We start from the raw sequence: 136485 nt of genomic DNA, 5'->3' as shown, positions 1-136485 counted from the left end.
TTGTAATGGTTAAGTTTTGGATTGGGGGAGGTGAAGCTTATCCTAGATCTATACCCAGGTGGAAACTTCACTACCCATTGTTGGCCACTCGAGGGTGCTGTGGCCCACTGTAAAAAGCGATGCGACGCTGGTATGGTTCAGCATCAAGGGCATCCGTCTAATCTCCATTAAGGAGGATGTAAACCCTTGGCATGTGATTCTCTGCCCCTGACACGAGCATGGGGTCAATGGGTGAGGGAGGGTGAGGGGGGAGAAATCCACTCCTCTAGCCAGCGCAAAGCAATGGCCAGTCAGCAAACCTGCTTCACCTGCCCTCTCTTCCTCCCCTCCCTCCTACTGCTCAGCACTTGTCAGGGGGCAATGATGACACATGGAGAAATGTCTCTCCCTCCCTCCCCCATCTCTTTTTCTCCCTCAATTTCTCTATTTCCCCTTTCAACCATTTCTCATTCCACTCCTCTGTTTAACTTTCTCTCTCTCTCTCTCTCTCTCTCTCTCTCTCTCTGTCTCTCTGTCTCTCTTGCGCTCTTTCTCTCTCGCTCTGTCTTTCTCGCTCCTTCTCTCTCTCTAGATTAAGAGCATGCTCAAAATACTCCCAGACCCCTCAATCACTCACTCACTCACTCACTCACTCACTCCCCTATCCCTCTTTCCATGTCTTCTTCCATCCCCCTACTGTGTTGAGATGCCTGACTGACTGTTCAGTTCTCAGTGGGTGCAGAGCAGAGCTGTTTTCCCTCACTCTTAGGCTTGCATCCCAAATGGCACCCTATTCTCTATATAGGGCACTACTTTAGACCAGAGCCCTATGGGGGCTCCAGCCCACCCAGACCCTGTACACTGTATCCATACAGATTGTATATGAATAAACTCAAACCCCTGAAGGATCTTTTCCTTGTTCACAGAGACAGATTTTACAGAATAAGGGTCAAACACACTCAAACCCTCTGAACAACCTTGCATATTTTGATCATGTCTTTGTATCCCTTGGTACTCCTCTCAGCCAGTCTCCCATCCCTCCATCCCTCCCTCCATCCCTAATCCCTCCCTCTTTCTTTATTTCCTTCCAGTTGAGCTATAATTTCCCTCGCTCATACCGCAGTCAGCTACATTCCTCTCTTTCTACTCCTTTATTCACTCCTCTCATTCCTTCACTCCATTTATTTATATCTTTCTCTCTGTCTGTCACTGTCTCTCTCTCGTTCCTTCTCTCTCGCTCTCATTCTGTCTGTCTCTCTTTCTTTCTTGGAAGCCAAAAGAGAGTTTCGGTGGTAACTCTTAGCCTGTCAAAATACAACCAATAAACCTAATAGACTGTGGCTTTAACATCAGCCTTCTAGTGAAACATGGAGGATTTGACCCTGGTAGACTGTGGCTTTAACATCAGCCTTCTAGTGAAACATGGAGGATTTGACCCTGGAGGAGAGGAAGGCTGGACACTTGTCTTCTAACGCAGAATACATCATAGCAGAGCAAACAACATGGCTACACAGACTATCTGAGTTAACCCTGGTATTTTAATTTTTTTGTATTGTTGTACTGTCTCTATGCGCACACACACACACACACACACACACACACACACACACACACACACACACACACACACACACACACACACACACACACACACACACACACACACACACACACACACACACACACACACACACACACAGCCCTACACACATACACACACACACACTTCATAATTTGCTCACACAAACAAAATATGCACATACATTTATACTGACTCTACACACACACAGATCCACTCACATACAAGCTGCTGCTACTCTGTTTATCATATATCCTAATGCCTCGTCACCTTACCCCTATACATATCTACCTACCTACATCACTTTAGTATCCCCTTACCCCTATACATATCTACCTACATCACTCTAGTATTCCCTTACCTCTATACATACCTACCTCTATAGATCCAGTATCCCTGTACATTATAATATGGTACTGGAACTGACCCTGTATATAGTATGTTTACCCCTATACATATCTACCTCTATAGATCCAGTATCCCTGTACATTATAATATGGTACTGACCCTGTATATAGTATGTTTACTCCTATACATATCTACCTCTACAGATCCAGTATCCCTGTACATTATAATATGGTACTGACCCTGTATATAGTATGTTTACCTCTATACATATCTACCTCTATAGATCCAGTATCCCTGTACATTATAATATGGTACTGGAACTGACCCTGTATATAGTATGTTTACCCCTATACATATCTACCTCTATGGATCCAGTATCTCTGTACAGTTAGCTTTTCATAGCCGATCATTAAGAGTATCTCTACCGCTCCTGCTGTCTCTAGAGAGTTGAAAACAGCAGGCCTGGGACAGGTAGCACGTCCGGTGAACAGGTCAGGGTTCCATAGCCGCAGGCAGAACAGTTGAAACTGGAGCAGCAGCACGGCCAGGTGGACTGGGGACAGCAAGGAGTCATCATGCCAGGTAGTCCTGAGGCATGGTCCTAGGGCTCAGGTCCTCCGAGAGAGAGAATTAGAGAGAGCATACTTAAATTCACACAGGACAACGGATAAGACAGGAGAAGTACTCCAGATATAACAAACTTACCCTAGTCCCCCAACACATAACTGCTGCAGCATAAATACTGGAGGCTGAGACAGGAGGGGTCAGGAGACACTTTGGCCCCATCTGATGATACCCCCGGACAGGACCAAACAGGAAGCATATAACCCCACCCACTTTGCCAAAGCACAGCCCCCACACCACTGGAGGGATATCTTCAACCACCGACTTACCATCCTGAGACAAGGCCGAGTATAGCCCACAAAGATCTCCGCCACGGCACAACCCAAGGGGGAGAGTCAACCCAGACAAGAAGACCACGTCAGTGACTCAACCCACTCAGGTGACGCACCCCTTCCAGGGCCGGCATGGAAGAGCACCAGTAAGCCAGTGACTCAGCCCCTGTAATAGGGTTAGAGGCAGAGAATCCCAGTGGAGAGAGGGGAATCGGCCAGATAGAGACAGCAAGGGCGGTTCGTTGCTCGAGAGCCTTTCCGTTCACCTTCACACTCCTGGGCCAGACGACACTCAATCACATGACCCACTGAAGAGATGAGTCTTCAGTAAAGACTTAAAGGTTGAGACCGAGTCTGCGTCTCTCACATGGGTAGGCAGACTGTTCCATAAAAATGGAGCTCTATAGGAGAAAGCCCTGCCTCGAGCTGTTTGCTTAGAAATTCTAGGGACAATTAGGAGGCCTGCGTCTTGTGACCGTAGCGTACGTGTAGGTATGTACGGCAGGACCAAATCAGAGAGATAGGTAGGAGCAAGTCCATGTAATGCTTTGTAGGTTAGCAGTAAAACCTTGAAATGAGCCCTTGCCTTAACAGGAAGCCAGTGTAGGGAGGCTAGCAATGGAGTAATATGATCACATTTTTTGGTTCTGGTCAGGATTCTAGCAGCTGTATTTAGAACTAACTGAAGTTTATTTAGTGCTTTATCCGGGGAACCGGAAAGTAAAGCATTGCAGTAGTCTAACCGAGAAGTAAAATTTTTCTGCATCATTTTTGGACAGAAAGTTTCTGATTTTTGCAATGTTACGTAGATGGAAAAAAGCTGTCCTTGAAACAGTCTTGATATGTTCGTCAAAAGAGAGATTAGGGTCCAGAGTAACGTCAAGGTCCTTCACAGTTTTATTTGAGACAACTGTACAACCATCAAGATTAATTGTCCGATTCAACAGAAGATCTCTTTGTTTCTTGGGACCTAAAACAAGCATCTCTGTTTTGTCCGAGTTTAAAAGTAGAACGTTTGCAGCCATCCACTTCCTTATGTCTGAAAGGCTTTTACCGAGGGCAATTTTGGGGCTTCACCATGTTTCATTGAAATGTACAGCTGTGTCATCCGCGTAGCAGTGAAAGTTAACATTATGTTTTTGAATGACATCCCCAAGAGGTAAAATGTATATAGTGAAAACAATAGTGGTCCTAAAACGGAACCTTGAGGAACACCGAAATTTACAGTTGATTTGTCAGAGGACAAACCATTCACAGAGACAAACTGATATCTTTCTGACAGATAAGATCTAAACCAGGCCAGAAGTTGTATGTGTTGACCAATTTGGGTTTCCAATCTCTCCAAAAGAATGTGGTGATCAATGGTATCAAAAGCAGCACTAAGGTCTAGGAGCACGAGGACAGATGCAGAGCCTCGGTCTGACGCCATTAAAACGTTTTTTTTTTTTTATCACCTTCACAAGTGCAGTCTCAGTGCTATGATGGGGTCTAAAACCAGACTGAAGCATTTCGTATACATTGTTTGTCTTCAGGAAGGCAGTTAGTTGCTGCGCAACAGCTTTTTCTAACATTTTTGAGAGGAATGGAAGAGTCGATATAGGCCGATAGTTTTTTATATTTTCTGGGTCAAGGTTTGGCTTTTTCAAGAGATGCTTTATTACTGCCACTTTTAGTGAGTTTGGTACACATCCAGTGGATAGAGAGCCGTTTATTATGTTCAACATAGGAGGGCCAAGCACAGGAAGCAGCTCTTTCAGTAGTTTAGTTAGGAATAGGGTCCAGTATGCAGCTTGAAGGTTTAGAGACCATTATTATTTTCATCATTGTGTCAACAGATATAGTACTAAAACACTTGAGCGTCTCTCTTGATCCTAGGTCCTGGTAGAGTTGTGCAGACTCAGGACAACTGAGCTTTGGAGGAATACACAGATTTAAAGAGGAGTCTGTAATTTGCTTTCTGATAATCATGATCTTTTCCTCAAAGAAGTTCATGAATGTATTACTGCTGAAGTGAAAGCCATCCTCTCTTGGGGAATGCTGTTTTTTAGTTAGCCTTGTGACAGTATCAAAAATACATTTAGGATTGTTCTTATTTTACTCAATTAAATCTTCACTTGAGGCCGCTGCATCCCAAATGACACCCTATTCCCTGCACCCTTTTCCCTACACCCTATTCCCATATGGGCCCTGGTCAAAATAGTGCACTATGTAGTAAATAGGGACCCATTCAGCCATAGGCTACTGTTTTGTTACAGTCTACATGTCCCTACAGTAGTCTGTCTGTAGGTTCAGCTCCTTCAGGGATGATCTTTGTCCCAAATGGCACCCTCTTCTCTTCATAATTCACTACTTTTGACCTGAGCCCTATGCAAAAGTAGTGCACTATATAGGGATTGGGGTACCATTTGGGATTCAGTCCTTCTAAATACTTTTTTATTTAACCTTTATTTAACTAGGGAAGTCAGTTAAGAATAAATTCTTATTTTACAATGACGGTCTACCCCGGCCAAACCCTCCCCTAACCCGGACGATGCTGGGCCAATTGTGCGCTGCCCTATGGGATTCCCGATCACGGCCGGTTGTGATACAGCCCGGGATCGAACCAGGGTCTGTAGTGATGCCTCTAGCACTGAGATGCAGGGCCTTAGACCGCTGCACCACTCGGGAGCCTGAAAGGAAACGTTAAAAAGTCCTCGAGCGTCTCAACAGGTGGCTGTTCTCTTTTTCTAATCACGTGATATATTTCAACACCCTGAACCCGTCAAACGTGCATGTGTGAACTTGGAACTGCATCCATATCCTACATACGCTGCCCTCCACCCCCCATGTTAGAAATGCTTCGGCCTGATTCACCAGAAACGGACAGGAAAAGAGGATCACTCCCAGATGTATTGTCTTTATAGAATCCAAAGCCAATGATCATAGCATTGTTTTCAGTAGTGTTTGTTTTTTAATGTATTAAACCAGGCAACACAGGTTGATTTTGTATTCGTATAGTCAAGTTTATTGGTGCCATTCTCTGCTCGGTAACAGTGTTTCTCTGTGTGTCTCTGCAGTAGCAGGTTCTATCAATCTGTGGTTTGCAGTTCCACACTAACACGCTTCAAAGCTTTTGGGAGTCTGTGAAGGGTGTGTGTGTGAGAGGGTGCTGCCGATAAGCTTGGTTGATAAGATAACAAAGAGCTTTCCTTAAAACACACACAAGTGTGAAATAGACTGAAGGGGTAAATCTGTCCCAATGGAAGAAAAAACAATAACCACCAAGAAAATGAATAAACTAACCCCCCCCCACACACACACACACCCCACATTCTAGTGTTGAAGGATTCATTTATTTTAGTCAGGGAACAAAAGACAACACACACGCACACAGACATGCACATGCACACAGACATGCACAGGCACACAGACATGCACACGCACACAGATATGCACACAGACATGCACACGCACACAGACATGCACACGCACACTGACATGCACACAGACATGCACACGCACACAGACATGCACACGCACACAGACATGCACACGCACACAGACATGCACACGCACACAGACATGCACACGCACACAGACATGCACAGGCACACAGACATGCACACGCACACAGACATGCACACGCACACTGACATGCACACGCACACTGACATGCACACAGACATGCACACGCACACAGACATGCACACGCACACAGACATGCACACGCACACAGACATGCACACGCACGAACGTGTTTCTTCCTTCAACTGACACTTCTGCACTTGTCAGGTAAAGACGTCTGTAGTGAACGGCCGAAAAGCAGAGTAAACAATATTTAAATATTTCGCCATGGCAACAAGCTGTATGATTATGGTGGCAGGCAGGCAGCACTTGGGATTCAGATGATACAAATTAAGGGAACTCTGAACGGTTGCCAAGGAGACGGAACAGGCGGGGGGTTAAAGTCCAACCTAAACACACCTTAAAGCTATTTTAGTTGACAGGAGGGGGAGAGAGAGAAGGAGGAGGAGGGGTGTAGGGCTGTCTGTCAGCAAGGGGGAGGGAGAGAACCGGAGGAGAAGGAGGATGGCTGTAGGGCTGTCTGTCAGGAGGGGGAGGGAGAGAACCGGAGGAGAAGGAGGATGGCTGTAGGGCTGTCTGTCAGGAAGGGGGAGGGAGGGAGAACCGGAGGAGAAGGAGGATGGGCTGTAGGGCTGTCTGTCAGGAAGGGGGAGGGAGAGAACCGGAGGAGAAGGAGGATGGCTGTAGGGCTGTCTGTCAGGAAGGGGGAGGGAGAGAACCGGAGGAGAAGGAGGATGGCTGTAGGGCTGTCTGTCAGGAAGGGGGAGGGAGGAGAAGGAGAACCGGAGGAGAAGGAGGATGGCTGTAGGGCTGTCTGTCAGGAAGGGGGAGGGAGAGAACCGGAGGAGAAGGAGGATGGCTGTAGGGCTGTCTGTCAGAGGGGGAGAAGAACCGGAGGAGAAGGAGGATGCTGTAGGGCTGTCTGTCAGGAAGGGGGAGGGGAGAGAGAACCGGAGGAGAAGGAGGATGGCTGTAGGGCTGTCTGTCAGGAAGGGGGAGGGAGAGAACCGGAGGAGAAGGAGGATGGCTGTAGGGCTGTCTGTCAGGAAGGGGGAGGGAGGGAGAGAACCGGAGGAGAAGGAGGATGGCTGTAGGGCTGTCTGTCAGGAAGGGGGAGGGAGGAGAAGGAGATGGCTGTAGGGCTGTCTGTCAGAGGGGAGGGAAGGAGGAGAAGGAGGATGGCTGTAGGGCTGTCTGTCAGGAAGGGGGAGGGAGAGAACCGGAGGAGAAGGAGGATGGCTGTAGGGCTGTCTGTCAGGAGGGGGAGGAGGGAGAGAACAGGAGGGGGATGGCTATAGGGCTGTCTGTCAGGGGGGAGGGAACCGGAGGAGAAGGAGGATGGCTGTAGGGCTGTCTGTCAGGAAGGGGGGAGGGAGAGAACCGGAGGGGAAGATGAGGATGGCTGTAGGGCTGTCTGTCAGGAAGGGGGAAGGGGAGAGGAGGAGAGGATGGCTGTAGGGCCGGAGGGGGAAGGAGGATGGCTGTAGGGCTGTCTGTCAGCAAGGGGGAGGGAGAGAACCGGAGGAGAAGGAGGATGGCTGTAGGGCTGTCTGTCAGGAAGGGGGAGGGAGAGAACCGGAGGAGAAGGAGGATGGCTGTAGGGCTGTCTGTCAGCAAGGGGGAGGGAGAGAACCGGAGGAGAAGGAGGATGGCTGTAGGGCTGTCTGTCAGGAAGGGGGAGGGAGAGAAACCGGAGGAGAAGGAGGATGGCTGTAGGGCTGTCTGTCAGGAAGGGGGGAGGGAGAGAACCGGAGGAGAAGGAGGATGGCTGTAGGGCTGTCTGTCAGGAAGGGGGAGGGAGAGAACCGGAGGAGAAGGAGGATGGCTGTAGGGCTGTCTGTCAGGAAGGGGGGGAGGGAGAGAACCGGAGGAGAAGGAGGATGGCTGTAGGGCTGTCTGTCAGGAAGGGGGAGGGAGGGAGAACCGGAGGAGAAGGAGGATGGCTGTAGGGCTGTCTGTCAGGAAGGGGGGGAGGGAGAGAACCGGAGGAGAAGGAGGATGGCTGTAGGGCTGTCTGTCAGGAAGGGGGAGGGAGAGAACCGGAGGAGAAGGAGGATGGCTATAGGGCTGTCTGTCAGGAAGGGGGAGGGAGGGAGAGAACCGGAGGAGAAGGAGGATGGCTATAGGGCTGTCTGTCAGGAAGGGGGAGGGAGGGAGAGAACCGGAGGAGAAGGAGGATGGCTGTAGGGCTGTCTGTCAGGAAGGGGGAGGGAGGGAGAGAACCGGAGGAGAAGGAGGATGGCTGTAGGGCTGTCTGTCAGGAGGAGGGGAGGGAGGGAGAGACCGGAGGAGAAGGAGGATGGCTGTAGGGCTGTCTGTCAGGAAGGGGGAGGGAGAGAACCGGAGGAGAAGGAGGATGGCTGTAGGGCTGTCTGTCAGGAAGGGGGAGGGAGAGAACCGGAGGAGAAGGAGGATGGCTGTAGGGCTGTCTGTCAGGAAGGGGGAGGGAGAGAACCGGAGGAGAAGGAGGATGGCTGTAGGGCTGTCTGTCAGGAAGGGGGAGGGAGGGAGAGAACCGGAGGAGAAGGAGGAGGTGTGTAGGGCTGTCTGTCAGGAAGGGGGAGGGAGAGAACCGGAGGAGAGAATGGCTGTAGGGCTGGTCAGGAGGGGGAGGGAGAGAGGATGGCTGTCTGTCATAGGGCTGTCTGTCAGGAAGGGGGAGGGGGAGAGAACCGGAGGAGAAGGAGGATGGCTGTAGGGCTGTCTGTCAGGAAGGGGAGGGAGGAGAGAACCGGAGGAGAAGGAGGATGGCTGTAGGGCTGTCTGTCAGGAAGGGGGAGGGAGAGAACCGGAGGAGAAGGAGGATGGCTGTAGGGCTGTCTGTCAGGAAGGGGGAGGGAGAGAACCGGAGGAGAAGGAGGATGGCTGTAGGGCTGTCTGTCAGGAAGGGGGAGGGAGAGAACTGGAGGAGGAGGAGGATGGCTGTAGGGCTGTCTGTCAGGAAGGGGGAGGGAGGGAGAGAACCGGAGGAGGAGGAGGATGGCTGTAGGGCTGTCTGTCAGCAAGGGGGAGGGAGAGAACCGGAGGAGAAGGAGGATGGCTGTAGGGCTGTCTGTCAGGAAGGGGGAGGGAGAGAACCGGAGGAGAAGGAGGATGGCTGTAGGGCTGTCTGTCAGGAAGGGGGAGGGAGGGAGAGAACCGGAGGAGAAGGAGGATGGCTGTAGGGCTGTCTGTCAGGAAGGGGGAGGGAGGGAGAGAACCGGAGGAGAAGGAGGATGGCTATAGGGCTGTCTGTCAGGAAGGGGGAGGGAGGGAGAGAACCGGAGGAGAAGGAGGATGGCTGTAGGGCTGTCTGTCAGGAAGGGGAGGGAGGGAGGAAGAGAGAACCGGAGGAGAAGGAGGATGGCTGTAGGGCTGTCTGTCAGGAAGGGGGAGGGAGGGAGAGAACCGGAGGAGAAGGAGGATGGCTGTAGGGCTGTCTGTCAGGAAGGGGGAGGGAGGGCAGAGAACCGGAGGAGAAGGAGGATGGCTGTAGGGCTGTCTGTCAGGAAGGGGGAGGGAGGGAGAGAACCGGAGGAGAAGGAGGATGGCTGTAGGGCTGTCTGTCAGGAAGGGGGAGGGAGAGAACCGGAGGAGAAGGAGGATGGCTGTAGGGCTGTCTGTCAGATAGCTACTCCTGGGGAGAATGGGATGGCTGTAGGGCTGTCTGTCAGGAAATACTGGAGGATAGTGTGTGGGCTGTGTTTTGGTTTAGGGTGTGTGCGTGTGTATTTTGGTTTAGGGACGTGTGTGTGGGGTGGTTGTGTTTTCAGCTGACATACCATCCAGGGTTTCTAACCCAGTCTATTAAGGGGGACCACCACAAACAGACACAACTACACTTCAATTAAAATCAATGCTCTTTTCACCTCCTAACATTTGTTCTACTAAAAAAAATTGAATTACCAAGTCAAAAATCATTTTCTCTTTAATTAATGATTTTAAATGTTCATTTTAATGGGGAGGGAGAGAACCAAGTACTTTTGTCTTCAAATACATATATGTAGAATATGCCTTTTGAAATCCCCATAGAGAACACAAGCGATCAATTGGCTCCGGGCTGACATCACAGTTTTTCAGTTTCCCTGAAATCCGGAAGAAGTTTATCTCCCGCTTTATTTGTTTGTTTCTTTCTCTCTGGCTGTAGGGCTGTCTGTCCCGGAGGAGGAGGAGGATGGCTGTATCTCCCATCTCTCTCCTGTCTGTCAGGAAGGGGGAGGGAGGGAGAGAACCCTCCCTATCTCCCATCTGTCTGTCTGTCAGGAAGGGGGAGGGAGAGAACCTCTGGCTCCCTGTCTCCCATCTCTCTGTCTGTCGCTCTCCTCCCTGTCTCCCATCTAGGGCTGTCTGTCAGCTCTCCTCCCTATCTCCCACCTGGCTGTCTGTCGTCTCCTCCTATCTCACACCTCCGGAGGAGAAGGAGGATCTGTCGCTCTCCTCCCTATCTCCCATCTCTCTCTGTCGCTCTGGCTCCCTATCTCCCATCTGTAGGGCTCTCTGTCGCTCTCCTCCTGTCTATCTCCCACCTGTGTGGGTGTCTTTTGTCGGGTCTCCTCCCTATTTCCCAGGGACTGTCTCTTGTGTTTTGCTGACATACCATCCAGATCTCCCATCTATTAAGGACCACTGTCAGACACAACTACACTTAATTAAAATCTGCTCTTTTCACCTCTAACATTTGTTCTACTAAAACAAATATCTCCCAAGTCAAAAATCTTTCGCTTTAATTAATATTTTAAATGTTCTCTCTGTCGCTACTTTTGTCCCATATCTCCCATCTGCTCTCTGTCCCCTCCTCCAATATCTCCCATCATCACAGTTTTTCAGTTTCCCTGAAATCCCTTTATCTCCCACTTTATTTGTTTGTTTCTTTCTCTCCGTCGCTCTCCTCCCTATCTCCCATCTCTCTCTGTCGCTCTCCTCCCTATCTCCCAACTCTCTCTGTCGCCCACCTCTCCTCCCCCTATCTCCCACCTCTCTCTGTCGCTCTCCTCCCTATCTCCCATCTCTCTCTGTCGCTCTCCTCCCTATCTCCCATCTCTCTCTGTCGCTCTCCTCCCTATCTCCCACCTCTCTCTGTCGCTCTCCTCCCTATCTCCCATCTCTCTCTGTCGCTCTCCTCCCTATCTCCCACCTCTCTCTGTCGCTCTCCTCCCTATCTCCCATCTCTCTCTGTCGCTCTCCTCCCTATCTCCCACCTCTCTCTGTCGCTCTCCTCCCTATCTCCCATCTCTCTCTGTCGCTCTCCTCCCTATCTCCCATCTCTCTCTGTCGCTCTCCTCCCTATCTCCCATCTCTCTCTGTCGCTCCCTCCTCCCTATCTCCCACCTCCACCTCTCTCTGTCGCTCTCCTCCCTATCTCCCACCTCTCTCTGTCGCTCTCCTCCCTATCTCCCATCTCTCTCTGTCGCTCTCCTCCCTATCTCCCATCTCTCTCTGTCGCTCTCCTCCCTATCTCCCACCTCTCTCTGTCGCTCTCCTCCCTATCTCCCATCTCTCTCTGTCGCTCTCCTCCCTATCTCCCACCTCTCTCTGTCGCTCTCCTCCCTATCTCCCATCTCTCTCTGTCGCTCTCCTCCCTATCTCCCATCTCTCTCTGTCGCTCTCCTCCCTATCTCCCACCTCTCTCTGTCGCTCTCCTCCCCCTATCTCCCACCTCTCTCTGTCGCTCTCCTCCCTATCTCCCACCTCTCTCTGTCGCTCTCCTCCCTATCTCCCATCTCTCTCTGTCGCTCTCCTCCCTATCTCCCACCTCTCTCTGTCGCTCTCCTCCCCATCTCCCACCTCTCTGTCGCTCTCCTCCCTATCTCCCACCTCTCTGTCGCTCTCCTCCCTATCTCCCACCTCTCCCTCCTCTCTCTGTCGCTCTCCTCCCTATCTCCCACCTCTCTCTGTCGCTCTCCTCCCTATCTCCCATCTCTCTGTCGCTCTCCTCCCTATCTCCCATCTCTCTCTGTCGCTCTCCTCCCTCCCTATCTCCCACCTCTCTCTCTGTCGCTCTCCTCCCTATCTCCCACCTCTCTCTGTCGCTCTCCTCCCTATCTCCCATCTCTCTCTGTCGCTCTCCTCCCTATCTCCCATCTCTCTCTGTCGCGCTCTCCCACCTCCCTATCTCCCACTATCTCCTCTCTCTCACACACACACACACACACACACACACACACACACACACACACACACACACACACACACACACACACACACACACACACACACACACACACTCCCAAGACCCCAAACAGAGAACAACAGCACAGGAAACCTATTCTGAGAAGGCCTTGGTGATTAGCTTTAATAGACTATTTCCCTGTACACTATAACACTGGTGGTGCCCACTGTGTACAGTTGAACTCCAACAGGGTCAAATTCATTAGTGCACATTGTAGCACAACAGTGCAAAAACACTTTGCAACAGGAAACAAAAATAAGCTTTTCTTTTCAGGTTAGTCCGTTTCTGCCCCTTGCTGCCGTTTGGTGCCAAGTGAACACGACCCCAGGCCTCTCGTTGACTGGCTCTTTCCTTCATTAGCAGGGAAAAGATAAACAAACAAGCCAACCTGAAAAACACTCAAACTGTAATAGTCATTATGGATGGATTCAAAGCACAGTGTTCCATGGGTTCAATGCAGGCACACAGACGTTCTGTCCCTTTGATTGGTGTGTTTTCTTAGACATGGTGGCTGTAGTAAGTAAGTAGCCTTGCGGGTGCCAAGGCTTCATAGGAGCCGTGAGGCAGCTTGATGTGCCCCCCCCCCCCGGACAGGAGTCTCTTAGGGCCTGGTATGATGGACCAATAGACTTTCTATTGAACAGGTGAAAGGTGGAAGGTGATTCAATACACAAATGTGAAAGGATAAGTCATTCTAGAGTGTCATATTTTCAAATGGAGCCAGAACAGATTTTCAGTGATCACAGCGTGATACTAAGGCAGGAGCAATGATTCCATACAGAAACAATGGTGGATGCCTAACAAGGCCAGCTCAGTACAGCTTGGTTTGGATCGGCTCTGTTCGGCCCAGTTGTGTAAAAATCCCTCTAGAGCCACATAAATAAATGACAGGTGTAAGACAGACCCCCCCACACCAGAAATAAGCTGCACCCCATTTTTTTCTATTGAATATTGATAAAAATCCATCTTGTAAATATATACTTGAATAGGCAAGTTTGAGGTGAAACACAGCTGCCCTCACTTTCAATGGGTATGACAACTCAATGCCCCCTCCTCACTTTCAATGACAACTCTCCCCTAATGGTATATACACACAGACAACTCTCCCCTAATGCCCCCTCCCCCTGCACACTACATATACACACAGACAACTCTCCCCTAATGCCCCCTCCCCCACACTACATATACACACAGACACACTACACTATATACACACAGACAACTTCCCCTAATGCCCCCTCCCCTGCACACTACATATACACACAGACAACTTCCCCTAATGCCCCCTCCCCCCCTGCACACTACATATACACACAGACAACTCCCCCTAATGCCCCCTCCCTACATGCACACTACATATACACACAGACAACTTCCCCTAATGCCCCCTCCCCCTGCACACTACATATACACACAGACAACTCTCCCCTAATGCCCCCTCCCCCTGCACACTACATATACACACAGACAACTTCCCCTTAACAGACACAATGTCACATCATCATACCACGTGTGAAATGTGTGTTAGTCACGTGCACGACTTTTCACAAAACTTGAGATTAGTTAGTTCAAAACTTTTTTTCTGTAAAAACACATACTGACATTAAACATTTAATCTTATTTATCATAAAAAATAGATGACATATTTGTCAGATACAGGAAGGGAACAGCTATACAGGAATTTCATCTGTGTGTTCTTGTAATGGTGGTTTTCTTCTGTGTGATGAAGTTGTTGACAAATCAAAACTTGTGCTCCACTGTCCGACGTTATCCCCATGGCACCCTATTCCCTATATAGTGCACTACATTTGACCAGGGCCCATAACCCTATGACAGACACATCAATAGTCCTTCCCAACCTCCCAACACAGTAGCTATAACCAGGGACAGGAGCTTTCCCTAACCATGTGACCAGACCAGTAGGGACTGAGACAACAATAATTAAAGCCTGGAGATTTTGGGCAGATCACATGATCAGGGAAAATCTTCTGTCCTGCTTGCTACCAGGGGAATACTCCAGTCCCTAGCGAGGCATCTATTGAGATCCACTGATCTGGAATCAGCTCCAGGTCCTGCTCCAGTCTCTTGGCACAGTATGGTTGGTTGGCATTAAGATAATGGCGTTTCAGTCAGCTGACCCCAGAACAGATTGAGCCATGTTATGTGGCACAGAGTATGAATTCTTCTAATGCTGGCCTCTAATACTGAGTCTCTGGCCTCTAATACTGAGTCTCTGTTCTCTTATGCTGCTTTTCCACAGGGACACCGGTCTGAGTCTTTAGGCCAAGCACCGGTGTAAAGTCAGAGTCTTTAGGCCAAGCACCGGTGTAAAACCCCGTGGTGGAAATGTGACAGATCCAAATATGGTCTCTGCCTGCTTGGACACCAGTTTCAATTCCTCAGTAGTTGTGGCTGGTGTCGGTTAGAGCTGATCTGGGAACATATTTAGCAGTAGGTAGGTAGCACCGTATGTTGAATGAATGGTTAGGAAACGAGGAGGAGGTGTGGGTTTTGGCTCAGCAGATCCTGGATCAGATTCAGTAGCTCGTTGGTTGACTGTGATGTGGAGGGTAAAGTCTAAAGACATGTAGCGCACCAAGCAGGCACAACCAAAGGGGAAACACATGATAGACGTAGAGAGGAATGGAAAGACGTGGACAGGGGAGGATGTGGATACGAAGAGGGGTGAGAAAAAACACACAGATCAAGATAAAGAAAGAAAAGAAGGGAATATACACTGAGTGTACATGGGGCTGTGGCGGTCATCACATTTCGTCAGCTGGTGATTGTCATGCAGATAACTGCCGATCTCACGGTAATTGACCGCTGATTAGCAACATGTTTAGCATCTCCAGCTTCAATGCACAGCCTACAAGCCACTGATGCGGACCTTTTGGAAAATCTACATTTTTAAAAGTATAATACATCTACGTAATATAGCCTACACCATCACAATACATCTATTATTCCTTTTAGGCAGGTCTAAAGAAACATTTTGGCATGAAGAAAATGTTGCCTATTTTAGAAGAACAGAATAACACTGAGTTGTCCTTATGATAAGGCTCTGATCTGGCTATGCCATATGGCTGTGGGCGACACTAGTTCACTTAGCAGACTGGATTAGTTTATAATTTCCGTGGCATTTTTTTTTAGATTATATTACATGAAGAACAATACAATTGAACACAGCTAAATAAAATAGAAAGGATATTTTTTCCAAACGATTTCCGAGGGACTGCGCCCATACGGTTATTCTGTGTTGAGCGGTTAACAAAGGAACAGGTCTCCCTATATGCTTCATTCATTTAGTTATGCAACTTTAGCTGTGATACAAACGTTGGTATATATGTTTAGAATTGTAATACATTCTAAGGCCGTATGATGCGACAAATGATGATTTGAAAAAGTTGAATGAAAGGGAAGCACTCTGCTCTGTTTCTTACGCGGGCTGCACACACTTCATCAGTCTCTCATTCACTACTTGACAAGCGCTGGATAATATCTCACCCATCAGACTATTCTCAATTGAATCTGGTCTTTACATATGGCCTATTAATATATGTGTGGAATTATCTTTTATAAACAAACATGTCATCTGTAGCCTTTACTGGAAAAGCGAATGGAGGTTTTTGTGTTTAAAATGCCAAGTAGGGAACAATGTTTATAAAGCGGATTAATGAACTTAATTAGAAGAATTAAGCAATAAACATAGCAGTAAGACAAAGCTGGGATCTTCTTTTCAATAGTGTCCAGTCAAACCTGTTTTCACACGCGATGATGGCTTATAAGAACAGGTTTCAGTAGGCTCTGTAGGCTATGGGCACTACAACCATGTTCCAGGGGTCTTGGGCTTCCAGGCTACTTTTGGAGTTATTTGGCCACTTTAGTTGTGATTACAAACCTTATCAAAACATATAGGCCTATGGGCTAGACCATACAATGCATGCGACTACGATCTAATAAAAGTCCCCCACTGTTTCTTGCCTTAGATTGCACACACTGGGCATCATTCACAAGGGATAATATTGTCACCCATCAGACTATTCTCAATTTAATCTTGCCTTTACATATGCTAAATAATATTTGAGTGAGATTCATTTTGGTTTAGAATGGGCCATTATCATGTACCTCTCAGCCATATGCACTTGAATAGCGAACGGAAGGCACTTCTCCCGCGGTTCATTGTCATGCCAGCTAGGTAGGCTACTCCGGTTGTAAAGCGAAGCAATATGCTTAATATTAGGAGATTTGAGAAATAAATATAGTTAGCCTACAGATAGCTGATGGGATCCTCCTCTTTTTAATAGAGACAATCAAAAGTCTGAGTCTGCCAGACGCACCAGTTTGCATGTGTCAAGAACTGCATCGCTGCTGGGTTTTCACGCTCAGCAGTTTCCTGTGTGTATCAAGAATGGTCCACCACCTGAAGGACATCCAGTCAACTTGACACAACTATGGGAAGCATTTGGAGTCAACATGGGCTAGCATCCCTGTGGAACGCTTTCGACACCTTGTAGAGTCCATGCCCCCGACGAACTGAGGCTGTTCTGAGAGCAAAGGTGTTCTTAATGTTTTGTACACTGTGTACAGAGGAGTACAGCCGTAAAGACGGAGAACAATGAAATGAATGACGAAAAAGAAGGGTGTGAGTATGATAGTGAAGTGCTCCCTGAGTAGCGCACCCTAGCTGCAGGTCACATGGAGAGCGCCCGTGCCTTGGCGGCTGCCCCCTGTGCCCGCTGCACCGTGCCCTGGCACCCCTCTCTGCCCACCAGCTGGCCTCTCTCAAACAGACCCTCGTGGCTCGTCCCTCCTCTTCCTCCTCCTCTTCCTCCTCCCCCTCTTTCCGGACCTCCGTCAGCGAATGTCAGCATACCTGCAAAGGTCATGTTTAAGTTCAAGTCTTAAGGATCCGCCCATTTTTTTCAATTTTTGCCTAAAATGACATACCCAAATCTAACTGCCTGTAGCTCAGGACCTGAAGCAAGGATATGCATATTCTTGATACCATTTGAAAGGATACACTTGGAAGTTTGTGTAAATGTGAAATCAACGTAAAAGAATATAACACATTAGATCCGGTAAAAGATAATACGAAGAAGAAAACAGGCATTTTTTGTATTTGTTTTGTACAATCATATGTGAAATGCAAGAGAATGGCCATATTATATTATTCCAGCCCAGGCGCAATTTAGGTTTTGGCCACTAGATGGCAGCAGTGTATTTTCAAAGTTTTAGACTGAATCAATGAACCATTGCATTTCTGTTCAAAATGTTGTAGATTAACAAGAATTTCGGCTTTCTGCCAATATCAGATATGTCTATGACCTGGGAAATGTTCTTGTTACTTACAACTTAATGCTAATCGCATTAGCCTATGTTAGCTCCACCGATCCCGTAGAGGTTTTAAACCGAAATCTAACCTTACTGCTACACATTAAACCCCCCTCTAAATATACAGAATAATTGAAAAAGACCCTGCTACAGATTCCTTTTACAAAGTGAGTTGTGTCATTTAACAGTGTGAGAGAGAGAGAATTAACTTGTTTAGTTCAACGTTATAAGAGAAGTATAAAGAGTGTTGCTGGGATTCTATTGTTTACCGTATCCCTGCACACATCCACTCTTGAACTCTCCCTCGAACTTCATCCCGTCGAAACGACTGAAGACGCCTGCGCCTTGAAACTTCCCCTGAATGAAGTCTCCTTCGTACCTGCAAGAGAAACACAGATGCACAAACAGTGGGGTGTGTTCATTAAATGGAAGAACACAGATGGAAACAGGGAGGAACTAACTGGGTTTGTTCAATAAGAAATTCTTAGGGCTGTGGACAATGCTGTCAACATTTACATTTTAGTCATTTAACAGACCCTCTTATCAAGAGCGACTTCAAGTGCCTTGCTCAAGGCCACATCACCTAGTCAGCTCAGAGATTTGAACCAGAAACCTTTTGGTTACTGGCCAAGCGATGTTAAAACTTCTTGCCGCACCCATCCCGTTAGCGGGATAATTTCCGGCATCATCCGCTGAATTGCAGTGCCAAATTCAAATTAAATTACTAAAAATATTTAATATTCATGAAATCACAAGTGCAATATAGCAAAACACAGCTTAGCTTGTTGTTAGTCCACCTGGTGTGTCCGATTTTTAAAAACTTTTTGGCAAAGGCATACCAAGCGTTTATGTAAGGACATCTCTCTCAGCAGACAAAACATTACAAACAGCTAGCAGCAAAGAAGATTGGTCACGAAAGTCAGAAAAGCATTAAAATGAATCGCTTACCTTTGATGACCTTCGGATGTTTGCACTCACGAGACTCCCAGTTACACAATAAATGTTCCTTTTGTTCCATAAAGATTATTTTTATATCCAAAATACCTACATTTGGTTGGTGCTTTATGTTCAGAAATCAACAGGCTCGAGCGGTCACGACGGGGCAGACAAATTCCAAATAGTATCCGTAAAGTTTGAAAACATGTCAAATGTTTTTTATAATCAATCCTCAGGTTGTTTTTACAATAGATAATCGATAATATTTCAACCGGACTGTAGCTTCTTCAATAGGAGAGAGAGAGAAAATGTCTGCTCCACTCTGTTGGCGCATTCAAAACGCTGCTGGCTCCCAGCTATCCAATAACGCGATGTGATCATTCTCGCTCATTTTTCAGAATAAAAGCCTGAAACTATGTCTAAAGACTGTTTACACCATGTGGAAGCCATAGGAATCTGGTTGATATCCCTTTAAATGGAGGGAAGGCATGCAATGGAACAGGGAGATTAGTTTCTCTTAGGCACTTCCTTGTTGGATTTTCCTCAGGTTTTCACCTGCAATATCAGTTCTGTTATACTCACAGACAATATTTTGACAGTTTTGGAAACTTTAGAGTTTTTTCTATCCTAATCTGACAATTATATGCATATTCTAGATTCTGGGCCTGAGAAATAGGCAGTTTCATTTGGGTACGTTTTTCATCCAAACATCAAAATACTGTCCCCTACACTCAACAAGTTAACCGCTAGGATACCTCACACAACATGAACCTACGCTACATCATAAAACACCTGGATAACCAAAGATATATGCAGTGATATTGTTTGTGGATTTTAGTTCAGCATTCAATAGCATCATCCCAGAACTGTTACAAGACATTCCTAGCTGAATGTGTCCAGTTCCATCTGTCAGTGGGACACTGAGTTCCTGTCCAACATGATGCAACACGTGAACCTGAGAAAACACCTTTCAGACTCTTTATCCCTCAGCCCTGGAGCGCCACAAGGATGTGTGCTCTCACCTCTACTCACTCTACGCCAATGACTGCACCTCCGGTTTTACGCATTAATCGTCGAGTCCATCCTCAACTCTATCACCGTCTGCTTTGGGCTTGGATCTGCCCGCTGCATGGGCAAACTGCAATGCATTGTCCGTTCTGCAGAGAGGATCATCGGCTGCCACCTGCCCTCCATCGAGGTCCTGCTCGACTCCAGGGCAAGGAAGTGTGCAGGAAAGATCATTGCCAACCCCTCCCACCCGGTCACCCCCTCCTCCAAAAATGCCCCTCTGGCAGGCGGTTCAGGTCACTCATGACCAAAACTGCCACCTGAAAAGTCTATTCCCCGGGCTGTGGCCCTCACCAACCAGCTATCTGGCCAATAGAGACTAAAGGTCTATGGACTCGTTGCTGCACACCACATCAAGCCATCTCTGGACTGTAATCTAAATAACTGTACTATACTGCATTGCACTCTGTTCATCTCTGAAAACTGACATATTTCTACTGATACTATACATCTGTCCACCCACTGTGTATCAAACGTACCCTTTGTTTTAACCTGTATTCTGTATTCTGTCTCTAAATGTTGTAACATTCTGACCATGCAGAACCATATCACCAGGTAACATTCTGACTATGTTGTCTTTCACTAGCAGCACCATATCACCAGGTAACATTCTGAATATGTTGTCTTTCACCAGCAGCACCATATCACCAAGCAACATTCTGACTATCTTGTCTTTCACTAGCAGCACCATATCACCAAGTAACATTCTGACTATGTTGTCTTTCACTAGCAGCACCATATCACCAGGTAACATTCTGAATATGTTGTCTTTCACTAGCAGCACCATATCACCAGGTAACATTCTGACTATCTTGTCTTTCACTAGCAGCACCATATCACCAAGTAACATTCTGACTATGTTGTCTTTCACTAGCAGCACCATATCACCAAGTAACATTCTGACTATGTTGTCTTTCACTAGCAGCACCATATCACCAAGTAACATTCTGACTATGTTGTCTTTCACTAGCAGCACCATATCACCAAGTAACATTCTGACTATGTTTTCACTAGTATCACCAGTAACATTCACTAGCAGCACCATATCAGCAGGTAACATTCTGACTATGTTGTCTTTCACTAGCAGCACCATATCACCAAGTAACATTCTGACTATGTTGTCTTTCACTAGCAGCACCATATCACCAGGTAACATTCTGACTATGTTGTCTTTCACTAGCAGCACCATATCACCAGGTAACATTCTGACTATGTTGTCTTTCACTAGCAGCACCATATCACCAAGTAACATTCTGACTATGTTGTCTTTCACTAGCAGCACCATATCACCAAGTAACATTCTGACTATGTTGTCTTTCACTAGCAGCACCATATCACCAAGTAACATTCTGAATATGTTGTCTTTCACTAGCAGCACCATATCACCAAGTAACATTCTGACTATGTTGTCTTTCACTAGCAGCACCATATCACCAGGTAACATTCTGACTATGTTGTCTTTCACTAGCAGCACCATATCACCAGGTAACATTCTGACTATGTTGTCTTTCACTAGCAGCACCATATCACCAGGTAACATTCTGACTATGTTGTCTTTCACTAGCAGCACCATATCACCAAGTAACATTCTGACTATGTTGTCTTTCACTAGCAGCACCATATCACCAAGTAACATTCTGACTATGTTGTCTTTCACTAGCAGCACCATATCACCAAGTAACATTCTGAATATGTTGTCTTTCACTAGCAGCACCATATCACCAAGTAACATTCTGACTATGTTGTCTTTCACTAGCAGCACCATATCACCAAGTAACATTCTGACTATGTTGTCTTTCACTAGCAGCACCATATCACCAAGTAACATTCTAACATTCTGACTATGTTGTCTTTCACTAGCAGCACCATATCACCAAGTAACATTCTGACTATGTTGTCTTTCACTAGCAGCACCATATCACCAAGTAACATTCTGAATATGTTGTCTTTCACTAGCAGCACCATATCACCAAGTAACATTCTGACTATGTTGTCTTTCACTAGCAGCACCATATCACCAAGTAACATTCTGACTATGTTGTCTTTCACTAGCAGCACCATATCACCAAGTAACATTCTGACTATGTTGTCTTTCACTAGCAGCACCATATCACCAAGTAACATTCTGACTATGTTGTCTTTCACTAGCAGCACCATTTCACCAGGTAACATTCTGACTATGTTGTCGTTCACTAGCAGCACCATATCACCAGGTAACATTCTGACTATGTTGTCTTTCACTAGCAGCACCATATCACCAGGTAACATTCTGACTATGTTGTCTTTCACCAGCAGCACCATATCACCAAGTAACATTCTGACTATGTTGTCTTTCACTAGCAGCACCATATCACCAGGTAACATTCTGAATATGTTGTCTTTCACTAGCAGCACCATATCACCAGGTAACATTCTGACTATGTTGTCTTTCACTTGCAGCACCATATCACCAAGTAACATTCTGACTATGTTGTCTTTCACTAGCAGCACCATATCACCAGGTAACATTATGATTCTGATTTTAGTTTTCTGTAGTAACAAATGTTGTCGTTTAAAATATCACCAGTGACTTTTTTCACTGCTTACCATAATGAATAGGACCCCAATGTCAAGGAGTTTGTTTCTTTCACTAGCAGCTACACTGATTTTGTTAAGTTTGTTTTGAGTGGATTCTCAAAAATGTATTTGTTAGGCAGTTGTCTGGTGCATAACTATTTAGTGAGCTATGCTGTCATATAATAGATATCATTCAGCTGAGAAATGTCACCAAGAAGTCTCGAACAAGAACAGAATGCTGTCAGAACACAGACAAATATAAGCAGAGAGCAGCTTGACCTGAGGTGGGAGGAATCTTCACTGATGGACTGATCCATGCTCCTGTCCTCACAACCCAGGTCTGCTACGTGCTCTTCGACACGGAATACAATACACAGCAAAAAAAAGTCCATTTGTGCAGCGATTAGTTTTACTTCAGTGTGTGACGTTGCCTCGATCCTCGATCCTCGTTAAAGCAACTGACACTTACTTATCTCAATCAAGCTCTGCTCTCAAGGTGAAGGAGGTTGGTTATAATTGTGATGCAAGCAACACAAATTGCATCCCCACATGACTTTGTGTGACATCGGAGTGGAGTTGGATCACAACACTAAGAGAACATCTGTTTGCAAAACCACATGGACGCGGTAAGGAATTCAACTTCCAGGTAGAAGTGACACAAATGAAGACGATGAACAGGGGCAGATATCTAACTGCGACACGTTGCCTCGGGGCTTCGGTCAATAGAAATGTGCTATAAGGGGAATAGGGTCATTTCAGACACAGCCGGCGCTTCAGACATCAGACAGTTTTAATGTCATTAGCAGGGTCAAAGGTGAAATAGGAATGGTGAGACATTGTTACCTGGATCCATCAGGGAAGACCAGCATCCCACAGCCGTTGAAGAGTCCGTTCTCGAACTGACCAGTGTAACACGTCCCGTCACTTAACGTCAGCTGGCCTAGACCATGTCTCAGACCTGGGGGACAGACAAACCAGTTAGTTACTGGCCTGGACCATGTCTCAGACCTGGGGGACAGACAAACCAGTTAGTTACTGGCCTAGACCATGTCTCAGACCTGGGGGACAGACAAACCAGTTCATTCTGACTATGTTGTCTTACTGGCCTAAACCATGTCTCAGACCTGGGGGACAGACAAACCAGTTAGTTACTGGCCTAGACCATGTCTCAGACCTGGGGGACAGACAAACCAGTTAGTTACTGGCCTAGACCATGTCTCAGACCTGGGGGACAGACAAACCAGTTAGTTACTGGCCCATAGACCATGTCTCAGACCTGGGGGACAGACAAACCAGTTAGTTACTGGCCTAGACCATGTCTCAGACCTGGGGGACAGACAAACCAGTTAGTTACTGGCCTAGACCATGTCTCAGACCTGGGGGACAGACAAACCAGTTAGTTACTGGCTTGGACCATGTCTCAGACCTGGGGGACAGACAAACCAGTTCGTTACTGGCCTAGACCATGTCTCAGACCTGGGGGACAGACAAACCAGTTAGTTACTGGCCTAGACCATGTCTCAGACCTGGGGGACAGACAAACCAGTTAGTTACTGGCCTAGACCATGTCTCAGACCTGGGGGACAGACAAACCAGTTAGTTACTGGCCTGGACCATGTCTCAGACCTGGGGGACAGACAATACCAGTTAGTTACTGGCCTAGACCATGTCTCAGACCTGGGGGACAGACAAACCAGTTAGTTACTGGCCTAGACCATGTCTCAGACCTGGGGGACAGACAAACCAGTTAGTTACTGGCCTAGACCATGTCTCAGACCTGGGGGACAGACAAACCAGTTAGTTACTGGCCTGGACCATGTCTCAGACCTGGGGGACAGACAAACCAGTTAGTTACTGGCCTAGACCATGTCTCAGACCTGGGGGACAGACAAACCAGTTAGTTAGTTAGTTAGTTACCAGTTAGCCAGACCATCATTGTAAATAAGATTTTTTTCTTAATTATTTAACATTTATTGAATAAATAAAGGTTAAATAAAATACACAAATAAGTCAGTTAGTAGTTAGTTACATGTTTATTAGTTATCAGCTAGTTAGTCACAAGTTAGTTAGTTATGTTAGTTATCAGTTAGTTAGCGAGCAGCCAAGTTAGTGCAAAATTAAATTGCAATAGACGGAACTGGACAAAAATAACAACTGTCAAATTCACTCTAAAACATGAATGAAAGAAATCAAAAGAGCACCTTATTTTTTATAATAATTGTTCATAAATCACCATGTGGATAAAGGATAAAGATGCCTCATGTGTAAGAGGTTAATGCAAGGTGAAGAGATTATTGGACCATATGAAACCATCAGCTCTATAGTACAGCTGCTATATAGACTCTCTGGGTTTCTCAGGCCTGTACCTAGAACTTTAAAAAAGCCTGTCTGTCTCACCTTTATCCTTACACACTATACAGTACATGTCTGTCTGTCTGTCTGTCTGTCTGTCTGTCTGTCTGTCTGTCTGTCTGTCTGTCTGTCTGTCTGTCTGTCTGTCTGTCTGTCTGTCTGTCTGTCTCACTTTTGTCCTTGTTCTTTAAACTATACATGCAGCTTATTTAGAAATTCCAGGTCTGTCTACTCAAACCCACATCACTTGTCATGGGGTGGTTGGGTCAGGAAAAAAAATGTATTGCTCCAAATACAACTCTCAGGGCTTCCAAATACACCTCTCAGGGCTTCCAAATACAACTCTCAAGGGGTTTCTTCCAAATACACCTCTCAGGGCTTCCAAATACACCTCTCAGGGCTTCCAAATACAACTCTCAGGGATTCCAAATACACCTCTCAAGGCTTCCAAATACACCTCTCAGGGCTTCCAAATACAACTCTCAAGGCTTCCAAATACAACTCTCAGGGCTTCCAAATACAACTCTCAGGGCTTCCAAATACAACTCTCAGGGCTTCCAAATACAACGCTCAGGGCTTCCAAATACAACGCTCAGGGCTTCCAAATACAACTCTCACAAATACAACTCTCAGGGCTTCCAAATACAACTCTCAGGGCTTTCAAATACAACTCTCAGGGCTTCCAAATACAACTCTCAGGGCTTCCAAATACAACTCTCAGGGCTTCCAAATACAACTCTCAGGGCTTCCAAATTCAACTCTCAGGGCTTTCAAATACAACTCTCAGGGCTTCCAAATACAACTCTCAGGGCTTCCAAATACAACTCTCAGGGCTTTCAAATACAACGCTCAGGGCTTGTTGAAAAGAGGCTGCCTGTCTTCCCTTGGTCCTTGTTAACTTCTATACTGTTGTTTCTTTGGGAGTTCTGGGCATGTTCTATTCAAACACACATCTCAGGGTCTCTGTAACCTATGTAGTTAAAGAAAATGACACTTTTCGTGGGCAGTTGGATCGAAAGTAATTTAACAGTGAAGTGGGACTAAAAGATTTTCTTGCTCTAAGACATACCAATCTCAGGGTCTCTGAATGTTCTTGGAACTTAACAAACAGGCTGCCTTGTCACTTCTAGTAAAGAATGTGTGTAAAAAAATATAGCGAGTAAAAAAAAGAAAGAATTCTAATGTAGATGTTTTGTCCTGTCAGTCTACGTAGATTTAACACATACCCTCTAGGAGGTATTTTACACCTGTGTGTATTGTAGGCTACAGCATTCTCCCAAATGTAGCCTACTGAATGAGGTCCACTGCATGGGGTCCACTGAATGAGGTCCACTGCATGGGGCCTAATGAATGAGGTCCACTTCATGGGGTCCACTGAATGAGGTTCACTGCATGGAGTCCATTGAATGAGGTCCACTGCATGGGGTCCACTGAATGAGGTCCACTGCATGGAGTCCACTGAATGAGGTCCACTGCATGGAGTCCACTGCATGGAGTCCACTGAATGAGGTCCACTGAATGAGGTCCACTGCATGGGGTCCACTGAATGAGGTCCACTGAATGAGGTCCACTGCATGGATTCCACTGAATGAGGTCCACTGAATGAGGTCCACTGAATGAGGTCCACTGCATGGGGTCCACTGAATGAGGTCCACTGAATGAGGTCCACTGCATGGGGTCCACTGAATGAGGTCCACTGCATGGGGTCCACTGAATGAGGTCCACTGAATGAGGTCCACTGAATGAGGTCAGGTGAAATGTTCTGAGCTTCTCGTTGCTATGTAGGTATTTGGGCAGCAATACGTTTGAACGTAAAGTAGCGGAGCACACAAGTGAACACAGTGGATTAGGATTTAGGAAGGGGGAGGTGAGAGTGAGAGTGAGAGAGGGAGAGGAAGGGGGAGGGTGGAGGGAGGGGGAGGTGAGAGTGAGAGAGGAAGGGGGAGGGTGGAGGGAGGGGGAGGTGAGAGTGAGAGAGGGAGAGGAGGGGGAGTGAGAGAGATGAGGGTGGTTTTCTGCTGCCAGATACTAGTGTACTAAATTAGTTTAACATACTATTAGGATTTAGGAAGGGGGTGAGGGAGGAGGGGGAGGAGAGAAGTGGAGGGAGGAGGGGTGAGAGGAGTCGAGGGAGGAGGGGTGAGAGGAGTGGAGTGAGGAGGGGTGAGAGAGGGAGGAGGGGTGAGAGGACTGGAGGGAGGAGGGGTGAGAGGACTGGAGGGAGGAGGGGTGAGAGGACTGGAGGGAGGAGGGTTGAGAGAGCGGTGAGGGAGGAGGAGGGTGAGCGGAGTGAAGGGAGGAGGGGTGAGAGGACTGGAGGGAGGAGGGGTGAGAGGGAGAGGAAAGGGTGAGGGGGGAGGGGTGATAGAGGGAGAGGGAGGGGTGAGAGAGGTAGAGGAAAGGGTGAGGGAGGAGGGGTGAGAGAGGGATGGGAAAGGGTGAGGGAGGGAGGGGTGAGAGAGGGAGGGAAGGGTGAGAGAGGAAAGGGTGAGGGAGGGGATGGGATGAAAGAGCACAGGGCTGCCAGCTAGTGGTGTAGATTGACTAAATTAGATGTGCCATCTGTCACTATGACTACGCAAACCTCCTCTCTCTAATCTCAGTTCAGTTTTTATTTTTAATGAGATTTGGACGGCGAGGTAAAACTAAACTGGCTGTTAGACGAAATACAGTCAAGAGCCTTCCGGAATCAAATCAAATTGTATTTGTCACGTGCACCGAATACAACAGGTGCTTATTTATAAGCCCTTAATGTGTGTGTCTGTGTGTGCATCTGCACGTGCGTGTGTATGTGTGTGTGGGCCGCACGGTGTTGACATGGGATTTGTGTCCCCCAAAGCTCAGTGTCGAAGCCACAGCCAAGTAGAGTTAAGTAAGAGGCGGTGGTTGAGATTTCACAAGGCTTCCTTCCACTGACTGAGGTCCACTGAATGTTGGTTAGATAGTAGATTTTGTTGTGGAATTGTTAGATATTACCTGTTAGATACAGCCTCACTGTCGGATATAGAAGCAGAAGCATTTCGCTACACTTGCAATAAGATCTGCTAACCATGTGTATGTGACCAATAACATTTGATTTGATTTGTCAAGCAGGGACGTCAGTCGTCTTACACGAGGCACGAGGGTTGAAATAGCAACCATTTAAAACTTAAAGGACACGAGAAAGTGCATTTCTATCCCGTGTTTCTCTAGCTCACGTGATCAAGGTCAAATTCCTGAACTGTCAAAAACATTCTGAACGAAAATGTATGGGAAATGACTTGACAGTTTGACCTAGAACTATTATCAATGCCACAACTTGTTTCCAAGCAAGATAATTCATTTCCCCCTACTGTATAACACACAAACATCTCCCCATACTGTTACAACTAATTCATTTCCCCCTACTGTTACAACTAATTCATTTCCCCCCCCTACTGTTACAACTAATTCATTTCCCCTACTATTACAACTAATTCATTTCCCCCAGTATTACAACTAATTCATTTCCCCCAGTATTACAACTAATTCATTTCCCCTTAGTATTACAACTAATTCATTTCCCCCTACTATTACAACTAATTCATTTCCCCCAGTATTACAACTAATTCATTTCCCCTACTATTACAACTAATTCATTTCCCCCAGTATTACAACTAATTCATTTCCCCTAGTATTACAACTAATTCATTTCCCCTACTATTACAACTAATTCATTTCCCCCTACTATTACAACTAATTCATTTCCCCCTAGTATTACAACTAATTCATTTCCCCAACTACTATTACAACTAATTCATTTCCCCCTAGTATTACAACTAATTCATTTCCCCCTAGTATTACAACTAATTCATTTCCCCTACTATTACAACTAATTCATTTCCCCCTACTATTACAACTAATTCATTTCCCCCTAGTATTACAACTAATTCATTTCCCCCTACTATTACAACTAATTCATTTCCCTTATTGTACAGAGTAATTAGCCTTACTAGTTTAGCTAAAGCAGTAGTGCTACTGGATCAAATATAAATTGTATTTAAAGTGCATTAAAAATAGCAACACACTTACCATTAAAACAATACAATGAAAATAATTATAAGCAAACAAGAAGCCGTAAAATGTAGAAAATAAAAAGTACACAGTGTAAAACAATAAAAGCACTAATTAGAGGCCAAGCTTCGGACCAGCTAATAGACTGTGTACACTACTGTACTTACAAACTGCCCGTCTCTCTTTTCGTCTAGTTTGATTCCAGAAATCAGTTCAGAGTTTAATCTGGTGAACGGTTCTTAGCATCGTATCGTCGGGGCCAATCTTGTTGTTAGGTCACGGTTGCCACGGTTGCCATGCTAATTTAGCTTTAGCTGAATTTGTCGGGTTTTATATCAATCAATAGTCCTAGTGCACTGACCACTCCCCCCATCTCTCTCAAAGTTGTCTTTCTTAGCTTATAACAGACTTGAACGGTGGATAATAAAAGATGCTAAAAGATATGCCGTCAGTCAGCCTGTCTCCTGTGTGTCCCACTTCAACCTGTTAGCTATACCTGTCAATACAAACAATCACCCTTACAACAAGGGAACGAAACTACACACCAGACACACCAAATGACCTCTGACCTCTCTGAAGCCACCATATGTTATCAGTGAAACAGAACGGTTTTCTAAAATAGCTCCAAACTTGTTCTCTAGTTATTATGGCATCCTTTATCTCTGGGGCTACCGTGACGTCTCATGTTTTTGTCAAACGGCAAATACTGGTTTGGTCAGTGTAGCGTTAATGTGATATTACGCGGCTGTGTGTGTGTGTGTGTGTGTGTATTTGTTTGCTTGTGTATTTGTATGTGTGTTGTTGCTATGACAGCAGATGGTATATAGTCTGTAGAGAATTGCCGGTGGATACGGATTCTGTTTGTGACCTAGAATTAGTACAGACGACACACTCTTAGGCTCCAGCCTACCACTCCTCTCTGCTGTTTACTCAGAAGCAACAATCTGGACTGAGTTGAGACTTTTGATTCATTTGAAACCTCCAGACACCTGAGGCTGACACAGTGAGAAATACATCCAGAGGGGGAATGGAGCATGTAAAGTACCTGCTAACTTTACTTTCATGTCTGACGTGTACTGTTGGAGTACATAAATGTTGTATTTATACCGAGTAAAAATAGAAACGCAACATGCAAAGTGTTGGTCCCATGTTTCATGAGCTGAAATAAAATATCCCAGAAATGTTCCATACACACAAAAAGCTTATTTCTCTCAAAATGTGTTTATGTCCCTGTTAGTGAGCATTTCTCCTCTGCCAAGATAACCCATCCGCCTGACAGGTGTGGCATATCAAGAAGCTGATTAAACAGCATTATTACACAGGTGCTACACAGGTGCTCCTTGTGCTAGGGACAATAAAAAGCCACTCTAAAATGTGCCTTTTTGTCACACAACACAACACCATAGATGTCTCAAGTTTTGATGGAGTGTGCAATTGGCATGCTGACTTCAGGAATGTCCACCAGAGCTATTGCCAGGGAATTTTATGTTAATTTCTCTACGATAAGCCGCCTCCAACATCCTTTTAGAGAATTTGGCAGTATATGTAACCGTGTAACCACGCCAGCCCAGGACCCCCACACCGGCTTCTTCATCTGCAGGATTGTCTGAGACAAGCTATAAGGGATAGAGGGATGAGTAAAGTGATAGAGGGATGTAAAGTGATAGAGGGATGTGTAAAGTGATAGAGGGATGAGTAAAGTGATAGAGGGATTAGTAAAGTGACAGAGGATAGAGGGATGAGTAAAGTGATAGAGGGATTGGTGATAGAGGGATGTGTAAAGGGATGTGTAAAGTGATAGAGGGATGAGTAAAGTGATAGAGGGATGAGTAAAGTGATAGAGGGATGAGTAAAGTGATAGAGGGATGAGTAAAGTGATAGAGGGATGAGTAAAGTGATAGAGGGATGAAAGTAAAGGATGATAGAGGGATGAGTAAAGTGATAGAGGGATTAGTAAAGTGATAGAGGGATGTGTAAAGTGATAGAGGGATGAGTAAAGTGATAGAGGGATGTGTAAAGTGATAGAGGGATGTGTAAAGTGATAGAGGGATGTGTAAAGTGATAGAGGGATGAGTAAAGTGATAGAGGGATGAGTAAAGTGATAGAGGGATGAGTAAAGTGATAGAGGGATGAGTAAAGTGATAGAGGGATGAGTAAAGTGATAGAGGGATGAGTAAAGTGATAGAGGGATAAAGAGTAAAGTGATAGAGGGAGGGATGAGTAAAGTGATAGAGGGATTGGTAAAGTGATAGAGGGATAAAGAGTAAAGTGATAGAGGGATGAGAGAGGGATTAGTAAAGTGATAAAGTGATAGAGGGATTAGTAAAGTGATAGAGGATAGAGGGACGTAAAGTGAAGAGTGATAGTAAAGTGATAGAGGGATGAGTAAAGTGATAGAGGGATGAGTAAAGTGATAGAGGGATGAGTAAAGTGATAGAGGGATGAGTAAAGTGATATTGGGATGAGTAAAGTGATAGAGGGATGAGTAAAGTGATAGAGGGATGAGTAAAGTGATAGAGGGATGAAAGTAAAGTGATAAAGAGGGATGAGTAAAGTGATAGAGGGATTAGTAAAGTGATAGAGGATAGAGGGATGAGTAAAGTGATAGAGGGATGAGTAAAGTGATAGAGGGATTGTAAAGTAAAGTGATAGAAGGATAGAGGGATAAAAGTGATAGAGTGATAAAGAGGGATTGGTAAAGTGATAGAGGGATTAGTAAAGTGATAGAGGGATTAGTAAAGTGATAGAGGAGGGATGAGTAAAGTGATAGAGGATAGAGGTGATAGAGGGATGAGTAAAGTGATAGAGGGATTAGTAAAGTGATAGAGGGATTAGTAAAGTGATAGAGGGATTAGTAAAGTGATAGAGGGATGAGTAAAGTGATAGAGGATGAGTAAAGGGGGATTAGTAAAGTGATAGAGGGATTAGTAAAGTGATAGAGGATAGAAAGGGATTAGTAAAGTGATAGAGGGATGAGTAAAGTGATAGAGGGATGAGTAAAGTGATAGAGGGATGAGTAAAGTGATAGAGGGATGAGTAAAGTGATAGAGGGATGAGTAAAGTGATAGAGGTGATAGAGGGATTAGATAAAGTGATAGAGGGATTAGTAAAGTGATAGAGGGATGAGTAAAGTGATAGAGGGATTAAAGTGATAGAGGGATTAGTAAAGTATAGAGGGATTAGTAAAGTGATAGAGGATAGAGGGATTAGTAAAGTGATAGAGGATAGAAAGGATTAGTAAAGTGATAGAGGGATTAGTAAAGTGATAGAGGGATTAGTAAAGTTATAGAGGGATTAGTAAAGTGATAGAGGGATGAGTAAAGTGATAGAGGATAGAGGGATTAGTAAAGTGATAGAGGGATTAGTAAAGTGATAGAGGATAGAGGGATGAGTAAAGTGATAGAGGGATGAGTAAAGTGATAGAGGGATGAGTAAAGTGATAGAGGGATGAGTAAAGTGATAGAGGGATTAGTAAAGTGATAGAGGATAGAGGGATGAGTAAAGTGATAGAGGGATTAGTAAAGTGATAGAGGGATTAGTAAAGTGATAGAGGGATTGGTAAAGTGATAGAGGGATTAGTAAAGTGATAGAGGGATGAGTAAAGTGATAGAGGGATTAGTAAAGTGATAGAGGGATTAGTAAAGTGATAGAGGATAGAGGGATGAGTAAAGTGATAGAGGGATGAGTAAAGTGATAGAGGGATTAGTAAAGTGATAGAGGGATTAGTAAAGTGATAGAGGGATGAGTAAAGTGATATGAGTAAAGATAGAGGGATTAGTAAAGTGATAGAGGGATTAGTAAAGTGATATAGAGGATAGAGGGATGAGTAAAGTGATAGAGGGATGAGTAAAGTGATAGAGGGATAGAGGGATAGAGCCTTCCCTCCACTCCCCATGGTACTCTTCACCGTTGGAATAGGTGAAGGATCCTCTTGTCAGGGTCATATCACACAGGTCCTGTTGTACACACACACACACACACACATTACACAAAGTGACACACACACAGGGATGACAAAGTGATAGAGGGATTGGTACACACACACACATTGGTACACAGTGATTTATTATTGGGTTATGATACTATATACCATGATGGGTTATGATAATATATACCATGATGGGTCATGATACTATATACCATGATGGGTTATGATAATATATACCATGATGGGTTATGATAATATATACCATGATGGGTTATGATAATATATATCATGATGGGTCATGATACTTTATACCATGATGGGTTATGATACTATATACCATGATGGGTTATGATACCATATACCATGATGGGTTATGATACTATATACCATGATGGGTTATGATAGAGGATAATATACCATGATGGGTTATGATACTACATACCATGATGGGTTATGATACTATATACCATGATGGGTTATGATAATATATATAGAGGGATAGTAAAGTGATGATGGGTCATGATACTATATACCATGATGGGTTATGATAATATATACCATGATGGGTTATGATAATATATACCATGATGGGTTATGATAATATATATCATGATGGGTCATGATACTTTATACCATGATGGGTTATGATACTATATACCATGATGGGTTATGATACCATATACCATGATGGGTTATGATACTATATACCATGATGGGTTATGATCTAATATACCATGATGGGTTATGATACTACATACCATGATGGGTTATGATACTATATACCATGATGGGTTATGATACTATATACCATGATAGGTTATGATACTATATACCATGATGGGTTATGATACTATATACCATGATGGGTTATGATACTATATATATGGGTTATGATACTACATACCATGATGGGTTATGATACCATATACCATGATGGGTTATGATACTACATACCATGATGGGTTATGATACCATATACCATGATGGGTTATGATACTATATACCATGATGGGTTATGATACTATATACCATGATGAGTTATGATAATATATACCACAATGGGTTATGATAATATATACCATGATGGGTTATGATACTATATATATGGGTTATGATACTATATACCATGATGGGTTATGATACTATATACCATGATGGGTTATGATACTATATACCATGATGGGTTATGATACTATATACCATGATGGGTTATGATACTATATACCATGATGGGTTATGATACTATATACTATATACCATGATGGGTTATGATACTATATACCATGATGGGTTATGATACTATATACCATGATGGGTTATGATACTATATACCATGATGGGTTATGATACTATATATATGGGTTATGATACTATATACCATGATGGGTTATGATACTATATACCATGATGGGTTATGATACTATATACCATGATGGGTTATGATACTATATACCATGATGGGTTATGATACTATATACCATGATGGGTTATGATACTATATACCATATTATGGGTTTATGATACTATATACCATGATGGGTTATGATACTATATACCATGATGGGTTATGATAATATATACCATGATGGGTTATGATACTATATACCATGATGGGTTATGATACTATATATGATACTATATACCATGGGGTTATGATACTATATACCATGATGGGTTATGATACTATATACCATGATGGGTTATGATACTATATACCATGATGGGTTATGATACTATATACCATGATGGGTTATGATACTATATACCATGATGGGTTATGATACTATATACCATGATGGGTTATGATACTATATACCATGATGGGTTATGATACTATATACCATGATGGGTTATGATACTATATACCATGATGGGTTATGATACTATATACCATGATGGGTTATGATACTATATACCATGATGGGTTATGATACTATATACCATGATGGGTTATGATACTATATACCATGATGGGTTATGATACTATATACCATGATGGGTTATGATACTATATACCATGATGGGTTATGATACTATATACCATGATGGGTTATGATACTATATACCATGATGGGTTATGATACTATATACCATGATGGGTTATGATACTATATACCATGATGGGTTATGATACTATATACCATGATGGGTTATGATACTATATACCATGATGGGTTATGATACTATATACCATGATGGGTTATGATACTATATACCATGATGGGTTATGATACTATATACCATGATGGGTTATGATACTATATATATGGGTTATGATACTATATACCATGATGGGTTATGATACTATATACCATGATGGGTTATGATACTATATACCATGATGGGTTATGATACTATATACCATGATGGGTTATGATACTATATACCATGATGGGTTATGATACTATATACCATGATGGGTTATGATACCATGATATATACCATGATGGGTTATGATACTATATACCATGATGGGTTATGATACTATATACCATGATGGGTTATGATACTATATACCATGATGGGTTATGATACTATATACCATGATGGGTTATGATACTATATACCATGATGGGTTATGATACTATATACCATGATGGGTTATGATACTATATACCATGATGGGTTATGATACTATATATATTATGGGTTATGATATATATTATGATACTATATACCATATGGGTTATGATACTATATACCATGATGGGTTATGATACTATATACCATGATGGGTTATGATACTATATACCATGATGGGTTATGATACTATATACCATTATGGGTTATGATACTATATACCATGATGGGTTATGATACTATATACCATGATGGGTTATGATACTATATACCATGATGGGTTATGGTACTATATACCATGATGGGTTATGATACTATAAACCTCCATCCCAAAGTCCTTCGTGCTCCGTCTAAATGAATGTGTGCACGACTCTTCTGCAAACACCCATAGAGCGCTAACCTGATTGAGACACATTTTGACGCACAGTTTGGAGCGCTCGCCCAGACAACCCGTGGTTTAACTCACACAGAGAGCTCATCTCTGCATTATTTTTTTGCTGTAGGCAGTACAGAGACCGTAAAATATTCATATGAGCGTCATGACGTTAGGCGTTTTAATGATGTGGTCTTTATTCTATTTGCAACTAATGAAAATGAATTATCAGGCTATAGCCTACTGAACAAACGAATGGCCTACCCGAACTATAGCTGTGATGGCAGGTCAGGGCGAAATAATATGACCAAGAACACAGTTATAGCCTAAGAATGGAAAGTCCATCGAGATATTCCATTGCTCATTGTTGTAAACTAGGATGTGTCTCTGACACAGGGACGTTTGAAGGATTCTCATCCTATTTCTTTCTCCTCTGGATATAATGATGTTACATCAGTACATTTGAATAAAACCAAAGCCCTTTTATATATGTAACAATAAGAAAAGGAATCCAGTAATGCATAGATATTGTTATTCTCTTAATGCAGCCTATGAATCAATACAATAGAGGATGTATATGCCCCGTCTAAAATGTTGCCACAGTAACGGTGCGATTTTCCCTTTCACGTAGCCGGCAGATAGCATTGAGAAAATCATCATTGCCACGGCGATTAAACAATCAAATAATTTACCTGGTAGGTATTTTACACCAAGAGAATCCACCTTCCCTACATCACTGACAGGAAACCGGTTGGTGGATGATTCTACACCTTCCAGTGAAAATTAGCTTTCCGTAGCCTCGCATCTCCTGGCAAGAGGCTTCAGCATTATTCCAAGGTGGCGCGGTCCTATTGAGCATCTTTCACTTGACCTTGATTCAAACACTCATCCGATTGGCTATCTGCTCCTCGTCCAGTGCATCTATGGAAGACATGTTTGTGAAGGGCAACCCCTCATTCAACAGAGTTCGCCGATATAATTAGCCGGAGTGCTCCTTGTTAAACCGTTTGCCCTTGCCTTTTATGTGCCGTCCACGTCTCTGAAGAGGTATAAACCACCATAGAGGCTGCTTTTTAATGATATTATGTAACTTTGGTGTATCAATTTGGTGATTATACTTTGGTGGCGGGTTTCATTGAAAACTCTGATTTATTTGACCCTATATAGCAAAAGAACAGCTGCGAGGGATGGCGAGGGGTTTGTCACCAAGCAGATGATATCTAAACCAATATGGCAAAGTAGAGGGGACATTCTTTTATTCCTGAAACATACCACATGGCAAACAGGAAGTCATAAAGATCGTAATAGAATTAATGTGATTAAGTTGTAGGAAACCTGAAGAAGAAAAAAAAACACTGATGTGAAAATGGACCCGTCGTTGTATAGAAGCTGTAACAGACGGGTTTTGATAAACTCCTTCTGGGTTTAGAATTTAGAAACCCCCTTTCTTTCCCCCTTTGACTGGGGTCGAATACTATTACAGTAATATAGAATTAGAAATAATATAATAAATTGGAATCAAATATAATTGAAATATAATTGGAATCAAATGTAATTGAATAGAATGTTAAAGAATTGGAATAGATTAGATTGAAAGAACAGAATAGAACCAAAGCCAAGCAGTCTCTCAAATACCGGTAGGAACAGTGTAATTTCGATTCAGTATAAAGTTGATTATACTTATCATACAACAACACACACAGCCAGAAATATGAATAATAATCTCTGCTCATACCGTCATACAAAGGTCTCTTCCCTGTATATCCCTTGTATATGTTAATGGTGAATTATCATTATCTCCTGTTTACATGTATTAAATATATGGCAATCATTGACCTTTCTTTCATTATGACGGTTCTATGGAAAAACATTGGCTGTACATTATCTATCTAAATACCACTGCAATGTATAGGCTACCCACTGCGCATTATTACAACTCATAACGCACTGATGCCCTTTGACACAGATTTGACAAATTTAGACCATAGCCTACACACTGTAAATTCAATCTATACGTTTCTTTATTGATCCATATGCCTTTGTTGCGGGTTTAAATTCCATCAGTGACGTTCATTCTCTCAACAGAACTGAGATGTTGGGGGGTCTATCGGGTGGGTGGTGGTGGTGGTGGGTGGGACCGTGAGCGGATGCTGCAGCTATAAGTCCCCCCTACATTTTGTACTCCACCCATAACCCTCAAAAAGTATTGGTGACGTATGCGCACAAGCACCTAGCAGAATGTGCGCGTCCGCGGGAGGGCCCGGTAGAAAATGGCGAGTCTGTGCAAAAGGCAGCAATGCACGATCGAGAGGCGCGGCTTTCGGCAGGAACTTGACTCGTGGCGACACAAACTCATTCACTGTGTAGGTAAGCTCGTTTCGCCTTGCATGGAGGTTCGGCTGGAGAGCCAGGGTGCGCGTGGTTTGGGGAGAAAACACTTAAATGGTTTGGCTGTTGTGTCCTGGGGAAAAACTGACGCTGCTGCTGAGGTCCGCAAGCCAAGGGTGCTGAGCGGAGCGAGCTGTCATTTTTTTTGTTGCCTCGCGTCTCAACACCGACCGCCTCCCCCGGACCTGCCCAAATATATAGTTAAAGTTGTTTAAAGCTTTGGATCTTATTGCCATGTCTTTCAGCGATATGGACGTTATGTTGTTATTGTATGTGGATGTGATAAAGGTGTTTTTCTCGGGTATTAGTGGTTTGAAAGTGAGGAAACAATTTTTGTCATTTTTTTTGCTGTTTATTTATTGTTAAGCAGGGCGTGTCACGTGTCCAGATGGAATTGTAGCTCGGCAAATGAGAAAGGGTTTTCTGTGCCTGTGTGCGCGCTGCTCATTTTATTGTAGGCCTACTATATTATTGTTGGGGGAGGGCAGTGCGCGTTCCACCTTCAGAATTGAAACCGGGATTGGTGTTGCGCGTTACCTTGTTGCCCTGGACGTCGGCACCAGGGAACGCGCATTGCTGCATTGGGGAAATGTCACAGAAAATAATTTTAGTATTTTAGGGAAGGTGGGGGATGACAAAGAAAATGACACTGCGTTTCATCTCGCTGGCCACGGTTGAAAACATGGACTGTTCGTTCTTGTTGTTATAGTACTTGTTGAAATCATTCGTTACAATGTAACTGATGCTGTACAACTCTGCAGTTTATATTTTGTTGTTTGTAGCAGTTTACAGCAAACGATTGTTTAGGGAAAATGTTTTTCTCATTAGGTATAGCTTGTTGTTGTAATGCAAACCGATGCAGTGGACATTCCGTTGTTTTGGAAAGCTGCGTTATCCCACTCAATGCAATGTATTCTGTTTGAATCTTTGATAATCGGCCCAACGTTTCTTCAATAGACTAACATTAATAGGCAACAGCATAATGACAGTATTTTAATAACAATATGTATATTTTGGATTTCCCTCTTCCCCTCCCCCAATAATCTCTCGTTTCATTAGCTTTGTTTAATCCGGTTAAATCGGTAGATCCGGTGTCATTGGGAGATTATGATCAACTTCGTTCTGATCTTTAAAACTACAGGTTTCCTCTTTTTCAAACCCCAGTTTGTAATCTCCCTTTTATCAGTAGCATATATCTATATCTATATATCTATCCCTCTGCAACACTCCTGCCCTTGGCAGTATACTGTACCAGGTGTTAGGCTACAGACCTACCTACAGCTTGATCTTGTTCTGTGTGAAAATCTTCCTGGCCCCTGCCCTGCTGCCTGGCTAACTGGACTGACCCGCGCCTTGACTACCGTTTCGTCTCAATTTAGGATCTTTTTTCTCCAAAATAATAATTGAACCAGTAGGTACCATCGAAAGACACATCTAGACACATTCTCTCTTGCCGGGCTCACTTGAAAATAAACGTTTGTTCTTGTTTCTCAACTTCAGAGTAGGCCTAAGTGTTTTATTATCTCCTTTCCAAATACTAGTTGAACATTTCACTGTGGACATTTAACCAGGTCTGCTTCTGTCACAGCAGACATGTTCTTCAGGGACGTCAGGCAGCGTACCTATTGAGGCTTTATATCATGTTGTTGCATGTCAATAAACTCATTGGACTGTTTTTAGGAGGTTGGATTGGGTGTAGTGATCTTTATCCCACATATCCCACGTATGTAATGTAGGTTTCATGCTGTATGTTCAATATCAGCCTCCCACCATGTTTCCATTGTGAATCTAACTGTATGCATATTTGCCTCAGGGCTTATTGATGTCAGTGAACAGGCCTTCTGTGTCCTAGAGCACAAAGGTTGATGTCATTAGCTGCTATGTCTTTTTCCTGCTCCACTGTAATTGATTTGGCACATGTGTAATAGTCGCTATATAACTGCTTGGCTGAGAAGGGGAGAGACTTGGAGACTTAAAGACTTCATAGATAATGGGGATTTTTCTACAGTTGGTCAGAGGAATAAATGTTGTCTCTGACACTTTAAAATCCATCTCTGTCTCTCTCTTTCCCTTTCCATCCCTCAGTGTTTCTCTCCCTCCATCCCTCTCTCTAGTTTCCAGATATCTGGTCATTCAGTATCACAGATGGGTTCCCCAGAGATTTGCCTCCTACTTTCTCATCGAGTTAATTCTCTCGTGGGGGTTTTGAAAAACATGTGTTGTCATTTATCAGGTGTACCTTCGCCCCGCAGTCTGCCTCCACTAACCCCCGAACACACACACACACACACACACACACACACACACACACACACACACACACACACACACACACACACACACACACACACACACACACACACACACACACACACACACACACACACACACACAGAAGGGTTATATACATTCAGGGTTAAGTTGAGAACAGACTGTACAGAGTTTAGATGTAGGGATTTAAAGGACTATAGACACACACACACACACATACAGACTGCTGAGATTGATAAGCACAATGTGTGTGTGTGCAGTTGTGTGTCTGAGGTGCCATGTGTAGCTACTAGCTAGAACCTGCCCTTTGACTGCACTGACGAGTAATCCCCTGTCCTTTCTGCAGAGACACTGAGCCTCTTCGCCCATCTGTGCTGTACACACACACACACACACACACTCCCTAAAACAAGAGCAAATTACATTTTAAATCTCATTTTTACTCACTTAAAAAAAAACTCTAGACACTATTTAGGAAGATATTTTCCAAAGTTGTATTTGGAGATGCTGTGCCGCTGTTAAGGTGCTGCTGTTAAGGTGCTGCTGTTAAGGTGCTGCTGTTAAGGTGCTGCTGTTAAGGTGCTGCTGTTAAGGTGCTGCTGTTAAGGTGCTGCTGTTAAGGTGCTGCTGTTAAGGTGCTGCTGTTAAGGTGCTGCTGTTAAGGTGCTGCTGTTAAGGTGCTGCTGTTAAGGTGCTGCTGTTAAGGTGCTGCTGTTAAGGTGCTGCTGTTAAGGTGCTGCTGTTAAGGTGCTGCTGTTAAGGTGCTGCTGTTAAGGTGCTGCTGTTAAGGTGCTGCTGTTAAGGTGCCGCTGTTAAGGTGCCGCTGTTAAGGTGCTGCTGTTAAGGTGCTGCTGTTAAGGTGCTGCTGTTAAGGTGCTGCTGTTAAGGTGCTGCTGTTAAGGTGCTGCTGTTAAGGTGCTGCTGTTAAGGTGCCGCTGTTAAGGTGCCGCTGTTAAGGTGCCGCTGTTAAGGTGCCGCTGTTAAGGTGTTGCTGTTAAGGTGCTGCTGTTAAGGTGCCGCTGTTAAGGTGCCGCTGTTAAGGTGCCGCTGTTAAGGTGCCGCTGTTAAGGTGCCGCTGTTAAGGTGCTGCTGTTAAGGTGCTGCTGTTAAGGTGCTGCTGTTAAGGTGCTGCTGTTAAGGTGCTGCTGTTAAGGTGCTGCTGTTAAGGTGCTGCTGTTAAGGTGCTGCTGTTAAGGTGCTGCTGTTAAGGTGTGTTAACTCAGCTCAGTAAAGCAGTACTAAAGGGTTTGACAAATATGATGTCATCAATGTATTTGAACTTTGCGTTAAAAATGCCAGTCTTCCTCTCCTCCCTGTTTCAGATCAAAGTCCTTTAAATCTCTAAATCTAAGCCACACTACTCAACTTAACCCTACATTTATATAACCCTTTTCTCTGTGTGTTGTGGGTCAAGATAACAGCCTTACATAAGAACCAGCCATTAAACAATCTGGTTGGGCAGGTTAAAAGAGATCAGTATATGGGCCCATGCCGGTCTGTGCTGTTTTTAATGTACTGTTAAAGAGAATCTGAACACACACAGAGACGTTGTGAGGATTGATGCAGCCGCACATGCAACTCCTTTTTTTGTGAAAAATAATGTTGACTTTGACACAGCGAGAAATCATATTCAAATACCACAAAGTTTTTCAGTCATTTGTTGTTTTGTGTGAAAGGTGACATTTGAGCAAAAATATAGTTTGTGTGTGTTTGACTAGCAGCGACAAAGAGAGGGAATTGTTTTGGTTTGGTGTGTTTGACTAGCAGCGACGAAGAGAGGGAATTGTTTTGGTTTGGTGTGTTTGACTAGCAGCGACAAAGAGAGGGAATTGTTTTGGTTTGGTGTGTTTGACTAGCAGCGACAAAGAGAGGGAATTGTTTTGGTTTGGTGTGTTTGACTAGCAGCGACGAAGAGAGGGAACGGTTTTGGTTTGGTGTGTGTTTAGTTGTGGAATTAATATTTGACTGTGAGTTTGAAGGAATGCTTTTGTGTTTGTGTATTTGAAGGAATGCATGTGTGTGTGTGTCTAGCTGTGTATTGGATCAATATTGTAAACCTCAAAAAGTGCTACCAAGGGATGCATAAATCTGTAGTTTATTGGAGCGTGCTGTTCACCTACCCCCTACTGCTCCCCGCCTTTCATTTTAGAAACCCCTGTATGATTCTCAGACCAAAACAGCACATTACAGCACCACACAGTAGGGGATCTAAACCCCAGATACAGAACCATGACTAGATCTTAAAGTGTGTGTGTGTGTGTGTGTGTGTTTTTCAAATGTCCAAAATCAACGGCTGTTTCTAGTAGAGGTCGACTGATTATGATTTTTCAACACTGATACCGATTATTGGAGGACCAAAATAAGCCGATACCGATTAATTGGCCAATTTTTATATATACAGTGGGCAGAACAAGTATTTGATACACTGCCGATTTTGCAGGTTTTCCAACTTACAAAGCATGTAGAGGTCTGTCATTTTTTATCATAGGTACACTTCAACTGTGAGAGACGGAATCTAAAATAAAAATACAGAAAATCACATTGAATGATTTTTAAGTCATTCATTTGCATTTTATTGCATGACATAAGTATTTGATTACCTACCAACCAGTAAGAATTCCGGCTCTCACAGACCTGTTAGTTTTTCTTTAAGAAGCCCCCCTGTTCTCCACTCATTACCTATATTAACTGCACCTGTTTGAACTCGTTACCTGTATAAAAGACACCTGTACACACACTCAATCAAACAGACTCCAACCTCTCCACAATGGCCAAGACCAATGGGCTGTGTAAGGACATCAGGGATAAAAATGTTGATAAAATTGTTGATTGTTAATAAAATAAGACCTGCACAAGAATGGGATGGGCTACAGGACAATAGGCAAGCAGCTTGGTGAGAAGGCAACAACTGTTGGCGCAATTATTAGAAAATGGAAGAAGTTCAAGATGACAGTCAATCACCCTCGGTCTGGGGCTCCATGCAAGATCTCACCTCGTGGGGCATCCATGATCATGAGGAAGGTGAGGGATCAGCCCAGAACTACACGGCAGGACCTGGTCAATGACCTAAAGAGAGCTGGGACCACAGTCTCAAAGAAAACCATTAGTAACACACTACGCCGTCATGGATTAAAATCCTGCAGCGCACGCAAGGTCCCCCTGCTCAAGCCAGCGCATGTCCAGGCCCGTCTGAAGTTTGACAATGATCATCTGGATGATCCAGAGGAGGAATGGGAGAAGGTCATGTGGTCTGATGAGACAAAAATAGAGCTTTTTGGTCTAAACTCCACTCGCCGTGTTTGGAGGAAGAAGAAGAATGAGTACAACCCCAAGAACACCATTCCAACCTTGAAGCATGGAGGTGGAAACCTTATTCTTTGGGGATGCTTTTCTGCAAAGGGGACAGGACGACTGCACCGTATTGAGGGGAGGATGGATGGGGCCATGTATCACGAGATCTTGGCCAACAACCTCCTTCCCTCAGTAAGAGCATTGAAGATGGGTCGTGGCTGGGTCTTCCAGCATGACAACGACCCGAAACACACAGCCAGGGCAACTAAGGAGTGGCTCCGTAAGAAGCATCTCAAGGTCCTGGAGTGGCCTAGCCAGTCTCCAGACCTGAACCCAATAGAAAATCTTTGGAGGGAGCTGAAAGTCCGTATTGCCCAGCGACAGCCCCGAAACCTGAAGGTCTGTATGGAGGAGTTGGCCAAAATCCCTGCTGCAGTGTGTGCAAACCTGGTCAAGAACTACAGGAAACGTATGATCTCTGTAATTGCAAACAAAGGTTTCTGTACCAAATATTAAGTTCTGCTTTTCTTATGTATCAAATTCTTATGTCATGCAATAAAATGCTAATTAATGACTTAAAAATCATACAATGTGATTTTCTGTATTCTTGTTTTAGATTCCGTCTCTCACAGATGAAGTGTACCTATGATAAAAATGACAGACCTCTACATGCTTTGTAAGTTGGAAAACCTGCAAAATGGGCAGTGTATCAAATACTTGTTCTCCCCACTGCATATATTTGTAATAATGACAATTACAACAATACTGATTGGAACACTTTTATTTTCACTTAATGTAATACATAAATAATCTATTTAGTCTCAAAATAAATAATGAAACATACACAATTTTGTTTAAATAATGCAGAACCACAGAAAGCAAAAGTGCAATAAGTGAAAAGTAAAAAAGCTAACGTTTAGGTTCCTTGCTCAGAACATTTGAAAGCTGGTGGTTCAATATTCCCAGTTCTTCAATATTACCAGTAAAGAAGTTTTAGTTTGAAGCGTCATAATTCCTATAACTACGACTAATTCTCTCTATACCATTTGTATTTAATATACCTTTGACTACTGGATGTTCTAATAGGCACTTTAGTGTTGCCAGCCTAATCTCAGGAGTTGATAGCTGTGATTCAAGCATTGCTAACAGCTGCTGGCAAATGCAGTAAAGTTTGAATGAATGCTTAAGAGCCTGCTGCTGCCTACCACCGCTCAATCAGACTGATCTATCAAATATCAAATTATAGGCTTATATTAGAATTAATAAACACAGAAATACAAGCTTTTGGTCATTATATGGTAAATTCTGGAAACTCTCTTTTCAAAAACAGAACGTTTATTCTTTCAGTGAAATAAGGGAACCGTTCCGTATTTTACCAAATGGATGGGTGGCAACCATAAGTCTAAATATTACTGTTACATTGCACAACCTTCAATGTTATGTCATAATTACGTAAAATTCTGGCAAATTAGTTCGTAACGAGCCAGGCGTCCCAAACTGCGTGCAATAAACCCAAGAGAAGTGACACAATTCTCCTAGTTAATATTGCCTGCTAACATGAATTTATTTGAACTAAATATGCATGTTTAAAAAGATATACTTCTGTGTATTGATTTTAAGAAAGGCATTGATGCTTGTACATTCATGTAACGATTGTGCTTTTGTTAAATCATCCCCCGTTTGGCGAAGTAGTGATTCAATGATAAATGAACAGGCACCGCATTGATTATATGCAACGCAGGACAAGCTAGTTAACTACAGATGGTTGACGATATTACTAGGTTAACTAGTGATTATGTGAAGATTGATTGTTTTTTATGAGATAAGTTTAATGCTAGCTAGCAACTTACCTTGGCTCCTTGCTGCACTTGCGTAACAGGTGGTCAGCCTGCCACACAGTTTCCTCGTGGTGTGCAATGTAACTGGCCATAATCAGTTTTCAAAAATGCCGATTACCGATTTGTCATGAAACCTTGAAATCGGCCCTAATTAATCGGCCATGCCGACTAATCGGTCGACCTCTAGTTTCTAGTGACCAAGGCTGGTTGTGTGAGTGTGTACCGTGTGTGTGTCTAACACCTGGTCCGTGCGCGCGTATGATTCATCTCCCTTACTACACCGATCTAATAGGTCTATATGATGGGATGAGAATGCACAGAGGACCGCTGTCTGTCTTTGTTTGATATGGTCATTATGATCTGTGGGACGACTGCTACAGACACAGGACACTGCTCATCTTCAGCCTATGGGCATTGTAGTGTTCAATGAAGCTGGTTTCAATGAGCGATTGAGTGATGGCTTTCATAGCCGTGTGCTCAAGGTCATGAAGACTTGGCCATTCAGCAAACAAAGACCAGCCCAAAGACTCCTGTGTGTTAATTAGCCCATGACTACACCTTAAGTGTGCTGTAAGATAAGTGAACGTATGTCTGAATGAAGACAGAGCACTCAGGAGTTTTACTGCTTTTGATGCGTTTCAAAGCGATATACTGAAGGACGTGTTTCAGTCCTTAGACCCGTCTGAGCATAAAGAACTCCCAAAAATGTGTATTTTCCTTCTAAGACCTAGATCTTTGTAAAGTGTATTAGTGTGGTTCTATGGGAGTTCAACATCTATTCAGAGCTGAAGGGACCAGATGATGTTATTCATGGTCAACTGATAGAAACATGTTCTTCATGTATTCACTCTGGCTGGACAAGGGAAGTTTTTAATATAGGAACATCTTTATTTGGACTTATTAACACCAACACAGGTCTGGATCTGGCCTTTTTTGGAGAGTTTGAGGGAAGCTGAACACGCTACCAGAAACACTCTCTCTCTCTCTCCCTCTCTCCCTGCTACCGGGCCAGTAGGGTGTTGTGTATGAGCGATAAGAGAATGGGGGTTAATGTGAGTGTGTTTGTTTAAGCATGCTGTGCCCACTAGGTATGGCATAACACCAGCCAAGGCTTATTGCCCACTGGAGCATGTTGGGTAATGTAGTCTGGCAGAGAGAGTTCTGCTGTTCACTCCAAATCTACAGTGAGAGAAGATGGAGAGCCAGAGAGAGGGCGAGAGGCAGGGGCGAGTGAAAGGGAGACAGAGAGAGGGCAAGAGGCAGGGGCGAGTGAAAGGGAGACAGAGAGAGGGCAAGAGGCAGGGGGAGTGAAAGGGAGACAGAGAGAGGGCAAGAGGCAGGGGCGAGTGAAAGGGAGACAGAGAGAGGGCGAGAGGCAGGGGGAGTGAAAGGGAGACAGATGGAGGGCGAGAGGCAGGGGGAGTGAAAGGGAGACAGATGGAGGGCAGAGGCAGGGGCGAGTGAAAGGGAGACAGAGAGAGGGCAAGAGGCAGGGGGAGTGAAAGGGAGACAGAGTGAAAGGGAGACAGAGAGGGGCGAGGGGCAGGGGAGTGAAAGGGAGACAGAAAGGGAGACGGAGGGCGAGAGGCAGGGGGAGTGAAAGGGAGACAGAGAGGGGGAGTGAAAGGGAGACAGAGAGGGCGAGAGGCAGGGGGAGTGAAAGGGAGACAGAGGGAGGGGGAGAGGCAGGGGGAGTGAAAGGAGACAGAGGGATGGGGGGGAAAAGGGAGACAGAGAGAGGGCGAGGGCAGGGGGAGTGAAAGGGAGACAGAGAGAGGGCGAGAGGCAGGGGGAGTGAAAGGGAGACAGAGAGAGGGCGAGAGGCAGGGGGAGTGAAAGGGAGACGGAGAGAGGGCGAGAGGGGGGGGGAGTGAAAGGGAGACGGGAGAGGGCGAGAGGCAGGGGGGAGTGAAAGGGAGACTGAGAGGGCGAGAGGCAGGGGGGAGTGAAATGGAGACTGAGAGGGCGAGAGGCAGGGGGAGTGAAAGGGAGACTGAGAGGGCGAGAGGCAGGGGGGAGTGAAATGGAGACAGAGAGGGCGAGAGGCAGGGGGGAGTGAAATGGAGACAGAGGGAGGGGGAGTGAAAGGGAGACAGAGGGAGGGGGAGGGGGAGTGAAAGGGACAGAGGGAGGGAGAGGCAGGGGGGAGTGAAATGGAGACAGAGAGGGGGAGTGAAAGGGAGACAGATGGAGGGCAAGAGGCAGGGGGAGTGAAAGGGAGACAGAGAGGGGGAGTGAAAGGGAGACAGAGAGAGGGGGAGGCAGGGGACGGAGAAAGGGAGGCAGAGGGAGGGGGAGTGAAAGGGAGACGGAGAGAGGGCGAGAGGCAGGGGGAGTGAAAGGGAGACAGAGAGGGGGAGTGAAAGGGAGACAGAGAGAGGGCGAGAGGCAGGGGGAGTGAAAGGGAGACAGAGGGGGTGAGGGGGGGGAGTGAAAGGGAGACGGAGAGAGGGCGAGAGGCAGGGGGAGTGAAAGGGAGACAGAGGGGGCGATGGGGGGAGTGAAAGGGAGACGGAGAGAGGGCGAGAGGCAGGGGGAGTGAAAGGGAGACGGAGAGAGGGCGAGAGGCAGGGGGAGTGAAAGGGAGACGGAGAGAGGGCGAGAGGCAGGGGGAGTGAAAGGGAGACAGAGAGGGGGAGGGGAGACGAGAGGCAGGGGGAGTGAAAGGAGACAGAGGGCGATGGGGGGGGAGTGAAATGGAGACAGAGAGGGCGAGAGGCAGGGGGGAGTGAAATGGAGACAGAGGGAGGGGGAGTGAAAGGGAGACAGAGAGAGGGCGAGAGGCAGGGGGAGTGAAAGGGAGACAGAGGGAGGGGGAGAGGCAGGGGGGAGTGAAATGGAGACAGAGAGAGGGCGAGAGGCAGGGGGAGTGAAAGGGAGACAGAGGGAGGGGGAGAGGCAGGGGGGAGTGAAATTGAGACAGAGGGATGGGGAGGAAAGGGAGACAGAGGGAGGGGGAGTGAAAGGGAGGCAGAGAGAGGGCGAGAGGCAGGGGGGAGTGAAAGGGAGACAGATGGAGGGCAAGAGGCAGGGGGAGTGAAAGGGAGACAGAGAGGGGGAGTGAAAGGGAGACAGAGAGAGGGCGAGAGGCAGGGGGAGTGAAAGGGAGGCAGAGGGAGGGGGAGAGGCAGGGGGAGTGAAATTGAGACAGAGGGATGGGGAGTGAAAGGGAGACAGAGGGAGGGGGAGTGAAAGGGAGGCAGAGAGGCAGGGGGGGGGAGTGAAAGGGAGACAGATGGAGGGCGAGAGGCAGGGGGAGTGAAAGGGAGACAGAGAGGGGGAGTGAAAGGGAGACAGAGAGAGGGCGAGAGGCAGGGGGAGTGAAAGGGAGGCAGAGGGAGGGGGAGGGGGAGTGAAAGGGAGACGGAGAGAGGGCGAGAGGCAGGGGGAGTGAAAGGGAGGCAGAGGGAGGGGGAGTGAAAGGGAGACAGAGAGAGGGCGAGAGGCAGGGGGAGTGAAAGGGAGACAGAGGGATGGGGAGTGAAAGGGAGACGGAGAGAGGGCGAGAGGCAGGGGGAGTGAAAGGGAGACGGAGAGAGGGCGAGAGGCAGGGGGAGTGAAAGGGAGACGAGAGAGGGGCGAGAGGCAGGGGGAGTGAAAGGGAGACAGATGGAGGGCGAGAGGCAGGGGGAGTGAAATGGAGACAGAGGGGGAGACAGAGGGAGGGGAGACAGAGGGAGGGGGAGTGAAAGGGAGACAGAGAGAGGGCGAGAGGCAGGGGGAGTGAAAGGGAGACAGAGGGAGGGGGAGGGCGGGGGAGAGGAGACAGGGGGGGAGTGAAAGGGAGACAGATGGAGGGCAAGAGGCAGGGGGAGTGAAAGGGAGACAGAGGGGGGAGGAAAGGGAGACAGAGAGGGGCAGGGGGGGGAGTGAAAGGGAGACAGAGGGAGGGGGAGTGAAAGGGAGACGGAGAGAGGGCGAGAGGCAGGGGGAGTGAAAGGGAGACAGAGAGGGGCGAGAGGCGGGGGAGTGAAAGGGAGGCAGAGGCAGGGGGAGTGAAAGGGAGACAGAGAGAGGGTGAGAGGCAGGGGGAGTGAAAGGGAGACAGAGGGAGGGGAGAGGCAGGGGGAGTGAAAGGGAGACAGAGAGAGGGCGAGAGGCAGGGGGAGTGAAAGGGAGACAGAGGGAGGGGGAGAGGCAGGGGGAGTGAAAGGGAGACAGAGGGATGGGGAGGGGGAAAAGGGAGACAGAGGGAGGGGGGGGAGTGAAAGGGAGACAGGAGAGGGCGAGAGGCAGGGGGAGTGAAAGGGAGACAGATGGAGGGCGAGAGGCAGGGGGAGTGAAAGGGAGACAGAGGGGGGAGTGAAATGGAGACAGAGAGGGCGAGAGGCAGGGGGGAGTGAAATGGAGACAGAGGGAGGGGGAGTGAAAGGGAGACAGAGGGAGGGCGAGAGGCAGGGGGAGTGAAAGGGAGACAGATGGAGGGGGAGAGGCAGGGGGAGTGAAATGGAGACAGAGAGAGGGCGAGGGCAGGGGGAGTGAAAGGGACAGACAGAGGGAGGGGGAGAAAAGGACAGAGGGGGGGAGTGAAAGGGAGACAGAGGGAGGGGGAGTGAAAGGGAGACGGAGAGGGCGAGTGAAAGGGAGGAAAGGGAGACTGAAGGGAGACAGATGGAGGGCGAGAGGCAGGGGGAGTGAAAGGGAGACAGAGGGATGGGGAGTGAAAGGGAGACAGAGAGAGGGCGAGAGGCAGGGGGAGTGAAAGGGAGACAGAGGGATGGGGAGTGAAAGGGGACGGAGAGAAATTGAGACAGAGGGATGGGGAGTGAAAGGGAGACAGGGGAGGGGGAGAAAGGGAGGCAGAGAGGGGGCGAGAGGCAGGGGGAGTGAAAGGGAGACAGATGAGGGCGAGAGGCAGGGGGAGTGAAAGGGAGACAGATGGAGGGCAGAGGCAGGGGGAGTGAAAGGGAGACAGAGGGGGAGACAGAGGGAGGCGAGGGGCAGGGGGAGTGAAAGGGAGGGAGAGGGGGAGTGAAAGGGAGACAGAGAGAGGCGAGAGGCAGGGGGAGTGAAAGGGAGACAGAGGGGGGGGAGTGAAAGGGAGACAGAGAGAGGGCGAGAGGCAGGGGGAGTGAAAGGGAGGCAGAGGGAGGGGGAGTGAAAGGGGGAGACTGAGAGAGGGCGAGAGGCAGGGGGAGTGAAAGGGAGACGGAGAGAGGGGGCGAGAGGCGGGGGAGTGAAAGGGGGAGACAAAGAGGGGACGAGAGGCAGGGGGGGGAGTGAAAGGGAGACAGAGGGAGGGGGAGAGGCAGGGGGAGTGAAAGGGAGACAGAGGGATGGGGAGGGAAAGGGGGACAGAGGACAGAGGGGGGGAGTGAAAGGGAGGCAGAGAGAGGGCGAGAGGCAGGGGGGAGTGAAAGGGAGACAGATGGAGGGCGAGAGGCAGGGGGAGTGAAAGGGAGACAGAGAGGGGGAGTGAAAGGGAGACAGAGAGAGGGCGAGAGGCAGGGGGAGTGAAAGGGAGGCAGAGGGAGGGGGAGTGAAAGGGAGACGGAGAGAGGGTGAGAGGCAGGGGGGGAGTGAAAGGGAGACAGATGGAGGGCGAGAGGCAGGGGGAGTGAAAGGGAGACAGAGAGGGGGAGTGAAAGGGAGACAGATGGAGGGCGAGAGGCAGGGGGAGTGAAAGGGAGACAGAGGGGGAGTGAAAGGGAGACAGAGAGAGGGTGAGAGGCAGGGGGAGTGAAAGGGAGGCAGAGGGAGGGGGAGTGAAAGGGAGACGGAGAGAGGGCGAGAGGCAGGGGGAGTGAAAGGGAGACAGAGAGGGGGAGTGAAAGGGAGACTGAGAGGGTGAGAGGCAGGGGGGAGTGAAATTGAGACAGAGGGATGGGGAGTGAAAGGGAGACGGAGAGAGGGCGAGAGGCAGGGGGAGTGAAAGGGAGACGGAGAGAGGGCGAGAGGCAGGGGGAGTGAAAGGGAGACAGAGAGAGGGCGAGAGGCAGGGGGGAGTGAAAGGGAGACAGATGGAGGGCGAGAGGCAGGGGGAGTGAAAGGGAGACAGAGGGGGAGACAGAGGGAGGGCGAGATGCAGGGGGAGTGAAAGGGAGACGGAGAGAGCGTGAGAGGCAGGGGAGAGTGAAAGGGAGACAGAGGGAGGGGGAGAGGCAGGGGGGAGTGAAATGGAGACAGAGGGAGGGGGAGAGGCAGGGGGAGTGAAATTGAGACAGAGGGATGGGGAGTGAAAGGGAGACGGAGAGAGGGCGAGAGGCAGGGGGAGTGAAAGGGAGACGGAGAGAGGGCGAGAGGCAGGGGGAGTGAAAGGGAGACAGAGAGAGGGCGAGAGGCAGGGGGAGTGAAAGGGAGACAGATGGAGGGCGAGAGGCAGGGGGAGTGAAAGGGAGACAGAGGGGGAGACAGAGGGAGACGAGAGGGCAGGGGGAGTGAAAGGGAGACGGAGAGAGCGTGAGAGGCAGGGGAGAGTGAAAGGGAGACAGAGGGAGGGGGAGAGGCAGGGGGGAGTGAAATGGAGACAGAGGGAGGGCGAGAGGCAGGGGGAGTGAAAGGGAGACAGAGGGAGGGCGAGAGGCAGGGGGAGTGAAAGGGAGACGGAGAGAAGACGAGAGGCAGGGGGGAGTGAAAGGGAGACTGAGAGAGGGCAAGAGGCAGGGGGAGGGGAGACTGAGAGAGGGCGAGAGGCAGGGGGAGTGAAAGGGAGACTGAGAGAGGGCGAGAGGCAGGGGGAGTGAAAGGGAGAGGGAGAGAGGGCAGGGGGGGGAGTGAAAGGGAGACTGAGAGAGGGCGAGAGGCAGGGGGAGTGAAAGGGAGACTGAGAGAGGGCGAGAGGCAGGGGGGAGTGAAAGGGAGAGGGAGAGAGGGCGAGAGGCAGGGGGAGTGAAAAGGAGACGGAGAGACGGCGAGAGGCAGGGGGAGTGAAAGGGAGACAGAGAGAGGGGGACTAAAACAGAGAGGGTGGAGATAGAGGAAGTTTATGGATACAATTTTTCTTTATTTTATTTTGCCTTTATTTGGTGACCAGTGAGCTGAGATAAGACAGGGCTTTACCTCGCAGAGACTTGTTGATGTCCTGGAGCCAGTGGGTTTGGCGGCGAATATGAAGCGAGGGCCAGCCAACGAGCGCATACAGGTCGCAGTGGTGGGTAGAATATTGGGCTTTGGTGACAGACTGGTGGCACTGTGATATACTGCATCCAATTTGCTGAGCAGAGTGTTGGAGGCTATTTGGTAAATTACATCGCCGTAGTCGAGGATCGGTAGGATGGTCAGTTTTACAAGGGTATGTTTGGCAGCATGAGTGAAGGATGCTTTGTTTGCGAAATAGGAAGCCGATTCTAGATTTAATTTTGGATTGGAAATGTTTAATATGAGTCTGAAAGGAGAGTTTACAGTCTAACCAGGTATTTGTAGTTGTCCACATATTCTAAGTCAGAACCGTCCAGAGTAGTGATGCTGGACGGGCGGGCAGGTGTGGGCAGCGATCGGTTGAAGAGCATACATTTAGTTTTACTTCCATTTTAGAGCAGGTGGAGGCCACGGAAGGAGAGTTGTATGGCATTGAAGCTCGTCTGGAGGGTTGTTAACACAGTTTCCAAAGAAGGGCCAGAAGTATACAGAATGGTGTCATCTGCGTAGAGGTGGATCAGAGAATCTGTTTGTTAACTTCGTTTTGAAGACTTTAGAAAGGCAGGGTAGGATAGATATAGGTCTGTAGCAATTTGGGTATAGAGTGTCTCCCCCTTTGAAGAGGGGGATGACCACGGCAGCTTTCCAATCTTTTGGGATCTCAGACGATACGAAAGAGCGGTTGAACAGGCTAGTAATAGGGGCTGCAACAATTTCAGCGCATAATTTTAGAAAGAGAGGGTCCAGATTGTCTAGCCCAGCTGATTTGTAGGGGTCCAGATTTTGCAGCTCTTTCAGAACATTGGCTATCTGGATTTGGGTGAAGGAGAAATGGGGGAGGCTTGAGCAAGTTGCTGTGGGCGGTGCAGGGCTGTTGACCAGGGTAGGGGTAGCCAGCTGGAAAGCATGGCCAGCTGTAGAAAAATGCTTTGAAATTCTCAATGATGGTGTATTTATCGGTGGTGACAGTGTTTCCGAGCCTCAGTGCAGTGGGCAGCTGGGAGGAGGTGCTCTTATCGACTGTATGGTGGAGATCAGCAGCGTAGATTGACATTCCTCACAATATCCATCGAGTCTGTGTTGTTACTTTGTTACGGCTGTGGATCTTCTACAAATGGCATGAATACGGTTTGGATGGAATACACAATATGGTCTGAAAGCACAGCCCCCCTCTTACAAGTACTTGAGATGTGGGTTTATATACATGTATTGTTTGAGTTGGTATTTCTCTATTAGTGGTTGGCCAAGGCCAGTAAACAAGAAAACCTTGTATTTGTCTCTGTTGCAAAAATTGATTTGTTCATTACCAGTGTTTTCTTTTTTAAAGTAATGTTTTGGATGTTCATATTTACTTGGCACTCGACGGTGCAGCCATAGGAAAAGATGTGCTTTCTAGAACCTTAAAGGGTTTTTCGGCTGTCCCCATAGGAGAACCCTTTGAAGAACCCTTTTTGTTTCTTCAAAGCGGGTTCTACATGGAACCCAAAAAGGTTCTACCTGGAACTAAAAAGTGTTCTCCTAGGGGGACAGCCAAATAACTCTTTTGGAACCCTTTTTTCTAAGCGTGTACAGTGCCTTGCAAAAGTATTCAATAGTTCACATTTCTTCACATTTTATTTTTTACAAAGTGGGATTAAAATGGATTTAATTGAAATTTTCTGTCAACAGTCTACCCAAAATACTCCAATGTCAAAGTGGAATAACATTTTTAACATTTTGTAAAACAAAATCATATATATGAAATAACTAAAATATAGTGGTTGCATAAGTATTCAGCTCCTTGAATCAATACTTTAGAAACACCGTCGACAGCGATTACAACTGTGAGTCTTCTTGTGCGAGACTCCAAGAGCCAAGAGCTTTCCACACCTGGATTGTGCAATATTAGCCCATTATTATTTTCGTAATTCGTCAAGCTCTGTCAAGATGTTGGGGATCACGGCTGGGCAGCAATTTTCAAGTGTATTCCTTTTCCGTGTTCATTTTTATTTTTTTACTTTAGTGCCTTGTTGAAATACAAAATGGTTGTTTTAAATACTTGTATTCTGTATATTTGTATTCTTCTTGTCATTTAAATAATTATTATGGAGTCATTACAATGTTGTTGATCCATCCTCACTCTTTGTCCCTCACAGCCTTTGAACTCCATAGCTGTTTTAAAATCACCAATGCCCTCATGTTAACATCCCTGAGCAGTTTCCTTCCTGTCCTGCTGCTCAGTTCAGAAGGTATCCCTGAGCAGTTTCCTTCCTGTCCTGCAGCTCAGGCGACTGTATCCCTGAGCAGTTTCCTTCCTGTCCTGCAGCTCAGTTCAGAAGGAAGGACGACTGTATCCCTGAGCAGTTTCCTTCCTGTCCTGCAGCTCAGTTCAGAAGGACGACTGTATCCCTGAGCAGTTTCCTTCCTGTCCTGTTCAGCTCAGTTCAGAAGGGCGACTGTATCCCTGAGCAGTTTCCTTCCTGTCCTGCAGCTCAGTTCAGAAGGACGACTGTATCCCTGAGCAGTTTCCTTCCTGTCCTGCAGCTCAGTTCAGAAGGACGACTGTATCCCTGAGCAGTTTCCTTCCTGTCCTGCAGCTCAGTTCAGAAGGACGACTGTATCCCTGAGCAGTTTCCTTCCTGTCCTGCAGCTCAGTTCAGAAGGGGCGACTGTATCCCTGAGCAGTTTCCTTCCTGTCCTGCTGCTCATCCCTGATCCCTGCAGTTTTCCTGTCCTGCAGCTCAGTTCTGTCCTGCAGCTCAGTTTCAGAAGGACTGTATCCCTGTATCCCTGAGCAGTTTCCTTCCTTCCTGTCCTGCAGCTCAGTTCAGAAGGACGACTGTATCTTTGATGTGTCTGGGTGGTTTAATACATCATCCACAGCATCATTATTAACTTGGTCAAAGATGCTTAAAGAGATATTCAATGACTGATTTGTTATTGTTACCCATCCACCAATCACTGACCTTCTTTGAGGCTTTCTCAAAGCTTTGTGGTCTTTGTCGTTGAATCTGTGTTTGAAATTCAATAATTGACTCAGGGACCTTACAGATGTTGTATGTACGGGGGACAGAGGAGGGGCTTGTCACAAGAAAATCACTCCATATAGTTTATGTCATTTGTTAAGCCAAATGTGACTCCTGAACTCATTTTGCTTGAACAAAGAGGATGAATACTTCTGCAACGACTGTATTTTAGTTATCACACTTTTATTAATACAGAAACACAAAAACATCTTCCACTTTGATATTAGAGTATAGACCAGTATAGACCAGATTGTTTTAAATCCCACTTGAATCCAAGGGGATGAAATACAGTGCCTTGCAAAAGCTACGTCCACAGCTGCCCCTGTCTAACATTATCTACACACACACACACACACACACACACACACACACACACACACACACACACACACACACACACACACACACACACACACACACACACACGTGCACACACACACACACACACACACACACACACACACACAAACACACACACACACACACACGTATAAAATCACAATGTATACACTTCGTGTCACAAATACATTATGGAGTCATTACTATATACATACACACGTACACACACACGTACACACACACACAACACACACACACATGTGCACACGCACGCACGCACGCACACACACACACACACACACACAAATATATATATATTATATATCATTTTAAAAATGTGTGTGTGTGTGCATGTATATATATATAAAATCACCAATGTATATTTGTATTCTTCTTGTCATTTAAATAATTATTATGGAGTCATTACTATATACATACATACACACACACTCCGTGCCACAGTAAGTAAATACACAGGCAGGGCCATGACAGGCAGGGTCCATGTTAGGTGTCAAATGCAGGAGGCTGCGCATTTTCAACCATCCCTGCTGTGCCACACACACAGCATTGTGTCTTCCGAGTAGCCCTCCCTCGCTCCAGGTTGTCTCTCTGCCACCTCATCTTCCTCCTTGTCATCTCATGTTTCCCGGTGTCAAATGCTCCTCTGGTTGCTCTGTGCCACCTCATCTTCAAATAAATCCTGAAGGTCAACCATCCCTGCTGCTGCCCACCTCATCTTCCTCCTGATGATCTTCATCCTATAAATCCTCTGTCACTTCCGAGTAGCCCTCCCTCGCTCCTCTGGTTGCCTCTGTGCCAATCTTCCTCCTGATGATCTTCATCCTCTGTCGTCTTCCGAGTAGCTTCCTCCCTCCTCGCTCCTCTGGTTGTCTCTGTGCCACCTCATCTTCCTCCTGATGATCTTCATCCTCTGTCGTCTTCCGAGTAGCCCTCCTCGCTCCTCTGGTTGTCTCTGTGCCACCTCATCTTCCTCCTGATGATCTTCATCCTGTCGTCTTCCGAGTAGCCCTCCCTCGCTCCTCTGGTTGTCTCTGTGCCACCTCATCTTCCTCCTGATGATCTTCATCCTGTCGTCTTCCGAGTAGCCCTCCCTCCTCCTCTGGTTGCTCCTCTGGTGATGTTCTCTGTGCCACCTCATCTCTTCCTCCTGATGATCTTCATCCTCTGTCGTCTTCCGAGTAGCCCTCCCTCGCTCCTCTGGTTGTCTCTGTGCCACCTCATCTTCCTCCTGATGATCTTCATCCTGTCGTCTTCCGAGTAGCCCTCCCTCGCTCCTCTGGTTGTCTCTGTGCCACCTCATCTTCCTCCTGATGATCTTCATCCTGTTATTAAATATTCTGCTGTGTTTTTCATCTTCCTCCTGAGATCTTCATCCTGGTGACTCCCTCGTTGGTTGTCTCTGTGCCAAATGATCTTCATCCTGTCGACAGACATTTATACAAAATGTCACTGCTTTCTCCATGATCTTCTGACTTTATTAAATATTCTGCACATGATTTCTGTTCAAAATGTCACTGCTTTCTCAGTTTTAACCACATGATTTCTGTTCAGCTTGTACATTTTGAGTTTTTTTTGTGGGGGAGGTGGCGGGATGTTTGTATCCTGCAGCCATGGTCAGAAGTACCTCTAACACCCACCCCACCAGTGATTCTGTCTGTACGTCCGTCTGTCCGTCTGTCCGTCCTGTCTGTGTCTGTCTGTCTGTCTGTACATCCGTCTGTCCGTCTGTCTGTCTGTCTAATTGGGGATAACCAGTGTTAGATTCTGACTGCTGTAGAAAGATGAAATCAAGAAATTAGATTGTATTCTTTCTAATACAGGTACAATTTTTAGTAATACCACTGTGTTATTACGCCAAATATTGTTTGCCAGAACAGGATGTGTGTGTGTGTGTATGTGTGTGTGTGTGAAGAAACAGGTGTAAGGTGAAGCAGTTGAATATTTTGCTATGGGTCAAAGGTAGCTGTTAACCATGTCAATCTGCTTGTCACCTCTCGAACACACACTCACCTTTTGACTGTAGCAATGATTCAGGTAAATTAGGCTGAATGGGTTTTTAGGGAATGGTTCAGTTAAATTAGGATGGATGGGTTTTTAGTGAATGGTTCAGTTAAATTAGGATGGATGTGTTTTTAGGGAATGGTTCAGTTAAATTAGGCTGAATGGGTTTTAGGGAATGGTTCAGTTAAATTAGGATGGATGTGTTTTTAGGAATGATTCAGTTAAATTAGGATGGATGTGTTTTTAGGGAATGGTTCAGTTAAATTAGTCTGGATGTGTTTTTAGGAATGGTTCAGTTAAATTAGGATGGATGTGTTTTTGGGAATGATTCAGTTAAATTAGGCTGGATGTGTTTTAGTGAATGGTTCAGTTAAATTAGGCTGGATGTGTTTTTAGGGAATGGTTCAGTTAAATTAGGCTGGATGTGTTTTTAGGGAATGGTTCAGTTAAATTAGGCTGGATGTGTTTTTAGGGAATGGTTCAGTTAAATTAGGATGGATGGGTTTTAGGGAATGGTTCAGGGGCTAGTGTTACTGTATATAGGTCCTGATATTTTGAATGAAGGACGCTTACAGACCTTATAGCCCCAACAGCACCCACAAAGATCTCCTTACTGTGCTCTTCTCACCCACTGTTGCTGCTTGACCGTGTCTCACTCTGGCTGTGTCTCACTCTGACAGCCAACTAGCTGTCCACGAACCCACGACCTTGTTGTTTCCAGCACCACGCTCCAACCCACTGAGACCCCCCATAGTACTACTGTTGTATCTCCAGACAGATATCAAGGCATTTCTGCCCATCACAGCTAATATTATGACATTCACAAAACCATCTGCTGCACTGGATCAGTGTGAAGAGTCTATATTAGATGTTACCTTTAGAGGGTTCCTTCTACAGTCTCTCTCTCCCCCCACGCTCTCTCGCTCTCTCTCCCCCCCACGGTCTCTCTCTCGGTCTCTCTCTCCCCCCACGGTCTCTCTCTCGGTCTCTCTCTCCCCCCACGGTCTCTCTCTCGGTCTCTCTCTCCCCCACGGTCTCTCTCTCGGTCTCTCTCTTCCCCCCCCCCACGGTCTCTCTCTCGGTTTCTCTCCCCCACGGTCTCTCTCTCGGTCTCTCTCTCCCCCCACGGTCTCTCCCTCGGTCTCTCTCTTCCCCCACGGTCTCTCTCTCGGTTTCTCTCCCCCCACGGTCTCTCTCTCGGTTTCTCTTCCCCCACGGTCTCTCTCTCGGTTTCTCTCCCCCCACATTCTCTCTCTCCCCCACGGTCTCTCTCTCCCCCCACGGTCTCTCTCTCCCCCACGGTCTCTCTCTCTGTCTCTCTCTCCCCCACGGTCTCTCTCTCGGTCTCTCTCTCCCCCCACGGTCTCTCTCTCTCCCCATGGTCTCTCTCTCACGGTCTCTCTCTCGGTCTCTCTCTTCCCCCACGGTCTCTCTCTCCCCCCATGGTCTCTCTCTTCCCCTCCCCTCACGGTCTCTCTCTCGGTCTTCTCTTCCCCCACGTCTCTCTCTCGGTTTCTCTCCCCCCACGGTCTCTCTCTTTCTCCCCACACGGTCTCTCTCTCCCCCATGGTCTCTCTCTCTTTCTCTCCCTTTCTCTCTCTCTCTCTCTCCACATTACCAAGCGGAAGACTATAACAGCCTCTGATTTATGAAAGTGAAATAGAGATTACGTCTTGTGTAACTTCTGCCAGGGCACACACACCGTGTGTGTGTGTGTGGTTTTCAGAGTGTCAGAGTCAAAAGCAGCCATACGTTTTCATCAGTTTATACTGCTGTGTGTGGCACGTGCCTTGGCCCCCTTACTAAACACACTCAGCTCGCTGCTCCAAGATGGGTTCAGATGATGTGCTCATCACAGGGTTTTCCTTAAAGCTGCGTGGCCTTTCACCTCTTATTTCAAACAGGGATTTCACAGGAAGTTGGGGATTTTTTCCTACACCTTAATACCCTCCAATGTTTTGTAGGAATGTATGTGTCCGTTTTCTAAAGCAGCCGGTCTGCTCCGCTTGGTTCTGGCATTAAGAGTATTGTTTGTGTGTGTGAGGAATGGGGGTTATTTCATCATCATCATCATCATCACTATTACAATAGTATACGGATGGTCAAAATACATTGTGTTTAAACACAAAACAGGAGCCTGGTTTTCTGTTGTTGTTTTAAACCTGAGCACTGCTTTGTGAGGAGAGAGGCAGGCGCTCTATTGCAGCTTTGGAGAGGTCAGTGTGTGTGGGATGGGAACAATCTGAGCAGACAGAGGGGGAGAGAGGCAGGCGCTCTATTGCAGCTTTGGAGAGGTCAGTGTGTGTGGGATGGGAACAATCTGAGCAGACAGAGGGGAGAGAGGCAGGCGCAGTCAATCTGATTGCAGCTTTGGAGAGGTCAGTGTGTGTGGGATGGGAACAATCTGAGCAGACAGAGGGGGAGAGAGACATTTGCTCTATTGCAGCTTTGGAGAGGTCAGTGTGTGTGGGATGGGAACAATCTGAGCAGACAGAGGGGGAGAGAGACATTTGCTCTATTGCAGCTTTGGAGAGGTCAGTGTGTGTGGGATGGGAACAATCTGAGCAGACAGAGGGGGAGAGAGACATTTGGTGCAGCTTTGGAGAGGTCAGTATTGCAGCTTTGGAGAGGTCAGTGTGTGTGGGATGGGAACAATCTGAACAGACAGAGGGGGAGAGAGACCGGTGCTCTATTGCAGCTTTGGAGAGGTCAGTGTGTGTGGGATGGGAACAATCTGAGCAGACAGAGGGGGAGAGAGGCAGGCGCTCTATTGCAGCTTTGGAGAGGTCAGTGTGTGTGGGATGGGAACAATCTGAACAGACAGAGGGGGAGAGAGACCGGTGCTCTATTGCAGCTTTGGAGAGGTCAGTGTGTGTGGGATGGGATGAACAGACAGAACAATTGCAGCTTTGGAGAGGTCAGATGGGAACAGAGGGGGGGGAGAGAGACAGGTGCTCTATTGCAGCTTTGGAGAGGTCTGTGTGTGTGGGATGGGAGCAATCTGAGCAGACAGAGGGGTGGGGGAGAGAGACAGGTGCTCTATTGCAGCTTTGGAGAGGTCACTGTGTGGGATGGGAACAATCTGAGCAGACAGAGGGGTGGGGGGAGAGACAGGTGCTCTATTGCAGCTTTGGAGAGGTCAGTGTGTGTGGGATGGGAGCAATCTGAGCAGACAGAGGGGGGGGGGGGAGAGAGCTTTGGAGGTGCTCTGATTGCAGCTTTGGAGAGGTCAGTGTGTGTGGGATGGGAGCAATCTGAACAGACAGAGGGGGGGGAGACAGGTGCTCTATTGCAGCTTTGGAGAGGTCAGTGTGTGTGGGATGGGAGCAATCTGAACAGACAGAGGGGGAGAGAGACAGGTGCTCTATTGCAGCTTTGGAGAGGTTAGTGTGTGTGGGATGGGAACAATCTGAACAGACAGAGGGGGAGAGAGAGACAGAACGACAAGGTAACGGTAGCCAAGGCAACACAGCTACAAGTAAGACTTGCTAACTTGTAGCAGCAACGATGTTGTTTAACATCCCGTATAGCAGCCTGTCTTGACTGGAGTAGCCTAGACCAGTGGTTCCCATCCGGGGGTACTAGGACCCCTGGGGGTACCTGGCCTGTCCACTGGGGGAGCTTGAGAAGACCGATGAGACCACAGGCAGACTGGTGAAAGGTACAGGTAGTCCGGGCAGAGCAACATTCAGTTGGTGGCACAGTAACCGTAAAAGGTTGGGAGCGACTGGCCTAGAGAAGCTAGATAATTGAGGCCACAGGCTGCACTTTCTCCCCAGCCCCATTCAGATAGAACTACCGTCTACCTGTTGGTTGCCCGTTGTAGCCTACTCCTTCTACTCCTTCTCATCTCGCTAGCTTTTTAATTCAGTCCTTTTAATTCCGTCTTGCATTGCATTAGTGAAGTCTCAGTCCACTTGCTCCCCGTTGAGCCTCCCTGGCGCTTGGATTGGCCAACGTAAACAACCCGCCACGCACGTGAAGGCTGCCAGGCGGCTGACGGTATTTTTACGTGGCGTTCATCTTTAAAAGGAACATTTGTTGTTTTATTCAATGAATCATTTGAAATGTCATGGTGCAGTTCCTTCCGGAAGTGTTCATATCCCTTTTGACTTCTTCCACATTGGTACAGCCTGAATTCAACGTGGATTGAATAGTTTTGTTTCTCTCTACCCATCTACACACAATGCCCCATAATGGAATGGTTTTAGATTTATTTAGCAAAATGTTTTGAAAATGAAATACAGAAATCTCATTTACATAAGTATTCACACCCCTGAGTCAATACAGTACATGCTAGAATCACCTTTGGCAGCAATTACAGCTGTCATTTAATTTGAAATGAAGTTGTAAACATTTCTAAAAACACAATTCCACTTTGAAATTATGGTGTCTTGTGTATTGGCCGACGACACAAAATGTAAATGAAATCAATTTTAAAGTGCGACTGTAACACAACAACATGTGGATGAAGTTCAGGGGTGTGAATACTTCCTGAAGGCTGTACATCCTGGTATGTAACAATGTCAATCTTCATTTAAAAATCCCATCCGGTGTTACAATAGTTGTTCTTTTGTCTCGCAGAAATCAATACTCACACAAGTATTTGAATACTAATGTCTGTTTGGATATTTGAATAGCCATACACATCCCTTGTGTGTGTGTGTGTGAGTGTGTGTGTGTGTGTGCGTGAAAAGTGATGTTGCTTAGCCTTAGACTGCATACTACCCTAGCTGACTGTAGTTGAATAGTGTCCATTGTTCTTTCTCACAAGTCATAGGATGTTCTGGGTGTTGGGTTCCACCTGTGAAATACAATAACACATGTCCAAATGATGGATATATGGATGAAATATGTTTGAGGCCAACACTCACAAACAAACACGCCCGCACACACACAGTGTTTGGTTCTGTTTGTTTGCTGACGGTGACTGGCAGAGAGAGAGGCATCTCAAGTCCCATGCTGAATCCCTGAAGACGCTTAGTAAACAGTCTTGCAGATCACACATTTTTTTACTAAAGGCTTGTATGCTAATGATGAGTATTAATCCCAGTCAGACTTTAATTAAATAAACGTCATCTATGTCTTTGTATATCATATCCCCCACCCGATGGACACACCTCCCTCACTGGAATTTGGGATTTTTTTTCTGGCTACCATTGTCTTGCATTCACTCACTCACTCACTCACTCACTCACTCACTCACTCACTCACTCACTCACTCACTCACTCACTCACTCACTCATTCTCATTTTCCCTCTCTCACCTTCACTCTCTCCTTCTCACTCACTCCCTCTCTCTCACTCTTTCTCTTTCTCTTTCTCTCTCTTTCTCTCTCTCTCTTTCTCTCTCTCTTTCTCTCTCTTTCTCTTTCTCTCTCTTTTTTTCTCTCTCTTCTCTTTCTCTCTCTCTCTCTCTCTCTCTTTCTCTCTCTCTCTCTCTCTTTCTCTCTCTCTTTCTCTTTCTCTCTCTCTCTGTTTCTCTTTCTCTCTGTGTTTCTCTCTCTCTCTGTGTTTCTCTCTCTCTCTCTCTCTGTTTCTCTCTCTGTTTCTCTCTCTCTCTGTGTTTCTCTCTCTCTCTCTCTCTGTTGTTTCTCTCTCTCTGTGTGTCTCTCTGTGTCTCTCTCTCTCTCTTTTCTCTCTCTGTTTCTCTCTCTCTCTCTCTCTCTGTTTCTCTCTCTCTCTTTCTCTCTCTCTGTTTCTCTCTCTCTCTTCTCTCTCTCTCTGTTTCTCTCTCTCTCTCTCTGTTTCTCTCTCTCTCTCTCTGTTTCTCTCTCTGTTTCTCTCTCTCTCTCTCTGTTTCTCTCTCTCTGTTTCTCTCTCTCTCTCTCTCTGTTTCTCTCTCTCTCTCTCTCTCTGTTTCTCTCTCTCTCTCTCTGTTTCTCTCTCTCTCTGTTTCTCTCTCTCTCTCTCTCTGTTTCTCTCTCTCTCTCTTCTGTTTCTCTCTCTCTCTCTGTTTCTCTCTCTCTCTCTGTTTCTCTCTCTGTTTCTCTCTCTCTCTCTGTCTCTCTCTCTGTTTCTCTCTCTCTCTGTGTCTCTCTCTCTCTCAGGTTGAAAGGCTTTACTATATTTACTGAACCTCTCTAGTTGAGACTCTCCAGTCTTCTGGTAAAACACAGGGTTTCTTCCATCTAGGGGAACTAGATGGTTTAATACAGCTATTATTTATGTGTGACTAAAAGCCTCCAACCTCTCAAAACACGTAATGACCCCTCACTCTAACGGTCTCTTTGGCCAAATTGGAGGTACATTATCTAACTTAGGGTTCTCTCTTTGTGTGTGCGTGTGCTTGTGTTTGTGTGCTTATAGCTGTGTTTGTAATTGCTAGAGTGACTCTGATTAGATTTTCAAAAAAAAAAAAAAATGTTGTTCAGAGTTAAGGGTCGACTATTATGTTATACTTTTTTAAGTAGTTTGTGTTTATAATATTGAGAAAGAAAGAGAAAGTAGAGAGAGAAAAAAGAAAGTAGAGAAACAGACAGGAAGAGATTGAAAGAGGGGGATGTTGGTCCTCTTAGCAGCTGTAGCACAGAGAACAAAGAGCCAGATGTTTCACTGGATGTATACATCTGAAGCATCCGGTTGGCGTTTCCACTCACTACCAAATATGGTGATGAGAGGAAGCCCAGTGGCCGGCATCGGGAGAAGGCGCAAAATTGATTTAGGCAGAAATCGATTTTTTTCTCATCGATGAAACATTTGATCTCCATACAATTTTCTGTTTCCAAATGACAGACTCTGGTCTATCGTGGGTTAGTTATTCAAACATTCGGCTGTAGTGTGTTAGTTTCCCTGTCTGCCAGTCTGCTTGTCTGTAAGGAGCTCCCTGCCTGGGAATGATGTCTTTGTCTGGCTAATGACAATTAGCAACTTCATGTGAAAACATATAACAACAGGAGAGAAGAGCAGACACACATACAGAAGTGAGAAAGCAAACAGTATGTGTGTCTCTGTGACGGTTTGTCATGGCTTCCTTTGTTTTGGGAGGCGGAGAATGGTAGCACATTTCTCTGTCCAAACTGGTGTGTGTGGTGTGTGTGTGTGTGTGTGTCACGTGATCTCTGAATGTCTCCTTTCTCTCTCCATAGTAGACCACACTGACCTATTGATCAAACCAATACATTCAATGAAATGCTAATAAGAAAAACTAGCCTGAAGTTATTAAACTAACTTTCAATCATTTCAAGAGTATAAAGGTTGTGTTTGCGGGGTTACAAAGAAATCCATACATACGGTCCATGTGACGGTCCATGTGACGGTCCATGTGGCGGTCCATGTGACGGTCCATGTGGCGGTCCATGTGGCGGTCCATGTGGCGGTCCATGTGGCGGTCCATGTGGCGGTCCATGTGGCGGTCCATGTGGCGGTCCATGTGGCGGTCCATGTGGCGGTCCATGTGTGGCGGTCCATGTGGCGGTCCATGTGGCGGTCCATGTGGCGGTCCATGTGGCGGTCCATGCGTGTGGCGGTCCATGTGACGTGTGGCGGTCCATGTGGCGGTCCATGTGGCGGTCCATGTGGCGGTCCATGTGGCGGTCCATGTGGCGGTCCATGTGACGGTCCATGTGGCGGTCCATGTGGCGGTCCATGTGGCGGTCCATGTGGCGGTCCATGTGGCGGTCCATGTGGCGGTCCATGTGGCGGTCCATGTGGCGGTCCATGTGACGTGTGGCGGTCCATGTGGCGGTCCATGTGACGGTCCATGTGGCGGTCCATGTGGAGGTCCATGTGGCGGTCCATGTGGCGGTCCATGTGGCGGTCCATGTGACGGTCCATGTGGCGGTCCATGTGGCGGTCCATGTGGCGGTCCATGTGTCGGTCCATGTGGCGGTCCATGTGGCGGTCCATGTGGCGGTCCATGTGGCGGTCCATGCGACGGTCCATGTGACGGTCCATGTGATGGTCCATGTGATGGTTCATGCCCTAGTGTTCTCTATCTGCCTCTCACCTATCAGAATCTCTGGTGTCTGTGGTATTTAAATGTAGATTTTTAATTCTCTGGACGCTCCACTGCTGTGTGACAGCGGTATCAACACACAGTGTAATTCACCCACCCTGGCTTCAGGCGGGACTACAGCCCCATTCAGAATGCCACCTTCCATTTCCAAATCTCCCACAATTATAGCTTCATTCTTAGCTAGTGAAATGGACTAAAAACCAAGCCTTCAAGTTGCTTATTCCGTGTCTCTCTTTCTCTCCCTCAATATCTTTCTCTCCCTTACTCTCCCTCCATATCTCTCTCCCGCTCTCTTTCATATGATATATATTGTTCTTTTCTGTGAAGATTCACATTTCTTTGTCTTGTCACAAGTCTCTGACAGGCTCCACAATGTGGCTCTATCACCTAACATTGAACATTTAGCCATAAGCGAGCTAGAGAAAACATTCTCTTCTAGCATTGAACATTTAGCCAGAGAAAAAACATTCTCTTCTAGCATTGAACATTTAGACATAAGCAAGCTAGAGAAAACATTCTCTTCTAGCATTGAACATTTAGACATAAGCAAGCTAGAGAAAACATTCTCTTCTAGCATTGAACATTTAGCCATAAGCAAGCTAGAGAAAACATTATCTTCTAGCATTGAACATTTAGACATAAGCAAGCTAGAGAAAACATTATCTTCTATAGCATTGAACATTTAGCTATAAGCAAGCTAGAGAAAACATTATCTTCTATAGCATTGAACATTTAGCCATATGCAAGTAAGTTTTAAATTCCTCGGCATACACATCACAGACAAACTGAATTGGTCCACTCACACAGACAGCATCGTGAAGAAGGTGCAGCAGCGCCTCTTCAACCTCAGGAGGCTGAAGAAATTCGGCTTGTCACCAAAAACACTCACAAACTTCTACAGATGCACAATCGAGAGCATCCTGGCGGGCTGTATCACCGCCTGGTACGGCAACTGCTCCGCCCACAACCGTAAGGCTCTCCAGAGGGTAGTGAGGTCTGCACAACGTATCACCGGGGGCAAACTACCTGCCATCCAGGACACCTACACCACCCGATGTTACAGGAAGGCCATAAAGATCATCAAGGACAACACCCACCCGAGCCACTGCCTGTTCACCCCGCTATCATCCAGAAGGCGAGGTCAGTACAGGTGCATCAAAGCTGGGACCGAGAGACTGAAAAACAGCTTCTATCTCAAGGCCATCAGACTGTTAAACAGCCACCACTAATCATTGAGTGGCTGCTGCCAACACACTGACTCAACTCCAGCCACTTCAATAATGGGAATTGATGGGAAAGGATGTAAAATATATCACTAGTCACTTTAAACAATGCTACCTAATATAATGTTTACATACCCTACATTATTCCTCTCATATGTATACGAATATACTGTACTCTATCATCTACTGCATCCGTATGTAATACATGTATCACTAGTCACTTTAACCATGCCACTTTGTTTACATACTCATCTCATATGTATATACTGTACTCGATACCATTTACTGTATCTTGCCTATGCTGCTCTGCACCATCACTCATTCATATCTTTATGTACATATTCTTTATCCCCTTACACTGTGTATAAGAAATTAGTTTTGGAATTGTTAGTTAGATTACTTGTTGGTTATTAATGCATTGTCGGAACTGGAAGCACAAGCATTTCGCTACACTCGCATTAACATCTGCTAACCATGTGTATGTGAGAAATAAAATGTGATTTGATTTGAAGCTAGAGAAAACATTATCTTCTAGCATTGAACATTTAGCCATAAGCAAGCTAGAGAAAACATTCTCTTCTAGCATTGTATCTTTAGCCATAAGCAAGCTAGAGAAAACATTCTCTTCTAGCATTGTATCTTTAGCCATAAGCAAGCTAGAGAAAACATTCTCTTCATTGATCTTTAGCTTTGCACTGTTGATGAATTGAATCATTTTCTATCTCCCAGTGTAACTGACAATAATAAAATGGTATCCTATAGAAACCTTACATTCAAAAAGAGATATTCAACTCCATCTTTTTTTTAAGTTGTAAAAGGGGAGAGCTCATGGCAGTGTCCCAAACATATGTAGAACACTACGTTATATACTAGCCCTATGGACCCTGGTCAAGTGTAGAGCACTACATAGGGAATGGGGTGCTATTTGTGATGCGCACATGAACTCTCCACCTCTGCAGCTGTAAAAAATAATATCTATATTTGTGTGTCTTTCTGTCGGTTCGGCTCACCAATGTGTCAAGGAGCTCGATTGGCGCCTTTTTCACTACTTTCTTTCCCGTTATCTGTTTCAGAGGTGGTCTCCATTATGTTCTGTTCCTTGTCTGCATTGTGATATTTGGCTGTTGTGTTCAGATGTAGATTCTCCATTTGATTTAGTTTCCTACAGTAGGAAAATAATCCTGCAGCAACATGCAATGTTCATTATGATGTGGATTATAATTAATGGACATTTCTTGTAGGGGTTGATACATTTTACATTGGGGCAAATCAAGTCTAAAGTTTGCAATTTCCACTTTAAAATGTCAGAGGCCGTTTTTAAACCACGAATAAGCGTCAAGTTTGCATTTCCTGCCGAGCAGGAACATTCTCAGCAACAAGACAGTGATCAAATGAAGATCCTACATCTGTGTGTGAAATCCTTCTGAGGAAAGGTGTCTTGAAGAAGTAGGCCAAGAGAGGGAACCGGAACGTTCTTTGTATTGTTCAGTAGTTGTTGCGATGTGTAGACCTGAAGTATTCAGCTGTCAATAGTCTCGACCTTTCTACCACCTAAAAATCAGTCTTTTCAGCAAAAAACAGCAGCCCTGCCGCTTGTTTTGGTATGAAGCTGAGAGATGGGGTTAGGGAAATGTAACCCCTCTCTCAAATTCCTAGACAGCGCTCCAGATGGAAGACACGGAGGAGGATAGATCATTCCTGTCCTCAGAGGCTCTCCTCTCCTTAAGCTAGCCTCACAACCCAGCCACCTGAAAACAGCTTTATTACTGTAAACAGAACAGCCTTTCGTGTGTCTGACCTCCCCCCCCAAAGTATGATAATGCCTGCTATGGGGGAATAAGCGTAGATGCGTAGATACTAGATAGACTTTTGTTTAGGAGTTGTGTCTTCTAGAAATAACCTGATCTAGATGTTACACATCTGTCTGTGAAGCCCCTGTGAGTGGTCGGCTTTATAGTTATGCTATATATATTTGCTGCTTACTATCCAAGTCAAACCTTGACTCTGGCTTAATTAACATGCAATAAAAGCTTAACCCCCCCTCCTTAATACATATCCTCCCTATCCATCAGCATTATATCAGCCTCTAGTGAGCTGAATATGCTCCTCCTGTACTCCTGGATGTATTTGGGGATTGTTGACTGACTGAAAGCTCCCCTGGGTGGCCAAGGTCCTGCCAGCTTAAATTGGATGTACTTCTGCTCTCCACTACTGCTGCTGCTACTGCTGCTATAGCTACTACTACTACTACTACTGCTATAGCTACTGCTACTGCTGCTATAGCTACTACTACTACTACTACTACTACTACTACTACTGCTACTGCTGCTATAGCTACTACTACTACTACTACTACTACTACTACTACTGCTATAGCTACTGCTACTGCTGCTATAGCTACTACTACTGCTATAGCTACTGCTACTGCTGCTATAGCTACTGCTACTACTGCTGCTGCTGCTGCTATGCCAGCTACTACTGCTGCTGCTGCTGCTGCTACTGCTGCTACTACTGCTGCTGCTGCTACGGCCACCGCTACCACCACTGCCATAGCACTAGCACCACTACACTACCACCGCTGCCATAGCCACTACTACTGCTACTACACTACCACTACTGCTGCTGCTGCCATAGCCACTACTACTACTACTACTACCACTACCACCGCTGCACCACCACCGCCACCGCCACCACCACCACCACCGCCACCGCCGCCGCCACCACTGCCACTACCACCGCCATAGCCACTAGCATACTACCACCACCACCTACTACTGCGCCATAGCCACCACTACCACCGCTACTACCACTACCACCGCTACTGCTGCCACCGGCGCTACCACCACTATAGCCATAGCACCACTACCACCGCCGCCGCCGCCACCGCCGCTGCCGCCACCGCTACCACCGCTGCGACCACCACCGCCACTACCACCGCCACCACCACCGCTGCCATAGCCACTACCACTACCACCACCACCACCGCCACCAGCCACTACTACCACCACTGCACCGCCACCACCACCACCACCGCTACCGCGGCTGCACCGCTACCACCACCGCCATAGCTACTACCACTACACTACTACCGCCGCCATAGCCACCACTACCACCGCCACCTACTACCACCACCGCCACCGCCGCCGCCACCACTGCCACCACCACCGCCATAGCCACTACTGCTACTGCCACCACTACTACCACCACCGCCGTTGCCGCCGCCACTACCGCCACCACCACCGCTATAGCCACTACTACTACTACTACTACCACCGCTGCTATAGCTACCACCACCGCCACCACCACCACACCGCTACCGCTGCTGCCACCACCGCTACTACCACCGCCATAGCCACCACCACTACCGCCGCCGCTGCTGCTGCTGCCGCCGCTGCCACCGCCACACCGCCTGCGACCACTACTGCGCCACTACCACCGCCACTACCACCGCCGCTGCTACCACCGCTGCTTCACCTACTATTGCTGCTATAGCTACTACTGCCACCGCCGCCACCACCGCCGCCGCTACACCGCCGCCGCTACCACTGCTACCGCTGCTCACCATACTCTACTATTGCTGCCATAGCCACCGCTGCTACTACTACTACTACCGCTTCTACTATTGCTGCCATAGCCACTACCGCTGCTGCTACTACCACTGCCGCTTCTACCTATTGCCGCATAGCCACTACCGCCGCCGCTGCTGCCGCTGCTACTACCGCTGCTACCACCTGCTGCACTACCGCCGCCGCCACCACCACCACTGCTACCGCTTGCGCCGCTGCTGCTGCCGCAGCTACCACCGCTGCCACCGCTGCTACTACTACTGCCACCGCTACTACTACCACCACCACCGCTGCTACCACCACCACTACCACCACCGCCGCCACCACCGCCGCCGCTACCACCACCGCCGTTGCCACCACCACCCGCCATAGCCGCCACTACGCTGCTGCCACTGCTGCTGTTACTGCTACTACCACCACCGATGCTACCACTGTTACCGCCGCTGTTACCGCTACCACCGCTATTGTTACCGCCACCACCACCGCTACCACCGCTGCTACTACCACCGCCGCCACTACCACCGCCACTACCACCACCGGCACGGCCACACCACTGCCACCGCCACCACCACCACCACCGCCACCACCGCACACCGCCACCACCACCAGCGCTACCACCGCCGCTACCACCGCTACTACTGCCGCGGCAACACCGCTGCTACCACAACCACCACCACCACCACCGCCGGCCAGCTGCCACGGCGCACTACCGCGCCACCACCGCTGGCTGCACTACACCTACTACCACCACCGCCACCACCACCACCGCACCACCGCGGCCACCACCACCGCTGCCACCACCGCTAGCAGCACCACACCACTACCACCACACCACTACCACCGCCACCACCAGCAGCACCACCGCCACCACCGCCGCCACCGCCGCCACCAGCACCGCAGCGCTACAGCAGCGCCAGCCACCACCGCCACCACCACCGTTACCACCACTACAGCCGCTCACCAGCACTACTACCAGCACCACCGCCACCACCACACCGCACCACCACCACCACCGCTAGCACCACCACCACCGCCACCACAGCACGCCACACCACTACCGCCACTACTACCACCGCCACCACTACTACTGCCACTGCCACCACTACTACTAGCGCTACCACCGCCACCGCCACTACTACTACTACTACCGCTACACCACTACACCGCTACTACTAGCACTACTACTACTACTGCTACTACTACTGCTACTACACTGCTACTACCACCACGGCTACCACTGCCACAGCCACCACCACTACTACCACCACCGCTACTACTACCACTACTGCTACCACCGCCACCACCACCACCACTACTACCGCCACCACCACTACCGCCACCACTACTACTGCTACTACTACCACTACTACTACCGCTACCACCACCACCGCACCACCACTACTGTTACCACTACTACTACTACTACTGCACTACTACCACACCACCGCCACCACCGCCACCTGCAGCACCACTACCTACCACTACTACTACCACCGCTACCACCACCACCACCGCCACTACTACTGCCACCACTGCACTACCACCACTACTATTACTGCTACTGCAGCTACCACCGCTGCTGCACCACCACCGCTGCACTGCTGCTGCACCACTGCACCAGCAGCCAGCAGCACCACCACTGCTACTGCACCACCTGCTGCTGCACCACCACTGCTGCTGCCACCACCTGCTACCGCTGCTACCACCGCTGCTGCTGCTGCACTACTGCTGCTGCTGCACCGCCTGCCACCACCACCGCCACTGTTGCTACTGCTACTACTACTACTGCTACTACTACTACTGCTACTGCTGCTACCACTACTACTACTGCTACTACTACCACCACTGCCACTACTACTACTACTGCTACTGCTGCTACTACTGCTACTACTACTACTACTACTACTGCTACTACTACTACTACTACTACTGCTACTACTACTACTACTACTACTGCTACTACTACTACTGCTACTACTGCTACTACTACTACTACTACTACTACTACTACTACTGCTACTGCTGCTACTACTGCTACTACTACTACTACTACTACTACTACTACTACTACTACTACTACTACTACTACTACTACTACTACTACTACTACTACTGCTACTACTGCTACTGCGCTCTCTCTCTCTCCCCCACTCGCTATTTCTCTTTCCCCCACTCTGTCATTCCCTTGGACAGACAGTGCTTTTATACAGTCTAAATCTGGGTCAAGAGAATGTTAAATGAGATTGTTTAACCCAGTCTCTCAGTGTAACTAATGTTGTCTGCACAGCTCCCACTCAAACACTGTTCTCTGTTGTTAGATGGTCCAGCCTGGGATCTGTATAGTACTTTGTTACATCTAATGATGTTAAAATGACTTTATAAGTAAATGTGATTTAGATTTGTGTGTGTGTGTGTGTGTGTGTGTGTGTGTAATAGTTTGTCATTCTCTTAGATTTTGAGCTTTGTAGGAACTATTTAAATACATTTTGCTCCCAATAAATGTAAAAATGTTCCTTTACTGGCCAAATATAACAAATGAAAATGAGTGTTGAAGTGTTGATGAAGGAGCTGAAGACGGAAAGAGAAAAGGAGGACGGAGGGATAGAGGGGGCAGGGTGGGTCTAATTCATAGATATGGAACGATCGAGTCTGGTGTCACTAAGCAACATTGTAGAATGTTCTAAAACAACTTAGTGCACCTTAAACAGTTGTTGCAAAATTAGATGTGTTATGTGCAAAACCCTCCGTTGTCAATCACAATCAGTTTTGTCTTTCAATGGGCTTTTTTTTTTTAATACAAAAATACCCTCCCCCCCTTTTTTATTTTTTACCCCTATTGTCATATCCAATTGATAATTTGAAGGGACATTTTAAATTAATGACAAAAAATAATAATTTGGTGGCTTCGCTCGCAGTCTGGCATACAAAACACATCTGATTAATTATGAAAAACAATTATCATTATGTATAAATCCTACTTTTCTCTCACCTAGAATAGAAAACATGTATTTTTTTTTACAATTACTATTCATTGTTTTGTTTTCCTTTTCTTTCTAAACTCCTCCTTTGTTCCTGATCAGCTCACCGCGTCCGTCGCTCAGGATTTTGGAGTGTGTGGGCGTTTAGTGATTAAGAGTGACATGGTATTGGCAGTCACATTGTGGGTGTTCTAAAATAATGTTCTCAATTTAGGAGTTAGATTGACCAATCTTTGTAGGCCATCATTGTAAACAAGAATTTGTTCTTAACTGACTAACCGAGTTAAATTCTAAAAATGAACTCTTTCTGCACAGGCAACACAGCTGAAATGAACCCGCTACTTCTCTTCTTGAAAGTGTCCTGCTTTTTCTCCTAAAGCTTTGCGTTAAGTATCATTTAGTTGTATATTTTATAGACCTATATCTCTGCCAAACGTCGACCGTAAACTCTGTTTAATATTCTGTTACTGTGTTAAAGTTTTGGGTGTTTTCTCTGTATTGATAACCCCCCCCATCTCTGTAGTTACTGATAGTGTTTTGTGTTGCTGTCACTTTTCAATAGAAAGAGTTGGAGTTCCGCACGTTTCACACATCTGAAATCCCCAACCATTTTCTCCCGCCTGCTCGCCTTGCCATCTCTGAAATGTTTGGGTAAAATACCCATGACCCCGTCGACCACTTCCTCGCCGGGAGCCGCAGCTAAACATCAACAGAAGGTGTCCTCCGTTCTGTTCTGCCCGCGGCGGTGAATCGCAACGTCTCTGAGTGAGCCCAGGGTGCTGAATGAACAAAAAACAGTACAATCGTGATTCTAGTGATTCTACAGTTTTCTATGAGATTCTAAAGATTCTATGAGATTCTACAGTTTCTACAGATTCAATGCCTCCATCCTCTATTCCCCAAACAGAAAGAAGGAACATGCTTTGGAAAAAGACTGCAATTAGTACTTTTAAAAAGGTATATTGAGGGTTTTTGTGATTGAATGCGAAGCTACCTGACCATGGTCTACACTAAGGGCAAGGTCATACTTCTGCTATTCTGTGGAATCCTCGCTGTGCATTGTGGCTCCGCACTAATCTAACATTCCGTAATGTATTGACCCTATTGTCAGGAATCCTCCAGAATGTGTAAATAGACGTTAGAAGGAGGAGGAGAAGGTTCTGAGAAGTTACGGTTATAGAACCGTCTGAAGTGAATGGACTCATGGCTGAAATAAGCTGTACATGCTTACCGTTTTCTGAACAGAGATAGTTTTGAAGGAGTTTTGAATTAGTTTTTCAATTGATGGTTTTGACGACCTTGTCGATTGACAAAGGGGCTACTGTTTGTGTGTTGTGGTGAAGAGCAAAATTTATCAGCCCCAACCTTAGGTAGCCTTTTCTCTATTCTGTGACAGTTTAAAAAAACATGTTTCTCTTTCAGGCAATATGCTTTACTAAGTTTGCTCCATCTCTTTTTAAGAATAAAATAAAATACATGTTCCTGTATTTCCTCTCTAGTTTGTTGTTTCATAAAGAAATGGTCCTGTATTTCCTCTCTAGTTTGTTGCTCCATAAAGAAATGGTCCTGTATTTCCTCTCTAGTTTGTTGCTCCATAAAGAAATGGTCCTGTATTTCCTCTCTAGTTTGTTGCTCCATAAAGAAAAGATCCTGTATTTCCTCTCTAGTTTGTTGCTCCATAAAGAAATGGTCCTGTATTTCCTCTCTAGTTTGTTGCTCCATAAAGAAATGGTCCTGTATTTCCTCTCTAGTTTGTTGCTCCATAAAGAAATGGTCCTGTATTTCCTCTCTAGTTTGTTGCTCCATAAAGAAAAGGTCTTGTATTTCCTCTCTAGTTTGTTGCTCCATAAAGAAATGGTCCTGTATTTCCTCTCTAGTTTGTTGCTCCATAAAGAAATGGTCCTGTATTTCCTCTCTAGTTTGTTGCTCCATAAAGAAATGGTCCTGTATTTCCTCTCTAGTTTGTTGCTCCATAAAGAAATGGTCCTGTATTTCCTCTCTAGTTTGTTGCTCCATAAAGAAATGGTCCTGTATTTCCTCTCTAGTTTGTTGCTCCATAAAGAAATGGTCCTGTATTTCCTCTCTAGTTTGTTGCTCCATAAAGAAAAGGTCTTGTATTTCCTCTCTAGTTTGTTGCTCCATAAAGGAATGGACGATTAATAGGCATGGCCGATTTAATTAGGTCCGATTTCAAGTTTTCAAGTTTTCATAACAACCGGTGATCAGCATTATTGGACGCCGATTACATTGCATTCCACGGGGAAACTGTGTGGCAGGCTGACCACCTGTTACGCAAGTGCAGCAAGGAGCCAAGGTAAGTTGCTAGCGAGCATTAAACTTATCTTGTAAAAAACAATCAATCTTAACATAATCACTAGTTAACTACACATGGTTGATGATATTACTAGGTTAACTAGCTTGTCCTGCGTTGCATATAATCAATGCTGTGCCTGTTAATTTATCATCGAATCACACCCTACTTCGCCAAACAGTTGATGATTTAACAAATGCGCATTCAAGTAAAAACACAATTGTTTCTTTTCTATACACAGAAGTATATATTTTTAAACCTGTATATTTAATTTAAATTAATCAATTTTAGCAGGCAATATTAACTAGGGAAATTGTGTCACTTCTGTTGCGCTCATGGCACACAGAGTCAGTGCATATGCAACAGTTTGGGGCCCCTGGCTCATGGCACACAGAGTCAGTGTATATGCAACAGTTTGGGGCCCCTGGCTCATGGCGAACTAATTTGCTAGAATTATACATAATTATGACATAACATTGAAGGTTGTGCAATGTAACAGCAATATGTAGACTTAGGGATGCCACCCGTTAGATAAAATACAGAACGGTTCCGTATTTCACTGAAAGAATAAACGTTTTGTTTTCGAAATGATAGTTTCGTTGACCATATTAAATCAAATAAAAATGTATTGGTCACATACACATGGTTATCAGATGTTAATGTGAGTGTAGTGAAATGCTTGTGCTTCTAGTTCCGACAATGCAGTAATATCTAACAAGTAATCTAACAATTTCACAACAACTTCCTTATACACACAAGTGTAAAAGAATGAATAAGAATATGTACATACAAATATATGGATGAGCAATGGCTGAACGGCATAGGCAAGATGCAGTAGATGGTATAGAGTACAGTATATACATATGAGATGAGTAATGTAGGGTATGTAAACATTATATAAAGTGGCATTGTTTAAAGTGATTAGTGATACATTTATTACATCCAATTTTTAATTATTAAATTTGGCTAGAGATTTGAGTCAGTATGTTGGCAGCAGCCACTCGATGTTAGTAATGTCTGATGGCCTTGAGATGGAAGGTGTTTTTCAGTCTCTCAGTCCCAGCTTTGATGCACCTGTACTGACCTCGCCTTCTGGATGATAGAGGTTTGGGGGGGAACAGGCAGTGGCTCGGGTGGTTGTTGTCCTTGATGATCTTTTTGTCCTTCCTGTGACATCGGGTGCTGTAGGTGTCCTGGAAGGCAGGTAGATTGCCCCCGGTGATGCGTTGTGCAGACCTCACTACCCTTCGAGAGCCTTGCAGTTGTGGGCGGAGCAGTTGCCGTACCAGGCAGTGATACAGCCCAACAGGATGCTCTCGATTTTGCATCTGTAAAAGTTTGAGTGTGTTCGGTGACAAGCCAAGTTTCTTCAACCTCCTGGGGAGGTTTCAGTTTGTCCATGATGTATATGCCAAGGAACTTTCCACCTTCTCCACTACTGTCCCATCGATGTGGACAGGGGGGTGCTCCCTCTGCTGTTTGCTGACGTCCATGATCATCTCCTTTTGTTTTGTGACATTGAGTGTGAGGTTATTTTCCTGACACCACACTCCGATGGCCCTCACCTCCTCCCTGTAGGCCGTCTCGTCGTTGTTGGTAATCAAGCCTACCACTCTAGTGTCATCTGCAAACTTGATGATTTGAGTTGGAGGCGTGCATGGCCACGCAGTCATGGGTGAACAGGGAGTACAGGAGAGGGCTCAGAATGCACCCTTGTGGGTCCCAGTGTTGAGGATCAGCAGGGTGGAGATGTTTTTTCCTACCCTCACCACCTGGGTGCGGCCCGTCAGGAAGTCAAGGATCCAGTTGCACAATGCGGGGTCGAGACCGAGGGGCTTAATGACGAGTTTGGTGGGAACTACAGTGTTAAGTGCTGAGCTGTAGTCGATGAACAGCATTCTTACATAGGTATTCCTCTTGTCTAGTTGTGTTAAGGCAGTGTGATCGTGATTGTGTCATCTGTGGACCTATTGGGGTGGTAAGAAAATTGGAGTGGGTCTAGGGTGTCAGGTAGGGTGGAGGTGATATGATCCTTGACTAGTCTCTTAAAGCACTTCATGATGACGGAAGTGAGTGCTACGGGGCGGTAGTCATTTAGGTCAGTTACCAGACTGGGATAAGGATTGATTGAATATGTCTGTAAACACACCAGCCAGCTGGTCTGCGCATGCTCTGAGGACGCGGCTGGGGATGCCGTCTGGGCCTGCAGCCTTGCGAGGGTTAACATGTTTAAATGTTTTACTCACGTTGGCTGCAGTGAAGAAGAGCCCGCAGGTTTTGGTAGCGGGCCGTGTCAGTGGCACTGTATTATCCTCAAAGCGAGCAAAGAAGTTGTTTCGTTTGTCTGGGAGCAAGACGTCAAATTTTGTTCCTTTTGATGCCATAGAAGGCCCTTCTTGCCTTGTCTTGTCTCTCAGATTGTTCACAGCTTTATTGAAGTTACCTGTGGTGTATCTCTCTTACTCCATCTTTCTCTGTCTCTCTCCACTTGTCTTTAAATAACTTGGAGCTTTAGTGGGAATTGGAACAAATTTAACCACCCTCCATCTTTCCCCTCTCCTCCCTTCCTTAAGTCACCCCCCCTCCTCTTGCTCTCCTCCCCCTCTCCTCCTCTCCTCCCTCCCTTAAGTCACCCTTCCCCCCTCCTCTTGCTCTCCTCCCCCTCTCCTCCTCTCCTCTCCTCCCTTAAGTCACCCTTCCCCCTCCTCTTGCTCTCCTCCCCCTCTCCTCCTCTCCTCCCTTAAGTCACCCTTCCCCCCTCCTCTTGCTCTCCTCCCCCTCCTCTCCTCCCTCCCTTAAGTCACCCTTCCCCCTCCTCTTGCTCTCCTCCCCCACTCCTCCTCTCCTCCCCCTTAAGTCACCCTTCCCCCTCCTCTTGCTCTCCTCCCCCTCTCCTCCTCTCCTCCCTCCCTTAAGTCACCCTTCCCCCTCCTCTTGCTCTCCTCCCCCTCTCCTCCTCTCCTCCCTTAAGTCACCATTCCCCCCTCCTCTTGCTCTCCTCCTCTCCTCCCTTCCTTAAGTCACCCTTCCCCCCTCCTCTTGCTCTCCTCCCCCTCTCCTCCTCTCCTCCCTTAAGTCACCCTTCCCCCCTCCTCTTGCTCTCCTCCCCCTCTCCTCCTCTCCTCCCTCCCTTAAGTCACCCTTCCCCCCTCCTCTTGCTCTCCTCCCCCTCCTCTCCTCCCTCCCTTAAGTCACCCTTCCCCCCTCCTCTTGCTCTCCTCCTCTCCTCCCTTCCTTAAGTCACCCTTCCCCCCTCCTCTTGCTCTCCTCCCCCTCCCTCCTCTCCTCCCTTAAGTCACCCTTCCCCCTCCTCTTGCTCTCCTCCCCCTCCCTCCTCTCCTCCCCCCTTAAGTCACCCTTCCCCCTCCTCTTGCTCTCCTCCCCCTCTCCTCCTCCCTTCCTTAAGTCACCCTTCCCCCTCCTCTTGCTCTCCTCCCCCTCTCCTCCTCCCTTCCTTAAGTCACCCTTCCCCCTCCTCTTGCTCTCCTCCCCCTCTCCTCCTCCCTTCCTTAAGTCACCCTTCCCTCCTCCTCTTGCTCTCCTCCCCCTCTCCTCCTCCCTTCCTTAAGTCACCCTTCCCCCTCCTCTTGCTCTCCTCCCCCTCTCCTCCTCCCTTCCTTAAGTCACCCTTCCCCCTCCTCTTGCTCTCCTCCCCCTCTCCTCCTCTCCTCCCTCCCTTAAGTCACCCTTCCCCCTCCTCTTGCTCTCCTCCCCCTCTCCTCCCTTAAGTCACCCTTCCCCCCTCCTCTTGCTCTCCTCCCCCTCTCCTCCTCTCCTCACTGTCTTCGCAGCATCTATAATTGTTATTGATTCGGTTCTCGTTAAGACTGTTGTTCACCACCCTGAGATTGACGGCCCCTCTATTAAAGGCTTCCGAGGGAGAGAGGAGAGGAATGATAGAGAAATTTGAGAAAAGAAATGAGGAAGAAAAAGGACAGGATGAATAAAAAAGGAGTGACAACCTTGTCTGTCACAGTGTAGCGCCCCCAAACGCCTCCATCTTCTGCGCTCTTTTGATCTGCTAGGTTCTCAGTTCAGAAAGGTTTAGTGAGATGCTAATCTGTCTGTTTAGTATGATCCTCTGGCTATGACGCTAAGCACTAAGTGCTGCAGAAGTTAACTAACTTCTATCTCTCTCTCTCTCTCTCGCTGTCTGTCTCTCTCTCTCTCTCTGTCTCTCTGTCTCCGCCTCCATTTGACCCTGTCTCCCCTTCTTCTCCTCCTCTAAAGGATAATACCATCATTAGAGCTTCTTCTCCTCCTCTAAAGGATAATACCATCATTAGAGCAGGTCTTCTTCTCCTCCTCTAAAGGATAATACCATCATTAGAGCAGGTCTTCTTCTCTAAAGGATAATACCATCATTAGAGCAGGTCTTAAAGGATAATACCATCATTAGAGCAGGTCTTCTTCTCCTCCTCTAAAGGATAATACCATCATTAGAGCAGGTCTTCTTCTCCCTCCTCTAAAGGATAATACCATCATTAGAGCAGGTCTTCTTCTCCTCCTCTAAAGGATAATACCATCATTAGAGCAGGTCTCCATCATTAGAGCAGGTCTTCTTCTCCTCCTCTAAAGGATAATACCATCATTAGAGCAGGTCTTCTTCTCCTCCTCTAAAGGATAATACCATCATTAGAGCAGGTCTTCTTCTCCTCCTCTAAAGGATAATACCATCATTAGAGCAGGTCTTCTTCTCCTCCTCTAAAGGATAATACCATCATTAGAGCAGGTCTTCTTCTCCTCCTCTAAAGGATAATACCATCATTAGAGCAGGTCTTCTTCTCCTCCTCTAAATCATTAGAGATCTTCTTCTCCTCCTCTAAAGGATAATACCATCATTAGAGCAGGTCTTCTTAGAGCAGGTCCTCCTCCCATCATTAAAGGATAATACCATCATTAGAGCAGGTCTTCTTCTCCTCCTCTAAAGGATAATACCATCATTAGAGCAGGTCTTCTTCTGAAAGGATAATACCATCATTAGAGCAGGTCTTCTTCTCCTCCTCTAAAGGATAATACCTCCTCTAAAGGATAATACCATCATTAGAGCAGGTCTTCTTCTCCTCCCATCATTAAAGGATAATACCATCATTAGAGCAGGTCTTCTTCTCCTCCTCTAAAGGATAATACCATCATTAGAGCATAATACCATCATTAGTCTTCTTCTCCTCCTCTAAAGGATAATACCATCATTAGGATAATAATACCATCATTAGAGCAGGTCTTCTTCTCCTCCTCTAAAGGATAATACCATCATTAGAGCAGGTCTTCTTCTCCTCCTCTAAAGGATAATACCATCATTAGAGCAGGTCTTCTTCCTCCTCCTCTTAAAGGATAATACCATCATTAGAGCAGGTCTTCTTCTCCTCCTCTAAAGGATAATACCATCATTAGAGCAGGTCTTCTTCTCCTCCTCTAAAGGATAATACCATCATTAGAGCAGGTCTTCTTCTCCTCTAAAGGATAATACCATCATTAGAGCAGGTCTTCTTCTCCTCCTCTAAAGGATAATACCATCATTAGAGCAGGTCTTCTTCTCCTCCTCTAAAGGATAATACCATCATTAGAGCAGGTCTTCTTCTCCTCCTCTAAAGGATAATACCATCATTAGAGCAGGTCTTCTTCTCCTCCTCTAAAGGATAATACCATCATTAGAGCAGGTCTTCTTCTCCTCCTCCCATCATTATAATACCATCATTAGAGCAGGTCTTCTTCTCCTCCTCTAAAGGATAATACCATCATTAGAGCAGGTCTTCTTCTCCTCCTCTAAAGGATAATACCATCATTAGAGCAGGTCTTCTTCTCCTCCTCTAAAGGATAATACCATCATTAGAGCAGGTCTTCTTCTCCTCCTCTAAAGGATAATACCATCATTAGAGCAGGTCTTCTTCTCCTCCTCTAAAGGATAATACCATCATTAGAGCAGGTCTTCTTCTCCTCCTCTAAAGGATAATACCATCATTAGAGCAGGTCTTCTTCTCCTCCTCTAAAGGATAATACCATCATTAGAGCAGGTCTTCTTCTCCTCCTCTAAAGGATAATACCATCATTAGAGCAGGTCTTCTTCTCCTCCTCTAAAGGATAATACCATCATTAGAGCAGGTCTTCTTCTCCTCCTCTAAAGGATAATACCATCATTAGAGCAGGTCTTCTTCTCCTCCTCTAAAGGATAATACCATCATTAGAGCAGGTCTTCTTCTCCTCCTCTAAAGGATAATACCATCATTAGGTCTTCTTCTCCTCCTCTAAAGGATAATACCATCATTAGAGCAGGTCTTCTTCTCCTCCTCTAAAGGATAATACCATCATTAGAGCAGGTCTTCTTCTCCTCCTCTAAAGGATAATACCATCATTAGAGCAGGTCTTCTTCTCCTCCTCTAAAGGATAATACCATCATTAGAGCAGGTCTTCTTCTCCTCCTCTAAAGGATAATACCATCATTAGAGCAGGTCTTCTTCTCCTCCTCTAAGGATAATACCATCATTAGGTCCATCATTAGAGCAGGTCTTCTTCTCCTCCTCTAAAGGATAATACCATCATTAGAGCAGGTCTTCTTCTCCTCCTAATACCATCATTAGGATAAAGGATAATACTAAAGGATAATACCATCATTAGAGCAGGTCTTCTTCTCCTCCTCTAAAGGATAATACCATCATTAGAGCAGGTCTTCTTCTCCTCCTCTAAAGGATAATACCATCATTAGAGCAGGTCTTCTTCTCCTCCTCTAAAGGATAATACCATCATTAGAGCAGGTCTTTAGAGCTCTTCTTCTCCTCTAAAGGATAATACCATCATTAGAGCAGGTCTTCTTCTCCTCCTCTAAAGGATAATACCATCATTAGAGCAGGTCTTCTTCTCCTCCTCTAAAGGATAATACCATCATTAGAGCAGGTCTTCTGCTGCATGGTGTATGATTGTGTGTGTAACTCCATTCCCTGGACTCTAATTGATTGCCTTCATGGGGACTTGTTATATTCCTCCTGGGATGTGGAGGAGATGTTGTTTATTTTCTTCTGTGTGTGTGGAGAGAGAGGGAGAGAGAAAGTGTGTGTGTGTGCGTGTGTGCGTGTGTGTGTGTGTGTGTGTGTGTGTGTGTGTGTGTGTGTGTGTGTGTGTGTGTGTGTGTGTGTGTGTGTAAAACATTCTACAGCTACAATACGATAGAGGTCATTTGGACCTACATTTGGGCTGGTGTTCAATCAAACCGGCACTTCTGAAACCCCAAACTGTGGTTTGCTTACGTCAGTATGCATGGCTGTCCAATGTCTTAGTTGTGGGAAACAAGTCTTGATCCGTGCCTTCCATTTCAGCCTCCGTGTCTTAGGTTAGTTCATTTGGTGTGGAACTGAACAGAATGACATGCTCATGTTTGGCTGGTCTTCTAATACCTGTTGGTTAGAGCCTGTAAGTAAGCATTTCACTGTAAGGTTGTTGTATTCTGTTGTATTGTTGTATCCTGTTGTATTCGGCGCACGTGACAAATACACTTTTGATTTAATTCCATCTAGGCCCTATGTGGCTGAGTTGGTAGGGCCTGGTGCTTACAACATTAGGGTTGTGGGTTTGCGTCCTACTGTGTCCACCAGTACAATTATTTTGGCGAAAAAATATAATTTGAAGTGTTGGTTTGAGTTATCAAAGGAAATGTTCTTTGTAACCAGGCATGAAGTTTACATGTTTACATGAGTCATATGACCCAGGTTACCACTCAACCAACTAGAGTGCATAGCACTGGTGTTGGATCTGTGGCATCCACTAGCAGTGGTGTTGGATCTGTGGCATCCACTAGCACTGGTGTTGGATCTGTGGCATCCACTAGCAGTGGTGTTGGATCTGTGGCATCCACTAGCAGTGGTGTTGGATCTGTGGCATCCACTAGCAGTGGTGTTGGATCTGTGGCATCCACTAGCACTGGTGTTGGATCTGTGGCATCCACTAGCACTGGTGTTGGATCTGTGGCATCCACTAGCACTGGTGTTGGATCTGTGGCATCCACTAGCACTGGTGTTGGATCTGTGGCATCCACTAGCACTGGTGTTGGATCTGTGGCATCCACTAGCACTGGTGTTGGATCTGTGGCATCCACTAGCACTGGTGTTGGATCTGTCGCATCCACTAGCACTGGTGTTGGATCTGTGGCATCCACTAGCACTGGATCTGTGGCATCTACTAGCACTGGTGTTGGATCTGTGACATCCACTAGCACTGGTGTTGGATCTGTGACATCCACTAGCAATGGGGTTGGATCTGTGACATCCACTAGCAATGGTGTTGGATTTGTGGCATCCGCTAGCACTGGTGTTGGATCTGTGGCATCCACTTTTATTGATCACACCTTCACTAATGTTGCAGAGCTTTGCTCATACATACAGTCAATAATACAGTAGAAAGTTTATATACAGTGTGTGCAGTGTGTGCAGATGATGTAAGATAAGGGAGGTAAGGCAATAAATAGATAATTACAATATAGCAATTAAACACTGGAATGGTAGATGTGCAGAAGATGAATGTGCAAGTAGAGATACTGGGGTGCAAGGAGCAATATAAATAAATAAATACAGTATGGGGATGAGGTAGTTGGATGGGCAATTTACAGATGGGCTATGTACAGGTGCAATGATCTGTGAGTTGCTCTGACAGCTGGTGCTTGAAGTTAGTGAGGGAGATAAGAGTCTCCAGCTTCAGCGATTTTTGCAGTTCGTTCCAGTCATTGGCAGCAGAGAACTGGAAGGAAAGGCAGCCAAAGGAGGAATTGGCTTTGGGGGTGACCAGTGAAATATATCTGCTGGAGCGCGTGCTACCGGTGGGTGCTGCTATGGTGACCAGTGAACTGAGATAAGGCGGGGCTTTACCGAGCAAAGACTTGTAGATGACCTGGAGCCAGTGGGTTTGGCGACAAATATGAAGCTAGGGCCAGCCAACGAGAGCATACAGGTCACAGTGGGTTGGGCCGATAGTCATTTATAAGAGATCATACAAAACGTTTTGATGTGTGTGAGGAAGTGAATCCAGATGCAGCACTGGATGTATTAGTAAAAGGATTCATGTCCATTGTTGACAAGCAGCTGTTAAGACACTGACTGTGAGAACTGTTAGAGCTAGAGGTCGACCGATTATGATTTTTCAACACCGATACCGATTATTGGAGGAGCAAAAAAGCCGATACCGATTAATCGACCGATTTTAAAATAAAATAAAAAACAATGTATTTGTAATAATGACAATTACAACAATACTGAATTAACTTATTTTTACTTAATATAATACATCAATCAAATCAATTTAGCCTCAAGTAGATAATGAAACATGTTCAATTTGGTTTAAATAATGCAAATACAAAGTGTTGGAGAAGAACGTAAAAGTGCAATTTGTGCTATGAAACATGTTCATTTCAGTTCCTTGCTCAGAACATGAGAACATATGAAAGCTGGTGGTTCCTTTTAACATGAGTCTTCAATATTCCCAGGTAAGAAGTTTTAGGTTATAGTTATTATAGGACTATTTCCCTCTACCATTTGTATTTCATTAACCTTTGACTATTGGATGTTCTTATAGGCATTTTAGTATTGCCAGTGTAACAGTATAGCCTCCGTCCCTCTCCTCTCTCCTCCCTGGGCTCGAACCAGCAACACAACGACAACAGCAGCCATTGAATCAGCGTTAGCCATGCAGAGCAGGGGAAACAACCACCCCAAGGCTAAGAGCAAGTGAAGTTTGAAACGCTATTAGCGCGCGCTAACTAGCCAGCCATTTCACTTCGGTCACACCAGCCTCATCTCGGGAGTTGATAGGTTTGAAGTCATAAACAGCGCAATGCTTGACGCACAACGAAGAGCTGCTTGCGAAACGCACGAAAGTGCTGTTTGAATGAATGTTTACGCGCCTGCTTCTGCCTACCATCGCTCAGTCAGATACTTAGATACTTGTATGCTTGTATGCTCAGTCAGATTATATGAAACACAGGACACGCTAGATAATATCTAGTAATATCATCAACCATGTGTAGTTAACTAGTGATTTATGATTGATTGTTTTTTATAAGATAAGTTTCATGCTAGCTAGCAACTTACCTTGGCTTACTGCATTCGTGTAACAGGCAGGTCGTTATTGCGTCGGACTAGTTAACTGTAAGGTTGCAAGATTGGATCCCCCAAGCTGACAAGGTGAAATCTGTTGTTCTGCCCCTGAACAGGCAGTTAACCCACTGTTCCTAGGCCGTCATTGAAAATAAGAATGTGTTCTTAACTGACTTGCCTGGTTAAATAAAGATTAAATAAAGGTGTAAAAAAACAAAAAAAACAAATTGGCGCCCAAAAATACAGATTTCCGGTTGTTATGAAAACTTGAAATCGGCCCTAATTAATTGGCCATTCCGATTAATCGGTCGACCTCTAGTTAGAGCCGCCATCTGGAATGAGGATGAATTGAAACATTTTCTGGTTCACAGAAATGGTGCAAAAGAGGTGGCTAACCAGTCAGGGCTGCTCAGCTGATTGGTTGGCATACTGTCAATTGAGACATTTCGTGACTAAATGGAAAGAAGAAGAAATGACATTACCAAGATAAATGACTTAAAACACAATGGGAAAAGACTTGGGAGTGTTTAAATGATGTCATGGGCAGAAAATCAAATGAATCTCCATCGTTCTTTGAAGTTGACTGGTCATTTATAACAAATCCTTTTTGATATTACCAATAATTTCCAAGACTGTTTTACTAGTAAAGTGAACGGCCAGGGTTCTTAGTAAAGTGGACCGCCAGGGTTCTTAGTAAAGTGGACCGCCAGGGTTCTTAGTAAAGTGGACCGCCAGGGTTCTCAGTAAAGTGGACCGCCAGGGTTCTCAGTAAAGTGGACCGCCAGGGTTCTCAGTAAAGTGAACCGCCAGGGTTCTCAGTAAAGTGAACCGCCAGGGTTCTCAGTAAAGTGGACCGTCAGTCCCCATGTCCAAGATCAATTCACAGCAACACACATTATTAAACAGAGCCATGATCACACATCCCTTCTATCTCTAATTCCTCAAACAAACAGCAACATGACCTGAACAAAAAGATTCAACATTTCATGGAGCGGCGGGGACTATAAGCACACACACACACGCACACACGCACACACACACGTTTTTTAATTTTACCTTTATTTAACCAGGCAAGTCAGTTAAGAACAAATTCTTATTTTCAATGACGGCCTAGGAACAGTGGGTTAACTGCCTGTTCAGGGGCAGAACGACAGATTTGGACCTTGTCAGCTCTGGGGTTTGAACTTGCAACCTTCCGGTAACTAGTCCAACGCTCTAACCACTAGGCAACCCTGCCCCACACGCATGCACGCACGCACACACACTATTTATATTAGTTGTGTTTGTTAATGACATTGTTTTAGTTGTGTTGTTTGACTCTTGTTAATGACATTGTTTTAGTTGTGTTGTTTGTACTCTTATTAATGACATTGTTTTAGTTGTGTTGTTTCTACATGGTTGTACTTTCAGTGTGTGGCTGTCCTTGTGTATCAGTGTTTTGTTACTTGTCTTGTTTGGTGTTTTTTGTAGACCCCAGGAAGAGTGGCTGCTTCTTCTGCAGAAGCTAATAAACAACCCCCCCCCCCCATCTTAAAAACCTTTGTCCAGATCTGGATGTATAACAGCCAGGGTTAAGATGAACTTGTTCCCAAAAGCTGGTTTAATCTCCCTCTTAGCAGCAGCTCAGCCTCTTAACCTGCATGGAGAGTAGAGGAGAGGGGGGGGGAGCGAGAGAGAGAGCGAGAGCGAAGAAGAAAAAGAGAGAGAGGGCAAGAAAAAGAGAGAGAGAGAGGGCAAGAAAAAGAGAGAGAGAGCAAGAGCGAAGTAGAAAGAGAGGGCAAGAAAAAGAGAGAGAGAGAGAGAGAGAGTGAAGTAGAAAGAAAGAGAGGGCAAGAAAAAGAGAGAGAGAGAGTGAAGTAGAAAGAGAGAGAGAGGGCAAGAAAAAGAGAGAAAGAGAGAGAATGAGAGCGAAGTAGAGAGAGAGAGAGAGAGAGAGAGAGAGTGAAGTAGAAAGAGAGAGAGAGGGCAAGAAAAGAGAGAGAGAGAGAGAGAGAGAGAGAGCAAGAGCGAAGTAGAAAGAGAGAGAGGGCAATAAAAAGAGAGAGAGTGTGAGAGCGAAGTAGAAAGAGAGAGAGGGCAAGAAAAAGAGAGAGAGAGTGAGAGCGAGAACGAAGTAGAAAGAGTGAGAGAGCGAGAGAGAGAGAGAGAGCGAGAGAGAGAGCGAGAGAGAGAGCGAGAGCGAAGTAGAAAGAGAGAAAGCAAAGGCGAAAGAGAGGTAGGGAGACCGAGCTACTTTTATTTTAAGTGGTATTGATCAGCCCGCATTTCCTTTGGCATCACAGTAGGCTTGACTTGAAGGACAAAACCTCCCGTCGAGTTACCCCCTCTCTCCCTTCCTTCCTCTTTCTCACTCCCTCCCAAACCCCATACCACCCCCACCTCTCTACTCCAACCCCTCTCACCCTCTTATACCATCTTCACTCCTCAGCTTTTTCACCAAGCAGTTTCCTCTCCTCCTCTTTCCTTTTAGAGAGAGTGGGGAGGGGGAGGGGGAGGAGAGGAAGGGGGAGCGGGAGGAGAGGGTGGAGGAGAGGGTGGAGGGGGGGAAGAGAAGAAGGAAGGTGTGGGGTGGAGGAAACTGCAATATGTATTTGCGTTACTTCACAGGGTTGCCTAGCAACAGCTGAATCCAGTATTTACAGTTAATAAAAAGTGAGTGACATTAGCTAACAGTGTTATATTAGGTAAAGAAGGGATTTGCTTTTAAGAAAAGAAAATTAAAGCCAAGGTGTGTGTGTGTGCGCCAGTGTGTGGGGGTGGGGTATGTCTGTAGAACTGTAAGTGGATGTGAGCCAGTGTGTGGGGGTGGGGTCTGTCTGTAGAACTAAGTGGATGTGAGCCAGTGTGTGGAGGTGGGGTCTGCCTGTAGAACTGTAAGTAAATGTGAGCCAGTGTGTGGGGGTGGGGTCTGTCTGTAGAACTAAGTGGATGTGAGCCAGTGTGTGGGGGTGGGGTCTGTCTGTAGAACTAAGTGGATGTGAGCCAGTGTGTGGGGGTGGGGTCTGTCTGTAGAACTAAGTGGATGTGAGCCAGTGTGTGGGGGTGGGGTCTGTCTGTAGAACTAAGTGGATGTGAGCCAGTGTGTGGGGGTGGGGTCTGTCTGTAGAACTAAGTGGATGTGAGCCAGTGTGTGGGGGTGGGGTCTGTCTGTAGAACTAAGTGGATGTGAGCCAGTGTGTGGGGGTGGGGTCTGTCTGTAGAACTGTAAGTGGATGTGAGCCCCCCTGTCTTCTACATACCTGAGTCCTGTACTTAGTTGTTCTCTCTGTCTTCCCTGCAGGGTTTGAAAGCATTTTGGAAGGGCTGTTCGGGCCGGGACTAGTCAAAGATATTACCCTCTTTCAAGGTAAGCATGTCCTCGCCGTCTATCTCCATACCTGTGTCCCAAATGGCACCCTATTCTCCATCTAGTGCACTGCTTTTCACCCATATGCCCAGGGCCCATAGTGAGCAATAGTAATGGCATCTTTTTCTAGGCACTAACTCTGCCATGGCTTGTTGGACAAAGCCTATGGGGAAATTATATATACATTTTTTGTAGGGTTTATAGATAACCTCTGACCTTATTTTTGGCATTTAACACCGGCTTAGGAGATCTTCTACGTTTTGTTCTATGAGATAATCTTCATCAGCTAACGTCACTTTTTAGTGAGTTTTGAAGCATTAATGTTATCAAATAAGCAAATAAAGCACATCAAGGCTTCATACATCGTAAAGGTCATGTTAACTGACTGATATTATCTCATAGAACAAAACGGAGATCTCCTAAGCCTGTGACCTTACAATATATTGTTAACATATGAAATATATGAAACTCTTTATATATGTTACATTATATTATTAATATATGAAACTCAGGAGCTGAAAAGAGGTCTAAATGTTTAGGTTCCTGGATGGAATTACAACCCCTCAAATTACCCAAAGACAACAACATCAACAACAACAACAACACCTTGTGCGTCATCACACCAAGCATGCAGCTAGACTGCTTCAATACACATTACTTCTAACACAAAGAAAGTGTGTGGGTCAGGATAATCAAATGTCAAATTATGCAGCTCCTCAACCCAGCCAGCCAGAGCTCTCTTTCCTCTCTCTCACTCAATTCAATTCAAGGGGCTTTATTGGCATGGGAAACAAATGTTTACTTTGCCAAAGTAAGTGAAGTAGATAATAAACAATAAAAAAAATCAGTAACATTACACTTGCAAAAGTTCAAAAAGAATAAAGACATTTCAGATGTCATGTTATGTCCATATACAGTGTTGCAATGATGTGCAAATAGTTAAAGTACAAAAGGGAAAATAAATAAACATAAATATGGGTTGTATTTTGCCATGGTGTTTGTTCTTCACTGGTTGACCTTTTCTTGTGGCAACAGGTCACAAATCTTGCTGCGGTGATGCCACACTGTGGTATTTCACCCAGTAGATATGAGTTTATCAAAATCGGGTTTGTTTTCGAAGTCTTTGTGGATCTGTGTAATCTGAGGGAAATATGTGTCTCTAATATGGTCATACATTTGGCAGGAGGTTAGGAAGTGCAGCTCAGTTTCTACCTCTCTCTCTCTCTCTCTCCAAACCCTAGGAAATGAGGTCAGTATGTCCACCTATCGTCATGTGACACATCCTCCACCAACTTCAGAATTAGTGTAAATGTTTCAGACGCGTCTTCCTCTTCGCTCATTCAACCACACAGCAAACACACACATATAAATACACACACATGTCCACAGTAAGTACACGTACAAACACACACATATAAATACACACACATGTCCACAGTAAGTACACGCACAAACACACACATATAAATACACACACATGTCCACAGTAAGTACACGTACAAACACACACATATAAATACACACACATGTCCACAGTAAGTACACGTACAAACACACACATATAAATACACACACATTTCCACAGTAAGTACACGTACAAACACACACATATAAATACACACACATGTCCACAGTAAGTACACGTACAAACACACACATATAAATGCACACACATTTCCACAGTAAGTGCACGTACAAACACACACATATAAATGCACACACATTTCCACAGTAAGTGCACGTACAAACACACACATATAAATGCACACACATGTCCACAGTAAGTACACGTACAAACACACACATATAAATACACACACATTTCCACAGTAAGTACACGTACAATCTCTCTCTGTCTCTGTCTCTGTCTCTGTCTCTCTCTCTCTCTCTCTCTCTCTCTCTCTCTCTCTCTCTCTCTCTCTCTCTCTCTCTCTCTCTCTCTCTCTCTCTCTCTCTCAGAGCTGAGTGCAGCAGGGTGGGGGGGGTCATGCTAGCTGTTGGACGGTAGCTAATTGGCTCTTTCCCAGGGCTATTGTAACTACTGGAACCACGGGGGCCCACTCACTCACCTTTGACCTTTTGACACACCATGGGTTAAAAGAAAAGTGCACCTAGCAACACGATATAATGTACAGAACTCACTACATCAAGTGGAATTGTATCATTCCCATTCCACTCATTCAGGTTTAGTTGTATCCACATCATTCAGGTTTAGTTGTATCCACATCATTCAGGTTTAGTTGTCACTCCTTAGTGTAGGACTAGATTCAATTGAAGGGCTTTACTGGCATGGGAAACGTGTTTACATTGCCACAGCAAGTGAAGTAGATTAAGTAAAAATTAACATTAAACATTCCACTCACAGAAGTAAATATATTTTTTAAATGTCATATTATGTATATATATAGTGTTGTAATAATGTGCAAATGGCTAAAGTACAAAAGGTAAAATAAATAAACATAAAAATGGGTTGTATTAACAATGGTGTTTGTTCTGCACTGGTTGACCTTTTCTTGTGGCGAAAGGTCACTATATTACTGCTGTGATGGCTCTTTCTCTCTTTCTCTCTTTCTCTCTCTCTCTCTCTCTCTCTCTCTCTCTCTTTCTCTCTCTTTCTTTCTCTCTCTCTTTCGCTCTTTCTCTCTCTCTCTCTCTTTCTCTCTTTCTCTCTCTTTCTTTCTCTCTCTCTTTCTGTTTCACTCTTTCTCTCTCTCGCTCTCTCGCTCTTTCTCTCTCTCCCTCTCCTTCTTTTTCAAATTCAAGCTGCTTTATTGGCATGAAACACATTGCATCAATATTGCCAAAGCAACAATGTGTACAATATACATTGCAATAAAATAATGAAGAATAATATAAAATGGTAGCAAGTAATACAAATAAATCAAACAATTTAAATAAAAACAAAACAAAAATGGCAACAGTAAATAGTAGAAATATAATAAATATAAAAGGTGAAACATATAAATAGAGAGAGATAGAGATATTTATTTATATATATACACATCTCATTTAAAAGGATTGGATTGTGTACTGCATAGTACTGTATTGTCTTGTACTGTTTAATGTGACTGTGTTGAGGTTCTGGTGGGGGGGGGGGGGGGGGGGTAATGTGGTGGTTTTACTATAATGAGGATTATCTCATTAATGTAAGTCAAACACGTATATCTCTCAGTAGCAGTGTGGGCTGAACTGATGGTTAAAGGAAGCATAGCTCCATGGCAACAACCCAGACAGAGTTCATACGGTCGTCTCTATGAAGTGGCCACGTTGACGACGCCTCTCTCTTTCTCTCCTCCAAATGAATTGTGTTTCTCACGAGAGACACAGCGACTCCAAGGCTGTTGTTTCTCTTCTTCCTTAGATTATTGATCCTCTATCATTCATTTATTTGTCTATATTTTTATTTCTACACCTTTTCCCATCCAATTGGTGGAATCCAACAGTCTTCCCTCATCGCTGCAACACCCGTACGGACTCGGGAGCAGCGAAGGCCGAGAGCCGTGCGTCCTGCCAAACACCACCCAGTCAAACCGCACTGCTTCTTGACACAATTCCCTCAAACCGGAGGCCAGCTGCACCAGTGTGTCGGAGGAAACACCGTACACCTGGCGACCGTGTCAGCGTGTACTGTGCCCGGCCGCCACAGGAGTCGCTAGTGAGCGATGGGACAAGGACATCCTGCCTCCTGCCGGGCAAACCCTCCCCTAACCCGGACGACGCTGGGCCAATTGTTCGCCGCCCCATGGGTCTCCCGGTCGCGGCCGGCTGCGACAGAGCCTGGACTCGAACCAGGATCTCTAGTGACTTAGACCACTGCGCCACTCGGGAGGCCCTCTCTCGCTCTTATCCCCCCGCTCTCTCTTTTATCCCTCTCTCTTTTATCCCGCTCTCTTATCCCCCTCTCTCTCGCGTTTTATCTCTCTCCCTCTCTCTCTCTTTCTCTCTCTTTATCTCTCTTAACCCTCTTCTCTCTCCCTTAACCCCCCTCTCACTCTCTTTTATCCCCCCTCTCTTTTATCCCCCTCTCTCTCTTATCCCCCTCTCTCTCTCTCTCTCTCTCTCTCTCTCATCCCTCTCTCTTATCCCCATATCTCTCTCTCCCTCTTGTCCCCCTCTCTCTTATCCTCCTCTGTCTCTTGCTCTCTATCATCTCCCTCTCTCCAATCTCTTATCTCTCTCTTTCTCTCTCTTATTCCTCTCTCTCATTCCATCTATCTCTCTTTTATCCCTTTTCTCTCTCTTATCCCCATCTCTCTATCACTCTCTCTTTTGCTCTTATCTCTTTCTCACTTCCTCTCTCTCTTATCCCCCCTCTCCAATCTCTTTTATCCCTCTCTCTCTCTTCTTCCCCCTCTTTCTCTTTTATCCCCTTTCTCTCGTATCCTTCTCTCTACCATCCCCTCTCTCTTTTATAATTTTTCTCTCTCGTATCCCCCCTCTCTTAATGTCTCTTATCCCCCCTCTCTCTCTCTTATCCCCCTCTCTCAATCTCTTATCTCTCTTTCTCTCCCTCTTTTATCTCTCTCTCGCTCTCGCTCTCTTTCTCTTATCCCCTCTCTCTCTTACCCCCATCCTCTCTCTCTCTTATCCCTCTCCCTTTTCTCCTTTTTCTCTCTCTTATCCCCTCTCTCTCTTACCCCTCTCCCTTTTCTCCTTTTTCTCTCTCTTATCCCCCCTCTCTCCCTCTCTCTTATCCCCCACTTTATCGCCATCTCTTATCCCTCTCTCTCTAACTCTCTCTCTCTCTTATCCCCCTTTATCTCTCTCTCTTATCCCTCCCCTCTCCAATCTCTTTTATTCCTCTCTCTTTCTCTCTCTGTCACCCCCTCTCTCAAATCTCTCTCTTTTATCCCCTTTCTCTCTTATCCCCTTTCTCTCTCTCTCACTCTCTCTTGCACTTATCCCCCTCTCTCCAATCTCATTTATCCCTCTCTCTTTCTCTCCCTCTCTCTCTTTCTCTCATCCCCCTCTCTCTTTTATCCCCTTTCTCTCTATCGTCCGTTTAGAGCAAATTAGCTTGTTAATTTTGTGTTTGTGAACAGAGCCAGGACCAGCTTGCTTAGGGGACTCTTCTCCAGGTTCTCTGTAGGTGATGGCTTTGTTATGGAAGGTTTGGGAATCGCTTCCTTTTAGGTGGTTGTAGAATCTGCGTGCATTATTTGGTGTTCTACGTTGTACACAGAAGATATTTTTGCAGAATTCTGCATGCAGAGTGTCAATATAGTGTTTGTCCCATTTTTGTGAATTATTGGTTGGTGAGCGGACCCCAGACCTCACAACCATAAAGGGCAATGGGTTCTATGACTGATTCAAGTATTTTTAGCCAGATCCTAATTGGTATGTTGAATTTTATGCCTTGTCTCTCAAATCGTTCCCAGCTTTGTGGAAGTTACCTGTGGCAATGATGTTTAGTCCAAGTTATTATAGTTTTTTGTGTGCTCTAGGGCAACGGTGTCAAAATGGAATTTGTGTTTGTGGTCCTGGTGACAGGACCTTTTTTTGAACACCATTATTTTGGTCTTACTGAGATTTACTGTCAGGGCCCAGGTCTGGCAGAATCTGTGCAGAAGATCTCGATGCTGCTGTAGTTCCTCCTTGGTTGGGGTCAGAAGCACCAGATCATCAGCAAACAGTAGACATTTGACTTCAGATTCTAGTAGGGTGAGGCCAGGTGCTGCAGACTGTTCTAGTACCCTCTCCAATTCATTGATATATATGTTGAAGAGGGTGGGGCTTAAGGTGCATCCCTGTCTCACCCCACGGCCCTGTGGGAAGACATTTCTTTGTTTTGGGCCTTTTTTAATCACACACTTGTTGTTTGTGTACATGGATTTTATAATGTTGTATGTTCTTCCCCCAACACCACTTTCCATCAATTTGTATAGCAGACCCTCATGCCAAATTGAGTCGAAGGCTTTTTTGAAATCAACAAAGCATGAGAAGACTCAAATATACTGTTAAGATTTTCTACTGCCAAGTTTACATCTAAAAGGGATTGAATTTGTTGTTGCCTAATTGTTTTTTGTTAGGTTTCCAAAATGCATTCCTTCCATCTATAGCATTTCTTAATGTTACTCAGTTCCTTTGGCTTTGATGCCTCATGATTGAGTATTGCTCTGTTCAGGTAGACTGTGATTTTGCTGTGGTCTGATAGGGGTGTTAGTGGACTGACTGTGAACGTTCTGAGAGACTCTGGGTTGAGGTCAGTGATAAAGTAGTCTACAGTACTACTGCCAAGAGATGAGCTATAGGTGTACCTACCATAGGAGTCCCCTCGTAGCCTACCATTGACTATGTACATACCCAGCGTGCGACAGAGCTGCAGGAGTTGTGACCCGTTTTTGTTGGTTATGTTGTCATAGCTGTGCCTAGGGGGGCATATCTCTCTCCCTCTTAGTGCTGTGAGTTCCGTGTGTAGCTCGGTGCACTTTTCTTTTTACCCATGGTGCACCAAAAGGTGAGTTTGTTGGGCATCCCTCCTCTCTCTCTGTTTTTCTATGCCCTTGGAGCATTATAGCCACACGCACACACACACACACACACACACACACACACACACACACACACACACACACACACACACACACACACACACACACACACACACACACACACACGCGCGCGCGCACACGCACACCTGCATACATACACACACGCACACGCACACGCACGCACACGCACACCTGCATACACACACGCACACGCACACACACGCACACGCACACACGCACACACGCACACGCACGCACACGCACACGCACGCGCACGCACACGCACACGCACACGCACACCTGCATACATACACACACACACACACACACACCAGCATACATACATACACACACACACACACGCACGCACGCACGCACGCACACACACACACACACACACACACACACTCACTCTCCTCTGCATATGAAGGGGTAGGGTTTAGTGCAGGGGACTGGAGGTTAATGACTACACTATGTCGAGGCGCCCGGTTCTACATCTGTCACCAACACAATAGTCACGTATCCAAGGCCGCCGCACGCTGCCAGGCGCCCAGGCCCAACGTCCGCTCCGCTCCCCTCCCACTAGGACTGTGACACAAGTCATGTTCCCTGAAGATTTAGTTATCACAAAGGAAGCTCATACTGTGTTCTAGAGAGAGTCACCAGGAGGCCTTGTCACTTGGAGACACAGAGATGTCACATACACTCATACAGATACACACACACACACACTGATTGAGGGTAATCTTCTGGTTGAGTGTGTGTGTCCGGACAGTTGATGTCTTGGTTGACAGTTTTTATGTATGAAAAGGAACTCGGCCATCATTCAAAACAAACTGTTGCTATTTTCAATGCTTTTCATATTCTGAAGGGTTTTATTTTGAAATGCATGAAATGGTTAGCTGTGCTGTGGTTTGTCTAAGCTCACACACAGCGGCCTGTCATTATTACCATAACCTCTCTGACGTGTGTGTGTTTGTGTGTGTCTTCTTCTTCCCACAGATTGCGAGCCCGAGGTACTGTTGGATTGGTCGTTTGATGTAAATTGTCTCTTTTGCTGCTTAAGACGAGAGAAAGTCAAGGTAATTGATGTTATTAGAGTTGCTGTGGCTCACACGCACGCACGCACGCACGCACACACACACACACACACACACACACACACACACACACACACACACACACACAGACACAGACACAGACACACACACACACAGACACAGACACAGACATACATCGAGACAATAGCTAAACACACTGCATTACAGCTAGCTGATTAGCTAATCCTCCAGACTGCATTACAGCTAGCTGATTAGCTAATCTCCACACACTGCAGTACAGCTAGCTGATTAGCTAATCCTCCAGACTGCATTACAGCTAGCTGATTAGCTAAACCCCCCACACTGCAGTACAGCTAGCTGATTAGCTAATCCTCCAGACTGCATTACAGCTAGCTGATTAGCTAAACCCCCCACACTGCAGTACAGCTAGCTGATTAGCTAATCCTCCAGACTGCATTACAGCTAGCTGATTAGCTAAACTCCACACACTGCAGTACAGCTAGCTGATTAGCTAATCCTCCAGACTGCATTACAGCTAGCTGATTAGCTAAACTCCACACACTGCAGTACAGCTAGCTGATTAGCTAATCCTCCAGACTGCATTACAGCTAGCTGATTAGCTAAACTCCACACACTGCATTACAGCTACCTGATTAGCTAAACTCCACACACTGCATTACAGCTAGCTGATTAGCTAAACCCCCCACACTGCAGTACAGCTAGCTGATTAGCTAAACCCCCCACACTGCATTACAGCTAGCTGATTAGCTAAACTCCACACACTGCATTACAGCTAGCTAATTAGCTTCATGAACAAAAGCCAGTCTGCATCTTTTCATCTTTCCATCGCCTCATCGACAATAACACACGCGCACACACACACACAATCACTCACGAACAAACATACACGCACGCACGCACGCACGCACACACACACACACACACACACACACACACACACACACACACACACACACACACACACCCTTTAAGTAGAGGTCAGTCCCTGGTCGTCTCACTCATTCAGCCATGTCTAATCATCCTAAAATGGCGCTAGAATGTTCTGCCTCTCAGGAATGTATTATTATTTTTTGCCCTTTCAGTCACCCCTCGTTCCCTTTGACCTTGTGAATTGATGGCTCGTCGGCATGTGGTTCGGGGCGCCACTCGTCCTCCATTTTTTCTGTCTTTTTAAAGGGGCAATCTGGGATTCAAACGATGAAGTGGACACTGCGCCACTTTTGATATACCAATCCCATATTGCCCCTTTAATGGAAGAACGAAGGATGAAACAGAAGGCCTCACAAAGAGCCCCCCCTTCTGTTGCCATGCCAACAAACCGCTCCTTTTCTTCTTTTTCATCTTGACCTCTTCAACCCTGAAGGTCGACCATCTGGCACCTACAATTTAATACACAATTGTACATGTGTGAAAAATAACAAATACAAGTACCAACCAAATTATTATTATAAACATATATAACATAGTAGTAGTGCTGATCTATGATCAGATTATAATGAATAGGATTTATAAATCAGTTTCAGCATTACGACATCTGGGACACTTTGTGATTACGCTCCATGGTCCATAAAACATATTACCTAGAACATATCTGCCCTCCTTCCTCTGCTTGTCTCTGGCCTTGCCATGCCCGGGCCGGGCTGGGTGGGTTGGGCTTGCCCTACGTCCAGAATGGCACCCTATTCTCTTTATAGTGCACTACGTCTGAACACGGCCCATAGCGCTCTGGTCAAACGTAGTGCACGATGTAGGGAATAGGGTGCCATTTGGGACGTACTCTTCATATTTCACTGTGTGAGTTTAATTGCATGAAATGCCAGAGGACCTGCAGAGGACGGAAACAATTGATTCATTGATCTGCAGCTATGCAAACTCCCAACAGAGGGAGGAGGTAGGCTTGAGGGAGGGGGAGAGTGAGAGAGGGGGAGGAGGTAGGCTTGAGGGAGGGGAAGAGCGAGAGAGGGGGAGGAGAGAGGCAGAGGGAGGAGGAAAGTGAAAGGGGGATACCTCGTCACTTGAACAACTGAATGCATTCAACTGAAGTGTCTTCCGAGGGGAGAGAGAGACAAGGGAGAGGGAGGGAGAGGGGGATGGAGAGCGAGGGGAAGGAAGAGAGAATGCCTCATTCATCTTCACTGTGAAGGTATGAAAGAAACTGTTTGAGCCTGTTTTGGTTTTGCCAGTTTTCACGTCACTGGATTGTAAGAGGAGAAAGCGGAGAGACAGTCAGGGTGTCACGCCCATTCCTCCCACCACCACCCCAGATCATTCATTTGTTTGTTTCATAAACACAATGACTGCATGTCCATAGCACCACACAATGACTGCATGTCCATAGCACCACACAATGACTGCATGTCCATAGCACCACACAATGACTGCATGTCCATAGCACCACACAATGACTGCATGTCCATAGCACCACACAATGACTTGTCCATAGCACCACACAATGACTTTTAGCACCACACAATGACTGCATGTCCATAGCACCACACAATGACTGCATGTCCATAGCACCACACAATGACTGCATGTCCATAGCACCACACAATGACTTTCTTAACCACCATATTTTGCCACCCGGTCTTTTAAAGCCACCACAGCGTTATCTCGCCACCTATTGTCATATGTCTTTTCTTTGCTTAGTAAAAAAAAAAAAACGGACTTCAAAGGTACTTTAAGGTTTTCCTCTGGGTTTGGTCCAGGAAAACGTCATTAAAACTGTGTGTCTGCTTTGTCTTGTGTCCCTCTGAGGAACACTTGTTGTACATTTATGTACTGTTTTCTAAAATCCTAAACCCTTTTCCTCTTGTGTTCTGTGTCCCTCTGAGGAACACTTGTTGTACATTTATGTACTGTTTTCTAAAATCCTAAACCCTTTTCCTCTTGTGTTCTGTGTCCCTCTGAGGAACACTTGTTGTACATTTATGTACTGTTTTCTAAAATCCTAAACCCTTTTCCTCTTGTGTTCTGTGTCCCTCTCAGGAACACTTGGTTGGCATCACTCCCCAGGTCTTATCAGAGTCAGAGGACTTGAAACAGGACACGTCCAAAATCACCCGCCTGGAGAAGCAAGCCGAAGAGTTCCTCAATGCTGTCTTCTACAGAAAGGGTGAGTCTAGAACCATAAGGGAGTCTAGAACGTAGAACCATAATGGAGTCTAGAACGTAGAACCATAAGGGAGTCTAGACCGTAGAACCATAAGGGAGTCTAGAACGTAGAACCATAAGGGAGTCTAGCATGTAGAACCGTAAGGGAGTCTAGAACGTAGAACCACACGGGATTTTAGAACCTAGAACCATAAGGGAGTCCAGTAGAACTATATGGTGTAATCAGTTGGGGCGTTATAAAGACACAAGGTATGGAACTTGGAAACACCAAAGTTGTGGGTTTGATTCCCACATTTGGGCTCCCGAGTGGCGCAGCGGTCTAAGGCACTGCATCTCAGTACTTGAGGCATCCCTGCAGACACCTTGGTTTGATTCCAGGCTGTATCACTACCGGCCGTGATTGGGAGTCCCATAGGGCGGCACACAATTGGCCCAGCGTCGTCCAGGTTTGGCCGGTGTATGACGGTCATTGTAAATAAGAATATGTTCTTAAGTGACTTGCCTAGTTAAATAAAGGTTCATTTAAAAATCGTGTCCTAAAAAAACTGAAGTTTAAAATGAAACGTGTCGGTTAAGTGACCATGTATTGTTATGGTTATATACTCTCCTAGAGAAGAGAGGGGTGCAGTGTGTGACTGGGTGCATCCAAAATGCCCCCTATTCCCTACACTATATCATTTAGTGCACTACTTTTTTTGGTCAAAAGCAGTGCACTAGTGAACAAGGTGCCATTTGAGATACATGGTTGTTTTAGAGAGGATTCGGTCACTCAGTCCGATGCTGATCCAATCAATGTGTCTGCCCAATCAATCTGGGTTCACACTCCACACCCGGCCCTCTGCCCTCAGCCCTCTCAGCCCTCAGCCCTCTGCCCTCTGCTCTCAGCCCTCAGCCCTCTGCCCTCTGCTCTCAGCCCTCTGCTCTCAGCCCTCAGCCCTCTGCTCTCAGCCCTCTGCTCTCAGCCCTCAGCCCTCTGCTCTCAGCCCTCTGCCCTCTGCTCTCTGCTCTCAGCCCTCAGCCCTCTGCTCTCAGCCCTCAGCCCTCAGCCCTCTGCTCTCAGCCCTCAGCCCTCAGCCCTCAGCCCTCAGCCCTCTGCTCTCAGCCCTCAGCCCTCAGCCCTCAGCCCTCTGCTCTCAGCCCTCAGCCCTCAGCTCTCAGCTCTCAGCCCTCTGCTCTCAGCCCTCTGCTCTCAGCCCTCAGCCCTCTGCTCTCAGCCCTCAGCCCTCTGCTCTCAGCCCTCAGCCCTCAGCCCTCTGCTCTCAGCCCTCAGCCCTCAGCCCTCTGCTCTCAGCCCTCTGCTCTCAGCCCTCAGCCCTCAGCCCTCAGCCCTCTGCTCTCAGCCCTCTGCTCTCAACCCTCTGCTCTCAGCCCTGCTCTCAGCTCTCAGCCCTCTGCTCTCAGCTCTCAGCCCTCTGCTCTCAGCCCTCAGCCCTCTGCTCTCAGCCCTCAGCCCTCTGCTCTCAGCCCTCAGCTCTCAGCCCTCTGCTCTCAGCCCTCTCAGCTCTCAGCCCTCTCTCAGCCCTCAGCCCTCTGCTCATCCCTCTGCTCCTCTCAGCCCTCAGCCCTCAGCCCTCTGCTCTCAGCCCTCTGCTCTCAGCTCTCAGCCCTCAGCTCTCTGCTCTCAGCCCTCTGCCCTCTGCCCTCAGCTCTCAGCCCTCAGCCCTCAGCTCTCAGCCCTCAGCCCTCAGCCCTCAGCCCTCAGCCCTCAGCCCTCAGCCCTCTGCCCTCAGCCCTCTGCTCTCAGCCCTCAGTCCTCTGCTCTCAGCCCTCTGCCCTCAGCCCTCAACCCTCAGCCCTCAGCTCTCAGCCCTCAGCTCTCAGCCCTCAGCCCTCAGCCCTCTGCTCTCAGCCCTCTGCTCTCAGCCCTCAGCTCTCAGCCCTCAAGCTCTCAGCCCTCTGCCCTCTGCCCTCAGCTCTCAGCCCTCAGCTCTCAGCCCTCAGCCTCAGCCTCAGCCCTCAGCCCTCAGCTCTCAGCCCTCAGCCCTCAGCCCTCAGCCCTCAGCCCTCTGCCCTCAGCCCTCTGCTCTCAGCCCTCAGTCCTCTGCTCTCAGCTCCCTCAGCCCTCAGCCCTCTGCTCTCAGCCCTCTGCTCTCAGCCCTCAGCCCTCAGCTGGCCTAAAGCTGTTATATACTGAGTGTACAAAACATTATTTCCATGACAGACTGACCAGGTGAATCCAGGTAAAGGCTTTGATCCCTTATTGATGTCACCTGTTAAATCCACTTCAGTCAGTGCAGATGAAGGGGAGGAGACAGGTTAAAGACGAAGGGGAGGAGACAGGTTAAAGATGAAGGGGAGGAGACGGGTTAAAGATGAAGGGGAGGAGACAGGTTAAAGATGAAGGGGAGGAGACGGGTTAAAGATGAAGGGGAGGAGACAGGTTAAAGATGAAGGGGAGGAGCCGGGTTAAAGATGAAGGGGAGGAGCTGGGTTAAAGATGAAGGGGAGGAGACGGGTTAAAGATGAAGGGGAGGAGACGGGTTAAAGGTGAAGGGGAGGAGACAGGTTAAAGATGAAGGGGAGGAGACGGGTTAAAGGTGAAGGGGAGGAGACGGGTTAAAGGTGAAGGGGAGGAGACGGGTTCAAGATGAAGGTGAGGAGACAGGTTAAAGATGAAGGGGAGGAGACAGGTTAAAGATGAAGGGGAGGAGACATGTTAAAGATGAAGGGGAGGAGACAGGTTAAAGATGAAGGGGAGGGGACAGGTTAAAGATGAAGGGGAGGAGAAGGGTTAAAGATGAAGGGGAGGAGACGGGTTAAAGATGAAGGGGAGGAGACGGGTTAAAGATGAAGGGGAGGAGATGGGTTAAAGATGAAGGGGAGGAGACGGGTTAAAGAAGGATTTTTAAGCCTTGAGACAATTGAGACATGAATTGTGTATGTGTGTCATTTCAGAGGGTGAATGGGTGGCAAGACAACATATTTAAAGTGCCTTTGAACAGGGTATGGTTGTAGGTGCCAGGCGCACCAGTTTGAGTGTGTCAAGAACTGCAACGCTGCTGGGTTTTTCACGCTCAACAGTTTCCCGTGTGTATAAAGAATGGTCCACCAACCAAAGGACATCCAGCCAGCTATGGGAAGCATTGGAATCAAGTCAATATAAGAAAGGTCCTAAATGGTGTGTACACTGAATGTATGTAGCTGAACAAACACTGTGCACAGTATATACACAGACACACATAGATGTTGTGTCGTTTGTCTGAGGGTTTCTTCCTTCCCAGTGATGTTCCTGTAGCTAAATGTTTTTATAATGTCTATATGCTCCCGGCTTTATGTTTTGGGTCCACGCGGTCGGCGTCCCAAACGGAGCCCGGTTCCCTACATAGTGCACTACTTTTGACCAGATTGCATAGGGCCCTGGTTAAAAGTAGTGCACTGTATTGGGAATAGTGTGCCAGGACGTAGGTATTGTTTGCAGAAAGCTTCCCCTTCGGACACAGGGCACAATTCCTCGGCCCAAAAGGAAATGTTTTTCCAGAAAGCTTGTCTGCTAAATCACTTTGTTGTTTTGCGACTGAAAGTTGGGGGCTATAGGGTAGACTAGATCTGTGTCCCAAATGGCACCATATTCCCTATGTAGTGCACTACTATAGGGGCCAATGGGGTTCTGGTTGAAAGTAGTGCACTACATAGGGAATAGGGTGCCATTTGCGATGAAGCCTTGCTAACAGTCTGTCTGTAGTATTACAGAGAGGTATTAAACAACATGTCCTGTGGGTGTACATCTATGTCCACATTGTAACAGTCTGTCTGTAGTATTACAGAGAGGTATTAAACAACATGTCCTGTAGGTGTACATCTATGTCCACATTGTAACAGTCTGTCTGTAGTATTACAGAGAGGTATTAAACAACATGTCCTGTAGGTGTACATCTATGTCCACATTGTAACAGTCTGTCTGTAGTATTACAGAGAGGTATTAAACAACATGTCCTGTAGGTGTACATCTATGTCCACATTGTAACAGTCTGTCTGTAGTATTACAGAGAGATATTAAACAACATGTCCTGTAGGTGTACATCTATGTCCACATTGTAACAGTCTGTCTGTAGTATTACAGAGAGATATTAAACAACATGTCCTGTAGGTGTACATCTATGTCCACATTGTAACAGTCTGTCTGTAGTATTACAGAGAGGTATTAAACAACATGTCCTGTAGGTGTACATCTATGTCCACATTGTAACAGTCTGTCTGTAGTATTACAGAGAGGTATTAAACAACATGTCCTGTAGGTATATATCTATGTCCACATTCTAACAGTCTATTTTTAATAAAAATGTATGTGTGTATAGTCACATCTACCTTAATTGTTATCAGTTTGTATATATATTATTATTATAATTTTTTCTTCACATAAACAGTAATATTTCCTGGTTGCTAAAATTAGAATAGTTCGCCTAATTTCAGTTTATGTGACAAAACAAGTCATGTAGAGCTTAGAAAATTGCTGTACGGTCTAAACCGCTGTGAAATATATTTTCAATAACCAAAAATATTGTATTTTCAGCTGTTTGAAGCTGGTGTTTTTTTTTATTTTTATTTTATTTCACCTTTATTTAACCAGGTAGGCTAGTTGAGAACAAGTTCTCATTTGCAACTGCGACCTGGCCAAGATAAAGATTAGCAGTGTGAACAGACAACACAGAGTTACACATGGAGTAAACAATTAACAAGTCAATAACACAGTACAAAAAAGGCGAGTCTATATACATTGTGTGCAAAAGGCATGAGGAGGTAGGCGAATAATTACAATTTTGCAGATTAGCACTGGAGTGATAAATGATCAGATGGTCATGTACAGGTAGAGATACTGGTGTGCAAAAGAGCAGAAAAGTAAATAAATAAAAACAGTGTGGGGATGAGGTAGGTGAAAAAGGGTGGGCTATTTACCAATAGACTATGTACAGCTGCAGCGATCGGTTAGCTGCTCGGATAGCACATGTTTGAAGTTGGTGAGGGAGATAAAAGTCTCCAACTTCAGGGATTTTTGCAATTCGTTCCAGTCACAGGCAGCAGAGTACTGGAACGAAAGGCGGCCAAATGAGGTGTTGGCTTTAGGGATGATCAGTGAGATACACCTGCTGGAGCGCGTGCTACGGATGGGTGTTGCCATCGTGACCAGTGAACTGAGATAAGGCGGAGCTTTACCTAGCATAGACTTGTAGATGACCTGGAGCCAGTGGGTCTGGCGACGAATATGTAGCGAGGGCCAGCCGACTAGAGCATACAAGTCGCAGTGGTGGGTGGTATAAGGTGCTTTAGTGACAAAACGGATGGCACTGTGATAAACTGCATCCAGTTTGCTGAGTAGAGTGTTGGAGGCAATTTTGTAGATGACATCGCCGAAGTCGAGGATCGGTAGGATAGTCAGTTTTACTAGGGTAAGTTTGGCGGCGTGAGTGAAGGAGGCTTTGTTGCGGAATAGAAAGACCGAAAAACCGTACAAAACCGAAAGTAAAATATGCAAAAACTAAATTAGGAACGGGAAGAGAAGTAGTGCACATAGAACATATCTACAACTTCTGAGACTGGCTTTCAGTGAGAATGACAGGTTCATAACTGACATTTCTACGTGAATTTGGTCCGTTCCCCCATAAAGTGACATATTGCAGCTTTAATGTTTCTAGTTGTAGTGCTGCCAGATCTTTGCCGGTCGTTGGAATGTTAAACAGATTAAGAATGTTCTAATAGGTGTCTAATGTTGTGTGTTTGTTTGTCTCTAGCAGACCTCCCAAGCTTCTCGGACCCCCACATCCCTCTAGTGGCTCGTGAGATAATGCAGCGAATGATCCGTCAGTTCGCTGCCGAATATACCTCAAAAAACAGCTATTCTCAGGACCCCCCCCATCACCCCCAGCCCAACGGCATCAAGGACCAAAGCCACCTCCTGCCGAGAGCGGCCTCTCCAGCCCCGGCCCCCCTCGCTCTGCCGGGGGCGTCCAGCCCCCCGTCCCCCGCCCCGGGCCTCAGCCCCGCCTCTGCCTTCGCCCCGGACAGTGGGAACGGAGCCGGTAGTAACTGTAGTGGTACCGGTGCTGCTGCCTCTGCACAGAACCCTGTCCTCAGCAAGCTTCTCATGGCCGACCAGGACTCTCCACTGGACCTCACCGTCAAGAGGCCCGACCCCACAGAGACCAAAACAGAGGGTAAGACACCACTCACACGTCCATATCGAATCAACACCTATTTACCGTATGGACAAGATAATATGGTGTTACACTACAATGAAATGCTTACCTGCAGGCTCTCTCTCTCTCAACAATGCAACAACAATAAGAAAAAGGGAAATAAGAAAACATATGCAATAAAATAAATAAGTAGAAGAGAAACCTGGACTGAAGAACTCCCCCATAACTTCAATAGAACGCCCTGTATCTCTCCTATCTCCATTTATCTTTCCTATATCTCCCTGTATCTCTCCTATCTCCATGTATAGCCTAGTGGTTAGAGCATTGGACTAGTAACTGAAAGGTTGCAAGTTCAAATCCCGAGCTGACAAGGCACAAAATCTGTCTGTCTGCCCCTGAACAGGCAGTTAACCCACTGTTCCTAGGCTGTCATTGAAAATAAGAATTTGTTCTTAACTGACTTGCCTGGTTAAATAAAGGATAAAAAAAAATCTCCATGTATCTCTCCTATCTCCATTTATCTTCCCTGTATCGCTCCTATCTCCATGTATCGCCAATATCTCCATGTATCGCCAATATCTCCCCTATATTGACTATATCTCTCCTGTATGTTGCTTATATCTCCCCTCCCCTCTCGCATATATCCTCTATATCTCCCTATAGGTCTCATATAGCTTCCCTATAGGTCTCATATAGCTTCCCTATATCTCTTCTATAGCTCCCATGTATCTCCTATGAGCCACTATATATCCTTTATATATCCCCTCTATCTCTACTATATCTCTCCTATATCTCCACTTTAACTCACTTATATATCCCCTCTATCTCTACTATATCTCTCCTATATCTCCACTTTAACTCACTTATATATCCTCTATATCTCCTCTATTACACTATATATCCTTTATATATCCTCTCTATTTCTACTATATCTCTCCTATATCTCCACTTTAACTCACTTATATATCCGCTATCTCTTCTATATCTCCTCTATTTTTCCGATATCTCCGCTGTATCTTGCTTATATATCCACTATATTGCTCCCCTATACCGCTCCCCTATATCGCTCCCCTATATCTCTACCCTATCGATCCCCTATAGATCCCCCATATCTCTTTTATATATCGCTCCTATATATCCCTTATATCTTCCCTCTATCTCCCATATATCTCCCCTATATCTCTCTTACAGTTGAAGTCGGAAGTTTACATACACTTAGGTTGGATTCATTAAAACTCGTTTTTCAACCACTCCACAAATTTCTTGTTAACAAACTATAGTTTTGTTAAGTCGGTTAGGACATCTACTTTGTGCATGTAAGTAATTTTTCCAACAATTGTTTAGACTGATTATTTCACTTATAATTCACTGTATCACAATTCCAGTGCGTCAGAAGTTCACATACACTAAGTTGACTGTACCTTTAAACAGCTTGGAAAATTCCAGAAAATGATGTCATGGCTTTAGAAGCTAATTGGAGGTGTACCTGTGGATGTATTTCAAGTCCTACCTTCAAACTCAGTGCCTCTTTGCTTGACATCTTGGGAAAATCAAAAGAAATCAGCAAAGACCTCAGGGAAAAAATGGTAGACCTCCACAAGTCTGGTTCATCCTTCGGAGCAATTTCCAAACACCTGAAGGTACCACGTACATCTGCACAAACAATAGTACGCAAGTATAAACACCAAGGGATCATGCAGCCATCTAACCGCTCAGGAAGGAGATGCGTTCTGTCTCCTAGAGATGAACGTATATTTGGTGCGAAAAGTGCAAATCATTCCCAGAACAACAGCAAAGGACTGTGTGAAGAAGCTGGAGGAAACCGGTACAAAAGAATCTATATCCACAGTAAAACGAGTCCTATATCGACATAACCTGAAAGGCCGCTCAGCAAGGAAGAAGCCACTGCTCCAAAACCACCATAAAAAAGCCAGACTACGGTTTGCAACTGCACATGGGGACAAAGATTGTACTTTTGGGGAAATGTCCTCTGGTCTGAAGAAACAAAAATGGAACTGTTGGCCATGAAAAAGTGGGATGCTTGCAAGCCGAAGAACACCATCCCAACCGTGAAGCACAGGGGTGGCAGCATCATGTTGTGGGGGTGCTTTGCTGCAGGAGGGACTGGTGCACTTCACAAAATAGATGGCATCATGAGGTAGGAAAATGATGTGGATATATTGAAGCAACATCTCAAGACATGTCAGGAAGTTAAACCTTGGTCGCAAATCCCCACAACCTGTAATTGGACCAGTAAAAGTTGTATAGAGCCAAACAGACTGGGTCAAATGAAAACTACTAGTATCCTAATTCTAACAAACAGTTGGAGGCTGAATGCCAAGTCGCGTTATGCTGAAAAATAGATTTTTGAATCTTAAAAACATTAACCCCCATGCCTTAAACTCCTTCTTGCCCTATAGACATTTGGCCTGGATGATCCTCTGTGACCATATATGGTATTATAGTGTGTTTATGTATGGCCCCCCACCCCACCCCTCCCCACAAACCCATAAACACACAAGAGAGAGAAAGTCATTTTAATATCACCACCTTGTTTTGTCGAACCAAAAAGCCCTAAAGATTAAAGAGGTCCTTCAGCTCTGTTCAGACAGACAGGTCATCAGACAGGTCATCAGACAGGTCATCACACAGGTCATCACACAGGTCATCAGACAGGTCATCAGACAGGTCATCACACAGGTCATCAGACAGGTCATCAGACAGGTCATCAGACAGGTCATCACACAGGTCATCACACAGGTCATCACACAGGTCATCACACAGGTCATCAGACAGGTCATCACACAGGTCATCAGACAGGTCATCAGACAGGTCAGCTGCACTTTGGGGATTACTAACCCGTGGAGGAGGAGGGTGTGTGTGTGTGGTTCAGTCAGTGGAAAGAGGAATATAATACTGTTATTACTCTTTAAACAAAGAGCAGAGCGGAGGGAACAGTAATGATTATTTTCACTATTTATTCATGTGATTTTCTATGTTGTATTCTCCTCCTGGAGTCCTTTTCCTTTCTCATTTACAGTGATTTATAGAGTTACACAAACATCTGTTATTGAACGACACATTTACAATGTTAATTAGATTCACTTAAAAAGTCCCAATCAATTGAAGTCAAGTTATACAGTACATACTTAGATGATCTGTGATGAACTGTGCCCTAAAACAGTGTGTCTGCGCATGTTCATCCTCAGATGGAGTCCTGGACCTCTCCACCAAGAAGGCCCACGGCAGCGTCCTCAAAACCTCTCCCAGTTACACCCTGTTGCCCACAGTGAAGGGGTAAGACACACACACACACACACACACACACACACACACACACACACACACACACACACACACACAAACCTCCGTTATAAATGATCATTGTAGTGATCAATGTGTTATTTCCCATTGGTTTCCAAGGTAATGTTACGTTACGATGTCAAGGGCTTTCAGCGTCGGAAGAGAACTAACCCTAATCCATTATCACTATGATTACAATACTTAGGTTTTCCAAGTAACTAACCCTAATTCATTATCACTATGATTACAATACTTAGGTTGTTATAAGTAACTAACCCTAATCCATTATCATTATGATTACAATACTTAGGTTTTTACAAGTAACTAACCCTAATCCATTATCACTATGATTACAATACTTAGGTTTTTATAAGTAACTAACCCTAATCCATTATCACTATGATTACAATACTTAGGTTTTTATAAGTAACTAACCCTAATCCATTATCACTATGATTACAATACTTAGGTTTTTATAAGTAACTAACCCTAATCCATTATCACTATGATTACAATACATAGGTTTTTATAAGTAACTAACCCTAATCCATTATCATTATGATTACAATACCTAGGTGTTTATAAGTAACTAACCCTAATCCATTATCATTATGATTACAGTACCTAGGTATTTATAAGTAACTAACCCTAATCCATTATCACTATGATTACAATACCTAGGTTTTTATAATTAACTAACCCTAATCCATTATCATTATGATTACAATACCTAGGTTTTTATAAGTAACTAACCCTCATTCATTATCATTATGATTACAGTACATAGGTTTTTATAAGTAACTACCCCGAAACCATTATCATTATGATTACAGTACCTAAGTTTTTATAAGTAACTAACCCGAATCCATTATCATTATGATTACAGTACCTAGGTATTTATAAGTAACTAACCCTCATCCATTATCATTATGATTACAGTATCTAGGTATTTATAAGTAACTAACCCTCATCCGTAATCCGTATGATTACGGTACCTAGGTTTTTATAAGTATGTATTTATGCTATTTGGATGTAATTCTTCATGATCTAGGAGGTCAACGTTAGACTGCATCAAAGACCTCAGGGACTATTGGTTTTCCTGTTGTCTCTCTACTATATCCAGCTCTTATTTACTTACCCACATAGTCGTGGTGGATGTTATTGATACCTGAGTGTTTTGCCTTCAAGTCATATTTGCATGATTAACACACTGTACAAACTTTGTTTTCCTGCTTTAAATTAGAATAAATTACCTGTATAACTATGGAATAGACCTTGGAATGATTAGAACACACAGAAGGTCAAAGATGGATTTGAGCGTCTCGATACATGTTGACGCCCAAAGCGATATTGTATGGTGAGGGTGGTGTGTTGTAAGACACCTCGTTGGTGTATCAGAAGCAGCGTTGGTGGTTTGGGATTCACTAATGATCAGGTCATGTAATATTAACTAAAGAGGGGGATGAGGAATTGGCTGTACCCTCCATCCACCCTCCTCCTGCTCTCCACCCCTCCTCCATCCACCCTCCTCCTGCTCTCCACCCCTCCTCCATCCACCCTCCTCCTGCTCTCTACCCCTCCTCCATCCACCCTCCTCCTGCTCTCTACACCTCCTCCATCCACCCTCCTCCTGCTCTCCACCCCTCCTCCATCCACCCTCCTCCTGCTCTCTACCCCTCCTCCATCCACCCTGCTCCTGCTCTCCACCCCTCCTCCATCCACCCTCCTCCTGCTCTCCACCCCTCCTCCATCCACCCTCCTCCTGCTCTCTACCCCTCCTCCATCCACCCTCCTCCTGCTCTCTACCCCTCCTCCATCCACCCTCCTCCTGCTCTCTACCCCTCCTCCATCCACCCTCCTCCTGCTCTCCACCCCTCCTCCATCCACCCTCCTCCTGCTCTCTACCCCTCCTCCATCCACCCTCCTCCTGCTCTCCACCCCTCCTCCATCCACCCTGCTCCTGCTCTCCACCCCTCCTCCATCCACCCTCCTCCTTCGCTCCACCCCTCCTCATCCACCCTCCTCCTTCACTCCACCCCTCCTCATCCACCCTCCTCCTTCGCTCCACCCCTCCTCCATCCACCCTCCTCCTTCACTCCACCCCTCCTCCTTCCACCCTCCTCCTTCGCTCCACCCCTCCTCCATCCACCCTCCTCCCTCGCTCCACTCCTCCATCCCTCCACACTTCCTCCGAGACCTCAGATATATTACCAAACACAGATCATCTCACTCATTTAGCTTACCCCTTTATTTTACAGTGTGGAAATTAACCTAGTATTTACTTACACAATGAAATTATAACAGTATCTTTAAAAAAATATCATGACACCATAATAACAAATACATCAATAGTTTGTTAGTTTTAGTTTCATAACAGCAAACAAGTGCCACTAGTCACCATACACCATTAACCACCACTGTGTGCAGACTACAGTTGACTAAACACGTTTTTAGACATTTTTGCAAATGTATAAAAAAAAAAACTGAACTATCATATTTACATAAGTATTCAGACCCTTTACTCAGTACTTTGTGAGGCACCTTTGGCAACGATTACAGCCTGGAGTCTTCTTGGGTATGACGCTACAAGCTTGGCCACACCTGTATTTGGGGAGTTTCTCCCATTCAGTTATTTTCCAGTCTCTCCAGAGATGTTTGATCGGGTTCAAGTCCGGGCTCTAGCTGGGCCACTCAAGGACATTCAGACACTTGTCCTAAAGTCACTCCTGCATTGTCTTGGCTGTGTGCTTAAAGTTGTTGTCCTATTGGAAGGTGAACCTTTTCCCCATTCTGAGGTCCTGAGTGCTCTGGAGCAGGTTTTCATCAAGGATCTCTTTGTACTTTGCTCCGTTCATCTTTCCCCGATCCTGACTAGTCTCCCAGTCCCTGCTTCACTGCTGGGATTGTGCCAGGTTGCCTCCAGACGTCACGCTTGTCATTCAGGCCAAAGAGTTCAATCTTGGTATCATCAGACCAGAGAATCTTGTTTCTCATGGTCTGAGAGTCTTTAGGTGCCTTTTGGAAAAGTCCAAGCTGACTTTCATGTGACTTTTACTGAGGAGTGGCTTCTGTCTGGCCACTCTACCATAATGGCCTGTTTGGTAGAATGCTGCAGAGATGGCTGTCCTTCTGGAAGGTTCTCCCATCTCCACAGAGGATCTCTGTCAGAGTGACCATCGGGTTCTTGGTCACCTCCCTGACCAAGGCCCGTCTCCCCCGATTGCTCAGTTTGGCCTGGCGACCAGCTCTCGCAAGAGTCTTCTTGGTTCTAAACTTCTTCCATTTAAGAATGATGGAGGCCATTGTGTTCTTGGGGACTTTCAATGCTGCAGAAATGCTTTGGTACCCTTCCCCAGATCTGTGCCTCGACACAATCTTGTCTCGGTGCTCTATGGACAATTCCTTCGACATAAAGGCTTGGTTTTTGCTCTGACATGCACTGTCAACTGTGGGACCTTATATAGACAGGTGTGTGCCAATCAATTAAATTTACCACTGGTGAACTCCAATCAAGTTGTTGAAACATCTCAAGGATGATCAATGGAAGCAGGATGCACCTGAGCTCAATTTTGAGTCTCATAGCAAAGGGTCTGAATACTTATGTAAATAAGGTATTTCTGTTTTTTATTTTTAATAAAAGTGAGAGAAAAAATGGTGTAAATCAATGAGGGAATTTTTTTTAATTTGATCCATTTTAACAAAATGTAGAAAAAGTCAAGGGGTCTGAATACTTTCCGAATGCACTGTATATGGTGTAGACTGTGTGGTGTAGACTGTGTGGTGTAGACTGTGTGGTGTAGACTGTGTGGTGTAGACTATTATAGACTATAAGGTGTAGACTATATGGTGTAGACTATAAGGTGTAGACTATATGGTGTAGCCATCATTACTGTGAAACCACCTTCTAACTCCCTCATCAAGTATATTCTAAATGTAATTGTAAAACATATATAAATATATAACTACTTCATCAGGGATGTGTGTGTCAAAATTTGACTTTTTGACATATAGATAACAACCTCATCAGGGTTATGCATATACTGTATGTACAGATGTCGGATCTTGATTTGAGCCAGTTTGCTACAGCAGGAAAATAATCCTGTAGCAACAGGAAATATGAATTATTTTATGGATTATAATTAATGGACATTTTTGTAGGTGTTGATATTGGAAATGACAAACTTCAGAATCCTTTTTAAAACTCAAATACACTACATGTTTGCAATTCTCAGCAACAAAAGAGTGATCAAATTAAGATCCAACGTCTGTACTTGTTTTGGACATATGCATGTCCATATGTCCATAATATTTCTTCCTTCTCAGGATTTGGTTGCTGACGTCCTAGGTGCTAAGGCTCATTCACTATCTGTCTACACTTCCCCTTCCATTCTGATTGACATATCATGGTCCTATTTAGAAGGTAGCATTGAGCTGTCACTCTGCTTGTCTGCGGGGGACTGGGATGTGTGCTTCCTGCTTAAAGGCTACTGTTGCTATGGTTACATACTGAACAGTACCCGACACCAAGGTCAGAAAAAAGTCACTTCTTTCTCAGGTAGTTCAGAAATAGAAACGTTAAGACCCGTTACGGAAATGTCATTTGGGAGCTTTAGCACGGGTTTCTTAGAAAACACTATGTTCTTTCTAGGCCGTATAGGAACAACATTCAGGCCTGATTTCAGGCCAACATAATGGAAAGGAGAAAGGGAGCTCAAAAGGACAGATTCTCTAAAATAACGAGTGGAGTAAGAAAAAAAGAGCATCCTTGTGTCGCTCAAACCTTTTTGTGACTATTTCTATACGAGACATGCCAAGGTTCATTCTCGTTTAGCTGGGAACGGAACCTCTCTGCCGTCAACTCCAACCGCAGACATTGTCTATTGTGTTGTCAGGTGAATTCTATGACACTGTTACTATGTACAGTTTATCCTATACCGTTAATTACAACCTGATCACAATGTGCTCCATTCTGCGCCCTCGATACCTTCTCAGGCAAATGAGTCTCTATCCCAGGGAGGGATTGGTATTATGATCATGGTAATTCATGCTGTGTGTCCTTGATGTTTTCCCTCCTCTCCTTGTCGTCACGGTATTTGTTAGTGTAGCAGACTGTGCGTGTGTGTGTTCTCTGTTTACTCAGTGCATGGCTCTCTATCTCTTAAACAGCATTAAGATTCAATAACATTTAAATCACTTTTTTTAACGTGGTAAAATAAAGTTGCTTGGTTGTTTTTGAACCAAATTGAATTTAAAATGTCCATGTAAATGGATAGTTACGCTTCATGCAAGACGGGGACAAAGAAACAACAAGGTATTGCAGTTCAGTTTAAATAAGTTTTCTCTGCGTGAAACAAAAATGATTTGAATGAAATTGAGTTTGAAAAAGACGGACACTAAATGAAGCGTTTGACACGAGTAAGTTAGCTCTAATTACCTATATGAAATTGACTCACTCTGTCACAACATGCATGTTCTACACATGGTCCAAAAAATATAGGAAATTAGTGTTAATTGTCTCTTTCTCTCTGTGTCTCATGAGCACCTTAATTGTTGAAGATAGGAGCTAACGTGCTGTAATGAGTGGAACATAGCTCCGGCTACGTCCACTTTGCACAGTAAATATAATTCATCAGACACCGATGCATCCCAAATAGCTCCCCATTCCCTTTGTAGTGCACTACGGGTCCTGGTCAGAAGTAGTGCACTCCATAGGGATTAAGGTGCCATTTGGGATGCAGGCAGCCACTCTCTCCCATGTGATGAGACCATATGGAACAGCTAACGAGTCATAATCCGTATGATGGCAACTACTTTGTCAAGCTGTATAACTAGCTAATAGCTAACACAAGTTTACAGCCAAAACATTTTCTCAAATGGGCTTTTTGCTCAAATGTAATGAATTGAAATGGAGATTGAACGCCCACCCTCACGCCAGGAAGTAAATTGAATTTCAAATAAAGGTACTGTCTCTAAACTGAAGGGACTATATAAGTAGTTATTTGTGTCCTATACTATATCTAGTAATCATGAAATTAAAGGGGCGGTTGAAACAATCACAAAGAGATTCTCCCCGACCCTGAGAAATGTAACCACTCTCAAATTCATAGACGGAGCTACAGATGTATGATCATAATTTGACCTACAGTGCATTCGGAAAGTATTCAGACCCCCTGACATTTTCCACATTTTGTTACGTGGATCACATAATGTTTGATGAGGAACAATGTACACACAATACACCATAATCACAAAGGGAAAACCGGATTTTAAACATATTTGGAAATGTATTAAAAATAAACAACATAAATACCTTATTTACATAATTATTCAGACTCTTTGCTATGAGCTCAGGTGCATCCTGTTTCCATTGATCATCCTTGAGATGTTTTTACAACTTGATTGGAGTCCATCTGTGGTAAATTCAATTGATTGGACATGATTTGGAAAGGCACACACCTGTCTATATAAGGTCCCACAGTTGTCAGAGCAAAAACCAAGCCATGAGGTCGAAGAAATTGTCCATAGAGCTCAGAGACAGGATTGTGTCAAGGCACAGGTCTGGGGAAGGCCAACAAAACATGTCTGCAGCATTGAAGGTTCCCAAGAACACCGTGGCCTCCATCATTCTTATCTCCTCATCTACACTTATCTCCCTCACTAGCTTTAAGCACCAACTGTCAGAGCTGCTCACAGATTACTGCACCTGTACATAGCCCACCTATAATTTAGCCCAAACAACTACCTCTTTCCCTACTGTATTTAATTAATTTATTTATTTTGCTCCTTTGCACCCCATTATTTTTATTTCTACTTTGCACATTCTTCCATTGCAAATCTACCATTCCAGTGTTTTACTTGCTATATTGTATTTACTTTGCCACCATGGCCTTTTTTGCCTTTACCTCCCTTATCTCACCTCATTTGCTCACATCGTATATAGACTTCTTAATACTGTATTATTGACTGTATGTTTGTTTTACTCCATGTGCAACTCTGTGTCGTTGTATGTGTCAAACTGATTTGCTTTATCTTGGCCAGCTCGCAATTGTAAATGAGAACTTGTTTTCAACTTGCCTACCTGGTTAAATAAAGGTGAAATAAAAAAATAAAAATAAATGGAAGAAGTTTGGAACCACTAAGACTCTTCCTAGAGCTGGCCACCAGGTAAAACTGAGCAATCAGGGGAGAAGGACCTTGGTCAGGGAGGTGACCAAGAACCCGACGGTGACTCTGACAGAGCTCCAGAGTTCCTCTGTAGAGATGGTTGTCCTTCTGGAAGGTTTTCCCATCTCTGCAGCACTCTACCAATCAGGCCTTTATGGTAGAGAGGCCAGACAGAAGCCACTCCTCCGTAAAAGGCACATGACAGGCCACTTGGAGTTTGCCAAAAGGCACCTAAAGCACTCTCAAACCATGAGAAACAAGATTCTCTGGTCTGATGGAACCAAGATTGAACTCTTTGGCTTGAATGCCAAGCGTCACACCCAGAGGAAACCTTGCACCATCTCTACGATGAAGCATGGTGGTGGCAGGATCATGCTTTGTGGATGTTTTTCAGCACCAGGAACTAGGAGACTAGTCAGGATCGAGGGAAAGATGAACGGAGCAAGTACAGAGAGATCCTTGATGAAAACCTGCTCCAGAGCACCCAGGACCTGAGACTGGGGCGAAGGTTCACCTACCAACAGGACAATGACCCTAAGCAGACAGCCAAGACAATGCTTTGGGACAAGTCTCTGAATGTCCTTGAGTGGCCCAGCCAGAGCCCGGACTTGAACCCAATCAAACATCTCTGGAGAGACCTAAAAATGGCTGTGCAGTGACACACCCCATCCAACCTAACAGATCTTGAGAGGATCTGCAGAGAAGAATGGGAGAAACTCCCCAAATACAGGTGTGCCAAGATTGTAGCGTCATACCCAATAAGACTCAAGGCTGTAATCGCTGCCAAAGGTGCTTCAACAGAGTACTGAGTAAAGGGTCTGAATACTTATGTAAATGTGATATTTCAGTTTATTATACTTTCCAAAAGCAAAAAAATTCTCAGCAAAAAAAGAGTGATCAAATTAAGATCCTACATCTGTATGGATGCACGGACTGACCATCCATGATATCAGACTTATCATTTTATGCATGTTTCGAGGCCATGTAGTGTTTGTTTACATTTTTTTTTTTTTTACAAACATGGGAGTATTACAAGCCTACATTTTGGGTTCTGATGGGGTACAATTATCCTGATGAGGCATTTTATAAATGATATTCTTCAAGAATCAGTGGGTACCTCTAATTCAGGAGTCCAGAAATGGATGTAGCAACTGCAGATTGCCTCTTTAAAGTGTGGGAGATGATTTATAATTTAGATGTGGCATGTTTACGGTTACATGTTTACTGTTATACGTTTACTGTTATATGTTTACTGCCGAAGAGTTTTGCTGAAAAAAATCCCCCCTAAACAATGACATATTATGGAAGAAAGTTCAACTTTAAAAACACAAGGTAATATTCTTTAAAAACCAAGCGGTACTTTTTGTTTGTTGACATTAACAGTCAGCAGTGTAGAGTAGTGTAATTTTAACGTGTAGTTTTTGGTTCATTACTATTCGACTGATTTGAATACTTCCAAGTTAACACCCCTCTCTTCTCTTTTCCCTCCAATCAGGCGTGCCCTGAGAGTTGAGCGCTCCTTTCGGGACGTGGAGGATGATGACATGCTGCCGAGAAGCTTACAGGACGAGCTGAGGGACAGCTACGTCAGTTCCGCCCCCCTCAAGCCCCCATTGGCCCATTCGCTGCTTATAAAGGAGGAGCTCCTCAGCCAGAAGCACCGCCTCCTCGGCCAGCCTCCCGCTCTCTCATTGGCTAGTCTGGAGGCGGCGGGGCTTCTCAACCACAGGAACAAAGGGAACCACGTGGAGCCCCACCCCCTCCTGGCACGGGATGGCTCTCCGTGGGGTTCCTCCAGTGGTAAAGCCCACCACCACCAACTGGACAGCCTGCTGAGGCTGAAGCAGGCCAGCGCCATCCTCTCAGACCTCCAAGACCTGCCTCTGTTCTTGGACAACCACCACCACGGGGCGTTCTCCTCCAAGAGCTCCTCCGGAGGTGGCCTCCGCCACCACCATGGCTCCACCAAGACCCACCATGAGGTGGTGGTGAAGAGGGAGCCGGGAGGCCACCACTCCCCGCCCGTGGACCTGAAGATCCCCCAGGTGAGGGGCATGGACCTGTCATGGGACTCCCACGCCTCAGACCTGTACGGGTACGGGGCCATGGTGGTGGGCGCCGGGGGCCACGGTGGGGTGGAGAATGCTTTGAGCAGGAAGCTGAGGGTCATCCTGCCCAAGCAGAACCGGCGTGCCGGTAGCCTGAGAGGCAGCCTGGGAGGTTTTCTGGATGGGGCGGCAGACTACTGGAGCTCCGACGTGGACCAGGGGACCTCCGGGCAACCATACCCGACCTCCGACCCCGAGGGCGACCCGTGCTCTAAGCAGCCCAGGAAGAAGAGGGGGCGATACCGCCAGTACAACAGCCAGATCTTAGAAGAGGCCATCGGCATGGTGATGGGCGGGAAGATGAGCGTATCCAAGGCCCAGAACATGTACGGGATCCCTCACAGCACACTGGAGTACAAGGTGAAGGAGCGACTGGGCACACTGAAGAACCCTCCTAAGAAGAAGCTCAAATTGACCTTGAGGATGGGAGGACAGGATTCCGCCGCCGAGTCAGAGACTACACCAACCGCGACGCCGCGAGAGGTTGCACCACCGGATGCCGCCGATCTGAACCACGAGCAAAAAATGAAAATGGAATTTGAAGATTAACTGAGAAACAACGATGACGCCGAATCCTCCCTTTCCTTATATATGTATAAAAACATCTTAACATTAAGACTAAAGTAACTGGAAACAAATGGAGCTTTATTTGTGCCAATTTGCTGTTGCAGTATCTGGGTGAGCACAAGCGCAGGGATATGAGGAGGATTCTAAAACAAGCTGGAGATGAAAACTAAACCAATCGGCTGGTTCTGCGGTTGTCGTTTTGACACTGCACATTTGTTTAGCTTTTATATCAAGCGGCGAAACAAATGTGTCAAAAGCCACAAGTGATGTGACAGTTATTAATTACAGTTTGTAAAGCATGTTGATTATCCCCCCAAAACCCTAACTCCCCCTATTCTGAACTTGATACACTGACCCTGCATTGGTTTTAAATGCAGTCTGGGCTGCGGAATATCTCAACTTTGGGGAAAATTAGAGGGGGTTAAAAATGAACCCTTTTGAACATACTATTATGGTCCCCCCTCTCTCATTTAAGTACTAGTACCAATTGGTAAGTGAACTGTCTCCTATGTTTTGAACCAACTCTAAAACTAGTAATGTCCCAGGAAGCTCTCTCACCAGGAAGCTGAATCAAAACCGCATTATTTCGATCGCCAGGTAGCCATTTCTCTTTAACAAACGCAAAACTTTCTTTCCTCCTTCGATATTCTGCTACTCTTTAAAAGTAAACGAAAGCAACATTGGCTGTGTCCTTTTTAAGGTAAAGACACAAAATAGTCAATCAGGGATGCATGTTCGTAAGTTTTAGTAAATAACTACTACGTTTTAGAATGTTTTGTTTGTTTGTTTTATCTTCTTTTGTTTGGCTTTCTTTTGCACTACACTTTCAGTCTGGTGCTCACCGGCGCCGCCCAGTGGTGACAGACCAGGTTACCTCGGCATTGCTGTCCTAGCATCATGCACTTAAGGTCTGTCATAATCCCCGGCCAACTGCGCTCCAGGTACAAGTTACCCGTAGCCACAGATCTAGGATCAGTTTACCCTGCCTTAACAATTAGGGGGGAAACCTCAAAACTGACCTGAGATCAGCATGTAGGGGCAATTTTATATCTCTGCTGCTCTCCTGGAGAGAGCTCCTCAACCTCAACGGTGGTAGGTAAATGTTGCCTCTAACCACTGGTCCATAGTCAGATGTCTTTTTTTATCCCCTTATTGCTAAGGTTTGGATTGGGGCTTGGTGATCTGATCCTAGTTCAGTGGTTGAGCGCAACTTCTACCTCAATCACCTGCAACAAGTGCATCTGTTCCCAATCCCGATCCTAGGGAGCTGTAGCCATCTCTGGTTTTCATTCCAACCAATGACCTCATGCATATGCGCTCAGCTAATTAGTGGGCGGGGTTCTCCTAACACTATGACATCACATGGAGTGATAACCACATGCATTGTAGCTCTCCAAGACCAGGAAGTGGAAACATTGCTGCTACAACTATATTATCCTGTACTGAGCGAAGGTTTTACCAGCCTTACTGTCTCTAAACACTAAACATTTCATAAGGTTTTCTGTTTTAGAATTCTAACTAAGTAAAAGCTTCTTAGTTGATGAGTTTTGAAATGGCTCCTCTCACTCCCATGTGGTTTTAAAATGTTCAAAGGTAGTTTCAAAGGCAGTTTATTACGACAATGTGCATTTATACTTGGGGGGGGGGGCATTTAACAGTGAGAGGGGATGTGTTCGGTTGGGAGGGATTAGGGGATAATATAATATAAATATTATAATGACACTGAACTTAAAGCCAATCCGCATTTCTGGATGATTTTGTTCCTCATTTTTAACTCAGGGTACCTGAGACGGGAATCTCTTGACGAAGCCATGATTCTAAAACACGGACGTGTTTCCTTTATCCTGCAGGACCTAAAAGTGAAGGGCAGGACATGACTTCTCTCACTCTGCTACTTCTGACGGGGGGCGGAGCTTACAGCCCGGCTAGGTGGGTGTGGCTTAGCAGTGCCACGCCCCGTAGACCGTGGTGAATCATGAAGAAGGTAACACAAACTAAAACAGTGACGAGGGTGTGAGGAGAAGTTTGGAAATTAAATGTCTGAAAATAGCACCTTTTTTTTTTTACCGCGTGAGAGAGAGGAAGATATTGTAGCTCTTTTTAGAGAGATGGGGATGGGTTTGGATGGGAGGAAGAGAGCTGATTAGAGGAGGGTAAGGGATGGCCAGAAAGCAAAAAGAGAGAGAAAAGCTTTAGTGTCTGAAAGACTTTCAGAGAGCTGCAGCTTGGACCTAAACATATTCTATTACCTCCTCAGTACCCTGGTTGATGCTTGAATTTGTCAGATTTTGTGTAGTGTAGTTGTCATATCTGGTTCCTGCCCCGCGGCCCTCCTGCCAAACCAGGCGGAAACTATCTGTCGTCATGTTTTGTCAGGGGAAAGAAAAACAACATCCTTCTGAGAAAATGTTTTTAGAAAAAGATGCTCTCGTTTTTTTGTGTGGTGGGGGGCAAAAAAAAAAGACAAAGGAAAAATAAAAATAAAAATGTTTTTTTTAAATGTTTTTAAAGCCCTCTCTTGCTCTGCTGTAGTAAACGTTGCTGTTCGCTCTAAACACTGCCTGGTGCTCACCCAGTCTGTGAGATTATTCATGAAATTGTACTTAGAAAACTTCTCCGTCATGTCAACACTGATGAAATGAACATTCACTCCTTGAAATGTCCTGTACATTTTATTTATTTCATTTTGTATTTTATTTTCTTCTACAAAATGGCATGCACCAATCCATTCCGGGTGATTTGGGAATTCTTAGATAGGAGCTTACATCTGCAAAGTATAGACTACTTTATGAGTGTCGTACCAAGCGATTCATGTTCTAGTGTATTTTAAATTAGTGAATAATTGGTATATAATTGTTATAATTATAATTGTTATAACCCCTAATGACCAATCTTACCTAGCCCTGTTCTGATAGATTGGTCTTGGGCTTTGACCCTCCCTCCCATGGCTTGATTGGCAGTTATGCGTAGCCGATGGGAACAATGTAATCCCTTTATGATGACCTCTGTAGGAACACAAGGTCAGGGGTCATGCATGAAATGCATTCAACACTTAGACAATGCAGAGTATTTCTAGTGTCTAATTGGTTACTTGTCCCATCCAATCAGAAGACCAAATATAGTCCAGCAATGACTTATATGAGATTGATAATTTTACTCAAGCTATGAGTAAAGCACTTATTGTGTAGCCTTTTACATTTCAAGGCATGATTACTAATTAATTTAGCTTAGATGTGAATGTAATTTGACAAGAAAAAACACTACTTAAAATATAGTGTGGAATTATGTTTTAAACTTTGTTTTCTCCTAAACTTGCGAGTTATTATGAAGTATGACAAAAAATGTGCCCCTTAGCGCTTCTGTCACGTTATGCATGTGAGCATGAAAAATGATGCTGATGGGAAATGTGTATAACCTGTACAATTGGTATTTACTTATCATGACATGTAGCACTGACTGAGATGCATGTCTAAATTCCTACATTCAGCACTTAGGTAGATCCTGAAACCCTTGAGGGGATTCCTACATTCAGCACTTAGGTAGATCCTGAAACCCTTGAGGGGATTCCTACATTCAGCACTTAGGTAGATCCTGAAACCCCTGAGACGGGATTCCTGAAGGGCCAAGAATTTCCACATACATTATTTATGAAAACTATAAATCTATGTATTTATCATTGGGCAATCAAAAAGAACATGCTCGTGGTTCCCGAAGACGAGGATGTTGATTAAGGCAGCCCCCCGTACCTCTCTGATTCAGAGGGGTTGGGTTAAATGCAGAAGACACATTTCAGTTGTACTACTGACTAGGTGTCCCCCCTTTCCCCTTCATCGGTCGTATCTAATCTACTGAGGTGCATTGCCATTTGGGCTTTATTTCATGTTTGTATGAATATGTTTTGGGTTCAGTTGTTTAGTTATGCCACTTGGGTTAACGAATCCCCCTGTCTGAAAAGGTCCTCCTCCTTAACGCGACTGAGTCTCGCCTCTTTTACAGAGAAGTTTCACACTTCTAATTCTTTATATACACACAGATAATGAATGTAATAAACCGACATGAATCTCTCAACCCCCCGCCCCTTCCCCCCACACACACAAACAAAATATCTGGAAAAAAAACAAAGACACTGTCAGTTTTGGGGGGGGGACAGACTGTTTAATTTCTTTGTCCACCGTCTGCTTGTATTTGACTAGCGTTTTTCTGCCGTGGGTATCTGTAGCCTTCAGTATTGTACCTCTCAGGATAAAGTTGACGGGAGGGGCAGCAATATTAGTCAGTCGGGGGATGACGCAGACTTAACTACCTGTATTAGATTAAATGTATACAACACCTATATTATATATTGACCTGGCTCAGCTGTGTCCAAGTGCTGTACCTCAACCTGCACTTGTATCCCTCTCAGGTAAGCCTGAAAGAAAGAAGGGATAGTTGATACTCTGGGAAATATAGGCCCCTCCTCCTTTTTCTTTTGCTCTTGTCTTTTACAAGAGGAGCTAGGAGTATGTGACGGTCAGCTTATTAGTCGAGTTCGTTGTTTTTTACTGTAACATCATTCCAGGTTAAACTTCTTCATAGGGATTTGAGTTTATTACAGAGATGAGACAGAGACACAGTCGGTCAGAGACCTAGAGGGGAGAATGTGTCGGACAGGTGGACATGTTAACCTTCTGAATCTGTCTATTATTATTATTATTATTATTATTAACTTGTTTTAAACTGCATTCCAAAACAAATCATTGTACCTTTTTATATAAATGAAAATAGCTATATACATATGAATATATATTTAATTTACTGTTTTACATCTTCAGGTAAATCAATGGATTTCTTTTCATTCTGATGTGAGATTGTAAACAAACACGGAGAGAGAAAAAAAGAAATGCAGAACAGAACTAACCTCAATTTCTAGATACCATGTGACGTGCCATTTTTGTCTCTTCAGTGGCACGTGAGACGTTTGAAGAAAAAAAACTAAACAGACTTCTGTGAATTGCCATTTTGCTTGTTGTTATGAAGTGTTGTTGATTATTCCTCCATGCTGCATATCCTGTTGTCATGACGCCTCAGGTCCACCCACTTCAAAGCAGCTGATTGTACACTAACTAGCAACACAAATCAGGACTTTTATTCAAGTAAAAGTGTTTTAGTACTCTTTTAGTACACTTTCTTGTGTTTCCAGATTTCTTAGATGGGACTGACGGAAGCACTTTTAAAATTATTGTTATTATCATATGGTGGGTTTTATCATTATTATTGTTGTTATTATATGGTGTTTTTTTCATGTTTTCTTAATTTTTAAAGAAAATATACATTCTTATAGCTACTAAACCGAACCCAGGTCTTTCTGAATGCAACACTACTGTGTTAACTAGCACACTCAGCCTTGGAAGCACACACCATGCACACTGTAACTGCACCCCATACATACTGTAACTACACCCCATACATACTGTAACTACACCCCATACACACTGTAACTACACCCCATACACACTGTAACTGCACCCCATACATACTGTAACTACACCCCATACATACTGTAACTACACCCCATACACACTGTAACTACACCCCATACACACTGTAACTACACCCCATACACACTGTAACTACACCCCATACACACTGTAACTACACCCCATACATACTGTAACTACACCCCATACACGCTGTAACTACACCCCATACATACTGTAACTACACCCCATACACACTGTAACTACACCCCATACACGCTGTAACTACACCCCATACACGCTGTAACTACACCCCATACATACTGTAACTACACCCCATACATACTGTAACTACACCCCGTACACACTGTAACTACACCCCATACACGCTGTAACTACACCCCATACACGCTGTAACTACACCCCATAATACTGTAACTACACCCCATAATACTGTAACTACACCCCATACACACTGTAACTACACCCCATACACACTAACTACACCCCATACATACTGTAACTACACCCCATACACACTGTAACTACACCCCATACACACTAACTACACCCCATACATACTGTAACTACACCCCATACACACTGTAACTACACCCCGTACATACTGTAACTACACCCCGTACATATTGTAACTACACCCCGTACACACTGTAACTACACACCGTACACACTGTAACTACACCCCGTACACACTGTAACTACACACCGTACACGCTGTAACTACACCCCGTACATACTGTAACTACACCTCATACATACTGTAACTACACCCCATACATGCTGTAACTACACCCCATACACACTGTAACTACACCCCATACACACTAACTACACCCCATACATACTGTAACTACACCCCATACACACTGTAACTACACCCCATACACTCTGTAACTACACCCCATACATACTGTAACTACACCCCATACATACTGTAACTACACCCCATACATACTGTAACTACACCCCATACACACTGTAACTACACCCCATACACGCTGTAACTACACCCCATACATACTGTAACTACACCCCATACATACTGTAACTAGACACCATGTATACTGTAACTACACCCCACACACACTGTAACTACATCCCATACACGCTGTAACTACACCCCATACATACTGTAACTACACCCCATACATACTGTAACTACACCCCATACACGCTGTAACTACACCCCATACATGCTGTAACTACACCCCATACATACTGTAACTACACCCCATACACGCTGTAACTACACCCCATACACGCTGTAACTACACCCCATACATGCTGTAACTACACCCCATACACGCTGTAACTACACCCCATACACACTGTAACTACACCCCATACATACTGTAACTACACCCCATACATACTGTAACTACACCCCATACATACTGTAACTACACCCCATACATACTGTAACTACACCCCATACATACTGTAACTACACACCATGTATACTGTACTACACACCATGTATACTGTACTACACACCATACATACTGTAACTACACCCCATACACACTGTAACTACACACCCTGTATACTGTAACTACACACCCTGTATACTGTAACTACACACCATGTATACTGTACTACACACCATGTATACTGTACTACACACCATGTATACTGTACTACACACCATACATACTGTAACTACACCCCATACATACTGTAACTACACCCCATACATACTGTAACTACACCCCATACATACTGTAACTACACACCATACACACTGTAACTACACCCCATACATACTGTAACTACACCCCGTACATACTGTAACTACACCCATACATACTGTAACTACACCCCATACATACTGTAACTACACCCCATACACACTGTAACTACACACCCTACATAATGTAAATGCACACCATACATAGTCGCATACATTTCTATATGTATTGACTCACACACACACTCTACATCAGGTATCCACACTTCGTGTGGGTGGGTTACATGTACAATTATAAACCTCTGCCGTGTCCTTTATAGAACCTGGTGGGTGTGACACTCCTGAGACCAGGAAAAATATCAGGCTTGTAACTTGGCTGGTGAAGGTTCTGCCTCCCTTATTCTGTCCAAACAGCCCCCTTTGCTTTCTCCAGTCCAGTCCGGCTCAGAGGGCCCCTAAAACACTGGTCCCAACCCTCACCACCAAGAACCTGTCTTTAACTCTGGCTCTGTTTTTGATTTGTTTGTGTAGTGGTGACTTTGTGTCGTGACGTTCCCCTACGTAATTTGCTATTTTTATTTAATTTGGCAAATTTCAAGAATGGCAAAAATATATAGTATTTTGTCAAATGTATCCTTTTTCTACACCAAGTTTGTTTTTTAAATGTTGTAAAAGTCTCAGCATTTGTTAAGGTGCAAGTACCACCCACCTGCTAACTGCAACTTGAGGGCTTTTCTGTTTGATTTGTGAAACATTTTAAAGCAACAGTGCTTTGGTTTTGTTGAAGAGAGAAACGTTGGTTGGAATTTAAAAGTGAGGCATACCTTCCGTCTGGAATGATGTTGAGCCGCTTGCAATCATACCAATTCCCCTGCTCATGCACTTCCCAGCTACCCCCAAACAACACTTTGAAACAGGAACTATGGCAGATAGCCGTCTTACCTCTGTGTTATCCTTCCACCTTTCACACCACTGGCAGTTGAAACGGTTGAACATGGAATCTGTGACATGTCTGGCGAAGGAGCCTCATCTCTCCCGCTCCAATCTGAACGGCAGAACACCACCTATTACATTCTGTAGTTTTATGAGGCTTGTGTCATAATGTTGTGTTTTACTGCGAAGGGAAGCTGGACAGGAAAGCAGCAGGGGTCCTGTGCTACAGTAACCATTTGTTTTAGTCTGGCAGAATGGCTGTAATCCTGTTTAGTATTTTGGGACTGTAGAAGTATGATAGTTCAAATAGATATTTTTTTCTTTCCGTGGACATTCGACTAACAAACATGAAAGCGTGCAAACCTAGAAAACTGTCAAATGTTGAGATGAGATGGCTCAATCCGAAAACTAATTTAAGTGTTTTAAAAACCTTAAACTTAATATTAATGTAATGTTCAGTCGTACTTAATAAAGTGTGGTGTGATTTTTTACATTTGCTTGTATCGCAGATGTTAGTCGTATACTTGAAAGTAATTGAAATGAATGAGAATCTCAACCTCAGTCTAATTCTGGATTATTTATTACTATTATGTTTTATTATGAATCAATGTGAAAGATGGAATGCCTTTTTCAGCCTCTCTAATCGGTTGCTCAACCTTTACAACACATCAGGCCTATATTGGGAGTAGTATAAAAACTATAGCCAAAAAAGTATAGTGTATATATTTTAGTATTTGAATTCTGTAATGAAAATCACTCCATATAATACAAGGATACTTTGCCTAAATAATTTAATTACAAAATGCTAGTGAGGAGGTTTTGCTCATGAACGTCAACCCCACCCAGACTGGGAGATCTGGACTAGGGGTTGTAGGGTGTCTTGCTACAGTCAGATATATCTGGACTAGGGGTTGAAGGGTGTCTTGCTACAGTCAGATATATCTGGACTAGGGGTTGTAGGGTGTCTTGCTACAGTCAGATATATCTGGACTAGGGGTTGAAGGGAGTCTTGCTACAGTCAGATATATCTGGACTAGGGGTTGTAGGGTGTCTTGCTACAGTCAGATATATCTGGACTAGGGGTTGTAGGGTGTCTTGCTACAGTCAGATATATCTGGACTAGGGGTTGTAGAGTGTCTTGCTACAGTCAGATATATCTGGACTAGGGGTTGAAGGGTGTCTTGCTACAGTCAGATATATCTGGACTAGGGGTTGTAGGGTGTCTTGCTACAGTCAGATATATCTGGACTAGGGGTTGAAGGGAGTCTTGCTACAGTCAGATATATCTGGACTAGGGGTTGTAGGGTGTCTTGCTACAGTCAGATATATCTGGACTAGGGGTTGTAGGGTGTCTTGCTACAGTCAGATATATCTGGACTAGGGGTTGTAGAGTGTATTGCTACAGTCAGATATATCTGGACTAGGGGTTGTAGGGTGTCTTGCTACAGTCAGATATATCTGGACTAGGGGTTGTAGAGTGTATTGCTACAGTCAGATATATCTGGACTAGGGGTTGTAGGGTGTCTTGCTACAGTCAGATATATCTGGACTAGGGGTTGAAGGGAGTCTTGCTACAGTCAGATATATCTGGACTAGGGGTTGTAGGGTGTCTTGCTACAGTCAGATATATCTGGACTAGGGGTTGTAGGGTGTCTTGCTACAGTCAGATATATCTGGACTAGGGGTTGTAGGGTGTCTTGCTACAGTCAGATATATCTGGACTAGGGGTTGTAGGGTGTCTTGCTACAGTCAGATATATCTGGACTAGGGGTTGAAGGGAGTCTTGCTACAGTCAGATATATCTGGACTAGGGGTTGTAGGGTGTCTTGCTACAGTCAGATATATCTGGACTAGGGGTTGAAGGGTGTCTTGCTACAGTCAGATATATCTGGACTAGGGGTTGAAGGGAGTCTTGCTACAGTCAGATATATCTGGACTAGGGGTTGTAGGGTGTCTTGCTACAGTCAGATATATCTGGACTAGGGGTTGTAGAGTATTGCTACAGTCAGATATATCTGGACTAGGGGTTGTAGAGTATTGCTACAGTCAGATATATCTGGACTAGGGGTTGAAGGGTAAATGAGGGGCTGTACTGTAGAGGCAGAGAGGAGAGAGCCTTTCCAAGGTTAGTGTCCCCACCCCCACACTGCAGATAGCAGTCTTTAACAGATAATGTAGGAATGAATATGCCTCATCGCCCAGAGAAACACAACAGAGCATTCAAAGCAAATAAACAAAAAAAGATCCCCTTTGATCCAAAGAAGGTGAATAGATTTCAAGATGGGGCGGAATGATACAAAGATAAAAACAATTGAATAGCAAAGGCATGGAGAAACAATTAGAAGGAAAGCTAATCAAACTCTCAGTGTTCTTTGGCAGAAGCTGTTGTCTTGGAATGGGGTGCCCTTGCATGTTGCTATAACAATGGAGCAACATCATTCTCAGGCAGAGGTGTGCCTCTTCTGTTTTATTCACCTTTTCTCAAGGAAATGGTCGACGTCTCTCTCTCGCTCTCTCTCGCTCTCTCGCGCTCTCTCTCTCTCGCGCTCTCTCTCGCTCTCTCTCGCTCTCTCTCGCTCTCTCTCGCTCTCTTCTTTCAAAGTGTTTCTCCGGATGTCCGTTATTCCTTCCTCCCATGGTTCCCAACACTGGGGAGGCCTGTAATTGGCCCACAATGTTTCATATCAATACAGTTCACTGTAAAACAAGGTGAGATTCTAGATGTGTTTGAACTGCTGTTTGTTTCTTCACACCTGTATCCCAATGTAAAGGATGCAAGATGTCTCCTCAGAAAGGATGCCATCTGCCAATACGTTTTAAAGCTGTTTATGGATGGTCTGAATTTGTCTTTTCCCCTCTCCCCTACTTTCCTATTGTATCCTTCACACGGTGATTACTGCTTCACCACAATGCATAGTGACGCAAAGGTCCTTCTCTTTCTGTCTCTCGCTGGTTTTGGATTGGATGCGTGCCTATTGCTTCGGTGACTGTTCTGGCTTTTCTGCCTGTCTGCTTGACTTAGAGGGGCCCTGGTCAAAAGTAGTGCACTTTGTAGGGAATAGTGCGCCAGACGATGTCTGGTTTCTGCTACCTCAGCTTGCCTGGTGGAAGACTGTTGGGGAGGGTATATGGGGTGGGGTAGTATAGGCTCAAGGGCTTTCTGTACAGATTGACAAGAACGTTTGGTGTTTTGTTGGTTGCGAGTGACGTTACAGGGATGAGGGTCGATTGGGTAGTGATGGTGGTCGGGAAGATGGGGGGGTAACCCCTTCGCTTGTAAGATTTCGGGGTTTCTATGAAAAACAAAAAAACATCTAATTTGTTTGTTAATTTCTAGTTGAAGTTGATAATGCCTGCCGTGTTTCTAGCTTTCGAACCGTCAGTTTTGTTTGAACGCTGGTTTCTTTGACAACCACATGCCTTCTGTATTCTTTGGTTCTGGTTTGTCGTCGTCGTCGTGTGGAGATACTATCAGATACTGCAGCAGTGTATTAAAGGGTTTGCCTGAAGAGCAGCTCTGACTCAGGACCACAGATCAACCAGATGTCAGAGGGACACCTGCCAGGTGTTCTAGTTCAGACTTCTAGAGCAGCTCTGACTCAGGACCACAGATCAACCAGATGTCAGAGGGACACCTGCCAGGTGTTCTAGTTCAGACTTCTAGAGCAGCTCTGACTCAGGACCACAGATCAACCAGATGTCAGAGGGACACCTGCCAGGTGTTCTAGTTCAGACTTCTAGAGCAGCTCTGACTCAGGACCACAGATCAACCAGATGTCAGAGGGACACCTGCCAGGTGTTCTAGTTCAGACTTCTAGAGCTCTCTGACTTAGCAGCTCTGACTTAGAGACGACAGATCAACCAGATGTCAGCGCTGACTCAGGACCACAGATCAACCAGATGTCAGAGGGACACCTGCCAGGTGTTCTAGTTCAGACTTCTAGAGCAGCTCTGACTCAGGACGACAGATCAACCAGATGTCAGAGGGACACCTGCCAGGTGTTTTAGAGCAGCTCTGACTCAGGACCACAGATCAACCAGATGTCAGAGGGACACCTGCCAGGTGTTTTAGTTCAGACTTCTAGAGCAGCTCTGACTCAGGACCACAGATCAACCAGATGTCAGAGGGACATCTGCCAGGTGTTCTAGTTCAGACTTCTAGAGCAGCGCTGACTCAGGACCACAGATCAACCAGATGTCAGAGGGACACCTGCCAGGTGTTCTAGTTCAGACTTCTAGAGCAGCTCTGACTCAGGACCACAGATCAACCAGATGTCAGAGGGACACCTGCCAGGTGTTCTAGTTCAGACTTCTAGAGCAGCTCTGACTCAGGACGACAGATCAACCAGATGTCAGAGGGACACTTGCCAGGTGTTTTAGTTCAGACTTCTAGAGCAGCTCTGACTCAGGACCACAGATCAACCAGATGTCAGAGGGACACCTGCCAGGTGTTTTAGTTCAGACTTCTAGAGCAGCTCTGACTCAGGACGACAGATCAACCAGATGTCAGAGGGACACCTGCCAGGTGTTTTAGTTCAGACTTCTAGAGCAGCTCTGACTCAGGACCACAGATCAACCAGATGTCAGAGGGACACCTGCCAGGTGTTCTAGTTCAGACTTCTAGAGCAGCGCTGACTCAGGACCACAGATCAACCAGATGTCAGAGGGACACCTGCCAGGTGTTCTAGTTCAGACTTCTAGAGCAGCTCTGACTCAGGACCACAGATCAACCAGATGTCAGAGGGACACCTGCCAGGTGTTTTAGTTCAGACTTCTAGAGCAGCTCTGACTCAGGACCACAGATCAACCAGATGTCAGAGGGACACCTGCCAGGTGTTCTAGTTCAGACTTCTAGAGCAGCTCTGACTCAGGACCACAGATCAACCAGATGTCAGAGGGACACCTGCCAGGTGTTTTAGTTCAGACTTCTAGAGCAGCTCTGACTCAGGACCACAGATCAACCAGATGTCAGAGGGACACCTGCCAGGTGTTTTAGAGCAGCTCTGACTCAGGACCACAGATCAACCAGATGTCAGAGGGACACCTGCCAGGTGTTTTAGTTCAGACTTCTAGAGCAGCTCTGACTCAGGACCACAGATCAACCAGATGTCAGAGGGACATCTGCCAGGTGTTCTAGTTCAGACTTCTAGAGCAGCGCTGACTCAGGACCACAGATCAACCAGATGTCAGAGGGACACCTGCCAGGTGTTCTAGTTCAGACTTCTAGAGCAGCGCTGACTCAGGACCACAGATCAACCAGATGTCAGAGGGACACCTGCCAGGTGTTCTAGTTCAGACTTCTAGAGCAGCTCTGACTCAGGACGACAGATCAACCAGATGTCAGAGGGACAGGTTCAGACTTCTAGAGCAGCTCTGACTCAGACACTTGCCAGGTGTTTTAGTTCAGACTTCTAGAGCAGCTCTGACTCAGGACCACAGATCAACCAGATGTCAGAGGGACACCTGCCAGGTGTTTTAGTTCAGACTTCTAGAGCAGCTCTGACTCAGGACGACAGATCAACCAGATGTCAGAGGGACACCTGCCAGGTGTTTTTCAGTTCAGACTTCTAGGACCACAGATCAGCTCTGACTTCAGGACCACAGATCAACCAGATGTCAGAGGGACACCTGCCAGGTGTTCTAGTTCAGACTTCTAGAGCAGCTCTGACTCAGGACCACAGATCAACCAGATGTCAGAGGGACACCTGCCAGGTGTTCTTAGTTCAGACTTCTAGAGCAGCTCTGACTCAGGACCACAGATCAACCAGATGTCAGAGGGACACCTGCCAGGTGTTTTAGTTCAGACTTCTAGAGCAGCTCTGACTCAGGACCACAGATCAACCAGATGTCAGAGGGACACCTGCCAGGTGTTCTAGTTCAGACTTCTAGAGCAGCTCTGACTCAGGACCACAGATCAACCAGATGTCAGAGGGACACCTGCCAGGTGTTTTAGTTCAGACTTCTAGAGCAGCTCTGACTCAGGACCACAGATCAACCAGATGTCAGAGGGACACCTGCCAGGTGTTCTAGTTCAGACTTCTAGAGCAGCTCTGACTCAGGACCACAGATCAACCAGATGTCAGAGGGACACCTGCCAGGTGTTCTAGTTCAGACTTCTAGAGCAGCTCTGACTCAGGACCACAGATCAACCAGATGTCAGAGGGACATCTGCCAGGTGTTCTAGAGCAGCTCTGACTCAGGACCACAGATCAACCAGATGTCAGAGGGACACCTGCCAGGTGTTCTAGAGCAGCTCTGACCCAGGACCACAGATCAACAAGATGTCAGAGGGACACCTGCCAGGTGTTCTAGAGCAGCTCTGACTCAGGACCACAGATCAACCAGATGTCAGAGGGACACCTGCCAGGTGTTCTAGAGCAGCTCTGACTCAGGACCACAGATCAACCAGATGTCAGAGGGACACCTGCCAGGTGTTCTAGAGCAGCTCTGGTAAAGAACATGTGTTGAATAAGATGAACCCTGTTTTACATTTGAAGAAGAATTTCCAGTCATGTACATTCGTAGATCAGTACTAAGAAAAGAGATCTGCCGACCGTCTGTGTGTCAACCCAATACTTACTGTCTACTCTGGCCAAAGAGGGATATGATATCCATTCTCGAAAGACAGACTTTGACCACTTTGACTTAGCTCTTCTTTATACAGCCTTTTGTTAACTAATTACCACACAATTTCAGCCAAATACCTATTTTTTTTCAGTGCTTTATAAACAGCAAGGATTGTAAAAAATACAACGCCAATTTCACGGGGAAAGGAATTGATTTGTTTCATTGTCTCGTCTATTGTCATTGTATGGTGTTGGTGTGCAACAACCTCAAAATAAACCTTACAACGCAGGATACCTCAGAATATAAATCCATGTAAAGCTGGACAGCCTCCATGGCGTTGTTAGGTCCTGTCCTCTTGATGCTCCACGTGCTTTTTCCTCTGGTATTTCCACCTTTATCCCTCACACGGCATGTAGCACATAGTGGACGTGTCATAGCTTCTTTTGTTTCTTGTTCTGGGGACTTTTTAAGACGGGTCTCTCATTCAGTCCCTCCCCGGAGCCAGAGATAAAGAGAGAAGGAGGTAATTGGGAGTGAAAGGAACACTAATTCACATTGTAGAATTCATTTTGGGATCTCGTTTGATCCTGAAGTCACGAGAGAGAAAATATCTTCGTCTATATCTGCTGATTTGAACTGGAGCTCGGTTTCCTCGTCTCTTCTCTTTCATTATTTTGAAACTAGAGATGCTCAGAGGCCGAAGGTCAATCTGTTAAAGTCCTATAATCCCCATTTCTTTCCTTTTGGATACCTCTTCTTGATTTATCATCTACATTCTCATCATTAAAACTGAATGTAACAACACAAACTAACCTCACGATTCTAACTTGACAGATGGAAGAAAAACAGATACTATATATGTACATATGTATAACACACAACACACAATGCATTGTATATATACAGATCTCCTAAAGACAGATACATACCTATCTTGTGGAAGGGGAAAAACAACCGTTTCCTTTGTTTGATTCAGGGAACAAAAGTCTAGTGCGGTATGTTAGCTATCACTCCCATGGCTCTCTTTCTGACTGTATGTTAGATATCACTCCCATGGATCTCTTTCTGACTGTATGTTAGATATCACTCCCATGGCTCTCTTTCTGACTGTATGTTAGATATCACTCCCATGGCTCTCTTTCTGACTGTATGTTAGATATCACTCCCATGGCTCTCTTTCTGACTGTATGTTAGATATCACTCCCATGGCTCTCTTTCTGACTGTATGTTAGATATCACTCCCATGGCTCTCTTTCTGACTGTATGTTAGATATCACTCCCATGGCTCTCTTTCTGACTGTATGTTAGATATCACTCCCATGGCTCTCTTTCTGACTGTATGTTAGATATCACTCCCATGGCTCTCTTTCTGACTGTATGTTAGATATCACTCCCATGGCTCTCTTTCTGACTGTATGTTAGATATCACTCCCATGGCTCTCTTTCTGACTGTATGTTAGATATCACTCCCATGGCTCTCTTTCTGACTGTATGTTAGATATCACTCCCATGGCTCTCTTTCTGACTGTATGTTAGATATCACTCCCATGGCTCTCTTTCTGACTGTATGTTAGATATCACTCCCATGCCCATGCCTCTCTTTCTGACTGTATGCTAGATATCACTCCCATGGCTCTCTTTCTGACTGTATGTTAGATATCACTCCCATGGCTCTCTTTCTGACTGTATGTTAGATATCACTCCCATGGCTCTCTTTCTGACTGTATGTTAGATATCACTCCCATGCCCATGCCTCTCTTTCTGATTGTATATTGCATGTATTCTCCTCGTGACGTAGCAGTGGGCAGGGGGTGGTGGAGTTTAAACAAGTGGAGCTTTTAGAGTAGGTAGCTAGTCTTTTGAAACCTGATTATGTGAAGGGGGGGTGGGGTTTTGAAATGACACTGTAAAGACAGTATATTTCTGAAACAGAAGAATAGCACTTCAATGTCCCATTATCATCTGTCCTTTATCAGGTTAGGTGTAGCCTACGATATGTCAACTCCTGGCTAAAGTCTTGTGTTTTTCAAGTTGGATTTGGCACAGATTAAAGAAGGAAGGAAGGAAGGAAGGAAGGAAGGATGGAAGGAGAAGAGGACATGCATTCAGTGATGTCACTTGATATACCTCCTTCAGTGTCCAATCAGAGTCCAATTGGAGCAACACAAGGATTCTGATTGGTTGGATATTTTTTGCATGGCAGTGTACATACATTGTAAAAGATTGTTGCTGGAGCGGGCAGTTGTTTACGACAGTGGAATGTACGCAGGACAGATTCCAATGTTTAGATATGACATATTTGCCCTTGAGAGAAGCCGTCCTTTTCTCAGAAAGAGGTGTGCACTTAAGGTTAGTTTTAGTCGCTGCAACTGCTCTCGTCGTGTTTTTTGTTGTTGCTAAAGCTCTTTTCAGAATAACTTTTTCCTTCTTTAAAGTAAAAAAAAAAGAAGAAACAATTGTGAGTGTGTGAGTGCCTGTATGTGTTGCTGCTTGATGGTGTG

At 45.5% G+C, this 136485-nt stretch overlaps 2 protein-coding genes across 3 annotated transcripts; one reads left to right on the top strand and one right to left on the bottom strand.

Moving 5' to 3' along the window:
- Window positions 1–14998: 14998 nt before the first annotated feature.
- LOC135528322 (MORN repeat-containing protein 4-like) lies at window positions 14999–36607 on the bottom strand. The gene is made up of 5 exons (XM_064957320.1): window positions 36559–36607; window positions 36366–36437; window positions 23252–23366; window positions 18118–18227; window positions 14999–17390 (listed from the first exon to the last, which is right to left on the bottom strand). Exons 1-5 carry the CDS (start codon window positions 36605–36607, stop codon window positions 17209–17211), a joined length of 528 nt encoding a protein of 175 aa, XP_064813392.1. The 3' UTR covers window positions 14999–17208.
- Window positions 36608–37924: 1317 nt separating this feature from the next.
- Window positions 37925–120960, top strand: lcor (ligand dependent nuclear receptor corepressor). 2 transcript variants are annotated; one of them, XM_064961269.1, is made up of 7 exons: window positions 37925–38040; window positions 89295–89360; window positions 96854–96933; window positions 99922–100048; window positions 105777–106196; window positions 109388–109475; window positions 118141–120960. In XM_064961269.1, exons 1-7 carry the CDS (start codon window positions 37944–37946, stop codon window positions 119300–119302), a joined length of 2040 nt encoding a protein of 679 aa, XP_064817341.1. In that variant the 5' UTR covers window positions 37925–37943; the 3' UTR covers window positions 119303–120960. The 2 variants fall into 2 exon arrangements, with proteins under 2 accessions (XP_064817341.1, XP_064817335.1); XM_064961263.1 differs by having other exon boundaries at window positions 105774–106196.
- Window positions 120961–136485: the final 15525 nt, after the last annotated feature.

This window comes from Oncorhynchus masou, chromosome 5 (genome assembly GCF_036934945.1).
Source record: "Oncorhynchus masou masou isolate Uvic2021 chromosome 5, UVic_Omas_1.1, whole genome shotgun sequence".
Lineage (NCBI taxonomy): Eukaryota > Metazoa > Chordata > Actinopteri > Salmoniformes > Salmonidae > Oncorhynchus > Oncorhynchus masou.
This window is presented reverse-complemented; position numbering and strand designations above follow the sequence as displayed.

What these genes read in the sequence shown, in the direction of transcription:
- lcor (XM_064961263.1), top strand. Translation starts at nt 37,944, where the DNA reads ATGGCGAGTCTGTGCAAAAGGCAGCAATGCACGATCGAGAGGCGCGGC. An exon ending in CAAACTCATTCACTGTGTAG is followed by an intron (nt 38,041 to 89,294) that starts GTAAGCTCGTTT and finishes TCTTCCCTGCAG; the next exon opens with GGTTTGAAAGCATTTTGGAA. An exon ending in TGCTGTCTTCTACAGAAAGG is followed by an intron (nt 100,049 to 105,773) that starts GTGAGTCTAGAA and finishes GTTTGTCTCTAG; the next exon opens with CAGACCTCCCAAGCTTCTCG.
- LOC135528322 (XM_064957320.1), bottom strand. Translation starts at nt 36,607, where the DNA reads ATGTCTTCCATAGATGCACTGGACGAGGAGCAGATAGCCAATCGGATG. An exon ending in GCAGATAGCCAATCGGATGA is followed by an intron (nt 36,438 to 36,558) that starts GTGTTTGAATCA and finishes TGGAAGGTGTAG; the next exon opens with AATCATCCACCAACCGGTTT. An exon ending in GTCTTCCCTGATGGATCCAG is followed by an intron (nt 18,228 to 23,251) that starts GTAACAATGTCT and finishes TTTCTCTTGCAG; the next exon opens with GTACGAAGGAGACTTCATTC.